Source organism: Pseudorasbora parva, chromosome 2, assembly GCF_024679245.1.
Source record: "Pseudorasbora parva isolate DD20220531a chromosome 2, ASM2467924v1, whole genome shotgun sequence".
Classification (NCBI taxonomy): domain Eukaryota; kingdom Metazoa; phylum Chordata; class Actinopteri; order Cypriniformes; family Gobionidae; genus Pseudorasbora; species Pseudorasbora parva.
This window is the reverse complement of record NC_090173.1, coordinates 25,830,493-25,948,041: the sequence shown is the minus strand read 5'-3', so window position 1 is coordinate 25,948,041 and position 117,549 is coordinate 25,830,493. Positions and strand designations below refer to the sequence as shown.

Here is a 117,549-nt window from a genome sequence, read left to right as displayed (position 1 = left end):
GTGTGGCCCATCATGTTTGCTAACCAACATTCTTCAAAACATCCTTGTGTTCAGCAGAATAAATTGGTGCAGGCTAAAAAAAAAAAAATTAATTAATTAAAAAATTAAAAAATCCTTAAGGTTAAAAATACAGAACTTATTTGTTGTTGTGAACTATCCCTTTATGCACCTTGTATCGTACATACTTTGCTCTATACAATACTGACCTGACTAAGCCAAAATTCAGCAAGCACATGCACAACTTTTTAAATGAAGGTTTCTGTTTATTTTGAGCAACATGGTAAAACATCCTTTTATTGTAATGGAAAAAAGCAACAATACAGCATACAAATGAACAATACAGAACTGTGTTGTATGAAACGGGCCTCTGTGACATCATCGCAGCCAGACACATTGCCAAGCAAACGCTAAAGTATTCTGGGCAGGGATGGCACTAGTAATGTGGGAAATGCCCACACATGCAAACAGATGGGTCATGTTTGACCTTCCAACCGCCATGTAAAGAATAAAGCAGATGGCTAATAATGGGAACAAAGGCCAAATTCAACAAAGTATTAAACAATCATGTCGCAGCAACTCTTTTCAAGTACAGAATCAGGCATATCAGAAGATTCTTTTAAGGGTCTCTGGTTACATTCAAATGTATGTATGGACATTGTAATAGTATGATGTGTCAAAGACGTCTGATTGTACACATTATTCTGTCCATTGTCATACATGTGTGCTTCGGCGATTATCAATTGCAACAACTGTGCGTTCATTTTGGTTTTGCATCGGAGCAATTACTTATATATTTGGCTTTGTGTCTTACAAAAAAGAAATGTAGAGAAATGAAGTCACCTTATTGCACAAAGGTAAATTTGCGATCAGAACACATTCAATGAGTTTCAAAGGATGATCTGAACACACTGATACTAAAGAGCTTGCTTTGGCGACCAACAGTGGTTTCCAGTTGAACACTGTATAGACTGTACTGAGTTTCATGAGGCAAACTCGTATTTAATACATTAGCAAATTGAGAAAACAATCATACAGAGAAACAACAGTAAAGGCAAACCATTTAAAGGGAAACAACCATTCGGCTGTTGGTGTGACAGTTTACAGTGATTTATAATAGATGAAAAGGAAAGTGAGGAATGAATCAGAAAGTGCAAAAGCAGTAAAGGAATGCAGAGTGACAGACTTCAGCAGAAAAAAACTAACCAAAATATAAAGTAAATGAGAGAGGATTTAGTACAGGTTCAAAGCAGATGGAAGGTGGAAAGTGACAATGACAGAAAGCATGACATGTGGCTAATAGAAAACCACACTGGACTTTCCACCTGGTGGGTTGATCACTTTGTTGTGAGAGCGAGGTCGTGGTCCGAGGCGTGGCTCATGGTCTTTTTCTGTTGGTTGCTGTGTGGCTGGCTCAGGATTCTGATTGGCTGCTGATGCAGGTGCAGGTGCAGTGGCAGGGGCAGGGGCAGGGGTAGGTGTAGGGGCAGGTGCAGGGGCTGCCACCTCTTTTTCAGGTGTAGGTTGAGGAGCAGCTGGCATCACCTTCACTTCTTCAACTACAGTCAACTGCTTAGGCACTGGGGCTGCAAGAGATTAAAATCAATGGGAGACTGGACTGCATGTCCAAAGCACAGACTCAGGAGGAAAAACTGGGGCGTGTAGAACATATGACTAATATTTTGTGAATAACAGGTTTTTTTTTATACCTGGTGGATCTGGAGTAGCAGGTGCACCCACACTTAAGTTGTCCTACAGAGAACAGAAGGGCGTTAGAGTTGAAATGGGTGGAAATACAGATTTTCATAGTTCAGTTATGGTTTGTGTCGAGTTACACATACACTACTTTTCAAAAGTTTATATATACACACAAAAAATATTTAAAAAATAAAATAAAATTAAGCAGTAACATGGCTCCATGCTAATGATTTTTTTTCACTAAGCCTAGAAATCTAGATGCGCCCTAGCAGCAGCAAAATGCCGCGAGTGTCCTCTAGCAACTCTCAATACACTTCTGAGCTCTGGTCGCCAAACTCTGGTCACGCCAATCACATCATGTATAGAGTCGGTGTGCAGGGCTTAACATAGTGACGGCAGAGTTGCGCTTGCATGCTTCCAGTAAACACAGAAACTGGCGAATGGCGGTCTTTCAAATCAGCTTTGACCGTGACTCTGGAAGACTTGAGTTAAGCTTTTCTCTGAGAAAAGAACAGCACTGAAGTCATTCTTAAAAAGGCATGATGCGTTTGGAGGTTTGCGGATACGGCAAAAGTTTAATCTATCAACGAGCTCTGCTTCACGTTGCTCTGGTTGGTGGTAGCGCTATCCTATCGCATGCAGAGGGAGTTTGAAAGACAACCGCTTATCCCGCCCCTCGGATTGAGCCCTGTCAATGGTGAGTTTCCAGACCAAACATCTTGATGGGTCTGGCTTGTCAGGCTAATTTTCAATTGCTCTGCCAAAATTTTCCCTGATTTCCCACACCAAAAAAAAAAGAAAAGTGATAAAATAAAACATTTGGCCAAGTTATTTTTTCATTGTTTATGACCTATGTAACTTTAATAAAAAAGGTTATAAAACAAAACTACTATTCTCTCTTATACATTTTAAATGCCATTAAAGACAAGTAAACAGTCAGAAACACAAGAACAAAGTAATTATTGTGACCATCACAAATAAATACAATAGAACAAGCATACAAATTACAAATACAGTGCTCTTAAGTTTTTTTCAGGTAGGTGTAATGGTAGTTTTCAGGTAGAGAAATTTAATAATCAGATTTAAAGTAACTGCATTTTAAAGAAATATATACTTTATTCCAGTGATGTCAAAGCTGTATTCTCAGCATCATTCCTCCAGTCTTCAGTGTCACATTATCCTTCAAAAATCAGTCTAATAAATTATTTGCTGCTCAAGGAACCTTTTTTTTTATTATCAATGTTGAAACTAATTGTGCTACTTAATATTTTTGTGGAAATCAAGATACACTTTAGTAACAAATGTAAAATAAATAAGCATACAAGGTGTTGGTTAGGAGTTGTCTACCTTTGGTTTGTTGGGATGACTTTTCACAGAAGGTGGGGCTGACTCTGCACCCCCAAAGATGTTACTGGATGCTCCACCATGGTGAGTTGGCCTGCTCCGAGTCGAAGGAGCTTCTGGCTCCCCAAATATCCCACTGCTCTTTCCACCTGAGACAATAAGAGACTTGTTAATGTGCACTAATGCTAGTTGTGGCAATTACTGGAACACCATACTTGTTATAAAATACATTCAAACATACAACTGAGAACTTTCACCTTAAAAACTAGCTGAAATAAAATAAGTTGGTTTTATTTTATTTTAATTCAGGTAATGTTTATTTTACTTCAGGTAATACATTTTTTAAGGGTTTTAACTATAATATTCCTGCTTTGCCTGGCTTTTTGGTCAATTCTAAAAAAAGTGACAGTTTCTTCCGGTCTAATTACAAAAGTCTATTCATGTCATTTGAATAGCCACGCTTACCAACTGCTCCCTCGGGGCAAAGTATGCGTGATATATTCTTACTATTTTAAAAGATGATGACTGCTAAAAAAACCCAGAATGTAAAGTCTCAAAACTAGATGACATTTAATAGACCTTTAAACTTCAGATCAATACTTACCCCATGACAGAGCTGCTAGTGTTTTAGCAATACAATGTTTAACCTTATCTAGATGTGCAATTTCATCAGTTAAGACTGTGTATGATCTCACAGAGTTAACTGACTGGCAATTAATCAGATTGAGATAAAAGCTTTGATGCTGCTACTGGTGACAAGATAAATGCAAAAGTGCCCGTTTGCAAAGTGGCTGAGAGACTCAAACAGATAAAACTGGTTAACAGTGTGGTGATGAATTTGACTCAGATAGTGTAAGAGGCCCAAGACAGAAAATACACCGTTTACGTAAAGCTCACCTGGGGGATTGGAGCGTTTGGGACTCCCCTGAGACTCTTCTGCAGGCGCAAAAATAGAGGAAGACATTTTGTTTGGCCGTCTGGAGGCAGAAGTGTCTTCTTCATAACCACCAAAGAGATTGCTGGAACCCCCACCTGGAGGTCTTAGTACCCTACACACAGACATACAAATATGTAAAATGAGTCACACGAGTATTATATATTATCTCTCCATGGTGAGAATTGCAGATTAATAAAATGACCTAAAACTACATTGCAGAACAACGCCACCATATATGTGAGGCGGAACAGCGCATATGCAGTTGTGAGTTTAGGCGGTCCGGCTTTTACGGGCCAACAAGTTTTACCTAACGTCAAACGTTAAATTTTAATAATAATTCGTCGATTTATTTTGGAACATTAAAGCCCTGTACAACAAACAAAACGAAAGCCTGTGGCGTCATTTCGTTTTCGAACATCACCACTTTCAGGAAATGTGCCTAACGTTAACGTTACTTCAAAGTCTGCATTGAGCATACATACATATTTATTAAAACAAAAAACAGTGTTTAAATAAAAATCGCTATCAATTTCATTTGCAAATACATTTCTGATACAAAGTAAAATGCGTCTATGTGTGGCTGATAAAACTTATCGGAGTGTAGGGACATTTGCCGCTAACGGCTAACAAACAATATTGACTAAATTAAACCCAATATAGTTTGTAATTATCTCGTATTTTACCACCACACATACACACTCCGCAGCTGTTTACTTAAATTGTTATTCAGAAATGTGACCTCGAAAGGTGCATTAAATACAAGTAGTGTCACTTAGCTAATACGAGTTAGCATGTAGCGCTTGGCCATGCTAAAGTTCCTCTTCCACCCCTAAAGAATCATGATTTCTGATTTCGATAAACAGATGTAAGTGTCAACACCTGACCCACAACAAACACTGGTTTACTCCAGATAAACTGTAAGCATACAGCCCATACCTTGAACTTGGTTTGCCACTATTATCAATTCCCTGAAACATATTCGTTGAAGTCATGGTTGCTTGTCTCGGTCTGCGACGTGACCCACTAACTTCAACAACAGCCCTCCTGCAGAAAGTGCTCTGCCACAACTGCTGAACTACAAGATTATGCCAACAAAAAAAACTCGTGAAGTCTCTCCGACCACGCCCAGAAAGGCTTGGACAGCTCAGGGCAGACCTGCAAATGGCAATGGCTCTGTTAGAAATCAATCAGACTTGAAGTAGAATTCTATTGGCGGTTATATATGCCCAATAGAGTAAGGTCAAATGTTGATTGGTTAGAATGATAAAGGTACGGTTTATTTCCCCTGTCTATAAAATACTTTAATTCATACAGAATATACAGGTCCTTCTCAAAAAATTGCATATTGTGATAAAGTTCATTATTTTCCATAATGTAATGATAAAAATTCAACTTTCATATATTTTAGATTCATTGCACACCAACTGAAATATTTCAGGTCTTTTATTGTTTTAACATTGATGCTTTTGGCATACAGCTCATGAAAACCCAAAATTCCTGTCTCAAAAAATTAGCATATTTTTTAGCATATAGTTTTTAATACAAAAAAAGTCAACCTTCAAATAATTATGTTCAGTTATGCACTCAATACTTGGTCGGGAATCCTTTTGCAGAAATGACTGCTTCAATGCGGCGTGGCATGGAGGCGATCAGCCTGTGGCACTGCTGAGGTGTTATGGAGGCCCAGGATGCTTCGATAGCGGCATTAAGCTCATCCAGAGTGTTGGGTCTTGCGTCTCTCAACTTTCTCTTCACGATATCCCACAGATTCTCTATGGGGTTCAGGTCAGGAGAGTTGGCAGGCCAATAGAGCACAGTAATACCATGGTCAGTAAACCATTTACCAGTGGTTTTGGCACTGTGAGCAGGTGCCAGGTCGTGCTGAAAAACCAAATCTTCAACTCCATAAAGTTTTCAGCAGATGGAAGCACGAAGTGCTCCAAAATCTCCTGATAGCTAGCTGCATTGACCCTGCCCTTGATAAAACACAGTGGACCAACACCAGCAGCTGACATGGCACCCCAGACATCACTAACTCTGGGTACTTGACACTGGACTTCAGGCATTTTGGCATTTCCTTCTCCCCAGTTTTCCTCCAGACTCTGGCACCATGATTTCCGAATGACAAGCAAAATTAGTTTTCATCTGAAAAAAGTACTTTGGACCACTGAGCAACAGTCCAGTGCTGCTTCTCTGTAGCCCAAAGTGTCTTGACTTGGGGAATGCGGCACCTGTAGCCCATTTCCTGCACACGCCTGTGCACGGTGGCTCTGGATGTTTCTACTCCAGACTCAGTCCACTGCTTCCGCAGGTCCCCCAAGGTCTGGAATCGGTCCTTCTCCACAATCTTCATCAGGGTCCTGTCACCTCTTCTCGTTGTGCAGCGTTTTTTGCCACACTTTTTCCTTCCCACAGACTTCCCACTGAGGTGCCTTGATACAGCACACTAACATTAGTGTGATTACACGTTTTGTGTTTTTTATATTTTGTTTATTTTTGAAGAAAATGTATTTTTGTTTATTTTTGTGTTTTATTAAGTTGAGTTGAGTTAGGCTATATTGTTATGAGAATTTAAAACTAAATATATACAATAGCATAACAATAAAATAACGAATATTAAAATATATGTAAACTATATAACGTTGTTTTAACGTTGTAAATTACATTTTACCAACAATACTAATTGACCCCCTCGTGTTTTCTCTGTCTCTATCGGTCTTTGTTCATTTTGGGTGGGACCGTTATTTTAAAACATTTGCGAGATGAATGAAATGACGGTAGTTGAGCGTAAGTTATGATTGGCTGCTTTGAAAAAACGCCCCCTCTGTTTTTCATGATTGATTGGATAACTCGTGCGTCAATCATTTTACGAACCCGGCGATGCGCATCACATTGACCAATCAGAGGATTTGTTTTTGAGTCGTGGTAGGCGTGCCTGACAGCAGAGGAAAACAGGAAGGGATGCACTTCTCAGTGGTTCTCCTGTTACCCCTCTGTTTGGTCTTTCTGGATACCGTGGAGTTTCTCAGGGCCAACAAAACATCTCCTAAACAGGTATAGAACTTGTAAAGTCCATTTTTGACAATACATAATTATTGATTACATGTCTGAGCTGATTGTTCGACTTCACCGCAGACGAAACGGTAACTGTTTAGCTAGCAAGTTAGCGAAGCAACTTTGACAATGAATGTACTGCTGGCACTGCTAGTTAGGTATCAGTTGTTGCAATTCGTTTATGGTGTAATCACACTAACAGCCTCTCCGAGTTGCATTATTTTGAGCCCCTCAAAATATATATTTGAAAGCCATTCACCTGGATTTATAGTCAAATAGTATTCACATTTGTGCAAGTGATACTTAATAAAGTTGACAATGTATTTCAGATTGTTTATTTGTAGGCTACCTGTCACTGTTTGTGTTCAGTCACAAGGGGTTCTTTCTAGGCAAACTAAATTTGATATGTGGTTGTATTAGCTATAATATAGTTTTTAACTGAATGCTCAGCAGATAGGGTAACGTTATATCAAAGCAGTTTCTTTAATTTAACTGCTCCCTTCAAACTGGACTGGACACTAGGGCATTGACAGCTGCAGCTGTTGGTAGCAGTGGTTGAGCAGCTGTGGTCGGCATTGCCTAGACGTATCTTATTTCATAAAGATATTATGACAATTTAATTAATGGGATAAATCAAGCTAAAAGTTGTTTTGCAACCACGACATAGAGTTCTCAGTCTTGGCTGCAATAATGTTTCATATATAATAGGAAGCAACGGACCTCTAACATCTAAAAATGCACGTTTGTAGAAAACGTCTTTTGACATTTGTCCTTTCTGACAGTCTGTTAATGTTTTAGGCTCTCATAAAATAAAGGCACATCCTAATCAAGGAAAACATTGTCAAAGACAAGTGAAAACTTGTTATTTTTAAAAACCATTAAAGATGAAAGATTCAAGTAGTCGCTGTTATATCTGCGATTGCGAATGTTTAATTTATTTCTGTGTATGCAAAGCACCATACCACACCCCCTCTCGTGAACGTGATCTATATGTGCTCTATCAAGTCTGTCCTGCTTGTTGTTGAGGTGATGAAATCAACGAGCGCTGTAGATATTTTATCTTGGGATAAATTAGGACTGTGTGTGTAAATGAGCTAAATTAAAATGTTAATAATAAATCAGCTTCTGCTCTGTTTGTTATGATGACGTATATAATGTAAGCAAAGTCCAGTGAGAGAATAGTGGCTGTGTGCGCGTGCATTGGTTAGAATTGACCGAAATGCCTCAAAAGCAGATCTGTTGGAGCAGCCACATTCAAAGTTACGTCGTCGTGTGGTGTTTTATCATAAACATATGCTAAATGACAGGTGTTTGTTGTTGTGATAAAACTAGTGAGTTTATGAGTCAGAGTTGCTGTGGCTACGAGAGCTCCCAGTTGCGCTGCGCGGAGTTGAACCCCAGTAGGAGCAGCAGCCAGGAGAGGACGACTTTGCCTGACCTCGTTTGCGCTTTGAATATGTACAAATTCGTCAAGTTTTGTTCTCGAAAATCTTCGAACTCATGGTGAAGAGAAAGAAGACGCCGTCTGCTTCCGAAGACCTCGAGAATGGGTAAGAGTGCTGGAGAAACAAGCACTTTAGATAGAGGTCGAATGCGCGAAAGATTTGCGTTGTCGTCTGTCGTTTCTGCAGGGCGCTAAAGTGTAGGCGCTCGCGCTTGAATTTCAAGACAAATAAAGGGCAGCTTGCAACTCGAGTCATGCGAAACTACACAAAAGGGAGGCTTGGATGAAAGCAGAATCTGTGTTTTTGGTCACATTCGTGAATAAGGGAATGGATATTTTTCGATGCGATTTGTCGGGACGGTGAGAGGGGATTTGAAACAAACAGCGGCGGCCATGTTGAGTTGAGCAGAATGTCGTCTTTCCAAGTTGATCGTTGTTTTGAGTCGCGGAAAATGTTTACGAATATGCTTCCTTTGTGTTTGCGCAGGATGACAGTGGGCCAAGGGGGCGGTTCGGGAGTCGAGGGGCCGATCAAACCGGACCGAAAGCCCGAAGGAGGCGAGGATGGAGAGAGCGCAGATCAGGCGAGCGAGGAGACGAGTACAAAGAGAGTCGGAGAGGAAACACTTAATCCATCAAGCGCGGCCAGCCCCGGTTTGGCTCCGACTCTTTCCACCCAAACATCAAGCCCACCCGGAGTCCAGGTGAACCCGACAGCCCTTTCCCCGGTTCTGGCCGCCCCGAACAACCAGGACCAGCATCATTTTCTTCGCTCCAGCGTGCGACCTCCGAGCAAGCGGATACGGAAAGATGCCGCGTCCCCGGCGCTGAACGGTCACGGCGGTGCGAAAGCGAAAGGTGAGTGGCCATCTCGACGTGTGTCCGATGCTCACCTGTCAGTGCATTCGTTCTCTGTACTTTTATCTAACTTTTGATCGTGTTTTCAGGCGATTGTACAGTGCTTTGTGAGTTTGTGTGCTGCTTATGATTTGACGTAACGCAGGGAAGCTTTCACGCTTTCTGGAGTGAAAGTGACTGAACAAACTGCTCACACTGGAGCCTCTTTAAGCTCAGCACTGGGATGTTGTGGTAGCTTGTAACCATGTTAAATGACTTTATAAGCATCAGCGCTCTATTTTAAATGAGCAGGGTCCATTGTTATTTGTTTTTCTGTCATTCAGCTGTCAATAAGCAGGTGACAAATCACTGTCAGGAGTTTAATTCTGATGCAACAACGCAACTGGTTTGTCATAGATTTGTTTGTGAAATTTGTCAATTTACACACTACAAACAGTACCCATGCCCATGTTGTATAACAGTAATTCTCCTTACCTTATCACACTTAGCTTAAGAGCCCAGCAGGATGAGAAGCTCTGCAACTGTGCATCTGATCAGGAGATGGTCACCCTGTCTGTACATTGAATCAGGATCCCAAGTCAACTGGTTGAATGATCTGTGCAATCTAAATTTACACAGGGCTTATAAAGAAATCAATGTTTATTTTAAATGGAGACAATAGCCTTGCATGCTGTAACGTATTCTGGGGTGCTCTCACTGCATGCTCTTGTGCGTGTATGTCTAAGTGGGGAGAGTTATTGCCCATCTCCAGTTCCCCACGTGTTGTTTTTGGATCAGTGCACTGAGCAGCAGCTCTGGACGCCCTCCGAGGGAGTCAGAAGTCCATACATACTTTCTGACATGAACATACACTCTTGCTTACATGAACCAACATTAATAAAATGGATTTATATAAGATAATTTTTAGATAATTTGTTTTGCTTTTAAAGAGTGGAAATGTTTCCTTGGTTTTGTAAATCTGATATGTTAAGCCAAAAATAAATTGAACAGCCCAAAATATTATAAATAAATTGTAATCGGTTGCACAGCCATCAAAATGAAGCTTTCTCATTTTAGCACTCTTTATTGATATATTTTGTGTATAAGTGACAGTTTGTTTAGTGTTGGGTTATATACACACTAGTATTCTGTGAACTTGGAGTTGTTGCAATGTTTTTCTCTGTATGTGTTAGAACTGACATACTAACCTTCTTTCTTTTACATTCTCTTTCTCAGGTGCAGAAGCAGGTCCCTCCGTGTGTTTGCCAGCTGCTGCGAGTTCAGCTGGCTCCGGGGCAGGTGGAGCATCCAGATCGGCCCCAAAGGGCCAGGGCCCAGCAGAGAAGGAGGAAGGGGGGAGTCAGAAACGAGTGCGCAGACAGTGGGAGTCTTGGAGCACTGAGGACAAGAACAGTTTCTTTGAAGGACTTTATGAGGTGACTATTTGTCAGCTTTAATGATAATACAAATCTTGGCAGCCCTCTGGACGTTTAGTAAACTGTAGGTTTTTTTAATGGTGTTCAGAAAAAAGGGGAAAAAACTCAGTTAGTTCATCATGAGAGATGGGACAAAAGTTTACAGTATTTTCAGAATTCCTGATTCAGTTCAATTATTGTTCAAAGTTTCCATCCTTCCTTGACTTGCAGACAGATATTTAATTGTCCTAATAATTTATTTATTTATTTGCTTGTAATCTCTAAAGGTACCTTACATTGATTTATTTCTTGCTACATTTCTTGCATACAGACCTACAGCTATGAATAACTATTTGCCATTATCTCCCGTTCTCTCATAGCATGGGAAGGATTTTGAAGCTATTCAGAACAATATTGCTCTTAAATATAAGAAGAAGGGTAAACCGGCAAGTATGGTGAAGAACAAGGAGCAGGTGCGCCATTTCTACTACAGGACCTGGCACAAGATCTCCAAACACATTGATTTCACTAATGGTGAGATTGACAGACACACAGTTTATGCTTTTTTATCACATTTACAGACCATAGTGGAGTCCCTTTGTTTGATAGCAGCTTCTCAGTAGATGGTTAGTTGTCCACTTTAGTTCCTAAATACAATATACACTACTATTCAAAAGCTTGGGATCCTCAAGTTTCTTTTAAAGAAATTATTAATGCTTGCTTTAAGCGAGGATGCATTAAATTGATCAAAAGTAGCGATAAAGACAGTTATAATGTTACAAAATAAATCTTCCATATATAATTTTAGAAACTGAAATACATTTTAAAATACACATTGAAATTGATAACCATAATTAAATAAATACAGCCTTTTGTGAACAGAAGACACGTCTTTCATAAACATTAACAGCTTTTACAAAAAACCCAAACATGTGTAGTATTACATACATGTTGAACTTTTTGTGTGAGATTTAAATCTGGGGGCATATTAAGAAAACATCTTCACTTTAGAATCCTATCTTATCTGTTTGGTAACCATGGCAATTTCAGTTAGGACCGCATTTAGGACAAAGGCTATTACAGAATGACATTTCTTAAATGCATAATCTTATCTTAACTATGGATAGCAAATGGGTATTACAGAAGGATCCTAACTTGACAAAAAGTCCAAAAAGCTGTCTTAACTCTAGGGCAACCCCACTGGTGTAAAAACGTTTTAAAATCCATCTGTAAAAATCACAGTACAAAAATCCTTTACGAGAGAGTGTTATATTTAATAGCCGCAACGTTTTGATGGTGGAGATACTTTTGGAGGACCCAGAGGATGTGCTGCCCTTTGATGATAAAATGCTTTTAAATAATTACATATTCCCATTAAACATGATTTTGCAGTTAGTTGGTGAATTGAGACCAACATTACAGAGCCCAATGAGCCTTCACAGAGCATTACCAGCTTCACTGGTATAAGGTTGTTTTGATGCTGGACATTCGATATTTGCAAATTTAAGAACCGTTTCTAAAGTTACATACATATTTGGTGTAATTACACATTAGGGGTGTCAAAATTGCTCAAAAATTACGTTTGAATATTCCCTAAAAAAACACGAATATTCAAACTATTCGAACATCTGGTTAGGCATTATGTCAATAGCAGGACAAATAATACAAAGAGACATAACTACTTGTATAGGTAGTCTATTTAAGTTTAAATATGTTTGACAACGTATTACTTACACAAAAACAAGTAAATCAACTAATGGCCAAGGCCGCAGACTTCACTCTTTCTCTCTCCCTTTCTCGTCCTCACCCTCTCTGCACATAACGGTTTATATGAACAAATTTTGAGTGCTGATCAAGAGTCTTGTGCAAGCAATTTAAGGTCGCAACTCTTGTCCCAAATATATAGCAGGCTTCATTCAGTGATTGAAACAAATATTATTAATATTAATTGAAGTTTTACAGCATATTGAACGCTCCGAGCGAGCTGTGCTGTGTTAAACATGGAGCTTTTCCTTTACATGAAACAGTAAATAATCAAACCAGTGGACGCAGTGTATTTATACTTTATTCATGCAATATCTGTTCAGTCAGAGCAGAAACCTACACTTTAGTAATGTGTTTGTTTAACGTTAAATAAAATGAGGCATGGTATGCTAACTGTATCTTGCATAGCTTGCATATAACCTTATCTTGCGGCTCAACAATTTTATTTCCTACCAAACAAAATACTTCCAGACATGGCTTTAGATTTTGGAGGGTTAAAATTGAGTTGTGCTCTGCTGCCATCTTCCATGGAAGACACATCAACTTTCAGTAGTGACTCCTGTGACCTGTCCCTGACCTGTCCCCGCCCATCGCAAAGGAGACAGCCACGCCGCTACTACCGCAGGCGTTTTTTTTCCCACGGTTTAATATATATTAAACCGCACGCAGTTTAATATATATTCGAATTTAGAATATTCGTTGACAGCCCTTTTACACATTTTTAACTTTAATAGGATTGTGTTGAATATCTAAATATAAATCATTGCATCAAGCAACAAATGTTCCTTTTTTTCAAAACTCAACAGTAACTTAACCTTTTTTCAGATTATCTGTTGATTACCATGCAGACTTCTTTTTCATCTTCAGTCCAACTGACCCTTCATTTTCTTTGCATGAATTCCAGGATGGTGAACCTGCAAATGTTTATTCAAGTTAGCTGTATTTTTGGCCATTTTAATAACACATGGCTCACATTATGTTTGGTTTCCCTTCGGGGTAACACGTAATTCCATCAGTCAACTTGCCACAACAAAGATGTACCTGGCATCCAATTTAAATGAATTCTGTCATCTTCATCTTTAATTTAATCTTCTTGGCTGCCACACCACCTGGTTTTTGTCAGTCAAGGCATTATCAGATAATGAGTGTGTGTCCACAGTATCTACATTCGCTTACATGTTAATGACTATATATTGTGTCATTATTGTGATTATTGTGAAACAAGTGTGCAATGTGCAAGTTTAGCAAATAGTGCATTATAAACAGGACTAAACTCTAGTTTTGTTTTCCACTATATCCAATACAATTGTTTTTTTTGTTTTTTTAAATAAACATACTTGTATTCAGAAAGGATTCATTAAACGGATCACAAGTGACAGTTAAAACATTTATGGTGTTACAAAAGAGTTCTGTAAAATTTAAATAAATGCTAAATAAATTAAAAATAAATAAATAAATATATATATATATATATATATATATATATATATATATATATATATATATATATATATATATATATATATATATATATATATATATATTATATGCTTTTGTTAACTGTATTTTTGATCAGACTTGCTCAATATCTTGTTTTTCTTTCTCTTATCCTATTGCTTCTTTTTGTCCATCTTTTTCAGTGTATTCGCGTGTCCTGAAAAAGTCTTCCCAGGAGCTCTACGGCCTCATCTGTTATGCTGAACTCCGGAAGAAGGTCGGAGGCTGTAAGTTTATCAGTCAATTGGGGGACATTTCAAGTGGTTGCACAAGGGGACATATTGAATGTAACATTCATTGGTATCTTCTTGTTTCTTCTAGTGATGGATGACAAAAATGTGGCCAAACTAAATGAGCTCATCCAACAGGGGTAAGTGTATGAGGGGGAAACAAAATTCAGTAATACACAGTAATGATGATTTAGGTCATGTCTAATTGGAACATCTGCTGTACATTTTTATAGGTTGTGATCATACTGGGGTACATCTATAGTTTTGTGTGTGTATTGTTTCAGGGCCACCACAGTGCGTTCCAAAGGCAGAAACCTGAGGATAAAAGCTCCCATGTGCCGTGCGCTGAAGAAACTCTGCGATCCAGATGGTGTGTGTGAGAGAGAAACAGAAACACTCTTAAAAGGTTGATTTAGTTAGCGAGTTAAACAAATTGAATAGGGGGTAACAAAAGAAAGCTGAAAAAATGGAGCGCTATGGGTATTTTGGTGGACTGGGGCGATGGATGAATGTGCCGTGGCTGTTCTCCAGGGTGTAGGAGGAGTGTGTTTTTTTTTTTTTTTCATGGTTTCCATGGTTTCAGGCTGTGGGACTGATTGGAAATGGGTGGTAATGCAGATTTAGGCCACCATCAGAATCATGCATAAGGTATTGTAGGCTTCATTCTTTTTCTTCCATTCATTCTTTGTTTCAGGTGTGAGTGATGAGGAGGATCAGAAGCCTGTGCGTTTACCCTTGAAGGTGGCCGTCGAACTTCAACCCCGGAGCAACCACTCCTGGGCTCGGGTTCAGAGTCTAGCCCATAATCCTCGTCTCAGGTGAGCTTTACTAATGCAGACTCATGATCGCTCTCACATACTTCACTGATCCACCTGTTTAAATCTTACCTTTCATTACTTATTGCAAAAGGTTTATTATTTTGAAATCTTAAAGACAACATGAAATGTTTTTACTTCTGTAATCTAATTTTTTTTAAATTTATAATACATTTTGCACATTCATATTTCCTTTTTTTAGCTTCCATGTTATCATAATTTTTGTGTATGTGTGTTTTAGTTTTTATTTTAGTGGTATTTATTCTAAAGTTCTAGTAGTATTAGCATTTTCAAGTGAAATCTTATAACATGTTATATCAATGTTATTTCATGTTAAATTAATTGGAGTCATGAAAATGTATTTTAAATTTCATATTGACTTAATTGTCAGCAACAAAAAAAAATGTTGCTGATCTTATTTTTAGCTATTCATCCATGCATGTTTTAATAAAAATATAATTTTTCCTGCTAGTGAAACTGCTGGACTTCTCCAATCTTTTTGTTCACTGCAAGCTTGCATTTAAGTTGCTTCCATTCAGCAAAACCATTCAGCCATCAATCGTAATACATATAACCAAGGACCACTTTTTCCCCCCAATGATACATTACACTGTGACGTCTGCCACTATACGAAAGAAAATATCTTTCGATACTTTATTTCATTGAGTCATTAAAGTTACAGCAAATTTTGTAATGTTTGCCAATGCCTCTGTTGTATTTGTAGGATGGTCGTCGAGTTGCACCGGAAAGTCTCCACTCTGATTGAATTCTTGAAGCAAAAGTGGGCTGTCCAGGATCAAAGAATTGTATCCTTGCATTCAGATCTCGGCCAGATCTCGGTTTAATTTCCTTCCTTTTTCCTTCCTCCTCTGTTTTATGAGATACATTTGCAATTAGATTTGTTTAGGAAATTGAGGTTTACAAGCTACAGACAGTACCCATGTTGTATAACAGTAATTCTCCCTAACTTAACACACGTAGCTTAAGAGCCTAGCGGAACGAGAAGCTCTAGACAGCCTGGCCCAGTCTACAGAGTCAGAGGACCTGTTCCTATTTCCGGCAGAGAACAGCACAGTTACTACTTTGCCAGGTGTGGCTCGTGTTGTGCACTCCAAGGCTTCCTGCACTGTACACTGGCAGGAGAGTGGCCGTGGCCGGACCGGTATTAGGGACTTGCCTGCAGCTCACATTCTGGGGATTCAGCCTGCTAGAGGAAAATCAGGAAAATCTGGTCTGGTGGTAGGAGATCTGAAAAGATGTGATGGACATCCTGTTGAAGCCTCAGATAGTGGCTCTTTAGCTCCAGGATTGGAGACCAGTGTAAACCCCACCCTGAACACTACCTCTCCGGTCAGTCCAACCATCAATTCATCTCAACTCATTGTACAGGAGGGAAATACAGCAGGGACTGTGGAGCAAGAGGCAGTGATTCAGACACAGACTGATACTAGTGGGCGGGACAAAGAGACTGTTACTCAGGGAGACCCGACACTTATAGAGTGCCGCATTGAGGAGCCTGGAACGGCAGGTGGAGTTGCATCAGAAAAAGCACCGCCACAGTCGGAACCTCAAGGGCGTGACGAGGAAGTGGGCGGGACTGAACAATCTCCTCAACAAATCCAACACGAAGGTTGGAGCTCACAGGGCTCTGAGAATGTGACACTGGCAGAACTCTACCTCATGCTGGGCAAGCCTGGGAAACTACAGCTGGAGTATGAATGGCAACCTAAGCCACACCCTTCAGCACTACCCAGCACTCAAAGTGTGCTTCGGTGTCTCCTGAGACTTGTGTCATCGGAGGTCAATCCCAAACCAGTGAGTCTCTTTTTTCTATCTTAAACTTTAGACTTGATTGACCTTATTACCTCTACATTTACAGCCACTTCACACCTCAAACTTGAGTTTCATGTCAGCATAATTACGTCGTCGCTGCAGCTGTGCAAGAGTATTCGCACTGGAAGCGTTTGTACAGCGTCACTAACAGAAGAGAATCCACAGCTAGTGAGCCTTACTTTACAAAGACAACTAGCCTATACATTTGTTTTATAAGTTGGTCACTTATAAACTTGTTTGTACAACATTCACATGTAAATGGTAACACAACCAAGAAAACCGCTCTGATCTGGTTACACCTCTCTCTCTCTCTCTCTCTCTCTCTCTCTCTCTCTCTCTCTCTCTCTCTCTCTCTCTCTCTCTCTCTCTCTCTCTCTCTCTCTCCCTCTCTCTCTCTCTAATATATATTTAAAATATATATATATTTTTTGGCTAGTTACTTAAACTTTTTATAATACACCATACTTTCACCCAAACTAAATAAAAAAATATAATGGGTAAATCATCTATAAATATGTTTGATTCTTCATTTTCTTTTCTAAAATACTTCAGTTCTTGTTAAAACACACTACACATGCTTATTCTGTGCATTTAGTGCACTTTTTGTTGGTCACGCGTGACTCAGGTGTGAATCCACTCACTTTTGCACAACGTAAAAAAACCAATATATATATTTGCTGCTCATGCTGCGGTGTGAAACAGCTGTTACATAAGCACACTATAAAAGCCAGAAAAAAGCTTTTGTTAGAAATTGTACATGAATACTGTGCATATAAATATAATGTAATTCCAGTTAGAACCAATTCTAACCAATTCAATTTCCTCAGTTGTTTTTACGTGATTCTGTTTATGTATGTATTTGTAAATTAATTTTTAAACTTTTATTTATTTAAAAACTGCAATTAGTTTTAGGTTAATTTACAAAAATAGTTTTAATTTAATTTAATTTATTTTTTCTAGACTCCAGAGGTGTGTTCAGTGGGCACTTCACCATTGAAATCAGGTCAAGAGGAATCATCTGTGACTCCTCCAGGCAGAACTCCAGCTGGAGCGTCCCGCAGTCCTAGCTGGGGAAGACAGCAACATGCGGCACGCTCAAAGATTCCTCATAATGCAGTCATCACAGGTACACATAGACAACATTTTCTTTAAATTAAAGTGTCATTACTTACCTGGAATTGTAGAAATAATTACATATTTTCCAAAGTATGCTTCCATTTGCCTTTGTTTGGCAGATTGTTTTGCTCCAAGCTTATAGCACTCGTTGAGGAGTTTTAAAGAAACCAGTCTACTTTTTTTTGGTTTACTTAGTTGCATATTTAACTGGAATAGAAAAAGTAATTTAATATTAAAACGCTTCACTTTTAAAGTGAGTATTAAAAAACATCCTCCCAAAACTGAGCAAAGTTGTTCACACATTTATAGAACAGTAACAGGTAACAGCTGAAAAGGCCTGAAGTTTCATACCATATCTTTGAATAATTTTTTTGATTTATCATATTGAGTGAATATTGTGACAAATGGTGGGGTATTGCAGTACTACTGCTCTGTATTCATTTGACTAGGTGGAATTTAAATAGATGTGTTCTCTGCAGGTGGGAGGAACCTGCCGCGTTCTCTGCTGGCCTCTGGAGGTGATAGCGAAGGGTTTGCTGTCCCGACAACCCTGCCTCCTAACAGCTCTCGCCAGTTGCGGATGTTCTCTCCTAATAAAGAGGCGGAGCTAGCCTTTCGCCAGCAGCTAGACTCCATCAGTGTGAGTAGTAGGGGTGTCCCCAACTAAGGATTTACACATTTGAATCAGAATTGTTGAATCTTTCTATAGTAGACTGATAGTCGAATCATCTAGAGCCCCTTTCACACTGCACGTCGGACCCGCAATATTCCCGGAACATTGCCGGGTCGCCTTCTGTGTGAAAGCAACCACGTCCCGGAATTGATTACTGAATTGAGCCCGGGTCGGGGACCTAGTAACATTGCGGTATTCGACCCGGGACGAGCGCTGTGTGAACAAAAGCCGAAACTAATGCCGCAACGTGTACGTAGTTATCGTGCGACTCCTAGAGCTTGTTTTTTCAATAATACAACCCTGCAGTGCCAGAAGACCTAGTCGGTGTTTTAAACGCAGAGAGTGTTCGTATACAAAAGAAACTAAAATTAAACTAGCAGAAATTTGCGCAAACTGGACACAAGTCGAGACCACAGAGCTCCTTACTATCCGCGCTGAAGCTGAGATCGCTCGCCATTATACGTCACATCAGGATGTCACGTGTCAACTCGTTCCAGGACCGTTACGGGTTGTGTGTGAAAGCGCACATATTACGGTATTTCGCTGGCAGTGAGAATGGGCCAAATCTAGCGGCCCGGGAACAAATGCCGGGTCGCATTATCCGTGTATTTGCCGGAATCGCAGTGTGAAAGGGGCTTATGTGTGTGTGAATGGGTTGGGAGCATAGACCGTAAAACGTTTTCTCAGAACATTTTAAAGCCGTGATCGAAATACAGAACATCACACAAATATATAAAAGAACATTTTGATAAATTAACCTTTAAAAAAAAATCTGCCTAGAGAGGACAAGAACACTTTGAGTGAGTACATGCACATTCTTAAGCCAATTATGCCTAAAGGGGGTCGCGCACCGGACGCAAAGCTCAGCGTCGCGTCTCAGGTATCTCACACCAGACGCACACATTATATACGCGCAAGCTCAATTTTGAATCGACTTCTGATAGAAGAGCTGCACATGATGGGTGTATCTTTAGTATGTACATTGATGATTTGAGGGAAATATATTATAAATTTAATTTAAAACCTTGAAATGGAGCTCTGTGGCGCAGCAGGATTTTAACCAACTTTCCGAATCGACGCAGACAGGCGCCGAATGCATTTCGGCGCAAACACAAAGCTCAGCGCCCTTAAAGGGGTCGCACACCGGATGCGAAGCTCAGCGCTATGCCACGTCTTTAAAATATTGAGCAACCTCATTATTTTATAACACCCACAAAGATTCAACTGTGAGATCGGTGGTCGAATCCGGCTCCGCATATCGATGCATCGAATCTATGACTATTGGGGGTCACCCCTAGTGAGTAGCGTTTCTAGAAAACTATAGGACAAACTTTTTTATATATAAATGTAACTAGTGCTGTCAATCAATTGAAAAAAATAACTAGATTAATCACACAATGATTAATCGTATTTTTTTACAAAGTTTTTAATATATTTTATTATGTAGTAATTTCTTGGTTAATCTCCAAATTAATGTAGAAACAACATACAGTATATTTTAAATATTTGTTTAATGGCATTATTTTAGTATCACTGATACTAATTCAGCTACTCATGTCTCAATTTTTTTATTTTTTTATTTCAACCATGAATTATAGGCATTCAACATTTATTTAACATTTATTAGGCTTCAATTAATATTAGGAAATATTACAATTTAAAGTCACATTTTTCAATTTAAATATATTTTTGATAGAAATTTATTGTCAAAGCTGAATTTTCAGCATCATTACTCTGATCTTCAGTGTCACATGATCCTTCAGAAATCACTCTAATATGATGATTTCAGCAGCATTTTTGTCTGTTTCCATCAACAGCCTTTTTCATCTAATTATAATTTTTGTCTTCAGTCAGATATATTTTCAAAGCAGCGGAAAATAGGGAGGGGCCGTCCTCTAAGGAAACCTCTTGTGGTTCAGGTGAGTGTGGATGGAAGGAAAAACAAATAGGAATTTCCTTTCTTTATATTCTTCACATTGAAACGGTTCTTCTACTGTTTGTGTTACTTAGACATAATAATAGATTTTGTATAAATATTTTTTCACAGAGAACGCTGCTGCCACGAACCACCGGAGACACTTCGCCTCATGTGTGCTCCTTCTCCATTCTCTCCAATTCATCTGCTACAGGTAATAAACCCACTCAAATGCGTAACACTCTTGCACACCTTTAAATGCACCTTTATTCTCACATAAATATTTGGACTCTTATGCCGCACTTTAAATGTCATTACATAACAAAATGTCACACCAAGTGACATTTAAAAATAAAAAAATGATACAAAAACTCTCTTCAAGCAAAACTTTTAATGATAAAAGTGACTTGAAGTTAAGCAGTCAAATGTATGTATTTTTGAATGCTGCTGAAGTGTCCAAATACTTTCAGGATCACGTTATCTGTCTATCTGATCTTAATCCCAATATTTCTCTTTAAATCTTTTGTGTATCTTTTTGTCAGGCACTGGTTCTTTTCGTCCAATACAAACTCGTCTCGCCCCATCCAACCGGCAACTTTCCTCAAAACCTTTGTCCAGTACAGCTAGTCCTGCCCCTGCTACTCAGCTGTCCAGTAAGAATCAAATAAGAAACTAAATGATAAAAGATGCATTTATGCACTGAACATTTGAATCCCAAAGCTACACACTCTTGAATTTCTCTTGAATTTGTTTCAGGTGCAATTGACCTGGCTGCAAAATCTGCAGGTATTATCCCTGGCAGCCCCTGTCGGGAAGTAGAGGCCCCTAGTATAGATAAGGCCATTGCGGAGTCTGAAGAGGCCATGGACTCAGTACCTATCGCACCTGAGTTAGAGCCTGATCTACTTGATCAGGAGCCTTCTGAGGTAAGAAATAATCCTCTCCCTAGATGCTCTTTCACTTTTGGATGCACAGTTGGTAATATCTTGGTCTGTTTGTTCTCTTTGTCTGCAGGAATCCCTGCAGAATGGTGTCTCTCCACCATCTCCAGGGGGTGGGGACTCCCTCTTGGCTCCTCCTAGTGTGGCCTCCTTATTGGATATCTCTCTACCGGGCCCCCCAGAGGAGTCTCTTCCATCTGGAGAGCCACAAACTCAAATCAGTGACTCTATTATTGAGCTCGCAATCAACTCGCACTATGGTACGACCTGTGGGATTGAACCTTGGTATCTGAGGAAGGTCTATCTCGCTAATCGCTCACTATTGGTCTTCCTGTCTCTTTTCCAGGTGACGGATCATTGCTCTCACCTCCTAAGCTGAATGGGAGTGATAGATCTAAGCTCCTTCCCACTTCATGTGACAGCTGGATGCCGTCCCCCACACACGACCCTCATTGGTACCCCAGTGACTCTACTGATTCAAGTCTTGGCTGCCTGCTCTGTAAGTATCAAACACGGCTCATCTCAATATCATGTTATCAATGGCTGTTTATTTTTTTAGATAATTTAGACAGTAACACAGTAGGAAACATAGTTAGTTTTCTCCCTCTATTTAATTCTAATAAAAAAAAAAATATTTTTTATTAAAAAAATTTAAAAAATTATAAAATTATTTTCTGCATGCACACATGAAATTGTCAACATTGAGAATAAGAACTGTTTCTTGAGCAGTAATTTATTTTAAATTGTAATAATATATTTTCAAAAGTCTAAAACCTAAACCTAAAAATTAAAATTCTGTCATTACTCACCCTCATGTCGTTCCAAAACCGTAAGACTTTTGTTCATCTTTGAAACACAAATGAAGATCTTTTTGATTAAATCTGAGACTTTTCTGTCCCTCCGCCGACATCTATTCAACTACCGATTTGATACTTCAGAAAGTTCACGAAGAGATTGTAAAACAAATCGATTTGAATTGAGTAGTTTAGCTTTTATTTACATATAAATGTTGATCAGTGAACATAAACAGAAGCTGAACTGACGCTTGACACACAAGAAACTTGTTTCTTGCAGATGCTCAAATGTGCTACATAATATATGAGAATGAACCTCATTGGTTCTTGCTAAAGCTTAAATGAGCTGTGTAACACACAAGAATGAACCCTTGGTTCATGTGGAAGCTCAAACAGGCTGTGTAACATGAGAATGAACCTCTTTGGTTTTTGCACATCAAGCTAAATTAAATTGAGCTTCCGTTTATTAGTGTGGGTTGATGAATGTTCATATTTGAATAAAAAACTAAATAAAATTAGTTCATCATATAAAGCGCACGTGTTCAGAAAATTATTCAGAAAATTTGGACTAATCCGCTCAATTAATGTGGATTAGTTTTACAATCTCTTTATGCATTTTTTTTAATCGTCAAAATGGTAGTTGCGTAACTTTCAGTGGAGGGACAGAAAGCTCTCAGATTTCATCAAAAAGAACCTTATTTATGTTCCAAAGATGAACAAAAGTCTTACAGGTTTGAAACGACATACATGTGTATAGACATATGAGCACAGAATTCTATTTCTGTCCAGTGTCAAGAACGGATTAAAAAATGTATTAATCATTTATTATTGACATTGAATTAATCTGTGCCAACCCTAGTTTAATTGTATTATTTTCTAAGGTATCTATTTAGTATTGATACTAAAATTACCAAAGGCTGATATCATATTGAAGCCAAAATGTTCCAGGTCACCTATTGGTGTTCTTACTGCAAACCTTCATCAGTCTTAGCTCTATTGACAAGCGCATCCTTGACTTCCTGATTTGCAGCAAGTCTGGCATCTCCTGATAAGACTAGAAGGACAGCCCTGCCCCCTTCGAGTAGCACAGCCTTACTTGGACCCAGTTTACTGGACAGCAACTCCCATGATTGTTTTCAGTCCCGCGGCCTGCCGGATGTAGCCGAGGTGAGTGGAAACGCAGAAAGTCCCTAACTGCTGTCTGGTAGCTTAATGTTATTTGATTTTGCACATTATCACCAGGTGTTCCTGTTAAGGGTTTTTTTTCCCTCACATACTGGCTTACATTAGACATAAACAGGATATGAGGGTGTTTGAAATTATTTTGTATGCAAATTAAGGTTGCTCGATTTAGTGTTAATTTCGTCAGACGAGACGAGAAGAAATATGCTCATCAACAACCTTTTTTCCATGACTAAGACGAGACTGCACCAATGTCCAAAAACGCTGACTAACACTAAATTAACATGCATCATTGTTGACGAAAAAAGACGAGGCTAAAATGTTTTGCATAAAATAAAATCTAAGATAAATCTCTCCTCATTTTTCGTCTATAATCGTCTCTACTTTTCATCACGAGAATGCTGTGTATTCTAGCCACAGTGGCGGGTGGGTTGTAAAACATTTTTATTGATTACCAATAGGGGTGCTCCGATTGATCGGCAACCGGTCTCAATCGGTCGATAATCGCTTTGGGATGATTGATCAGCGTTGTATAAAAAGGTCTCATAAACCAATCTCATGCTGATGACACGCGCCTGTCATGAGAGTGAGGGAAGGACATGGCATGCAGCGGCAACGTCTCATTCTTTTTCCGGCGTGGGTAAAATAATTATAATGCTGAAGGTGAGGTACAATTCATACTTGTGTATTAAATAACTTACGAAGTCATTTGAAAACTTTCTGTGAAGACGTTAGTTCACAAACAGCGCGAATGAACCTTCACATCACTGCATTGGCCCCACTTTATATTAGGTGGCCTTAAGTACTATGTACTTACATCAAAAAATAAGTACAATGTACTTACTTTGTTTAAATTGTATTGCAAAACACCTTTGCTGATATTGAGGTGGGATACGGGTAGAGTTAGGGACAGGTGTGGTGGTGTGGGTCAGTTTAAGGGTAGGGTTAGGTGTAAGGGAAGTGCCAACTGTGTAATTACAAATGTAACTACAGAAATGAATTACAGATGTAATTACATGCAGGTATTTTTTAAAATGTAAGTACAATGTAAAAACATGTATGTACACAATAAGCGCATTGTATCAAATGATTAATTAAAATGTTAGTACATAATAGTTAAGGCCACCTAATATAAAGTGGGTCCACTGCATTTGCACTGAAATCGAGATGCTTAGTTGACACAGGATTTGCCACTTGCACAATCAAGGCAGTGTCGCATCTTCACTAAAGTTTATCATTTGCCCTTATTTTTAATTCTAGCAGCCAAACTGCTCAGCCCTCGTGCGCTCTCCAAGAAGAGACCGTAACACACACACACACACACACACAAGCCATCTCACAAAAAGCTTGCGAGTACAAATTGCGCTGATATGGTCAAATACACACAAATGTATGTACTGAATTACCGTATAGAAGAGAATGCACGTAAACCCCGTCGTGACTCGTGAGTGAATGTTAACATTTGTGTAACTGCATGTAACCGCATGCAGTAATTTGTGTAACTGCGTGTATTCGCTCTTAAAGTGACAGCAATGAACTGCTGCTGTTTTGAGTTTCTCTTTGTTTTGTGTTGTTTGATTAACCTTAATGACACTCACTGCTCTTGAATGACTTACTTTTGCAGCCTTAAGTGTAAGGATTAATCTAATTTAATTTATTCAGAGAAGACCAATATTAATTTGATTCCTTATTAAATTTCTTTTGTATTTCTTACCTCAATAATGTTAGACCTACCTGAAAAATTGAGGGAAGATTTCCCCTAAGAGGGAATTCCCCCATTTCCAGAAACACAGTTCTGGTCCTGAATGAATGTCTGTAAAATTCCCTATAAATAATTTTACATTATAAAAAGAAGGCTTCAAATAGATCGGTATCGGTGATGGGATCGGCAGATACTGCTTCCTGTGATCGACGCTCGGAAAAATAAGTTTTAGTCGCATAACATCGGTTAATGGAAACGGCATCATTTTGGAATTGTTTATCAACCTTTAGAAAATATAAAGTTTTGTGCAAATCTGTTGGCTGATGAAAACGCGGCTACTGTCAAACATACCTGTCGTCAGAAAATGCAAACAATTTGTTCGTTAGAGGAACAACTAAACTTAAATTAGAGGTAATAAAAGACCACGAGCCATCCAGGTCTCATATCAAGTGCACTGCCATACAGCTAGTTTTGGGCAGTAGCGCGATACAAGTTGCGACGCTTTAGATTTTCCAGTAGCTAACTACTTTATCCAGGGAATTTCATTTTGTATTCATTTAATCTTAATTTGAATCCATATTTCATCAACCAATTGCCTGTATTTAATAAATAAAAAGCAAATAGACTATTGTAGGCAATAATCGTGACGAGAGCGAACACCTTCATTGCACATGAAGTGGAGCGTGTTTCATAAATAATCTGAAACATAGTGTATAGGCTACTTCTCACAGACATGAGAAATATTTGTATAGAAAGCTTGAAATGTCCTCTTTTAAACAATAACAATACTATTTGAATCGAAAAGAAAGCAAAGAGCAGTGTTTACGTGAGCAGTTCATGATCAGCGGTTATGTCCACAATGCTGCGCTCCATCACTGCATGTGCTGTGAGTTTAACCTGCATTAGACTAATCCTGACTCCTGACCATTTCGTTTAAGTTGTATGCATTTTGTTCTGGCAATGACGTTACATTTGTAGCCATTTTGCACTTTGACAGGCAGTTTGAGATAAAGGCTATATTTGTGTGTAATGATTCTGATTCTGCCATTGAAATTACTGGGAAAAACGTTTCCCAATCTATCCGAATTCACCCCATACTGTGCTAATGCACTTTCTTTATCAATTTGAATTCCAGAAAAAGTGGCTGGTAAAAAATATAAGTGATTGGTAAAATTGGGCATCCATCAGCCACTGTGGCAACAAAAAAAGTTAATTTCCCACCCTGATTGTAATATGTTCGTAAGTTGGACTGTCGTGCTCGTGTTCTATCGAGTTGTTCATGAGAACGGTTTGTGTTTTTGTGATGGAAGGGGTGACTTTTTCATTGTATATTCGACCTGGATTAGTAACACACAGATTCTGCCATAGTCGTTGCCTGGGTTACGTATGTGTGGGGCGGAGTTATCAATAGTGGGCCGAGACCCTTTTTGGGGGTAGGGGCGTGTTTGTTTTGGTGATTTTAAAATATCAACAACGGTTACCAGAAAGCACTTACCCCACCTTTAAGTACATTTGTTATGATGCGGTCACCTTTAAGAGCTAATGCACAGATCCAATATACTATTACTCACACGTTTTATTTCTCAACTGTCCACATTTATTTGAGACATATCCCACTGTTTACATGAACACTCTTCAAAAAAGGCATTTTTTACATTTTTGTGTGTACGCATTTAGCCACATATCCAAACCCCATTTGCTTCTCAGTCTCAGAGCACACACAAATAAAGCTGCCTGGGAAACACTGTCTCTTTTGTGGCTTAATGTGCTTTGAATAACATGGTTTAATATCAAACACTTCCCGTCGATTGAAAATCATTTACTAATAATTGCACAGCCATAATACAAATCAAATGTAGCATCCATCCTCAGCTTTGAAAGTGTTTTAAATTAATTGTTATCTGTATTTATTTATTAAATTGCTGCCTCTGCAATTGGACAATCACACTAAGCCATATCACGATTACAGTTTTATTTAGATTATTTCCAAAAAGCATTTTGCTTACGTGTGCTGATAGGCTGTTTTCTTGCTACAGATGGATACTCAGCTAGCCTGTATGATGAGCGAGAGCAGCGTCGACTACATCGCCCGCTTCAATGACCTCGCACAGGAGCTCTCAGTCACAGAACCGACCCTCCCACCTCCTCCAGGCGACTGATGGAATGGGCGGAGCCTGTCACTGCCACGCCCCTTTCATATTGGATAGACGAATGTTAACCAGGGAGTGGTTCAGCTATAGGAAGTGCAATAGACTGGCAGTGTTCACAACAGCCTTTTGGGCTCGTGTGTGTGTGTGTGTGTGTGTGTGTGTGTGTGTGTGTGTGTGTGTGTGTGTGTCAGAGAGAGAGAGAGAGAGAGAGAGAGTGTGTGTATTGATTATTCTGTGGCTACTGTCTTATGAGCCACACCCAGGACACTTAAAAAAAAAAAAAAAAACTAAACTCCAGTTTACAGTGCAACCTCATGTACAGAGAAATTAAGACCTGCCATATCTGAACAAATATAGTCTTCTCATCTGTATATCTGTCTCTAATGTCTTTGTTTCACGTTTGTGTGCGTACATGTGCATGCATTTGTAATTGGAGCCATGGACTGTGTGTTTGTCTTTATTTCTTTCTATTGTACTCAACACATTTGTGCGAAACCCTCTAAAGCCATAGGAGTGCGTCTGCACACATCCTCCGTCTATGAGACCTCAGATTGTGGTTTATTTTCATAATTTGAATGTTTTTAGTTGGTGAATGCCACACTACTAAAAGGGCTTCTTCCTATGAGATTATTACAAGGACTGAATATCTAACGCACGCACACTAAACAAACCTACTGATAACACAAATGCAGCGTAATGCATCTAAAGTAAGATTGAACGTATTTCCTTCCATTTATTATGCTATTTTCCCCCCACAACACTAGGATTTATATTTCCTGTTGAAAGAATACAAATCCAATAAGTGATAGATTCTGAAACTGAGTTTTGTGTGCGTGAGTGTGTGTGAGAGAATATATGAGTGTTTGCACAGATGTAAATAGACAATAACACAACAGTATTTACTGTTTTTGTAACATATTGTAAATTATTGTCATTTGGATTATTTATTGATAACTCACTGAGACAGTGTTTTTGGTGTTGTTGTTGTTTAACATGCAGGCATTTAAGAGCTACTCCTTTGTTTTAAAGAGTTCTGTGTTGTTAAAAGGGGGTTTTAAACCCGTTGTGTATAAATAGAGCTACAACAAACCCATGTGCGTCTGTCAGTGTTATTTGAGATACTATTATAGTTTTTATTTTTTATATTAATTTTGGTTTTAACATTTTTATAAGTTTTGTTTATACAGTTAGTATTAACATCGTTTTTAATTATTTCATCAAGTTGAATGAAAATATATATAAATGTTTACATTTTAAGTAAACTATAATAACCCTGGGACCTGTACCATGACCAGTTTCACTGGCTAGCCAGGTAAGTTTCAGTTGAGATTGCGCCAATCCTGAGTTTTATCCATAACCGTGGCTTGGCTTTTAGCTGTGTTCATCAAGCAGGTTATGTTCGGGATAAGAGATCGCAAACTGAATTTCAACCAATCGGCTGTGAGCAAAGTGACTGTGAAGTCACTCTTTTTTCTTTTACTGTCTATGGTCACTCCCCAGTTTCTCTTTCTCCAAATTAAAGGTCACTTTGTATTATGCATATTTTTGTCTTAAGATAACAATTGTATATGATTTATATTATATAACGATATATTACATTTTAAAATATATCCAAATAGTTATTATATATATATATATATATATATATATATATATATATATATATATATATATATATATATATATATATATATATATATATATATATATATATAACAACTATTTGGATATATTTTTTATATTATTATTATTATATATGTTTCAATTTTAAACTTTTAATTTTTAAACAATTTTGAAACTGGATTCGGTAGAGGGCGTTATGGCCCCGCCCCTTTCTAGCAAATACCAAATCACGTGATGTTGAGTTCCGGGTTCTCCATTCAATCATATGGGATTTCTCTTTCGGTATGTAATGTCATTATCCCTGCTGGTTTATTTCATATATTTACAAAACATTGCATGGATTTACAACAGCCTTTTGAGATGATTATGAAATATACTGAGACGTTAGAAACAAATAAGTATGGTTTGTATGTTTTCAGTGCATAATGCAAATGCAATAAACGTTTAACTTACGTGATTTACTACAAGTCAGGATAGTTGTTGTGGATTAGTTAACTGTTCTACTACCACCCACATCATTGGAAATATGGCTCTGTATTTTTGAAGAGACTACCGCTTCTTTTTGTTGTTGTTGTTGTTGTTGTTGTTGTTGTTTTACATTAAATCAGTCATTAAAACACTACCGCTGAAAACCCTGACAGAAACCCGATTCCAAAAATGTTGGGACACTGTACAAATTGTGAATAAAAACAGAATGCAATGAAGTTTCACATTTATATATTTTATTCATAATACAACATAGATGACATATAAAATGTTTAAACTGAGAAAATTTATAATTTTAAGGGGAAAATAAGTTGATATTAAATTTCATGGCATCAACACATCTCAAAAAACTTGGGACAACGCCATATTTACCACAGTGTGGCATCCCCTCTACTTTTTATAACAGTGTGCAAACGTCTGAGGAGACAAGTTGTTTAAGTATAGGAATAGGAATGTTGTCCCATTCTTAATTGTCTAATACAGGCTTCTAGTTGCTCAACTGTCTTAGGTCTTGTCTCATCTTCCTCTTTATGATGCGCCAAATGTTTTTTATGGGTGAAAGTTCTGGACTGCCATACCACAGAAATGCAGGCTTCTGAACTGAGTGCTAATAACAGCTTGGGTTGTCCTTGTCCTCTTTAGTCTGGATGACATGGCATCCCATTTTTCCAAAAAGAACTTCAAATTTTGATTTGTCTGCCACAGTCCATTTTAAATGAGCATGGGCCCAGAGAAACGCCTGCGCTTCTGGATCATGCTTAGATGTGGCTTCTTTTTTGACCTATAAGGTTTAAGCCGGCAACATGTTGTTATTTCTATTACAGCAGCATTCCTGTATGTGATGCAGTGCCGTCTAAGGGCTCGAAGATCACTGGCATCCAGTATGGTTTTCCGGCCTTGACCCTTATGCACAGAGATTATTCCAGATTCTCTGAATCTTTGGATGATATTATGCACTGTAGACGATGATAACTTCAAACTTTTTGCAATTTTTCTTTGAGAAACTCCTTTCTGATATTGCTCCACTATTTTTTGCCACAGCATTGGGGGATTTGGTGATCCTCTGCCCATCTTGACTTCTGAGAAACACTGCCTCTCTGAGAGGCTCTTTTTATACCCAATCATGTTGACAATTGACCTAATAAGTTGCAAATTGATCCTCCAGCTGTTCCTTATATGTACATTAAACTTTTCCGACCTTTTATTGCTACCCGTCCCACCTTTTTTGGAATGTGTAGCTCTCATGAAATCCAAAATGAGCCAATATTTGTTTTGACTCGGCCTATGGTGGGGCTAAATATCCCCCACAGCGGACTGCAAACTGCCATTCAGATCAATGTTCATATATTTAGAACATTAAAATTGCTGTTTAATACTTTTAAGGTTTTGCCTTCACTAATTAATTTACTGCAATAAGAAATTATTGTTTAATTGCAACAATTCCATGTAGTCTTTTAATGTGAGATCAAAATATGCGAGTTATAAAATAGCCTATTAAATAATAATACAATAGGCTATTTTAATAACTTCTACAATAAATGAATGCTGTTTTTCTCTCAAATATTGTTTAGTTTACAGTTCTGTCTCCCATGTAAATAGCATGTAAAGGTATATCCACATTTACCTGAAGGATGGTGGCTTTCGCAGCAGTATGCTGCCATGTTACTTCTAGATAAAGATGCTGTGTTGAGTTGAGTTACATTTTTATAAATGTAAATTAACATATGCATATGTGTACAGACACATGGAGCGTGTTTTAGGTTTAGGTGTTGGGCCACTGGCTGCTGGGACTGTCGGGCTGCTGATTTTGCTGAAAGTGATCCAGAGATTAAGACACAAGCAGAATCTACAAGATAAAGTGGTGGTGATCACTGGAGCCAGCTCAGGCCTGGGCAAAGGTTACATACCTTTACATAAACTCTCTTATAATGCGTATCATAATGTCTTATCAATGCCATTTGACTATACATTACGTCATTGTTTAATATCTTAATCTGTCTATTCACCCACTTAGAGTGTGCACGGGTCTTCCACGCAGCAGGGGCCAGACTGATCCTTTGCGGAAGAGACCAGAAGAGACTGCAGGAGGTCGTTGAGGAGCTGAGAAATAAAAACAATGGAAAAATACAGGTGAAAACCTTCAATCAAATCTCTTACTCTTTTTATTAACAGTTCAGTCAAAGTTGTTATCTTTTAAGACTATTTAAAAATGTGATGATGCTTATACAGTGAATTCAGGGAATATAAGGTGTAATTTATATACACAACTAAATGTAAGTGTGACTAGGTTTATTTATTATTCTTTTTCAGACTTGTGCTCCCTGCACTGTCACCTTTGACCTCTCCAGCACATCTTTGGTGTCCAGCGCCGCCAAGGAGATTTTGAAGTGCCACGGTCACGTTGATGTCCTCATCAACAATGCAGGCATTAGTTACCGTGGCAACATCCTGGACACCCACGTCTCAGTTCAGCGAGATGTCATGGAGACCAACTACTTTGGTCCTGTTGCCCTTACACAAGGTGAGTGAATAGGAGTCAATGAAAGAGATCAGTGAAATGATTACATAGTTTAAAGTTTGGGGTTGGAAAGAATTCAAAAAAAGTATCTTATGCTCACCAAGACTGCATTTATTTGATCAAAATTAATATCTTAAAGGGTAATTTATTCCTGTGATAGCAAAGCTGCATTTACAGCAGTCATTTGAAATATACTGATTTGATGCTCAAGATACATTTTTAATTATTATCAATGTTGAAAACAATGTTTTCAAGATTTTTTTTTAAATTGAAAGTCCAAAAGAACATAATTTATTTGATCACTGCACATGTTAGTGGGTGGGATATATTTGGCAGCAAGTGGACATTTTGTTCTCAAAGTTGATGTGTTAAAAGCAGACACAATTGGCAAGCATAAGGATTTGAGCAAGTTTGACAAGGGCCAAATTGTGATGGATAGATGACTGGGTCAGAGCATCTCCAAAACTGGAGCTCTTGTGGGCTGTTCCCGGTCTGCAGTGGTCAGTATCTATCAAAAGTGGTCAGAGGAAGGAACAGTGGTGAACCGGCGACAGGGTCATGGGTGGCCAAGGCTCCTTGATGCACGGGCTGAGCGAAGACTCATCTGTGTGATCAAACAGAAGACTACTGTAGCTCAGATTGCTCAAGAAGTTAATGCTGGTGTCACAGTGAGAAAGAATGTACAGTGTATCGCATTTTTTTGCATATGGATCTGCATAGTTGCAGACTAGTTGGGGTGCCCATGCTGACCCATCCTCCGACAAAAGCGGCAACAGTGGGCACGTGAGCATCAGAACTGGACCACGGAGCAATGGGGGAAAAAAAGTGGCCTTGTCTGATGAATCACGTTTTCTTTTATATTATGTCAATGACCAGGTGTGTGCGCATCACTTACCTGGGGAACACATGGCACCAGGATGCACTATGCGAAAAAGGCAAGCCGGCAGAGACAATGTTCTGCTGGGAAACCTTGGGTCCTGCCATCCATGTGGATGTTACTTTAACACGTACCACCTATCAAGTATTGCTGCAGACCATGTCAACCTTTCATGGAAACAGTATTCCTTGGTGGCTGTGGTCTCTTTCTACAGGATAATTCACTCTGCCACAAAGCAAAAATGGTTCAGGAATGAGGAACACAACAAGAAGTTTGAGGTGTTGACTTGGCCTTCAAATTTCCCATGTCAGTCCAATTGAGCATCTGTTGAACAAACAAGTCAGATCCATGGAGGCCCACTTCACAACTTATAAGAGGTAACACTTAAGCTCTGCGCCCCACATTTGGGTCCAAATTACATATGTCATAATTAATCGAAATATGCTGCAGAGCTGAAGTTGTGTTAAAGGATCTAGTGCTAACATCTTGGTGCCAGATACCACAGCACACCTTCAGGTCTAGTGGAGTACATGCCTCGATGGGTCAGGGCTGTTTTCCAGAATATTTAGTCATAATATTGTGCCTGATTCGTGTACATTAATGTAAAAATTATATATAATTTAAAATAATATACAGTATTAAGATAAATTATATATAATTCAGTATACATTATACATGACATTGTCTTTATCACATTATCAAATGTAATTAATTAAATAATATATCATATAAATATCATTGTTGTTGTTTTTTTCGTCCTGTCCAGCTATTCTGCCTTCAATGGTCGATAGAGGCAGTGGACATATTGTTGTCATCAGCAGTGTGCAGGGAAAGATCTCAATACCATACAGATCTGCATGTGAGTATACATACACCAAAAATTCTGAAGTAGGAAATGACCATGTCTGTCTCGACTCAGATTCCACTCTAAGATAGGTGTTAGAACAAGCTCATCCCCCAAAATGGCTTAATTATCACAGAGATGAACAAAGTCAACGGTTTCATTGTTTCTGATTACACCTCATGAGGAGTAGGTGAGGGACCCTCAGAACATCTCAACTTCATTACATTTTCATACACAGATGAGGGGATTTAAATATTTTTCTTTATGAATGGGTTTTATGAGTTCGCACTTACAATGGAGAGTAGATTTAAATGCGTATTTGGCATGCTGTCCGTGGGGAGGGCTTTGAGCTCAGAATTTGGCCCAAACCCAGAGTACCACTACCAGAAGGTAATGGAAAACATTTCCATATTCTAGTGGTTGGGTGCAGAACAATTCAAGCTTTTTTTTAATGAATTAAAAAAAAAATGTGTTAATACAATTAACACAGAAAACTCACAGAAACCCTTAGTGCTACAATTGATCTGGTTTGCTTAAATATTTTCTCTTAGATGCTGCATCGAAGCATGCAACGCAAGCCTACTTCGACTGTTTGAGGGCAGAGGTGGACAGGTTAGGCCTGCAGGTGTCTGTCATCAGCCCAGGTTACATCAGAACAAACCTGTCCATCAATGCAGTCACAGGGGACGGTTCTCAATATGGAGGTGAGAAAATGCTGTTCTTGTCAACCAAACTCTTAAGTGTGGGGTACAAATGTTTTGGAATATTTATGTATCAAAATGAATATCAATTTTATTATTTTGGGTCGGAAGTAATGGACAAAACCACAGCAAAGGGTTGGGATCCAGTGGACGTGGCACGTGCTGTTCTGAAAGCTGTCTGTCACAAACAGAAAGACATCATATTGGCTGGGCCGCTGCCTACTGCAGCCATCTATCTGCGTACTCTATGGCCTGCTCTCTATTTCAGACTGATGGCTTCACGGGCTGTAAAAGAGCAGAGAGCGAAAGAAGAGTAAGATAGTGAAACAGTATTAAAACAATCTTTGCATCTGTCCACTGAAGATTTTATATCTTATTTGTATGTCTAAAGGTGAATGGTATGTATCAAGGAATGTATTTAATAAATGTTTAAAAATTAATTCTAGCATCCCTAATCTGTAAAAAACCCAACAGCAATTCCTTGGATAAGCAGACCAGACATGTATCATATAAGGATTACATTAATTATATTTATATTGTCCTGGATTAAATTGTTTAATATTGACTATTTATCAACCTTAATTTATTATATGAACTCAATTTTCATGTAATTTCTCTTCATCCACTCCATTTATGTATTTGTTAATAAACAAAATATGTTTTCACCTGCCTTCTGTGCAAAATAGGTCTCCATAGCAAAACAAACAACGATTTGGTCTGCATGAAAATCTGGTTATGACATATGCTAATTACTCATTTTGGCTTGGTAGCGATGCACCACACATATGAAGCTCTCAGTAAGGTCCTGGGAGATGGATGTGGATGATCAAAGAGTTGTTTTGGAGGAAATCCGAATGATAAATTAATTGACATAATTGCAATGTCAAGGAAACGGTCAGTCTGTCTGTCTAAACACAAGAAAATGTATTGCCACATTGTCATTTGTTTCCACCGATTAACATACAGCTCCAAACTCAATAATTTAAAAAAGATATGTCTACGTGCATGAAATGTTTTATATTATATCTATATTCTTTTATAAACAATTTTTCCATAAGTTTACCTTTCAGATGCCTTAAGATGAGTTACACATTCTCAGTTTCAGGCCTAGTTTCCTTTAAAATCCTGTACACCTTTTGAACATCACATGAACACCATTAACAACTTTCAGTGCAGAGGCATTGTACAGTTAATATTTAGGAAATCACCGTTCCAGTCCACTTAAAATCCTGCACTAACAAAATGAGACTGTTTTAGATTATTGTTCACTCTTTCTGAATTAGAAAGCTTGTTTTTAAGTTGACATATGGTCTCACCCTCTGACCTGAGAACATTACCGTATTGTATACATTTGTGATATAGTATTATTATAGCAATATACACAGATGAGCTAAAACATTATGAACACCTACCTAATATGCTGTTGGTCCTTTGCATGCTGCCAAACCAGCACTGAGTCATGGACACCACAAGTCCCTTGAAGGTGTCCTGTGGTATCTGGCACCAAGCTGTTAGCAGAATATCCTTCAAATCCTGTAGGTTGGAAGGTGATGCTGCTGGGGATCAAATTTGACCTTAGCTGGAGTAAAATCTGTGGATTATCCTGCTGAAAGATGCTAATTCCACCAGGTAACACCGTTGTCATTTTTTTTTTTTTTGTCAATTTGCAACAATGTTTAGGTAGTGAAAGTGGCATGACTTTACTATGAGTATGTGACATAACATGACTATGGTAGCCCACAGCCTACTTGGATTTTGTCTTCATCACCCATTCAACTTAGGAGTAGTTAGTGAACACACACTCGGGAGAAGTGGACAGCTTTTTTGGTGCCTTGCTCATGGGCATTTCAGTCATTTCCTGCCAGTACTGAGAATCAAACCCACAACTGTCAGGTTACCAGTCTGACTAGCTAATTAAACGAGAATAGCTGGATGTGGGACCAGGTGGGATTCAATGGACCCAGGGTATTCCCGGAAGCAGCGCATTGCTCAGATCATCACACTCCCTTAACTAACTTGACCTCATAATAGTGCATCCCTGCTGCCATCCCTTCCACAGGTAAACCACACATACATAGCTGTCGAGGTGATGTAAAAGAAAACAGGACTCATCAGACCAAACTACTTCCACAACTCCAAGCTCCAAGGGATCATTACAATTTTGTGAATTGTGTCACAGTAGACCTGTTGGCTCAGACCAGACTGGAAAGCTTTTGTTGCATCAATGAGCTTTGAGTGTCCAACACACAAGCCTTGCCAGTTTCAGAGATACTCTGACCCAGTCGCCTTGCAGTTTGGCCATTTTTATTCCTGCTCCTTTCTCCTGCATCCAACACGTTGATTACAAGAACTGATTGATTATGAGAACTGATTGTTTGCTTAACATCTAACCTACCCAAACCTTAACATGTGGCCTTGTTAGATGATCAAAGATATTTGCATCACCTGTGACCAATCTGTTTTTGGCTCATCTGTGTATATTGTTCAGCAATTCTTGTAAACCTGGCCCGTATTTATCAAGCTTCTCAGAGTGCTATTTTAGTCTTAAGTGCTGAGAAATCATGAAATTTACTCCTACTTTCAAACTAAAGTATAAAAGCAAGTTATCAAATTTCTTAAAGCTAAGGTCTCTCATGTGGTTAGGAGTTGCCAGTAGGGGCTTGCGATGGCACTGAGGAAACAGAGACGTGTGCAAATCTTTCAAGAGAGGGAGAAATTGTTTGAAATGTTTGACGACAAACAACAGTTGATCAAACGGTATCGTTTGGACAGAGCAGGCATCATCTTTTTCAGCACTGGTTAATGTTGGGCTTTATAATAATAATAATTTTTTTTTTTTTAAACAAAAAAAAAACAGTTCGAGTAATACTTTCATATCTTTAATTTAAAGTATGTATATTATAACGTATTCTCTTGAAAACTTTATTGTCAAATGTGTGTTGAATGTAAACTCCTCTTAGTAATTTCACAATTCAATGTGAATTTATCTGAGATAAATTTAAATAAGGACATCTATTCAGTGATTGGTTCATGCCTATGACATCATCCAAAATCCTGTTTGTGGCACAGCAAAGTGTTATGAATCAAATCTAAGACTAACAATTAAGATTTAGTCCTACACTTTAATTAAAGTATGAGTGCTTGATAACTAACTTTTAAGTTGAGCCAAGAATTGTTTTAATCTTAAGTCAATTCTTAGCAGTGTTCTTGTGAGTAATTCTAAGATGTTTGATAAATACGGGCCCTGTACAATATTTCAAACAGCCATATTTAAGAATCAGACACTAAGCATCCATCTGAAAATTAAAAAGCACAAGAAGAGTTAGGCTTTGCTAAAAAAAGGTGAAGTGTTGACCAACTGGAGACAAGATAACTAACTATTAGGGCACCTGTTGGAAAATCTTATACTAAGCAGAAACGACACTTGAACATACCCTTTTCGACCCTACCCTTTCCTCTTTGAATTTGCCGTTTCAGATATTATACTAAATATGGAAATACAACATTAGATGCCTCATTTAAGCTCCAACAGGCCAGATGCAATTGCAAAATAGCATACACATTATTTAATGGTGCTATTAAAATAAAATACTATTTGAAAACTATCAAATTCTCTGCAAATAGGCTGTGAATAACCACTTGTTATATTAATGTCCTTCAATTACACTGGACTGTCTGCAAATTCAAGGAATTATTAAACCCCAAAAATGTAAAAGCACAAACAAAGCTAAAATTTGGGGATGAACTATCCTTCAGATGAGTCCACATTTACTTTTCTTGTATATTGATTTCCCATAAATTCTTAAAAAGATCTGGATTTAACCTGATCCATTACAAACTGAGGCTTGTAAAATAAATCATGCAAGCTCTGCATGAAGGCTACAATTCATGAAATAAGAAAGAACCCAAGCCCCTAAGGGTCAAAATAAAGGTTGTCAGAGATACCAGTGAGGTTAAATCTCCTACTGTTTAATGAAAAGGTGACGCACCAAAGGCAAGGTACAGTAAAACTACACAGAGGGAGAAAAGATAGGATTCAAAGGTCATTTTTAAAACACATCCGTCTGTCCACCACACGTTCAGTCCGACCAGTCGCTGCCCAGGTTCGGAACCTCCGTGTGGGTGGCAGGTGACCATTGGGGGAGGGCTGCAGATCGAGGAAAGGTCTGGAAAGGCGCAGGGAAGGAGTGGGAAGGGGGGCTCAAGTGCACTGGTGATATCACTTTTAAAGTACAGAGAAAAGGAGAAGATGCATTCAGAACTATAAGCTCCTCCCCAACCCTCCCTTCATACATCTATCCATCCGTCCGTCCGCCATTCTGTCCAATCTTTAACCGGTTGAAATCAAAACAATGAAAAATCGTGACAGAGAAAGAGCCGCGTCTCCTTTTGTTTCAGATCACTGTCGGTCCATCTGTATGTTATTGTTTGGTATGTACGTGTGTGTATCTGCCAGTGTCGTGTGTTTAGTAGTGCTTCTCACCTCCCTGCCACGTGTTTGTGTGTACTTGTATGTCAATAACTGCGTGTGTGTGGATGTGCCATAGCGCTCATACAGCGTACAGTTCGTAGATCCTCTTGGCACAGTACGCCAGGGCCGCCAACGCTATCGTGTTGTGCAGTCTCTTTCTGTGCACGTCGTCTCGTCGAACCAGAACCACCGGCGTAGAGGAGGTGAGCGTGTGCAGGGGCAGCCGCGAGAGCTTCTGACTGTCGTACTCTACCTGGTACTTGCAGCAGGGGTCGAACTGCCAAGAAATGCCATAGAGCGCAGCGCAGGCCAGGCTCAGAGCGCCAGCCGGCAGCGCCACGTAACGGGAGTAGTCGATGGGTAGGGCGAGTGGCGTCAGGAGGCAAGCGGCCCCGGCCAGAACAGCGGTTTTGTGCAGGCAGTTTCCCACGGCCACCCAGCGGGCTGTCTCGTCTCCGATGCGTGTGGGTTCGATCACAATATAGCGGTACTGCGCCTCCAGAGCCTGTTCCAGCTCATATTCAAACTGCTCCTGTGCATTCTCGCCATTGTAGATCTCGTGGACGATGTAACACTCCGTCGCCGCCATCACTCCCCTGAAGAGAAAGATGAAAAAGTGATTTTACAAATCCAAATGTATTAATTCAGGTTTAAAAGTCTTAGAAGTTCTGTAAATGTACCAATGTGATTTAAACCAATGCAATAATGCTGCTGTAATGACAATTGCCATTTTTGCCTTGATGACAAATATAACATGTCAGGAGTTTTTTTTTTAACAAATATTTAATCCCCTGAACTGATCTATTTTTTAGACTTAAATAAACAGATTTTTTGTTTACAGATACTTTAAGATCTGTCAGCATTGCTCCACATGGGAAGGCAATTCCTTTGCCACATTTACCACAGCCAGACCATCTGCGGGTTGGGTTCACAAAGTGAAACAAGAAACTTTTTTAGTTAATAGTTCTAAGCTGGAAGGCTGACAGTAATTTTGCTAAATATTAAATATAACTTTGCTGATAAAATATGGTTTTCAAACTAGTTATTTTTCAGAAAAAATGCTAATAACTAACTTGATAAAGTCAGGCCAGAGCTGTCCGTCTTTTGCAACGGTTAACAGCAAATCAATTTAACTCAAACTGTCAGTTTAACAGGCTGTGCTTTAAACGGCCATATTTTGGGAGCAAAACTAATTTCTTCCTGTTTTCAAGACATTTAAACGAAACTTAGTATAACAACTATAACGTTACGTGCTTGCTAACTGTACATATCTCCTTGAAACCCGCTGTCACGGGTGTGAAGCGCTTTTTTAACTTCTTCCTTTCTTGTCAAAATGGGTAACACATTTTACAAAAAACATGATATATCAATGTAAATATTTCAGATGTAACTGCCATTAAATTACATTTTTGCTGCTCTCTGCACTGCTAATCAGTTGAGGGACCCCAGAGTCAGTAAGCTAATCAAAACAACACATGAGCTCTATTCAGACTGTTTCTTTGGTATTCGTGAGTCCACAAAACGCCAAGAGACCTGGTGTTTTAACGATAGGAAACTAACTTAAAATGTGCATGAAGGCGAAACATTTCGCGTCACGTATTATGAAATAATGACATGTTTTAGACTAACTGACCTCTCCCTGTTGACTGGGACACCGCGCCTCCTTCCCAGCGACGCCATCTTGAAAAAGCAACGGACTAGACTTGACGCAAACCTGTCGCGGTGCACCATGGGTAATGAAGTTCACTACTTCCGCGCTTTTAATCTTTAAAGTTTTCGATCATATGGAATAGACTACAAATCCCGTGAATCTGAATTTGGTTGAGGACTCTACCACCTGAACATAATCTGTAACGATATTAATATTTGCTTAATTTTGTTATAGATAGTTGTTTGTAATATATGGAACACATTCTTTCATACAACAAACAAGAAATTGGTTTTGATTATGGTTTGATCCGCGAGGCTATATAATTTATGATTTTGAATAGCGGAGGTGACCAATCGAAAGCAAGGACAACACTATGGGGTTTTTCAGTAAGACAAACCATTCCCACAGCGTATGCAAGCGTTGCACAAAGAATGTGGTCTGACAAAATGATTTAACTGTTTTGTACTGTGTCCAAAAAATTCTGTCATGTAATTAAGGTGGATGCGATGGTATTTCTAGAGAAGGAACTCACCCATAATGTGGTCGGTTCTCGTTTATGTAGTGAGTCCCGTCCTCGTACGGCGCTGGTGCATAGGAGGGGGGACCAAATTATAACTACAAGGTGCTCGGTAACACGTGCAGGGTTTGTGCTCTCTGTCTCCCCCGTTAGTGATGGGTTGCATAACATAAAAGCATTGAAACTGTTCGTTTGATAAGTGCATTAATAAATTTGAAATATTTGTAAGAATGGGAACTAAAAACAAAGCTTATGCGTCCCAAACAACTAAAGGTCCTGCTGGAGTGTGACAATGTTTTAAATTTTAAAATAAATTTAGATTTCACAGAAGAAAAAAAATGCATTTAAAGAAAAAAAATATATCAACAAATAGCATTTATACCAATTCACTGTAGCTGTGCAGTTCTAGTACAAACCTGAATGGTTTAAGACAATAATTCACAATTTAGCTACTATAAGAAATATTTACTTACCCTCATGTCTGTTGTTCAAACCTGTATGTAATTATTTAGTTTGTGAAAAAAATGATGAGCTGATAATTTCTTTCCATCTAATTAAATTCAGTTGGGTCCAATGTTGTGTGGACTCCAAATTTGAAAATGTGAAATAAATGAAATGTATTTTTTGTGCCACACAGAAAACAACACGAGTAAGTAAATACAACATTAATGAATGCAAAATGTTTCAATTATTTTAAAAAACTTTATTTAAAAAAAAAAAACTTTATTCAAAAATACACAATTAAAACACATTATACTAATGAACAAACACTCATAAAGTTGTATCTAAAATGTTTTATTCAAAACCATGAATAGTAATATTAAGATTACATAAGTGTGTAAAAACAGATGGGTTTTAGGCATCTTTAGTCTGCATTACATCATAAATCGACGTAATAGAGCCCAGTTTTACTTGAAAAATGACCTTAATTATCATCTCCAGGAATATCATGGTCATCAATGGTGTCACAGATGTTTGTCATCACAGAATATGCCATGCAAAAAAACGATCTTGCTCAAGGCAGTTCATCAACTGACTTTTAATAAGACCCCTGGGATATATGGGAGTAACTTACATACACTCAAACTCAGTTATTCATACACACATCCAACCACTTGTAACAGAATCCTCTATGCAGAGGTGCTTTATTGTGTTTATAAAGTGTGCATCCTGAGAGGTTCAGCCCTGCGAATATATGGGCAGGCGATTGTCTCCAGAGTCTGAGCTCTTCACTGGCCATAGTATACACTGATACAACACATGCAAAAGCACAAAATCAGCCTAGAACATGCACAGAATAAAATAGCTGTTTCTGACAGGACAGTTAGATAGGGATGTCCCTAAAACTCCTGTGCACGTTCTGTGCATGTGGGAACAAGTGTCTGTGTGTATCTCTCTCTTGTGAGCACCACTAAATCTGAAGGCTTAAGGCCAGAGAGGCATACAAAGTTTAACGTCACTCTTAAGATCATATCAAACAGTTGATATTTTGAGTTCATGACAGGTGTCATAATCCTCTCACTTCTCTAGATTGGCTTGAAAGTCTGCTTGAGTTACTGGGAAACTAACCCACCTCAAAGCCCACACTCTCATCATTCCCAAGCAAACATGTACATGGATTTGTAGTTTCAGATCTCTCCTCTCCTTCAATCACATTCACTCTCACTTGCTCGCAAACATAAAAACAAATCTTTCTTTTGTGGAGTTTCCAGACCAGTCAGACAGATTAGGGACGATCAACAGATACCCATCCCATCCCACCCAATCCCAAATCATCCTATTAGATTCAAGAGATCCTCAATGCTCTCAATGGAGGATGCGTTCCAAGTAATGGGGGTGAGGGTTTTCTTTGACGTACTTCTGGATGTACCAGCAGGTTAAATGTGCTTTCAGGTCCTCCTCTACCACAAAGTCCATTGCAGCCTAGCAAAAACAACCGCAAACCAAATGTTAATGCACACCTGTGAACAACATAATATCATTGTGCTTAAATTGTTCAGATTGATCTGGAGTAATCTTCTACAACCTTGGCCAGGTGTTTGGCAATCTCTCGTCCTCGGTAAGCCTCGGGAACCTCAGTATGCTGCAGATCCACCGTTTTCTTACCCACATATTCATACAGCAGCACAGCCCTGTCATGGGAACCTTTAATATGCAAGAGAATATAAGCAAATATATTATCACACAGTAAAAAAAATGTCATTCATGAACTGCTCAGTCAAACAGGATGCAAGTCGCTTTCCGGGGAAATAGTCACATAGCCCTGGCCTAGGTTTATGTCTCTTTGAAAGCGTCATCTCTGTGAATACAAGCCTTTTATTTTCACGTGAAACAACGCAAGGCTGTTCCTGTAAACCTCTGCGGTTTCTGATCTTCTACACAACGGCAGAAACGTGACGACACGGGTTTGTTTTGTAAAGATAGAAATCAGTGGCGATGATGGAACAGGAAGTAGCCCAAAAACAAAGTGTGGATGGGACGGCTAGCGGGTGGGCTAGAAACTTAGTTATAGATTCAACCAAAGAAGAAAACAAAGCTTGCATTTGAGCAAACGCACCTAAACTGGTTAGTGACAGGCGGGATTTATTGCGGCTCCGCACGTCAAAACAAAACAACTAAAACTGCAGCAGGATGACTCCTACTCATTCAGCGCTTGTTAAAAGGCTACTACAAACCAGAAAGATGAAAAACAAGCTGGTGGTGAACTAAATAATAATCATCTGTCCAGCAAAACTACTAGTTCATGTCATTTTCAACCAACTACTGAGATCAAAGCACGTAACGACGTTTACGTAAACAACAAGGCAATGCGTACTATATAAATATGATTCTGTTAAATAACATGTTTATTGTGTTGAGAAGCAAATATAATAAACAAAAGGCACATTTTGCAAGCGAGATCGCGGTGTTTTTCCTCCTCCCCCATCTCGTTATCTGACGCATTACTGACCGTTCAGTCGGATGCTGAATTGTCGTCTTTTCTTGTCGTGCTCCACTCTGAGAGGAGTGTTGATATCGAGGACGTTTATCTGTGCAGCCTGGGCCATAACGACTGTGAGTCTGCTGTCAGGGGGGAGCTGTGTGTCACTGTGCCGCGGCTGATTCGACTGCGATCATGAGAGGCGCATTCATGTCTCGCCGAGGTAAGGACGAACATCTGATCCTGCAAAAACACGCCATCCACGGAAATCAGCTGTGAAATCACGTGCTCTTAGCTGACCAATGAGAAAGGACGTATTGTTTTGATACGCGCGGTCTCGCTATATGCGGCCACCAGGTGGAGATAAATGTTTGTTTTTCGATTTTGATTGATATTTTGCACTGACATGATGGAAATTTGTTTAATAAACTATCATAATTTATTTTAAAGGTAATTTTTGCCCGTTTTTGTTTGTTATTGTATGAATAAAAGTGCTACAACCTGGTAAAATGCATCTTTCCTTTAAGGTTTAATGTATATTTTACACTGTCCCTGTTTAAATAAACAAATACAAAAAATAAATAAATAGTGAAAGTGACATGTGAAGGCCAAGTATGGTAACCAATCCATACTCGGAAATTGTCCCATAAATTCACACATTATGAGTAGGTAGCGAGTAGTGAATAGACACACATTGCAAGCTGTGGACACACACCCGGAACACTGGGCAGCCATAAATTAATAGGCCTATAATTTAGGATGTATTTAGTTAGTCCCTTTTTTAAATGTAAAAAAAAAAGGAATAAAATGTCCCTTGATCTTTTGACATGTAAGTCCAAAAACAGCTTTTATTGAATCCAAGCTCAGAAAACAACTCAGAATTCTGTCACTTTGTGACGCCATAGTGTGTCGAAAGACCGTAGAATCTGTCATCGCATATTTGGCCCCGCCCACAGGCACGTTCGTGAACTGAGAAGAGATATCACGACTATAACATCTCATTTCAAAGGACCTCAGTGCTATGTAAGTGGTAATTTATTTTCATACGTGAATGCGTCAGCAGAGCAATATTTGTTTGTTTGGTTCATTTCACTGTGGATTATTTGGTAAATCAGATGCAGTTTTGGTGCAGGCTTTGCAATTGGACCCGACAGTAATGCCAAAACATGTAAGTATCCATGTTAATTCCGACACTTAATCTGAATAATGTATAATAGTCTCGATATAGTGGTTACAACAACATATACCGTCATGTTAATTTTGTTAATAAACATTTAATGTGTAGGCTAATATAAGCAAATTTGTTATTGTAGGCCTACTATTTTATTGTTGTTGTGTTTTTCATTAAGAATAATCTATGGATTAACATTAAGCATTTGGTTTGCTCCGAGAAAAAAAAAAGATTTAACGTTAAAGATAAAAAATAAGCGAGATCCTCAGCATCATTGACACTTTTTCTGGTAAAATGCGGTGTAGCCTAATCGGTAACAGCATGTCACAAGTTTATTAAACAGTGGTAAAATCAGCACATCCTTAGTGTATAGCATAAACTCTTAAGTTAAATGAATTAAGTAGAATGCAAAATTAGTTTCTGCTGAGACAAATAGAAATTTGCTCTCTTTTTGCCATTTCTTTGCGATGGGTGGAGTTTGTTTATTCTTATGTTGGCTATATGGTAGGCCTACAGGTTGATTTTTTGCAGTCAACTAATTAATGTTTCCAATGATTTTTTAATGAATAGACAAATTAATCTGTTTTAACAGTATCTATTTTTACCCACCAAATTTTTTCTTGTTTCTTAGGCTCCACACCAGAGGATGCTAAAGCACCCTCAGCTCCCCTACTTCCCTCAGAGTGGGTACTGTGTCTAACATTGTCTTACATCCTGTTTGAACTGTTATTTATGATGAAAACATTTGTGAAAGTGCAGAAGTCAAGTTGCTGCATTCATGTGATCAAAAGTCATGTCTGTCATCGCCGGCTAATGCTCATCGCTGCAACATTTCATGCCACGGGTTTTCTAAATATAATGCTATAATCAATACTTTTCACAATTAGTTACTCTCAACAGCTGTAATTGTAAAAATGTAGTTAAAGATTTCTTGAGAGTTTCACATGTAATACTTATTTCAAATGCAAGATGTCAGCCAATCCCAGCATATGATCGCAGCGTTTACAGTGAAGTCTCACATCAGAGGCATTCAAATCAGAGGGTTAAAACATTATTGCTTTATTGTCAGATTCTGATTATTAAAAACATGTTTTTACACAAAGTCAACATGACTTGAGTTGATTCTGGAATTTGAGTTAATTGTGTTCATAGATATCTTGAAAACCATGTAAGACATGACAGGTGTTGGGGTGAGGGTCAAAACATGCTGAGACAGATGTGAGAAAAATGGCTTTATATCTATGCTGGTAAAGTTCATTTATCTCAGATCCACAGTTTCACATCCAAAGATCATAGACTTTGCATAAGAAACAGGAACAAACACAACCAAACACAGGTTAAAGAAACTATAGCACATCCTTTAGGCAGAGGATGGGTTCAAGTTTGCTAATAATAAAATACATACAACATACATTGTTTTTAGTGGCACACACTAACAATTTTAAGTTATTTCTCATTAATAAGATGATCATTTTAGCATTATTCACATAAATCACTTATAGCACCTTTCAGATTTGCATATTTAAAACGACAAAAAGAAAAAATATAAGATATTTGGATTTATGTGTGAATGACACCACAAGAGACTACTGGCCAGTGTTCATGTTAATGCAATCAGAAGAAAAAAAGTTTAAGAGGCTTAATCATTCACACGTATTCATGCTCATATCTGTACATTTGAATACACTGTAAGTGTGCATGACGCTTTTACATAGCTTGACATTTTAAACGTACAGTTGATAATAGTGTTGTTTGAACCGCACACAGTCATCAACAGTTTGGCAGTTTCAGTCAACAGAACTAAGGTGATACATATTTGTCAAGAGTGTGGAATGTAACAAGAATTCTGCAAACATATTTAAGTGTATTTTATATTTAGGGCCTATCCAATATCTTCCTCAGGGTATTGATGACATCCTCTCCACTGTTCCAGGGCACCACACTTGCCTTGAACTCTCCAGGTTTGGCTTCCGCCATCTCTTGAATCAGTTTATGCATTGGGAAGTCTCGGCGTGGGAATGCTATATCGCCAGGTGACAGAGTGAGTGATGGGCAAAAGTCATTGGCCCCATCACCCACATACAAAACCTTTTGGTAGGGCCGTCCGCCTCTCTCACGCATGCGCTGGGCCACATACTGCTTTACCACCACTGCTTTGCACATGTTTGCTGGGCACCGCAGGCACTCATGGGAGTGGAAGGGCCGAAGCTGCAGCTGCCCATTATCATCAAAGTGAGCCGGGTTGGTGAAAATGCGCAGAAAAAGTGGGCGGAAGCCTAGGTGCTGCAGCCACGTCTCGATGAAGACGATATTGGCGTCAGACACACAAACAACTTCAAAGTCCCTTGATGGCTGGGAGAGCAGGAAATGCATCAAAGCTGGGATGCCTGGGCAAGGAGGAAGCTTCTCCACGGTTTCTCGAATAGCTGTTGGGGTGATCCCTTGTTCGGCGAGGTAGGCCAGCACACGTTGCATGTACTCATTGTAGTGGCCAGAATGGTAGGTGTCCTTCAGCCAGCCGGGCAGGACTCCACCTGGCGCTACAGTAACCATAGAGTCGTCACTGCACTCATCCACCAGGGTCTCGTCAAAGTCAAAGAATATAAGGAAACGCCTATCATTAGGAGGCAGAGCCTGAGCTCTACTTCTCTGATGGTGGTGCTCCTCCACTCCTCCTCCAGGGGGATGGGGAGGAGAAACGCAGCAGTTGAAGACAGAGTCCCGCATCATGGAAAGGAGGGAATAACAGCACAGATGTCTTTTTCTTCTCTGTCTTCTGCTCTCTTTGCTTTTCCTCTGCAGAAGGAAATAGCAATGCATTTATGCCAGAGCTTTAAGCAGACAAATGAAATGAAAAAGAACAATCAAGAAAGGAAACCCCCATAAAGTCAGCAGTAAAGTAGCCTAGAACTTTAACCCTAATATTATGAAAATGCAAAAGGAGCTGCACTCTAAAAAGACATTTATTAGATAAAAATAGTACAAACGTTTCGACTGCACTCTTAAAAATAAAGGTTCTTAAATGGTTCTTTGCAGGGTGTATGGTACCATGAAGAACCTTTAATATCCAAAGAACCATTCCATTGCACAAAATGTTCTTTGTACAAAAAGGAATGATTAGGAAAAAAAGGGTTCTTTAAAGAACCGTCCACACAACGGTTCTTTGGGGAACAAAAAAAAACAAACATTTTTGGTTCTTCCTGGCACCTTTATTTTTAAGGGTGTATTTGCCTTTGTCAGTGACAATTTTTTTAATCTCCTGCTTGAGAGTATTTTTTAGAGTGTAGGCCAAATTTGGTCTATTTTCATACATCGGCCTTAGAACCTAATTATCTGTGAGAGCGCGATGAGTGCTTCGATTTGTCCCTCATTTTTTTAATGTGTGTGTGTGTGTGTGTGTATATATATATATATATATATATATATATATATATATATATATATATATATATATATATATATTAGCAATTGGTGTTCCAAAGGTTTTAAGGCATATATCTTATAAAAATCAATTCATGTGAGTGTCCTGCTTCTTCCTTTTTTTTTTCTTCCAAATTTAGGTCACTATATGAGTCTGTACTGTCAGAGACAGATGTCGTCTATTTATTTTAAATATAGACAAATATTGAGAGTACATTATGGTTTCAGTCTGGTTTTCTAATAACGCGTTTTTTTTAATTGTTGGAAAATCTTTGGTTAACAGCTTACAGTATAGCCTATAGGTCATAAAATAAATTAAAAAAAACAATCAATTATTAAACTCTTTTGTTTTTCTCGAATTAAACATTTTAATTCCTATGTAAAATCTTGGTTTTTAACTTTTTAGGTAATCTCAAATAGTAATTGTCAAGAACATTCTATCAATGATTGTAGGCTAATGTTGAAATACCTGTTAGTTTTTAAATAACCTACAAACATCATGTGACATGTTTTTTTCTTCTAATTTTCCCACTGAGGATTCAGTGTGAGTGAGTCGATTCACCGGAGTTTTTAATCTTTCAGTATGATTATGTAACTCACCTGTTTTCACCTTCAACGCGCCGCTGCAGAGTGTCAACCTATAACAGACAAATACAGGACAATGTCACTTCACATTTACTAAACTACTCACGTAGAAATGTTTTCAGTAAGCGAGAACTGTTTCTAGTGAACCATCACAAGAAAGGCTGCTGTTCAACGACATAGCCTACGCTGTAACACAAGACGACAGTGTGATGTCATATTCTAATGGATTATAATCAAAAGCAGTTACGCAGCACATTTCTGTGACCTTGCTTTCACTTTACATGTAGAACAGTACCAACTGTTGTTTGGTTCGTTACTTGGCTCAAGCCAAGGTATTGCTTTGAAGTTCAGCAAATCATTAAGTTGCTAATTATTTTCAAATATGCTTAAAAAGGTATGATGTGCCTATGTGTAATAGCAAACAGGATATACATATACAAAACAGGACAAGGCGTGAAGGAATTGCCAAGTAAATCAGCAAATTACCTTGAACTGTTTAGATGTTCATCACCACCGATCGCCGCTTTCTGCGTCTGCCCGGCTCCTTAAAGTGCTGGAGATGTATGGTCCGACCGTGCTTTATTCAACCACAGTGACGCGCGTCGAATGGGCCACGCCTCTCATGCGTCGCTGTATCCGAACAACACTGACATCCTTAGCAATGCGCTCTGTACCATCATTTGTCATATTTATGCAGTGAAGGCAATTTCTGCATAGGCCTGTCTACCTTTTAGACCTATCAGAAAAGCCTCAACGCACTGTTTACAAGGTTACATAGATCAAACGAAAACAACTTTTTGTTGCTTTTTAGCAGGGCAGGTAAAATATGATGATCATTATTAAACTTAATTTGAGAATTTGTAATGGGTACAATAATTACAATGTGTAAATAAGGGTACAATGTGGGTAAAATTGTATCGCAGAATACCAGGTTTAGTCATGTAATAACATCCCACACTTCAGTTATTTCTGTAGAAACGCTAATGACACCTTAAAGAGAAAAAAAGAAGAAAAAAAGGCTATTTTTAGGAGGAGTGGAAAAGGAACTAGTGTGTCATTATCAGCATTCTTAAACAGGAAAGACTTGATACCCATTTATGTCAGTCTATAACAGTCTACAACCAAATGAACTCTTCTCCAAGTCCAGTGTGGGGCAGATTGTACAAAGAGAGAAAGAACACTATTGATTTATTCTGAGGGCACAAGGGCATGTCAATACAATCAAACCCATAACTCCGCGCAGATAATGATATCAAATGCATGACATTGTGAAGAACAACATTGAATGCAAATGTCCTTTGTTTCATTTTCATCACCAGATTAATGAGGTCACTTAAGTCAGGACTGTCTAAACGCGTGCTAATTTGATATCTGTTACTTCTGCTTTCAACATACAGTGCCTTACGAAAATATTCAGCCCCCTTGAACTTTGGGATCTTTTGCCACATTTCAGGCTTTAAACATAAAGATATGAAACTGTATTTTTTTGTGAAGAATCAACAACAAGTGGGGCACAATCATGAAGTGGAACAAAATTAATTGGATATTTCAAAATTTTTAACAAATCAAAAACTGAAAAATTGGGCGTGCAAAATTATTCGGCCCCCTTAAGTTAATAATTTGTAGCGCCACCTTTTGCTACGATAACAGCTGTAAGTCGCTTGGGGTATGTCTCTATCAGTTTTGCACAGCGAGAGACTAAAAGTTTTGCCCATTCCTCCTTGCAGAACAGTTTGCGCTCAGTGAGGTTGGATGGAGAGCGTTTGTGAACAGCAGTTTTCAGTTCTTTCCACAGATTCTCGATTGGATTCAGGTCTGGACTTTGACTTGGCCATTCTAACACCTGGATATGTTTATTTTTGAACCTTTCCATTGTAGATTTTGCTTTATGTTTTGGATCATTGTCTTGTTGGAAGACAAATCTCCGTCCCAGTCTCAGGTCTTTTGCAGACTCCATCAGGTTTTCATCCAGAATGGTCCTGTATTTGGCTCCATCCATCTTCCCATCAACTTTAACCATCTTCCCTGTCCCTGCTGAAGAAAAGCAGGCCCAAACCATGATGCTGCCACCACCATGTTTGACAGTGGGGATGGTGTGTTCAGGGTGATGAGCTGTGTTGCTTTTACGCCAAACATAACGTTTTGCATTGTTGCCAAAAAGTTCAATTTTGGTTTCATCTGACCAGAGCACCTTCTTCCACATGTTTGGTGTGTCTCCCAGGTGGCTTGTGGCAAGCTTTAAACAACACTTTGGATGTGATTGCTGTCCAAACACAATGGATATCTTTAAGAAATGGCTTTCCTACAAAAAGGCCAGATTTGTGCAGTATACGACTGAATGTTCTCCTATGGACATAGTCTCCCACCTCAGCTGTAGATCTCTGCAGTTCATCCGGAGTGATCATGGGCCTCTTGGCTGCATCTCTGATCAGTCTTCTTCTTGTATGAGCTGAAAGTTTAGAGGGACGGCCAGGTCTTGGTAGATTTGCAGTGGTCTGATACTCCTTCCATTTCAATATTATCTTGCTAAGTGCTCCTTGGGATGTTTAAAGCTTGGGAAATCTTTTTGTATCCAAATCCGGCTTTAAACTTCTCCACAACAGTATCTCGGACCTGCCTGGTGTGTTCCTTGTTCTTCATGATGCTCTCTGCGCTTTAAACGGACCTCTGAGACTATCACTGTGCAGGTGCATTTATACGGAGACTTGATTACACACAGGTGGAGTCTATTTATCATCATTAGTCATTTAGGTCAACATTGGATCATTCAGAGATGCTCACTGAACTTCTGGAGAGAGTTTGCTGCACTGAAGGTAAAGGGGCTGAATAATTTGCTTCAATCCACTTCATGATTGTGTCCCACTTGTTGCTGATTCTTCACAAAAATTACAGTTTCATATCATTGTTTCAAGCCTGAAATGTGGTAAAAGGTTGCAAAGTTCAAGGGGGCCGAATATTTTCGCAAGGCACTGTACATGCATGGCTGGTTCTTTTGGTGGTTCTACATCTTTGTGGACTTTTTTACTGTACAAACTGTATATTATATACCCTTACACTAACCCTACCCATCACACAAAACTTTCTGGGAACCTTACGAGTGTGTGTAGATTCAGGTTGAAGTTCCCACCATGATAGAAAAACATAAACCACACTATATTTTATGTGTATTATGTCATTTATTCCTGTGTAATGTCATTTATTCCTGTGATCAAAGCTGAATTTTGAGCATCATTACTCTAGTCTTCAGTGTCACATGAATCTTCAGAAATCATTCTAATATGATGATTTGCTGCTCAAGACATTTATTATGATTATCAATGTTGAAACAGTTGTGTAATGTTTTTGTAGGATTCATTCTTGAATAAAAAGTTCATAAGAACAGTATCTGAAATAAAAGGCTTTTCTAGCATTGTACTATTTTTTGGGTCAGTAATAATTTTATCTTATTCATTTCTTTGGGAAAGAACTTAAAGAAATGAATACATTTATTTAGCAAGGATGCATTAAATTGATCAAGTGACAGTAGGCATTTATAATGTTGCAAAAACTTTATATTTCAGATAAATGCTGTTCTTTTGACATTTCTATTCATCAAAGAATCCTAAACATTGTTTTTTACACAACTGTTTCAACATTGATAATCATAATAAATGTTTCTTGATCAGCAAATCATCATATTAGAATGATTTCTGAAGAATCATGTGACACTGACTGAAGACTGGAGTAATGATGCTGAAAATTCAGCTTTGCATCACAGGAATAAATGACATTTTAAAATATATTCAAACAGAAAACTTATATTTTGTATAATTTATGTTTTTTTTTTAAAGAATTTATATTTTAATAATATTTCACAATATAACAGCTTTTTGTATTTCTAATAACATAAATGCAGCCTTGGTGAACAGAAGAGACTTTTAGTTTGTGTGTGTGTGTGCGTGTGTGCATGTATGTATATTATATATATATATATATATATATATATATATATATATATATATATATATATATATATATATATATATATATATATATATATATATATACATATTATATATATACATATTATATATATACATATTATATATTCTATTGTTGCAAATATGCAAAGATAACCCATTTTTTTAAAGAAAATGTTTAATATTTTAACATTTAAAAGTGCTTGTTTTTAAAAAATATGATTTTAAAATATCAATGTGACACTAAACCCAAAGCAACCAGCATAACTATCTAATCACAGATTGCACTAGGCTAAACAAGGTCAAAGGTATAGAGATTGAGGTCATGAAACAGGTCATTAAAATGCCCCACTTACCATATTTACTGCTTTCTTTCTCGCTCAAAAACAAACTTCACAATGTACACACAAACAAATTTAGACAAGTGAGTTGTACTTGTGGCTAATTCATTTTTTACTTCTTTAAAGTTAGCAGAAAGTGTTAAATGCACAATATAAAAAGGCCCAACATTAATGCAGGTCAAACATGGTGTCTCAAAAACAGGAAAACAATATAAAACAGAACTCCATGAAGGTCAGACATTTCTGTACCAGACACAAGGCTAAAAATAAAACACTGAAGTCGAGAGGGTAGAGAGGTTGAAACAGACTAGCTGAGAAGAGATTTGATTAAAAACACCTCACAAGAACAAACATTACGGTCTGCTTATGTTTCTTATCTAGCAAGGTTTTATTAGAAAGTGCATTCCATCAACTGATGGAGAATGGAGAGAATCCGACAAGTAGCCCAAAAAAACGGACATGATTGACAGCCATCTGAACCAATGAGAGTACGTCTCAGGTAAAGAGGGGACGGCGCATGAAGGCAAAACAACTTCTTACAGGATAAATTAGTTCTTTGATGTATAACAAGGGATCCCAGCCAAATCACCATGCGATTCTCCCCATTTTCCAACAGCCAGCCATCTTTCACATGTCAGACACGTGATAAACAATTCTTTGTCAGTTGCGCAAACCTCTTACTTGTCAGTAAAGTGCAGAGGACAGATGGTCTAATGAGAGAGCACAAAAAAAAATTCACAATCAGTCAAGTCTGATTGACTCAAGACATCCCATTACTTTATCTGTGCTGCTCCTAACGTCACAATTTTCACTCACTCACTCGCTCACATGCATGCACACACACGCACGCATCATCTGCATGATAAAGAACTGTGTACCAGGAAAAGACAGAGCAACTAAAAAGCAGCTTTTGATACCAGCACCACAGGCATATGATCAGTCACAAGAGAGAGAGAGAGAGAGAGAGAGAGAGAGAGAGAGAGAGAGAGACACACACACACACACACACACACACACACTCTTCTCCTACATTCAATTGAATACATGATTAGAAACAAACCCTTTCCACATCTTCCAACCAATTACATCTGATTTAAACATACACATCCTTTTTTTTAAAAACTTTCACAGAGCATGTTTATCTACATTATACAAATAAAAATATTGGTTAAGTGAGTTAGATTGTTTGGAACATACAGTAAAACTAATAATAATCTTTTTTTCGCTTTTAGTTGCAGCCTACTTATGACACATCACAGCATTGGTCTTCCTTAACAGTCTCAACCTCCAACTGAACACGCAGGAGAGCTACAGGCATTACCCAGTAAGCATATTTTTTTATTGTATTGCCAAAAAGAAAAAAAAAGAAAGAAAACTCCCAATATTTTAATAAAATCACTGACAATCACAATCAGGCAACAGAAAAGTTTCAGTCATATAGACTACACTGAGTTTACTGCTTAAGTGCTGTATACTATGTTTGTGTACTAGAATACGATTATTTTCCGTTGTCGGGAAGACCTGCATTTCTAAAGAAGTTACACTGCATTTGTGAAATGTAGAACTTTAACCTGTGGACGTTTGAACCCGTAGAACCTTTGCAAAAGCAGCTGAGTCAAAAAAGAGTCTGAGAAAGAAAAGTGTTGTGCCCCAGATGGCATTTCGATCATGGCGGCAGAGTTTGAAGTGATGTGAAGTGAATTTGAGTAATTCTTTATGACGTTTGAGCTTGTGTTCTTGAGATCAGTTCACAGACATCCTGTTTGGTCACGAGTGCTAGTGGCAATTAGGTTTGTAGTATCTATTTTGTATCACACACACACACACACACACACACACACACACATACATACACGTTGCATGAGTTCCAGCTTTCCAATTCCTGTGAAAATTATACTATATGTATGCTGTCAGTCTGTCCGCCCGGTTCTCCAGCGAGCACCTTTCACATTAGTGAGTTTGTGTACAAGAGAGTGCGTTTCAGTGGTGTTGCGGGGTGGCACCCTGTCGCAGGTACGCGTCCTCGTGGGCGCAGTGGTTTATTGGCTCGCTCTTAAATAGGGCGGGGGGAGGAGGCAGGACTGACGGCTGTACTGAGATTGGCTGAGGGGTGTGGCTCGTCATGGGGGCGTGTCCTGTGTGATGGACAGGAGTGTGAGTGTGCACGGGGTGATGTTGTGCGGGCTCGATCTGCATGTGCAAATGAGAGAAGCCGTGTGCGGTGACCGCTCGCTGTGGCAGAGGCCCCCCCGTACCGGGACTTATCATTATGGGGCCGACGGGCGTCGTCTGAGCGGGCTGGGTTGAGATAGGTGTGTGGCTTGAAGAAGGGGTGTGGCCGGTAAGGTGAATGGGAAGCACCATGCTGGTTGGCTGAAGAGTAACCGGGCTGGTCACCCGAAAGCACTTCTCTCGGTGCGCCTTAAGCATGTTGGAAAAGCGGAAACGCTGGCCGCAGATTTCGCAAGGGTACGGCTTTTCCCCAGTGTGCGTGCGCCGGTGCCGCTTCATATTAGGCCGACTGGTGAAACTCTTCCCACAGATCTCGCAGATGAATGGCTTCTCACCTGAAGAGAAACGTGCGGGAAATGGGAGAGAAATTAGATCTTGTTTCATTCACTGGCAATGAAGTCACACAGGCAACAAGAGCATTGTGCGTTAAACATGTGGTGTGTGGCATAATTATACAGAACATCTGGGAGTGTTTAACCACAAGAGTATAAATGTGTCCTCTACAAGGTTAGACTTAAAGGACCAACCAGAGGATATACAAAAACACCAGAAAGACTCTAAAATTACACAGGTCGAGCAACTAGTAAGGCAATCCAAGAACAAAAATCTTCAATAAACCTTAAAAGAAACGGTTGAATCTAGATTTTTCAATTAGGTTTTTAAACAACACTACATAAATCTTCTTGAATCTTCTCTGATCTTTTTGAATGTAATTTGTTCTAGTCTTGTTTCATGAACTTATACTAGCGTATGAGTATTATAAAATATACCATTATATGTTTTAAAAACATATGGCTTTTTGTGGCATACAACTTACTTTTTTGTGGCAGGCAAACTTAGTTTAACATTTAGAAAGTGTAATTTGTTTTGTTTAAAACCTAACTGTATTTTTTTTCCTGTGAAATCTTTTGCTTGAAAGTGTGCTGGAAATTTCATTTGGTTTGTTATTCAGTGACATAATACAATGGCATACATTTTTAAGTGTGCCCAATTTGTTTTTATTACTGTAGATTAGATTAATCATTATTCATCATTATAGCATAATTAACAACAAAATATATTTGAAAGATAACAAAATAAACCGTTTGTCAGTTCACTCTCCAAAGGTTTGTATGACTGTTTGTGCACCTCACCTGTGTGTGTCTTCATGTGCTCATCGAAATACTGTTTCATGTTAAAGTCTTTGCCACACCACTGGCACATAAACTGCTTGTGTCCTATGTGAATGCTCATATGAGACCGCAGCTGGTATTTGTACTGGAACCTCTCGTCGCAGTTCTGCACACACACACAAACAGAAATAGACAGCATGTGGGTGGATGCTGGTTCAGCCTCACTTCAAATTAGGGCCAGACTGAAGCAATCCCAACTTTGTAATATGATCATAATAACCTGTCATTACGGTTTATAAGCCTGTCATTAACATACTATTTATAGGAATCAGGCCAATCCCACTCATTCAGACTCTCTCATACAGTACCTTTAAGTGAAACCAATGAACCCCACCCTGACCACCCTCACGAGATGTACACACCCCATAATGCGTTTTCATGGATAAAATGACCCCCTTTTTTTGGTGATTTTTGCCTTCATTGTGACAGGACAGTGTAGATTGGACAGAAAGCAAGAAGGTAGAGAGGAATCGGGAAAGGTCCACGAGCCGGGACTCATAATCAGGTCGCCCAAAGCGCAACGGGGCTATGTGTTACAAAATGTTATTAATGAGAGAGTGCTAAAAATCCATCTTCTAAACTGTCTTTACCCAAATACACTTTGTCAAATCTATAATAATTATTTATATTTTAGAGCTGTCTGGACGTCTTAATATATCCTTAATATATCCTGCCTATCCTTTTAATATAATCATCTGTTTAAATATCTAAAATACCATTTTTCCCCCTAATTTTATTGTGAATGTAAAGGGCTAGTTTTCTAACCTCCTTGGACCTTTGGTAAAAAATGTTTTTAAAAAGACAGAAAGGAAACAATGCCAAAAGTATAAAAAGTATAATAAAAAACAAACTACCAGTCAAAAGTTTGAGAACGTTAAGATTTTTGAATGTTTTTAAAGTCTCTTCTGCTTACCAAGGCTGCATTTATGTTATTAAAAATACAAAAAATGCTCTAATATTGGGAAATATTATTAAAATGTAAAATATTTGTTTTCCATTTTAATATATTTTAAAATGTAATTTATTCCTGTGATGCAAAGCTGAATTTTCAGCATGATTACTCCAGACTGCTCAAAGGGGAAGAAACATTTATGATTATTATCAGTGTTAAAAACAGTTGTTTAAAACTTTTTTTAGGATTCTTTGATGAAAAGAAAGTTCAAAAGAGGGGGCAACAATGTTACAAACGCTTTATATTTCAGATAAATGCTGTTCTTTTGAACTTTTTATTCATTAAATAATTCTGGGGGAAAAATGGTACAATTTGAACTGTTTTCAACATTTATAATAAGACATGTTTCATGATCATCAAATAATTATATTATGATGATTTCTGAATGATCATGTGACACTGAAGACTGGAGTAATGAAGCTAAAAATTCAGCTTTGAATCACAGAAATAAATTACATTTTAAAATATATTCAAATAGAAAAAAAAAGTAAATTGTAAAAATATTTCACAGTAATACTGTTTTAGCTGTATTTTTGGATCACATAAATGCAGGATTGATGAGTAGAAGAGACCGGTAGTTTACATTTCCTAAAATTCTCCAAATCCAACTGTATTTTCTGTTGTGTATTTACACACAAACACACAGAGCTCTTGTCTAAATGGCACTTTCAGAAAAACTCCAGTCTAAATGGAAACACTGGTTACATAAATGGGCCAAGAGACGTCAGTAAACAAATGGAACAAACAAAATGCTATGAACAGTAATAAGCACATTTTTATTCACGCTCTTATTCAAATATACAGAAATAAAGTGTTGTTTGTGCATGTCAATATTATACTGTGAACATGCTGTTTTACAGAGTTTCCAAAAAACAAATTGAAGCTGGAAATATAGACAAACTGGAAACTCAAACATTTGTGTATATTATTATTTTAATACTGTTTGTTTAATACATTATTGCACTTCAGGAATGTATTTAAGAGTTTTCAAATGACACGTTAGTAAAGGGTTTTGTTTTTAAATGCCATATTAATGAAAGGTGTAGGGGTGTATAAAACGGCAAGAAACAGTCAAACAGAAATAAATAAGGGTCAAGATGGGGATATCAGGGCCAACAGAGAGGGGGTTGTGCTCCTATGACTTTCTGGAGCAGAAGAAGGGATTATGTAGAGAAGTGGTTTATAACAAACAATGACTTTTCTGGTTTTCAAAGATGATCATGTCACCCAATCAGTCAATGATTTGTAGCATGATGATATGGCTAGTTGCATTTCCCACAATTTTCAGTTATGGAGCGTGTCATGTGTGTTCATACCTCACAACGGAAGGGCTTCTCTCCTGAATGCTGCAGTGAATGTACTTTCAGAGACATGCTGCGTTTAAAAGACTTTCCACAGGTTTCACAGGTAAACGGCATGTCCTTTGTGTGAGCTAGAGACAGACAGAAGACCTGTTGTATTAGGCACAAGTATGTTTCTCTCTAGAAATGTAAAAAGATATCTTGATGATGTTCGAGATTTAAGTGTTCAGTAGGGCAGTGCTTAGGTGTGTTTGTGTGCATGTTTACTATACTTACCGACCATGTGCTTACGGACATGAGCCATGGTGTAGAATTTCTTCTCACAAATCTCACAGGCAAATTTCTTCTCTGCAAATCCATGGACAATCTTAATATGCTCATGGAGGGACCACAGCTTCTTAAAAGACTTATTACATGACACACACTGGGAGACAAAAAAATACACTGTTATACAGTAGAAGAATAACATTTAGTAGTATATCTTGTCTGAGACGTGTTTTTTAAGTCTCAATGACCCTCTAAACATGAATGAAGTCTCCCTCTGCTGGTCAGGACTGATATTAACATAATCTAACCTAATGCACTTCATATTTCAAACCTGCTGGCTTACAGATCTGAGATTTATACATCAGTTATCCATTTATTTGGTAATTTATCTGTATTGAGCATTTAAATGTTAATTTCCTCTATTTTTACATTTACATTACCTTTTCCATCATCAAAACATCAATATACTTTCCATTATAAAAAGTAGGGTACAACAGGGCTAAATGCACACATTAACAAAAATGTGCTTCCCTTTCGAGAGAGGTTCCTCGTATTACGTAAGGGAAAAACTCCTTTTCTCGAGAATGTGAAGCAAAACTTTTAATAAAGGTATCTATGTAAAGCGCAGTGAGCTGCACGGCCATAGCCCAGCGCGAGGAGCGCTCTGATTGGCCGGGCTGCGGCAACTGCAGGAACCTATGGTGAGGCGGCTGAGAGGAACGAACCAATGGGGGGCGTTCCAGAAGCCCGCCGAAAAAGGTGCTTATATTTGCATACAGGAGGCTATATAAGACCCTAATTCGCTATAGGTGTCAGATTTTATCTCCTTCAGCGATACCTTCGCTGGTCTCCGGAAGAAGCACCGCCGTTGAAAAGGCACCAGCGGAACCTGCAGCTGAGGACGACGGACTCCCTCTCCGCCTTCTCTGCCGTTCCAGCTACGCCATCCGGCGTTATATATCCTTTAAACTGTGTCTATGTTGAGTGTTATATGTGTTTGTGTGTGTGTTGCCGCTGCAACGCCACTTCTAGAGCTTACAGGCTTGTTCTACTCGAGGACTCTCTCGTTCCGCCGCGTCGTTAAGCGCCGCGGAAAGACGGAGCTCTTCTCACTCTCCCTCTGCTCTCGTCCCGTCGCGCTGAATAGCGCCGCGGAAAGAGAGAATGTTAGAGGACATGAGCACACTCAAGCCGAAGCTCTCTTCACTCTGCCGCCGCCGCGGCTCTTCTTCCGCCGCTGCCACAGAGTTGTTCCCACTCTTCTCTCATTCCGTCGCGCTACAGCCGCGGACAGAGAATACTAGAGTGAATAGGCGAACTCGAGCCGAAGCTCTCGTCACTATACCGTCGCGCTGAGGAGGCGCCGCGGACAGACGGAGTTTTTCCTCAGTCTTCCTCTTCTCTAGTTCAGTCGCGATATCGCCGCGGACAGAGAATACTAGAGTGAATAAACAAACTCGAGCCGAAGCTCTCGCCGTGCTAGAAGCGCCGCGGACAGAGTTTTACCTCACGCTTCCAATTCTCTCGTCCTGTCGCTCTATCGCCGCGGACAGAGAATGCTAGAGTGAATAAACAAACTCGAGCCGAAGCTCTCGCCGTGCTAGAAGCGCCGCGGACAGAGTTTTTCCTCACGCTTCCAATTCTCTCGTCCTGTCGCGATATCGCCGCGGACAGAGAATACTAGAGTGAATAAACAAACTCGAGCCGAAGCTCTCGCCGTGCTAGAAGCGCCGCGGACAGAGTTTTACCTCACGCTTCCAATTCTCTCGTCCTGTCGCTCTATCGCCGCGGACAGAGAATACTAGAGTGAATAAACAAACTCGAGCCGAAGCTCTCGCCGTGCTAGAAGCGCCGCGGACAGAGTTTTACCTCACGCTTCCAATTCTCTCGTCCTGTCGCTCTATCGCCGCGGACAGAGAATGCTAGAGTGAATAAACAAACTCGAGCCGAAGCTCTCGCCGTGCTAGAAGCGCCGCGGACAGAGTTTTACCTCACGCTTCCAATTCTCTCGTCCTGTCGCTCTATCGCCGCGGACAGAGAATACTAGAGTGAATAAACAAACTCGAGCCGAAGCTCTCGCCGTGCTAGAAGCGCCGCGGACAGAGTTTTACCTCACGCTTCCAATTCTCTCGTCCTGTCGCTCTATCGCCGCGGACAGGGAATACTAGAGTGAATTAACTAACTCGAGCCGAAGCTCTCGCCGTGCTAGAAGCGCCGCGGACAGAGTTTTTCCTCACGCTTCCAATTCTCGTTCAGTCGCGCTGTCGCCGCGGACAGAGAATACTAGAGTGAATAAACTAACTCGAGCCGAAGCTCTCGCCGTGCTCATTCTACTGCCGTCGTGCTGAAGCGCTGCGGACAGAGAATACTAGAGTAAGTTAGACGAGCGAGCTCGGGCTGTTGGGTATGTCAAGAACAATGTCGCTGCAGCGCGCGCTTACTGCCAAGGAAGTTGTAATGGCTGCCTTGTCATGATAGCGCGCGCCCCTCCCACAGCGCGTTGCTGTCTAGAGCGCGGCTTACGTCATAGCACGCGCTCACTGTCAGAGCATAAGGGTGTCGGAAAATGGCTGCCAAGCTAAGCCCTTTTTTCACTCTATCACTTCCAGTCCCCTTTATTCAGGCGGCTGGAAAGGTTTTTACACTGTAGACAAAGTGTCCACTACACAGTGTGCACCCCTACATAAGCACTGTTAATTCAGCCTCACAAAATCACAAATAAATCCCGCCGCGGCCGGATTACACCATATAAAGTCAACTAGCCTTATTGCAGTCAACTAGCCTGTGGTCAAACACGCTTGTCTGCATGCGTGCTTTCAGTCTAGACTAGAGCATAACGGCATTGTGGAATGGCTCACATACCACCCGCACTTCCTTACATTCTCCCAGTTCCCTTAAGTTAAGTGACTGGAGATGAAATATTGCAGTCAACTAGCCTGTGTTAAACACGCTCGTCTGCACACTAATGCTGTGTGCGTTTACCCCTGTGGATTTGCTCACTGGTTTGCACCGTGGGTATTCTACGTAGGTTGTGCGCCACTGCACATTGTTTACACTACACACAAAAGAGCTTTCTATGTAGGAAATGTGCCCACTTTACAGTCTGCACTCCTGCACCCAAGCACTTTTCACAAAGTTCACTCTCGCACACACAATATAAATGTGAGGCGTGCGCCCACTGCAAAGCCTGCACCGCCAAAACTAACACTATCCCCACAGTGTTACAAGCAGTGTTACAGCACAAGCAACCCGGCTAACAGGCCCCTATTACTAAGCGGCCAGCCCCCGAATCTTATTTAACCCCTGGCTTTACGAGCCCAGGCCTGGCAGGCCATTCCTGGTATATAATATTGGGTGTTGAACATATAAAATGAGGTTCTCGCTACAGTTTTGCTCGCAGACCCCGCGATTCAAGCCGTGGTCGAGCCCTCTGTAAGAAGCAGTGTCAGTCACGTGCTTCTCGCTGAGGCATTGAGACTGTTAAAGGAGAGAGCGGCGAAAACAGTACACCCGACGCTAGCGAGTCAGGTTTTACTGTCGCTAATTCCTCATGCCGAAAATGGGTGGCGGTCTCAGGCCCATTTTCCAGGCATCTGAACAAAGCACTTATGACACGCTCGTTTCAAGGTGCTGACGGTGAAACAAATCCTCGCGCACATTCGCCCCGGGGATTGGGTTTTCTCAATAGATCTGAAAAACGCATACTTCACGTTACGATAACCCCCCACCCCCACTACAGGCCATTCTTGAGATTCGCCTTCGAGGGGCAGGCTTATCAGTACAGTCATTGTCATAGACTCAAGACTTACGGCATAAGAACCACCACGTCTTGATAATGTACATAAAATCGCTAGGGCAGCCGAGATCAGACTCTGTTCACTGCATGGCTAAGCATCTCCTTTTATGGGCAGAGCACAATCTGAGCTCCCTAAGGGCGGCTTACGTGCCAGGTATTCTGAATCAGGGTCCGGACATGTTATCCAGAGGACCCATGTCCCCAGGGGGATGGTCCCTTTACCCGCAAACAATTCAGCTCGCACAGCACACGCTGCCCAATATTTTTTCTGCAAACGCAGGGATGCCCTGGCCCATGTTGGCCCAGACTCCCTCTATATGTTCCCTCCGATCGCGATCCAGCTGCAGCCTGTGCTTTTTAATAGCCCCACTTTGGAAGAACCGCACATGGTTCTCCATACTGTTTCAGCTGTCAGACACAGCCCCATGCCTATTCTGCCAATGAAAGGGAAGGTCTGGCATCCCAATCCCGAGCTGTGGGCCCTCCACGTATGGCCCATCAACGGTATCCGGGAACCTCTCTGACAAGTTATGAACACTATTTCGGAAGCTAGAGCCCCTGCTATCTGGCAGCTCTGCTTTGAAGTGGTCAGTGGTTTTCTAACCAATGTGCTACGCGAAACATCGACGCACACTCATGCGAACCGGCGGAACCGCTCGCTTTCTCCAAGAGCTAATGGATGCGGGTCGTCCCCCCCTCCATACTCGGGGTGTGTGTCTCCGCCATAGCAGCTAGCCACGCTCCGATCGCGGCACATTCACTAGGGAAAAGTGATCTTATTGTGTGTTTTCTTAAAGGGGCCAGGGATTCAGCCCGCCTTGCCCCTACCTCGGTCCCTATTTGGGACCTCGCCATGGTTTTGGAGGCCGTGAAGGGTTCCCCCTCCTAACCACTTCAGAACACGAGCTTGAAGCACATATCACTCAAAACCGTTTTTCTGCTGGCTGTGGCCTCGGTTAACCGAGTGGGTGGCTTACCTGCACTCTCCGTGAGCCCTTCCTGTCTTGAGTTTGGGTCCAGCAACTTCAAGGTTGTGCTCAAACCGAGGCATGGTTTTATGCTGAAAGTGCTATCAACCCCTTCAGTATGCAGGTCTTTGCACTGCTTAACCCGCGTCTCAGAGAGAATAAGACGCAAACCTATTCTGCCCAGTCAGAGCATTGAGATTGTATCTAGAGCGCTCCGCCCCCTTCAGGCAGTCGGATCAGCTCTTCATTGCTTCGGTGGCCGCACTAAAGTTTGTGCTGTCATGAAACAGTCTCTCACACTGGATAGTGGATGCAGTCCCACTAGCATATAGGTCCAGGACCTAACCTGTCCTACAGGCATTTAAGCCCACTCCTCTAGAGGCATGGCCTCATCTTGGGCTTGGTCGTGTGACATTTCTTTGGAAGATATCTGTGCGGCGGCAGGCTGGGCCTCTCCGTCCACTTTTATCAGATTCTACAAGTTGGAGGTTCCAGCTCTACAAGCAGGGCTTCTCTCCATCTAGGCTCTATCTTGACCCTGGCAAACAGATTGCCTTACATTTTGGCCTGTACACATTAGTCCTTAAGCACTATTCATTCATCATAAGATCCGACTATGTCCGATCAGCTGTTCAAACGAACCGACTCTTCCGGTTCTTCATTCCCCTTATAAGCCGCCTCTGTCGGTGTCTCGGGGGTTTATAACATGTGCTTTGGGTATACTGGGTCAGTCAGCACACACGGCGCTTTACATTGTGTTCCCATACGTAATACGAGGAACCTCTCTCGAAAGGGAACGTACTCGGTTACTTTCGTAACCTCGGTTCCCTGAGAGAGAGGAACGAGTATTACGTTCCGTGCCGTGTTTATGCTTCTCAGGTATCGCTTCAGTCGATCTTAAAACCTGACACCTATGGCGAATTAGGGTCTTATATAGCCTCCTGTATGCAAATATAAGCACCTTTTTCGGCGGGCTTCTGGAACGCCCCCCATTGGTTCGTTCCTCTCAGCCGCCTCACCATAGGTTCCTGCAGTTGCCGCAGCCCGGCCAATCAGAGCGCTCCTCGCGCTGGGCTATGGCCGTGCAGCTCACTGCGCTTTACATAGATACCTTTATTAAAAGTTTTGCTTCACATTCTCGAGAAAAGGAGTTTTTCCCGTACGTAATACTCGTTCCTCTCTCTCAGGGAACCGAGGTTACGAAAGTAACCGAGTACGTTTTCACTACTCTCACAGTGGATTGTAGAAAAATATGTTTTTATTAAACATTGACGGAGCAACAGACTTTGTGTGAAATAAACCATAAATGTATAGACCACCATACTCTCTCTGACAGGCATCTCTTGTCGATAAAGGAAATAAACTTGTAAAATGTCAGCTGTCTTTATAAAGCGCGACGTAGAGAGACCGTTAGTGATCAAGTAGGTAATGAAAACACTGCGGCAGTGTTTGCGGATTTCATACACCTATCAGTTAATGGAGTATATTATGGCAGCGTAACTTATGACAAACAACTGTCATGATTGGCGGAGTGACTATAGTTACTCCGCTCTTGACGCCCATCGTTTGATCGAGTGGAGCGGGCATGAGAAACGTGTGGCGCGGCCGCGCGATGACTGGCGCTCACCTCATCATCACAGCTGCCGACCGTTAAATGCTAAATATGATCCTCTCCTTTTCTTTGTCCGACACCGAGATGAGTGACGGATCTGCATCCCGAACTCGATAGCAGGCGTAACTCAAGAGGCTGCCACGACCCTCACACTCTGACGGCTCAATTCGCTTACTTTTTCATTTGTATTAGTGATAAACATCTCTCTGATATGTGTGTGGATTTTTTTTTGTTATTCACAAATGTCATTGTATTTATTTGTGAATATAATTGATTTTTTTGAATCTCCTGCATATATTTGTGGATCTCATTCTATTTATTTGTGAATGTATAATTTTTTTTGTAAATCTCTTTACATTTATTTGTGGATAACAATTTATTTGTTTGGAAAAACGCAACAAATCTACTCCCATAAAAAAATCCGCCTGAACTGCATTTGTGAGAAAATCTGCGCGAACTGCATTTGTATATCGCTTTCTGTTTGTTTGCAAGTCGTGTATTCCTTTGCAAAGCAGATCGATTTATTTGCAAAATGCTGGATTTGTTTGTTTAATTATGGCACAAAAATCACTCCATACACGTGAAGGCCAAGTATGGTAACTACCACTGGATTTCATCCTCTGCATCTAACCCATCAAAGTTAGGAGCAGTGAGTTGTGAACACACACACCCAGAGAAGTGGACAGCCAATTTGCTGTGGTGCCCAGAGAGCGTTTGGGAGATGGGTGTCATACACAAGGGCACATCAGTCATTTACTGTCGGCAATGAAAATCAAAACCTGCAACCTTCGGGTTACCAGGGTTATATTATTTTAAAATATGATTGTTTCATTATAAATATAGTGATTATCTCTAAGGTGGACACCCAACTTGATAAATTATATTTACCATCTGATTCTAACCATATCATATTAACAACTGGAAATGTCAGACAGCTGTTTATTATCATGTTAATTACCGTGCTATTAGGCCCAACAGCAGGGGCGCCTTTTACCCCAAATACCATATGCAGAATAAACTGTCCGGGACAGTTTGTGTCGCTGTCCGGGATAGGATCAAAGGTGCTGAGGTGAATTTTTGTGCATCTAATGTTTTAAAAGAGAATAAAGTCAAATGTGCCTTTCACCCTGGTGGGCCTTATTTATATATTTCCATGTGATTAAATATGGCTTCTTCAGGAACAAGTTTATAAACAATAATATGATTATTAACAATACTCGTGAACAGTGTAGTGCCATATCTTTTGATTGAGACCATTTACGAAGCATGTTGGGAAGATCCTCTTACCTGGATGTTCTTCTCGCAGTCCGTCTGCTGATGAAGAGCCAGTTCACTTTCCAGCACAAACTTTTTTCCACACTTGTCGCAGATCTGCATGCGTCTGTGCGTCACATTCATGTGCTTCTCCAGGTACCAGCGGGTGTTGAACACGCGAGGACATTTTTCACAAGCTAGTGTCTCTTTCTCCTCACCCTCTCCCTTGGCTCCTCCCATGGCTCCGGAGGCAGAGGCAGTAGAACCTTTGGCCTCTTTGGCAGGTCTACGCTTTCGGGGCGGGGCCTCTGCATTCTTCCTCCGCCCCCTTGTTGTCACACCGGCGGTCTTTGTGGTTATGTTTCCTGTCGACGAAGGGGCTACGCGGCGACTCTTATGACGTGGCGAAACGGCCGCTCGACCCCTGTGTGCCCGCTGCGCTCTTGTTCGCCGATTGTTGTTCTCCTCTTCCTCCTCCTCCTCCTCTTCATCCTGATATTCCTCATCGCTGTAGTCTTCTTCAATGCTGTCATCTTCTTCATCCTCCTCCTCCTCCTCCTCTTCTTCTTCTTCCTCACTATTGCTCTTATCGTCTCCTGCAGTGTTTGCATTTGCCGCGTCATCTCCTTTGGATACGTGCAGAGTCTGATTATTGAGGTTCACCTCTACAATGATCTGCCCTCGTTTGAATTCATCCTCTGCCCCAGCTCCCTCTTCAACTTCAGAATCTTCCGACGTCCCTCCGTTTCCACTTTCCTTCACAGCTGCTCCAGACTCTTCCCGGTAAAATGGTTGAGTCGGGGCAGAATGGGCATTCAGGTCTGTGGACATCTGTGACTCGGGCCTCGTAGCCATCATGTTGTCAATGACCACAGAGTATGGCTTGGTCGCAGCTTCTTGCTTGTACAGTTTCGCTGATAGCTCGGCATCAGGAGCAGAGGTGTTGTGAAAATACGTTTGGGACGGTTGAGTCATTTGACCCTCCTCTTGAGACATCGTCTCTGGGCCGGACACCTCCTCCTTTAGGGTCTGGCAGGACTTCATCGGCAGCTGATTGCTTGCGTGGATCAGAGTGCTTGTCTCTTTACGTTTGAGATTAACTGCTGTTTCCTGTCAAGATCGAGACAGGAGATAATGTACCCCTCCTCTCGAGTGAATGAGAGGAGGGCAAGAGAGTGTAAAGGAGGAGAGACGAGGAGAGACACCTTAGCCTAGCCCAAACCGGGCCTCCATTACGTTCACTAGGGCATCAAAGAAAAAGAAAGATATGGGGAAAAATGAGACTGGAAGACTAAGCAAATGAATAAAGACTTAACAGTTCAACACATGCTATAGGACTGCAGGATTAATTATGATAAAACATAATTACAATATGAATATTGCAACGGCTAAAATTAAATGTAATGAATATACATGTGTTTTATAGTGAAGCACAGCACTTTGTTCTTTTATATGCGAGCAGCTCCTGGTCTGCTGTTTTCAGGGTTTCAAAGCCGCTTGGTACGCATCTCTGCATGTGCTCGGAGTCACTTGGGAACACTTAGTGCATTTGGGAACCATAGCATGCGCCATCCATCTTCTCACACTTATAATGAGAAATATTAAAGCTTGATGGCTAAACACAAATAGGAAAGAAATTTATGATTTTAGTATACTAATTTTACAGTTGTTTACAATTCATATTGTAATATTACAATAGGAATATTTCTTATTTTGTTTAATATTTTTATTTAATGATAATATTTTTTATAGTCATATTAACAATGTTTGGCGAAATAGTGCAGCCCTACAAAAGACAAGAGCTTCTTTTTTAATCACTATTTTATGGCCAAAAAAAAAAAAAAAAACATACATACACACACAAGTTCTCCCACTTGGAAATCATGGAGGGGTCTGACATTGTCGTCGTAGGTGCATGTCCACTGTGAGACATAATCTTAAAAAAATCCAGAAATCACAATATATGATTTTTTAACTATTTGTGTGTATGATACAGCTGCAAATAAGTTTTTGAACACCTGTCTATCAGCTAGAATTCTGACCCTCAAAGACCTGTTAGTCTGCCTTTAAAATGTCCACCTCCAATCTTTCTTATCCTAAATTAGATGCACATGTTTGAGGTCTTTAGCTGCATTAAGACACCTGTCCACCCCATACAATCAGTAAGAATCCAACTACTAACATGACCAAGACCAAAGAGCTGTCCAAAGACACTAGAGACAAAATTGTACACCTCCACAAAGCTGGAAAGGGCTACGGGGAAATTGCCAAGCAGCTTGGTGAAAAAAGGTCAACTGTTGGAGCAATCATTAGAAAAGGGAAGAAGCTAAACATGACTGTCAGTCTCCCTCGGACTGGGGGTCCATGCAAGATCTCACCTTGTGGGGTCTCAATGATCCTAAGAAAGGTGAGAAATCAGCCCAGAACTACACAGGAGGAGCTGGTCAATGACCTGACAAGAGCTGGGACCACCGTTTCCAAGGTTACTGTTGGTAATACACTAAAACGTCATGGTTTGAAATCATGCATGGCACGGAAGTTTCCCCTGCTTAAACCAGCACATGTCCAGGCCCTTCTATGACCATTTGGATGATCCAGAGGAGTCACAGGAGAAAGTCATGTGGTCAGATGAGACCAAAATAAAACTTTTTAGTCATAATTCCACTAAACGTGTTTGGAGGAAGAAGAATGATGAGTACCATCCCAAGAACACCATCCCTACTGTGAAGCATGGGGGTGGTAGCATCATGCTTTGGGGGTGTTTTTCTTTACATGGGACAGGGCGACTGCACTGTATTAAGGAGAGGATGACCGAGGCCATGTATTGCGAGATTTCGGGCAACAACTTCAATTAGAGCATTGAAGATGGGTCGAGGATGGGTCTTCCAACATGACTGACCCGAAGCACACAGCCAGGATATCCAAGGAGTGGCTCTGTAAGAAGCATATCAAGGATCTGGCGTGGCCTAGCCAGTCTCCAGACCTAAACCCAATAGAGGATCTTTGGAGGGAGCTCAAACTCTGTGTTTCTCAGCGACAGGCCAGAAACCTGACTGATCTAGAGAAGATCTGTGTGGAGGAGTGGGCCAAAATCCCTCCTGCAGTGTGTGCAAACCTGGTGAAAAACTACAGGATACGTTTGACCTCTGTAATTGCAAACAAAGGCTGCTGTACCAAATATTAACATTGATTTTCTCAGGTGTTAACTAACTGATGTCACATATGGACTACTTTGATGATGTGTTTATTACCTTTCTGGACATGGACAGTATAGTGTGTATACACTTGGATACGCTCTCGGACTAAATATGTCTATGACTAATATAAAATTTGAAATAAAAACTGCCAGTAGGTGGCAGCATGTCACTGTTCATGAGTCAGTCAGTCAAATTCAACAGATTCATTCAAACGACTGATTCATTTAAGAAAGAAGCATTTGACGGCTGTAATAATTGTCATTGAGATCGCCCCGTCTCAATGCTTAAAAGCATTGAATGTTGCTTAAAATATGCAAAACAGTGCTGTGATCTTTCTTTGGAACTACTTCTATCTTCTTGTTTATTGATTTGTTGTATAACATGAAGATCATTTGTAATTATTCTGATATTTGGAGGAAAAAAACAGCTCTATTTGTGTGATATTGATTAATATATAGCTAAATATAAAAATCATATCATACAGGCATTTTTGCCCCTTATCTTAAGTATTCTAAATGCATTTTAATTGAAATCACGCAGTGAAAGCATGCACTCTATTTTGCACCAAGTCAATATATCATGCTAGAATAGCCTACATCGCAGAGCGTGTGCGTGCTCACTATAAGGTTTGTTTCTGTTTGGCTTTTGTAAAGTGAGGGACTTGCTCGATAATGTATCTTCAAATGCCTACAATGCAGCACTATTCCAATCGACAAGTGACAGTTCCATCCGCAGCGTCGTTCATGCTGGCCAGGGGCCATACTGTCCTTATTGTCGAACCCTGAATTACCTCATGCAGGCCTTTCAAAGATAGCCAGAGGGCCAGATGTGGCCTGCGGGCCATACGATGCCTAGGTCTGGTATAAAGGATAGAATAAATGGGGCCATGTATCGTGAGATTTTAAGTAAAAACCTCCTTCTATCAACAAGGGCATTAAAGATGAAATGTGGCTGGGTCTTTCAGCATGACAATGATCACAAACACACTGCCCGGTCAACGAAGGAGTGGCTTCATAAGAAGCATTATAAGGTCCTGGAGTGGCCTAGGCATTCTCCAGATCTCAACCCCATAGAAAATCTGTGTTGCCCAGCGACAGCCCCAAAACATCACTGCTCTAGAGGAGATCTGCATGGAGGAATAGGGCCAAACTACCAGCAACAGTGTAAAAACCTTACAGAAAACATTTGACCTCTGTAATTGCCAACAAAGGGTATTTAACAAAGTAATAAGATGAACTTTTGGTATTGACCAAATACTTATTTTACACCATAATTTGCAAATAAAATCTTTAAAAATCAGACAATGCGATTTTCTGTATTTTTTCTCTCATAGCTGAAGTGTACCTGTATGATGAAAATTACAAGTGGGAGAACTTGCACAATTGGAGGTTGACTAAATATTTTCTTGCCCCACAGTATACAGTATAAATATTATAAAATAAATACAAACAAAAGCATAGACTAATTATGTTAGCCTACATTGGATTAACACATAATAGTCAATCATAAAAATACACTTACATTTATTGTCCAACACCAAATATTTTAGTAATATGTATATTTGAATCAGAATTATTGCACTCCTATTCTAATGCACTCTGTCTGGTGCGCATGCGTGGGGGCACTTGTTCAGTGAAGCTTAGCGGAGATTCACACGTTGACAGCAAAAATGGAAATATCTGCATGACTTTCTAACATCTACCGATGAAGAATATACCTGTGAAATGCAAGTTATGCACCGAGAAAAGCACTACATCTCAAATCTGTCAACACATGTATCTGTCAGAGCATCTGATGGGGTATTATATCCCACCAGTAACTTTGAAGCTCTTAATATAAAACTCATGTTTAAAACAAATTGAATGATGCAATTTTCCCGCAGCCGCTCAATCTGTATCCAACGCTAATTTTTTGATGTGCTTGTATTAAACAACTGTATATAGATATAAACAGTGTTGTCTTGTTTCATATCATTAATTAAAAATATATCAATATATTGTACAAACTCGATCTAATGCCCAGCCCTACCTCAAAGTACTCACATGAAGTCTGTCTATTTCATCCTGATCCAAATGAAAGTTGTTTTGGCTTTAGATCCAAACTTCAGTCTCTCAACAGCATCTCGGTTTCACTTGGAAAGACAAAAGCAGCACCTCATCTGCAATCTCTGCTGATTCAGACACAAAAGCCGCCTCCTCTCAGTCAGTGATGTGACGGTGTCCGTGTGCAGCTGAACTCAAAGCTTAGATCTCACAGTCATTGCTAGTTGCTCCGAATCAGCACCCTGCAGCCAGATACTACCTGAAAGAGAGCAAGAAATTATGTGAAAGGTTGTGAAAGACAATTGAAAGCAATTATATCAGGTGTCAACTGAGCAGTCACATTTTATTCAGTACATCAAAGCGGGTAAATGAACCACAACTACCATTGAAACAAGAGCAGTGTGTCATCAAACTAAATTTCAAGAACCGGTATGATACAGCTTTATAAGTGGTAACATAACATAAAACTTCCATTTGACCGTTACCTGGTAAAACCTTCTGGTCTCCACATCAGGTGCCATACATCCTTTATATGTATATGTATATGTGTCTGTGTGTGTGAGAGAGAGAGAGTAAGATCAAGAGAATAAGAGAGGGAAAAAGAAAGAGAAACGAAACTGCAGCCTGGTTAAGGTGTAGACATCTAGAATCTCACTACTAATCAGATACACACACCAGACCACAAACGTTTCGTTTCTCAGCGCAGTGTGTGAGCAACTCAAAATTAAACCGCAAGAAGCTGAGTACAGAAAACACAGTCAAACAGTAGGTAAAAAAGAACATATTTTTATATTCTAAAAAATCTGGGACAATCTCACTCTATCACTGCCACTAAACATGTCACAACAAGCCACTTGCAGATTAAGTATCAGCAGTGCTTACCCATACCGAAGTCAGCAAGTCATGCCGAGTGTTGCTATGTGGTCACTAGGTGTATTTACCAAGTAGGCCTATTGTGATTATTTGATCTGATCATGAATGTTTAACTACAATCATAGTACACTTTAAATTAGTCACATATTGCAATACGACAAAGCACAAATTTGCATTGTTATGCCTCTCTTTCTGGTACAGTATTGCATAACAAGGACAACCATTTGAACCTTAAAGGAACTGTATGTAAGACTAGACATTAGGAAATCATGTTCATTTCAAATAAAACTGATGTTGATGTTGTCATGTTGTTTTGGCCGGAAGCTCCACCCTCCACCTATCGACCAATCACAAAGTCAGTAGTGTTTCTGCATCCGGGTTGCCAGATCTGCTCTAGTTACCACAGCTGCAGCTACAAATGTTCCTGCTGGATCCTGCAGCCTATCTGGCAACCTCGAGTCAGGGGGAGGGGGAGATTTGAAAGTGATTACAGGACCATTTCTTAAATACACCTTTAAAAGACTCATGAAAGTGGATATTATTGTATAATATTCTAATATTTTTGAAAGAATAATGAAGTCGACCTAAGATAAATAGTTAATAATTTTTTTATACATTTAACAATTTTATGGACACCTTGTTGAAAAAAAATATTAATTTCAATATTAATATTAATTATCAATTATATATTAATTATTACTGACCCCCAACTTTTAAACAGTAGCATACAATACTTTTAAAAGGATTGGGGTCTATTTAATAATGAATCCTGAAATAATGATTTACACGGTTAAAATGGTTTACACAAAATATTAAGCATTATGTTTTTTTAAAAACATTTTTAATAACAAAAATAAATGTTTTTTAGCATCAAAATCAATCATATTAGAATGAGTTCTGATTATTTTTAACTGTAACAGTATTTCACAATATTACCGCTTTTGATCCAATAAATGCAATCGTGATGAGCATGAGAGACTTTTGAAGTCTCTTGAAAAACATTTTCCTGACCCAACAATTTCGAACGGTAGAATAGAATTGTGGTCAAAAGTTAACATACACCTTGCAGAATCTTCAACCGAAAAAGAAGGCAGTTACACACTCAAGAACCAAAATGAGACCACAAGTTTCACTGTGAGTGATTTGAAATGGGTGTGGGGAGGGTGTGCGCGCTCAAGGAACGATCATCCCCAATCAATGGCTCTTTTATATGAAAATATGCGACAATAGACCCAGGGATTCAAAATCAAACTTACCCTATTAATTACCCAAATTAACCACAAGATCCTACCTAACATGCTGAGTCATCACAGTCAAAAACAACAACACCTAAACAGAGTAAACAGCAGCCACAAACAGGAAAAATATCTCTGTTTATGCGCTGCTGCTCTCAACGGCCTCAACCTTGACTTCCTGGCTCTCTGTGAACATCTCTGTTCCGTTTCACTGTATGTGTGCCAGTTGTCTGTGTGAACTGAACAATTGTTTCTGTGAAATATTCACAAGTCTTTAGAACAATAATGTATTGTAAAGCACTGACTGTGGACAACATGCATTACATGATAAAATCTAAAGCCTTGTGACTACCAAGATAATCACCGTCTAGTCAGAGTGCTGCATGCCGCATCTGAGAAGAGACCAACAGCGTGATTCGCATTAACCCACCTCTATGCTAGGAAAGTATCCTTTTTCAAAGGATTTCACTTCTGAGTCAATGAACGGTTTTCTTTCTTTAAATGTTTGTCAGACACACGGCAACACTGGCACCTTTGACTGTCTGAAAGCTGCACATTTTGCTTTGAGAAAGTTACAAAAGTATTCATGGATCACAAGCCTTGTTGACTCATCAAGGTGTGTGCGAACATCAAGATTTCACACTATCCTGTGGCAGCAGGAAAGCATGACTGACACTGCGTATTCATATGTATGTGTGTGTGTGTGTGTGTCCCTAGAGTGAGCTATACTGTGAATGTATGCACTGTTTGATTTGAAAGGTCATGACTATCATGTGTCTCAGGGTGAGAAAGCGGCATGTGAGTGATGAAAAGCGAAAAAAGCAACCGTTAGGCCAGTTAAAACAAAAATGTAAAGTCAGAAGAGAAAGGGTATAACATTGTAACGTATACAGTTCACCTTTGAGTCACCTTTAGGACAAGTAAGGCTAACACATTAAAGGGATTCTGTGACTTCCGAACTTGACAGATAGAAACAACAGGGTGAATAAATGACAGAATTTAAATGATTTAACTTGTCATGAAGCTGAGTCTTCATGTCAAGTCACACCGAAATTAAGTTCACCCCATTTTCTAAATGCATGTTATTGGATCTTACGTGAACGATTCATCAATGCATGTTTTCTTTGTTAAAACTAATTTTGACCTTGTAATTTTAAATCATATCAACTCAAAACAACAAGACTTCTCTAATCATTTAGTCTGTTTACCCCCCTTTTCTTCCCACCCCTTTGCTTACAATCAACAGCAAGTTTGAATTCAGATCTGTATCCATCCTATCAGCAACCAATGGATTTTACCACGACCCCACCTAAATTTTTTTCCGTTCTGATAATCCATTTCACTCAGATGTACGTCACAATACGGAAGAAAAGATCTGTCGCTACACTTCCGCTACACTTATACTAATCAGTTCACAAGAGTCATTTGTTCATAAATCGGGTGTACTGCATGCTAGTTTTTACATGCAGCCAGTGAAGACATCACAACAGAAAAATGTGTTCTGTTTATTGTAATATTTCAGCAAAAATAGTTAAAAACAATGGAGGGTGACTTGATTTGCCTAAATCATGCACCTCTCTTGCAGCGCCAGTTTACATTACTGAACTGGCCACACATAGGCTACACACATAAATCTACCCACACAAACAAAACCATATACACAAACAAACGCCTACACACATACAATTATACACACACACACACACACACACACACAGATTCAGCCATATACACACACCTCCACCTTTCTTCCTGTGCGCTTTGAAACTTTCTGAGAATTGGAAAGCGCAGTATGTGACCACAGGACGGGTGCATAAGGGGTCACACATCTCAGAGTGTGTGCGTCGGAGTCATACGAAAGTAGCCGGCACAAAAAACGCATATTACTGCACATATTTCTGAGACAGGCCTGGCACACTATTCACTTTGTGTAAATACTTTTGTGCTTCAAATCAAGGTAAAATCGTCACTTTAAATATCAAATGATGTTTAGCGATCATAGTTAATAGGCTTGTAATATTAATTCTTTGCTGAAGAGCTGCAAAAAGATAGTTAAAACGACTTTGTCACTCATGAATTTAGTGCAACCATCAGAAGGACTACAGAAATGCACATCTCAGTTCTCACAGTGTTCTGGATTCTGCAACACAACCTCTACTGAGGAAAAAGCACCACCTATTTACACAAGTACACAAGAACTCATGGGGCATGTGTTCATATTAACAAACCTGTACAGCAACTTACAGGCCTAGAGTTTGCATGATGTGGTGCAATAAAGAGAAAAGCAGGGAGAAATGTGATGTGAAAGTGTGAAGAAAATCTCAATGACTACATTTTTCTCACTTCAAAACTGCAAATGAAGTTTCGCAATGCCTCGGGCCGCTCCTCTCATCATCGTGAGCAAGTAGGTGGATGAAAACGGTGACTAATCCTGGGTTTCCTCGCACATAAAAAGCAAGCTGCTTTGATGTGGGTGACAATCACAGAATCAAAATCTCTACGACCAACAAAATTACTCACCTTTTGGCGTAAATATCCCAATCAATTGTTACTCATTCAAGGACTGAGCATCAAATATGACCACATAAGCCCTTTATCTCACCTCATTCAATCAACCATGAACAAATTAAACTTATTTAATCACCAAAATCACTTTTAACTTTTCTTTAATTGATAATGCAGCCAGTAGAACCTGTCATGTTCAGATTTTAAGCTGGGTTTACTGCACAAGAAATTACTGGTTTACGCAGGTTAAGTAAGCTTTACATTTATAATGACCGAACGTGAAACTTACAACAGCTAAAAACTAAAAATACATCTCAGTATTTTTAGTAAACAGTAAACATCTCAGCTGCTGACCTTGTGCTAAACTTTAATAGCAACAGACCACTGATAATTTGAATAATTATTCAATCAAGACATGTCAACCATGACAGCACTACGAATCTACAATCAAGGTTCTTTGAGTGCTGTTATGCAACTGTATTAACCACAAGCAAGCTGAGTCACTCAATTGCAGATGCACTTTAACTAACCAACCAACCCAAGACCTTTAATTCTTCAGCAGATGATATGAATGGCCCAGTGACAGCATAAAAAGGTTGTCAGAATTGGTTGCAAACAAGTGAAAAGTGTCATGAACTGAGAAAACAACTAATTCTGTAACCAATGATTTCTGGTATTATGATTCATGTACAGTCAGACTTTCTTTGTCTCTGTGTAAGTAAATCAAAACCAGTGACTTAATAATCAGCTTCACATTCTTTCTCTTAGTAGGATGAAAAGAATCTTTTATTTAAACTGTGATTAAATTATATATAGAAAGAGGTCAAAGAGCATTCCCTTTTACAATTGAACGGTCAAAATGCGCAAGTTTATTGGTGACTAAGTTTGCGCCAAAATTCCCATAATAATAAACAAATCTCTTATTTACATTGTGTTTGCACTAGGGCTGAAACAACGAATCGATAATAATCTATAAAATCGATAAAGTAAATATTATTTATTATTACTTTATTATCGATTAGTTGTGTCTGCCCTCTGTGCACGGAAAACTTCCAGTCGCAACGACAAGATTGCTGCATTCACATGCTCAACATGTCTTTAATCGGCATAGACTGTAAAAAAAAGAAGGACAACCCAAGCCTGACGTTGTCATATTTAATTCTAATCACAACATGAGTCTGATACTGCTCCATTGTGCTGTAATTATGCGGCGTGTTTTACACCGAACCAGGAAAGACCTCAATTGGATAGACCTACAACCATTTAGACTTTAAAATTATGCGATGCATAATGTTAGTTGTCAAATGTCAACAGAACTCAACCGCACTGTGTTGCCAAGTCTGCTGGTTCCCCAAGGGTTGTTTTCCATGTCTGCGGGTTGAAGTGAAACGACCTCAATTATGTGATATATAGACACAGGAATGTGAATTTTAGCAGGCAGCCCTGCCAAAATAACACTAATTTTACCCCCCCAAATGCCATTTTTTCCAGAGAACCAGCCAATCCACTGACAACTAACGGGCATTGGGATGAAAGTAAAGAAGGCGCTTGAGACGCACAAGTCCGCAAAATTTCTGATGATTTCTTGCCATTAAGTTTCGTGCATAATGACAAACAGGATTGTAACATTCTGGAAAAAAACATTAAGCAGAGTGGACTGTCATAACATCAAAGAAAAACATCAGCTACAGGCTTTAACATGGCTGTGATTACGATTACCAACAACAACAACAACAAAAATCACCTACGTAGGCGATTGTAGCCCATGAAAAGGGGTTGAAAATAAAACGTAAAAATTCACTAGCCTACATTGAATGTGAAGGTCATGTGGATAAACATACACGGCAACTACATTATCCAAATCAGACTAGACACATCTGTCACAGTCTGGTCTACAACAGGCCCGCATTTATGATTTAGGCTATTCAAAAATCTCCCAAATAATTTAACGTAATGACTCAATTGTTTGAAATGAAACTTTAAATGAACTTACTTGTGAAAAGGCCATGTGTGTGTTTTTTTTTGAACGTAACCGACATTTAAGGGCTGCAGGCGTATAATGATGAAATGTGCAAATAAGGCTAGCACTATTACAAATTATTATGAATTTCATTTTATATAAATTGTATCTTAATTTTAATCAATTGTTTTATCGACTAATTGCATTATTTATTAAGCTAAAGAAAATGTAGCATACAATGACATGGAGGTGCTGGCACCATGTGAACAACGGCTTAAATTAACAACTACTAGAAAAAAAAGCTTTAGCTGGGGCAGCCCCATAGCCATTAATTTCAGACAGACCTATATTTGATCTAGCATGTCACAATGGGCATTTTTGGGTTGAACGCGCTGTGTTAAGCGGAATGAGCTTCAGAAATGAACACAATATTCAGAAAGGCACTCTCTATTCTAGGGGAAATAGCATAATACTGCTCATTCTTTCTACACACACAGCACATGTAAGTAAAAACATAATTCAACATATAAATAATACCTGTTAATAACTTTATTATTTGTTTCATAATTAATTCAAAAAAATAATAGTTTACATATTTGGTTTAAATCGATTCCCTATTTTCGTTTTCGAAACTCGTTTTTATAGCATCAAATAACTAACTAAAACAAAAATTATTTAAAGAACGAACACTTGAACTAACATCAGTGTGATTAAAAATAAGCCTAAAAAAAAGAAACCACCTTTGGAAAATGTTTTATTGAATTCTAATTTGATTGTTTAGTTTGTCTATGTCCCAATAAAATACACGGAGAGGAGCGGGGCCTATATGACCTATACTCCTTCCAGTCACCTGGGGGTGATCGATGTGTGCCAGCTACAGTTTTCAGGACTCATGTTGCAGGCTCGGTGATCGGCTTCAATGCTCATCACTGCAACCTAAAATGCCAAGATCTAAATATAATGCTATAAAACAACTATTTTTTTAATGAGTTAACCTTTAGAGCTGTAATAGTAAAAAAGTGCTAAAGTTTTCAAGAGTTCAACATGTAATGCTCATTTCATATGCAAAGATGTTAACCAATCATGGGAGTGGGCGTTTACACTGAAGTCTCACAGCAGACAGTCCCCTTCAAACAGAGTGTTCAGAGCAGAGGACTAAAATCAGGGTTGGAAAAATGCCTTTTATTTCTAAATTATGACCATTTTTGATGTAATATACATACTAACATTAAAAGTGAACCACAGGAAACATTATTAAACAATGCAGTTCATTAATCCTCCAAAATGAAATGAAAATGAACCCAATCTATATTCTAAATCCAAAAACCAAAAGTTGTGTTCAACTCAAATACACTGTACAGAAAAAAAAATTGTGTGTGCAAAAGTGTGCATTTCTGCAACAGAGTCAAATGGAATTTTAAAAGTAATGATAACTTCACCCATCTGCTACTGTTGGATTAGTTGGACAGTCCTTTAAACAGAACAATGGGTCTCATTCATTAATAATTGCGTGGATTATTTAACAAAACTTTTCACACAAAAACTACATAAATTAATAAGTTCTAATGTTAATTTTGAGTGTTCTAAACTGTGTGACCAAGGTTAGTCATTTGCATAAAACAACCAACCCATCTCCATAAGGGCTTTCTGCACAACCTTTCATCACTCATCTAGTCTAAGCAAACATACTGACATTGCAATACAGAGAAACATCACTGCTCAAGTTATAATACTGCTTTTTATTCTTAATTGTATATATATTAAATTAATTATACATGTACAAATTTTATCTTAACACAATTATAAGACCACCCAGAGTATGTGGGTTTTGCATGTTTTAATTGTTCACCTTTTTTCGTAGTTTTAAAATACATTTGAGTACAGAAGTTATTGATGAATCATATGATCAAGAAAACATTCACGCACAAATTTGCATGTACACATGCTGACCCACGTTATCTATGCAAGCTGGAATAAAAATAAGGTATTTTAATGTCAATAATAACATGTCATCTTTAACATCACAGAAGGATCACCAAAGACAGATGCTTTTAAGTCCAATATATTGTCAGTCTAAAAAAAATGTATCAACTGTGAGTCTATATCAAGACTTTTTGGTCTCAATTTGAAGAAAAAGCTTGAAAATGAGCTTAAAATATCTCAAGTCTTGTACATTTAAATATAACAATTTTAGAAGAAGACCTTAAATAAATATTATAACGTTACTACCACTCAAATATGACATCTAAGATACATGAATGGGCATCTACCACCACCAGCCTGAATATTCCATTTACATTTTATGAAGACAGATTCGTGAAGAGGTTTAGGAGAAAAAGATCAGTTGAAGACAATGTGAACAAATCTAACACTAACTGAAATGTTGCTGAAAGCCATAACGCCTTAATTTGTGGGTCTCATATGACATTGTGAATTACACAAGCTCGGGAGAAAATCTCTTATTCAATGAAGTTGGTGAGACTTCATTACCAGCTTGGAAACTGGACATAGGGAAGCGGGGAAATAATCTCACAAAATTATGGCTTTTTTTGGTTTGCCAGGCACACAAACGAATCAAGGTGCACAAACTACGTTTAACAAAAAAGAGACTTAAGATAAAAAAAGGAGTAAAACAAATAGAAAAAAGTCCTTCGCCCCGTTCTCCTAAAAATCAGCGCTAGCAGCTCGAGCTAACGCCGTCGTTTGAGAAGGGCCTAGCGCGCGCATCCACAACACACCTCCAAACTCCAACACGTCCACCCCCAAAATGAAGGAAAATACTGGCATACGGCGCAGTTAGGTCAGAATATACTGTCAGAACAGTTAGAAAAGGAACAAAGGGTGTGCAGTAACTCACTGGCAAAGAGTAACTTTTTGGGGAAAGCGACGCAAAGAAAGGGTTAAACAGAAGGAAACATTGGTTGGTCGGGACGGCAGGCGTGCAGGCCGTTCGGCTAGCAGAGCTAACAGCCCGAGTGCACACGCACATACAGCTGCGTGCAATGGCCTCTCCGTCTACTGCAGGACCTGCTTTTGCAAAAAATGTTTAAATGCGATTGCAAAAGCCCAATCGAGATCATTTGATTCGACCCGCTTTGTAAAGCGCATGCAGCGGCAATTAGGCTATTTAACCCCATGGCTCTTAGCAAGCTAACATCTTCGTCGTGTACGACTTTCACTTTTTACACCCCCAAACCGCCCAGATTTATACTGCTTCAGAGATTTTTCTTATTCATGTCGACATGCCCTCGCGGTTTGCGAGCAGTCAGCTGCAGAAGACTCTCAATGCATTTATATGCAAAACAGCATTTGGCAAGAAAACAGCAACATTACTGACGATTCCTTCCGAAACAAAACCCTGCAAACCGAGTCGTAAAAATAAGTCGTGCCGTGCATTGCGTGTGGCGGTGACAGCATCATACCTTGACAGATGTTTGAGGGATTGTTTCTATGCATGCGACAAACAACTGTCATCGCAATAAATAAATGTAAAAGCAGAAATTAACTTGTAGCGAAGAGTACTCACCCGAGACACGAGCGCCCTCTCCCTCATACCGCGCACCTCAAGTTGTGTTGGGAACGGATAAAACACAAATCTACAAAACAAAAACAAAAACCGATTTGCTTCAAATAACCACTTCCTCGGCGGACACCGTGAGTTTCTACGAACAGCTCGCGGTCGCATGCACGCGCAGAAGAACTATTTTAAATCGCTCTGGTTTGCTTCTAGACGGTCCGAGTCCACCGCTTTTCTGGTTTACAAGCCATCGCTACGTGGCTGGCCTAGGTCTCGCGCATCAACCATCCTCCGAGTTCATCCGAGGCCCCCGAGCCGCCGCTGTCTGCACTGGAGAAAGCGCGCGTGGCGTCGGTTTTTTTCTTCCCGTCCTCAAACAGCAAAACCAGACAGCGTTCAGTGCGCGCGCCCGCCCGCCTGCCTTCCTCCCTGCGGTGAAGCGCATCGATAACAGTGACTTCTTCGCTTGACGGAACATTTGCTAAACTAAATGACAAAAATGCAGCTGTCAGTTTAACACTGAGAAAGCACTAACAAATTTGAGAACTTTATTAAGCGGCTATAGTCTTAACCACCAAATTGTCAGGCATATTGTGAACTGAGACCTGTTAGTGGAGATTAAAAATTAGGCACTTTACTTTATTGCAGGCCTACTATTTAAACGTGAAATGTTTTTATAATTTTTATTACTACTTCCTTTCGTCCAAGTTTGGATTCAGTGGATTCGATTCCCAGAGAATGCTCATATTATGTAAACCTTGAGTAGGCCTACTAGGTGAGTTGCTTTGGATAAAACACCTGTCAAACCCATAAATGTGAAATCTTCTAATCCTTAAATCTGATTGGCATGGAAAGAGCTGATTTTTAGATCTGAGTTGAAAGCGTTCCAGACCAGAGTATTTGAGCAGAGTGGCTTTTTGAAAATGTGTCATATTCACTTTCTGACAAAGATGGCACAATTTTAGCACTGTTGCAACACATTAAAGAGCATTAAGCTGATGTGCAAGTGATTAGTTGTCTGTTGCACACTTCTGTCTCCTCATATGCTAATTACTAGTGTTTTGGGGGCAGTTGTAGTGTTCTTCATGTTCCGTGGGTGTGTTTGGCATTCCAGGACTGCTTGACTGTATAGCATCTGCTGCACTAACACCTGCCCAGTGATGACATATGATGACCTCAGCTAAACAGTTGATCTACTGCTTTCTGGTCTATCTGGGCAGCTGCTGTTTTCATTTACATCACTACACTGATACCTCAGTTTCACAGGCAAGGTTTGAGCTGTTTTAACTGAAAGCAACTGCACTAACATCTCAAGATGCATGACAGTAATGTTTTTCTTCTTCTTTAAGTCACACTCATAAAAGCTACTTAAATCAATGTCATAATTGAACTAATCCTGGCTTAATCTAAGCCCTGTCTGTGAAACTGGGCCATGGAGATCAGCACTTTAGGGAACAGGCTCATTTCAATTACTAAGAGTCAGGGCAGGGGTTCCACTGCACTGTCCTGCAGATTTTAGCTCCAACCCTAATCAGACACACCTGAACTTGGGGTGCTTTTCAATACTCAAATTGATGCTTTCTCATTTCCTCGCTACTCCTTCCTCCAGCCTGAGACCCGAGAAACCGATCAAAGCTAGCCACCTTGAAGGCTGTCTCAATTCTCTTATTACACCGTGAGGAGGCAAGGAATGGGGAGTGAGGATCCTCCCAGAGGAGTTACGAGTGAGGATGCACATGTGTATCCTATGCGGAAGTATTTTTTGCAGAGAAGACAGACGTATATAAATTCTCCTCTTTCTTCTCGTCACAATAATTTGAATTGATGCTTTACCTATTCTGTTTAAATCGACCATATATCACATATTTCAACAGGGCCTCTTACTTTATTATTATTTATTAATTTCTTAAATAACCAAACTTCAATAACACAAGGGAAGATCCCTTGAGCGCAGCTGATGATGCTTTGAAGCTTGAGACAAGTGATCAAGAATATTCCATTATAAGTTTTCCACCATCCTCATTTTCTTTTCTTTGCAGCCTTCCCTCACATCCTATGGGGATGGAGCTGAGACACGAGGAAAACAAGTGAGGAAAAGAAACGAGGATGCACAAATTAGAAATGAGAAGCACCCAAGCTAATGGGATCAGAATGTTGAGTTTGATTAGGGTTTGAGCTAAACTCTGCAGGACTGTGGACCGTGAGGGCCAGAGTTGAGAAACCCTGAGTCAGAGTGATTCTCACAGCTTGTCATCTCATTACTGAATGCAAGCACAGGATGGAATTTGAGTATAATATAGTATAATAAAAATTGAATTGGTATTGGAATCTGACTGGTATATAAAAAACAAGTGTATAGAAAGATAAATTGATCAACAAAAGTGCATTGTGAACCTTTATGCTTACAGCTTATTCAAACTCCAAATAATTTGTCTTGTCTTAGATGAACATTATTGTTGTAAGTGCTCACAAAAGGGTTTTGAGTAGAAGTGTAAAACAGGAAAGAAACATCAACATCCTGTGTGTGAAGACTGTTGTGTCTCTGAAGTCTAAAATAGTAAATACTATGATTTCCACTTTTTAACATGCTTCGCTTTTCTTAATATACAGTATTTATACAGTTCATATTACACACTTACACATTTCTGTATGTATTCCTGCAGTGAAGGTGTCTGTTTTAAAGCTCTCTTAAAATTAATTTAACATGGGGGTTTGCATTATCTTTTTGAATTCAAGCACACATCTTTGTTTGTTGCAGAGATAGTTTCCATACAAGAGGGGAAAAAATAAGTGGAACCAAATAAAATAAATGGTCAGTCGGTAACTGATTGTGTCATCTGTAACAAAATGAACAGAACAAAATTTGAAATATATGTAAAATGAGAAAGGAAAAATAATGGTGTTTTTGTTTCCAATAAAGAAAATCTGTGTGTCACAATAATAAAAAAAAAAAAAAAAAAAAATGGGGCGTACAGGTTACTTGAATTAAACTCAATGTGGCCATTTAGTCATTTCTTTATATATTTAATTGTGTCAAAGTGCATCGGGAGGCAAATTATTTCATATTTGAGATAACTTATGCCCCCTAGTGGACACTAAAAGGCAACAAGTCCATTACATCTAGAAAGAACCAGGCTCTCTAAAGACTTAAAATTGTAACTTTTATTATATGAAAAGATCTGGGGCTTTATGTATAAATCAACAAAGTTCTTAAAGGGATAGTTCAAAAATTTACTCTCCCTCATGTTATTCCAAACATGTAAGACTTTCTTTGCTCTTCGAAACACACATGAAAATATTTTTTAATGAAATCTGAGGGATTATAAAATAATTAAATCCTAAATTAAATCTGTTCATCATATAAAGCATTCGTGACTAAACCACTAAATTTATATAGATTAGATTCACAATCTCTTTATGAACTTTTTGAAGTGTCAAAGTGGTAGTTGCTTAGCTGTCAACAGAACGACAGAAGTCGATTTCATAAAAAATACCTTAATTTGTGTTCCATAGATGACTAAAGGATTTACAAGTTTGGAATGACATGAGGGTGAGTAACTTAGTGAGTGAACTATCCCTTTAAGAAAAGGCTTAAACTTTGACTTAAAGGGAAAGGACATTTGACTGGATGGAAAACAATCAACCTACAAAGGACTGAATTCTAAGACAAGCTGAAAATCAAAGTAAAAAAATTATGCTACAAGCCTGTCCATTTTGCTGAAATTTCATTGCAGCAACTCAAAATGGTACTCAGTAGTTTGAATGGACCCCACATGCTTGAATGCATGCCTGACAACGTCGGGGCACGCTCCTAATGAGACAACGGATGGTGTCCTGGGCAGGGCCGGTGCGTGCCTATAGGCGAACTAGGCAGCTTCAACTAGGCCTAGGGCGGCCGCTCAGCCAGGGCGGCAAGAGAGAGAGAGAGTGTAAGCGAGAGAGAGAATTTAAAAAAAAAATGTATTTGTTAGTTTTACATTAAGTAGGTTACAACTATCGCACTTATATCAACAACAATTTTTTCCCACTCCATTAGTATAAATTTAAAAATAAAAATTCCCGCCCGGCCGCGCCCCCACCTCTCTTAGAGCGGCATCGATTAGTATATGCGTGCAAAATACGCTCGACTGTGCCATCCGTTCCGTGGAAGATCGCTTTCCGCTGCTTCGAGACCATGGGCGCGTATTTGGATTTTTATGACATCGCATCTCTCAAAGAAGAGAATAGCCTACAATAGTTCTTCAGGATTGCTTAAGACTGAAAAAGGCCCTGACTCATGGAGACTCACGGGATGTTGATAGGCATAAATAGTTTGAAGAGCTGACTGCTTTGGGTAGACGCCTGGTTGCTGGATCTAAACCACTGGATGCGCTTAAATTCATCTGTGAAAAAGGGATGGAATACATTTTTCTGAGCCCGATCTCACGAAAATGCGTATAAATAGTTTGCAATCTCGTGGAATGTATACGCCAAAATGAGTTTTGGCATGCATATGGTACGTGGTTTTTCGCGTGCTATGATACGCACTTTATGGCGTATTATACATATGAACCGTATTATTAGGGTTATGGCGTTTTATACATACGCATAAAGTGCGTATCATATGCACGCAAAAAAGATTTTACACTCTTACTATTTATACGCATGACCATGAGATTGTGTTGATTTTTCCAAATGTTTTTATAGCATTGAGAGTGCTTCTCACTCTCCCCGTCACTGTGAGCTCAGTTTCTCAAAGCTTAAACTGATTAAAAATCATCTCCGACGTACAATGACACAATGGACTAGCAACAATTGCAATTGAGCACGAACTTGCTGAAAAAGTTAAACTCGAGGATGCAATCAAAGCCGTTTGCCGCTGCGAAAGCCCGACGAGCACCCTTCTGAAATGTAGGTGTCTATGAAGCTCGAAGGGGGAAAACCCCGTGGAGGCTTGTGGAACCTCCCGCACGGCAAATAAGAGGGGTTCTAACCACCGATCCCAATTTTCGGCGTCTTCCTGTACGAACTTACGGATCATGGATTTAAGAGTGCGATTAAATCGTTCGACCAAGCCGTCCGTTTGTGGGTGATAGACGCTTGTTCGAATGGATTTAATGCCCCCCCACTCGCGTGCGGATCGCTCTAATGGCCCGATGAGGTCCATCGCAATTCTCTCGAAGGGGAACTGCATTAATGGAAGAGGGCGCAACGGCGCTTTTGGGGCGGCCAGTGGATTCACCAACTGACATTCCGGACAAGACGCGCACCACCTGCGCACATTGTCATGAATGCCTGGCCAAAAAAATCGGGTCATGAGGCGATTCAGCGTGGCCGCCTGTCCCAGGTGGCCCGCCATTGGATTAGAGTGAGCTGCCTGAAAAAGCATTTCCCGATGGCTCTTTGGTACTAACAACTGGGTTGTATCTACCTTTGTCTGAGTGTCTTGGGTCACTCGATACAACCGATCCTTTATTATGGCAAAATACGGATACGCTGTCTGTGCTGCTCCGGGGTCCGGCCGACCCGCTGAAGGATGGCCCTCTTGAGGTCGTCGTATTTCAGGAGGTTCGCCACCGGTAGCTGTTGTGCGGCCGCCTGGGCTTCTCCTGATAGCAGTGGGATGAGGCGCACCGGCCACTGTGCCCGGGGCCACCCGCAGGCCTCCGTGGCCTTCTGGAACAAGTCAATGAAGGCCTCCGGGTCGTCTTCTGGCCCCATCTTGTGGAGGGGCACGTGTACCGGTGCGCTGGCCAGCCCGGCGGCCTCGGCGCGAACCTCCCGATCCATCCAGCTCCGGAACCTCTCGCGGTCCTCTTGCTGGCCTTGGACTATCGCTGCGAAGCGGCGCTCCTGATCCGCCCGAAGGTCCAGCATCGCCTGATGTTGGTCTTGGTGGAGGGCCGCGAGGGAGTTGATAATGTCCGCAAATGGCGTGGCGGAGGGCGTCTGCATGGCGGCGGCGCGGTCCTACTTCCTTCCCGGGTTTCGGCACCAGTGTAACAATGTTCGTTTGTGAGGAAGGAAGAGGACACGGGGGTCGGCAGGACTGTTGACGTAATCTATTTATTTATAAACTCTTAACACAGTAACACACTCGGTGGTGTGCTGTATCATCAACTCAAGGATCACTTCCGGGTCGGCACTTCCGGCTTCCGGGATTTCTCAGTCTCTGTGGGTTCACGTCAACAGTCCCTCTCTCTCTCCCTGGTCTCTGGTTCCGCTGGCGTTTTATCCCCTCTCCGCGCTCATTACTGGAACAAGATACAGGTGTTATTAATATGCGTCCAACCCACTCACTTACCGCTCGTCCCGCGGCTCTCTCTCCCGCTGCAGACCTCGCTGAACCACGCCCCCCTTGCCACAGTAGGCTATTATGTGAATGTGTGTTTGTGTGTATCAGTCAAGCAAAAAATCGAAACCTCCAATGAGCTAAAAAGTTGTTTGCATATGTTTAAAAAATATGTTTGCATATGTTTTATTCTGTACACTGTCTATTATAAAACAGAAATGATATGCAGCTGTAGCACTGTGTACTTTTTTCACGTTGCAGAATGAAAGATAAAATCTGAAAGCATGCCTGCACGTTTTTATTTTAGTGCAATTTTATAGATAAAGAACATATTAATTTGTATGTACATGCATCTTAAGGATACCTAATTGTGAGTGTGAGGTGGGGGCGGCACGATCGTGCTCTGCCTAGAGCGGCATTTGAGCTAGCGCCGGCCCTGGTCCTGGGGTATTTCCTCCCAGATCTGAACCAGGGCACCAATGAGCTCCTGGACAGTAGGAGGTGCAACCTGGCGATGGCGGATGGACCAAAACACAATGTCCCAGAGGTGTTCTTTTGGATTTAGGTCAGGTGAGTGTGGTGGCCCTTCAATGGTATCAATTCCTTCCTCCTCCAGAACCTGCCTGCATACTCTCACCACACGAGACCAGGCATTGTCGTGCCCCAGGAGGAACCCAGGACCCACTGCACCAGCATAGGGTCTAACAATGGGTCCAAGGATTTCATCCCAATACCTAATGGTTGTCAGGGTGCCATTGTCTAGTCTGTAAAGGTCTGTGCGTCCCTCCATGGATATGCCTGCCTGGACCATCACTGACCCAGCACCAAATTGGTCATGCTGAATGATGTTAAAGGCAGCATAACTCAACTGCTTCTCCAGACCCTTTCTCGACTGTCAAATGTGCTCAGGCTGAATGTAGAAAAGGCCCCAAAGTTATGTTAGTGTTGCTATTATTTAGTGCAGTTGATTATAATGTGCTTTGTTTCACTTTCACTTTCACTCCCGTTTATTCAGTGCGTGTAATAGGATAGCAGAGCGCGCGCTGGTTTTGTATACTATATCTGACGTCACGCAGTAGTATGCAGTATGATAGAGACCGTCAGTCAGTTGTCACGCAGTTAGTGTTCAATACGATAGAGATCGTTCAGTTAGATTTTAACTGTGAGTGAAACTTTCCTCAGAGTGTGCGTGAATGAGAAAAGTAAGTAAATCTGTTGCATTACTCGTGATATTGTATTTCTTTGTCAGCTGTTATTTCTAATATTCGACATGGATAAAAGTTAAGAGCTTGGTCATCGCACGACCGTTGCGTTAATTATATTCCCGTTCGTGCATTCCTTTCTAGCTTTGGGCCGCATCGTGTTTAGACATGTTTAAACTTTATTCAGTATGTGTTGTTATGAAGGTTAAGTACTCTGTGGCTGAGTAGCAAATGAGGTGATCATAAATATAATTATCTGGACCGCTATTGATGCTTTAAAGTATATTATAGACAACAGTACGTTCTATCTACGTCATTAGTCACTTAATGCATGGTAGAAATCTGAGAGGTGTTTGAATGCTTTCTCTCTGCCTACATTTTGCGGTTTAAGAGTTATAGTCATCTTCTGACTACTGTTTATTTATGTTGTAATGTGTATTAGTGCTGAAGGAGGAATGAGTGTATATATATGTATGTTTCCTTTATTCATTTGTATTTTATTTTCTTTTTATAGAAACCACACTCGAAATTACACTCACATTTACACTCAAGAAAGATGAAGGAATAAACAGTGTAAAAGAATTATCTCCCCTCTCTTCATTTCATTCTCTGGAAAATTTGGCCTTAAGTGGTGTTCTGGCCGACACACCTGAGTGAACCTGGTGATAAACCCAGAATTAGCACCTAGACTGAGCTTCTACACCTTATCTTCGGTACATTGATGGTCCTTCGAGCCGGATTTCACTGGGTTTACGTCAGAGATGGAATTACATCCAGAGTATGATGTTTGTGGTGCACGTCCCAAACGGCACATTCGCCCACCTGTGCGCTATGCAGATTATGAGGTTGATTATAGGGGCTACAGAGAGGAATTAGAGAATACTCACCAGGAGGGAAATGCCAGGATGACACCCCTCACCTCCCATCATGACTCTTCCCTTCGCCTGCAGAGGCGGGATGCTATTCTTCAGGAGATGGACCTGGGCTATAGGGCGGAGAACCAACAGCACAGCCAGAGGAATCAGCTAGCCCCCCAGCGGTTTTCAGAGAGAGAGTTTAGGGAACAGCTACGAGACTACTCTACTCCCCTGCCTTCAGCGTTGCACCCCATACATCCGAAGGAGGAGTGCCAAGTTGAGTTAGATGACATTCGTCATGAAAGACACCTTCTGCAGCAGACCCAACGGAATATGGCATCAGACTTAGTCGAGCTTAGAGCATTGCGAGCCGACATGAAACAGTTAGTAGAAGCTGTTCGCAACATGCAGAGTCCAACCTCTATTCATACCAGAAAGCCAGAGTTAACGGTGATTACTCCACGGCCACCTGTGGAACGCGAACTTAAAGCTGAGGAAGAGGATGAATGGCCTGCACCACCCCCATGGCCAGACCCAGAAATGGATGAGCCTCTCCCTAGTGACCCACCTATAGCACATTCGCTTATTAGTAGAATAGATGCAGTTCCAAGGATTAAGGAAGAAGCACTGCCAGCCCCAGCTCCTGGCATGTTTGTGGGCCAGCCACAGGTTAACCAATCAGCACGTGGGTCCCTTCCCACTGTCAGGCCATGGAATGACACTGCCCATCACCCACCTCCCTGGTTTAAGCCCGTTCAGTTTCTGCCGCAGCCACACAGATTACCTACAGCTGAGCCCAAATACCCTACTGCTCATGGGGGTGAACGAAGTGAGCTTGACTGCAACCTAACACCTCAACAGCGACATCCCAGCACGGCATGGACACCGGCCCTACCTTTCAGCTCACTTCAGGGTCATAACAACAGCATCGCAGAGCCAAGTTACCGTGGGCCACGCCCAACAATCCGCAACTTCTCAAGTCGGGACCCAAGTGAGTTTGCGCGGCTCAAGATTTCATTGGAGAATCTCCTACCACATGATGCATCTGAGCTATTTAAATATCAAGTGTTGGTCGATCACCTGCAACTAGATGAAGCCAAGTTAATAGCAGATGCTTACCTCCACTCCCCAACACCTTTCTCAGATACAATGGTTGCCCTCAATGACAAGTTTGGCCGGCCACATCAGATAGCGCTGAGGCGTATTGCTGCGGTGATGGACTCACCAGACATAAAGCGGGGAGACTTTGTGGCATTTGAGAAGTTTGCACTCCAGATACAATCACTGGTGGGGATGCTGAAGACACTAGGCCATGAGGGTGAAGTGGAACTACAATGCGGCTCACATGTTGCTCGTCTGCTGAGCAAACTGCCGCCTGAGCAGAGAGCAGAGTTTCGCCGCTGTATGTACCATCAGGGCACACAAACCCACACCTTAACCAATCTTTCAGATTGGTTGAAATACGAGTCTTGGTGTCAGGACTCTGACGGACAATTAGCTGTGAGAAGAGCTTGGGAGAAGCCGGTGTCCAGATATGAGGGTAGGAAGGGTAAGCAACCTACTACTGTCCTCCATGGGGTGAAGGACCCTGCTAAGAAATCTGAGGCTCCAGTTCCAAGCAGCTCCTTCAAAGGGAACAAGAGCAAGCCATATTGTCCATTCTGCAATAATGAGGAACACTACCTTAGCCAGTGTTCAGAAGTATCCAGGCTAACAAAGGATCAGCTGACCGAATGGATAAAAAGTAACAAGAGGTGTTGGCGATGTGCACGGCCACACCAGGCGGCCCAGTGCAACTTGAAAAAGACATGCAGCCTCTGCCAAAGGAAACATCTCCAGGTTCTGCATGAGGTGAATATGAGGTCATCCAAGGAAGCAGCGTCAACACCGGCAGTGGAAAGCCAAGGCACAAGGGGCACAACAGAGGTTCTGTATCTAGACAGACCCACTGAAGGCAGTCGGGTCCTTCTGAAAGTTGTCAAAGTCCGCATTCACCATGGTGACCAATCAATCAACACCTATGCTATACTTGATGACGGTTCAGAGAGAACTATGCTGTTGTCAGATGCTGCAGAGAAGCTAGGTGTGCAGGGGATTCAAGAGGACCTACCACTACGCACAATTAGAGAGGAAGGGCAGACCCTCCGTGGTGCTTCGGTGTCGTTCTTTATTTCTTCGCCATTAAAGCCAAAGACCAAGTTTAAGATTACAGGTGCATTTACTAGTGATCGCATCGGACTGGCTGCCCATACTTACCCCATGGCGCAACTCCGGAACACCTACAAGCACCTCACTGGCCTTCCCATAAAGACGCTCATGAAAGTCAAACCCCTGCTTCTCATTGGGAGTGACCATCCTCATCTCGTCACTCCCATTGAACCAGTCAGATTGGGACCTCCAGGTGGGCCTGCTGCTATCCACACAAGGCTGGGCTGGACTCTGCAGGGCCCAGCGAGTGTAGTCCGTCACCATGCCCAATCACAGCAGTGTCTATTTACAACAGTAACACCCCAGGCGAGCGAGCTTATGAAACATGTTGAGAAATTATGGCAGGTCGACATTGTTCCATTCAGAAGTGAGAAACTGGTTACTCGTTCAAGGCAGGACCAAGAGGCCATCAGCCTCCTGGAGACCAAAACCATCAGGGTAGAGGTTGATGGCATTCTTCGTTACGCAACCCCACTGCTCCGCCGGAAAGACATGCCGCTCTTTCAGGCTACCAAAGAAGCTGTCATGCCCTGTTTACGAAGTGTAGAGAGGCGACTCGCCAGAGATCCTGCCCGAGCAGAAGCCTACAGAGTGGAGATGGAGAAATTAATAAAGGCGGGCTCTGTCATCAAGTGTGGACCAAAAGTTTCAGACAAGGAAGGTTGTGAGGAATGGTATATCCCGCACCATATGGTGAGCCATAATGGCAAGAATAGGCTGGTATTCAACTGCTCCTATCAGTATCGAGGGCAGAACCTCAACGACCATCTACTGCCTGGGCCGACCTTAGGAGCATCACTACTGGGAGTCCTGCTAAGATTCCGAGAGCATGCCGTTGCAGTTAGCGGAGACATTAGAGGCATGTTCCACCAAGTTCGCCTCCTCCCAGAGGATCGTGCTCTGCTCAGATTTCTTTGGCGTGACATCAATGAAGAAGGACCTCCGGCAGTGTACGAGTGGCAGGTGCTACCGTTTGGAACAACATGTAGCCCCTGCTGTGCCACATTCGCCTTACAGCGCCATGTCTCTGATAACAGCCAGCCAGATGAAGATGTGAGGATATCAGTTCAGAAATGTTTTTATGTGGACAACTGCCTCCAGAGTGTTCCCACAATTGCTGAGGCGAGGCATCTAGTCGACAAACTACGAGCCCTTCTTGCATCTGCAGGCTTCGACCTACGTCAGTGGGCCAGCAATGAACCAGGTGTAATAAATCACCTACCAGAAGAGAGCTGCTCTGCCAGTGTTGAGCTGTGGCTGGCTCGGAACAAGGTCGATACCCCAGAATCTACTCTAGGGCTGAGCTGGCTCTTCCACACTGATGTTCTTGGTTACAAGCATCGTCATGTGGAGTACGGTGTCCCCACGATGCGTAATATCTACAAGGTGCTGGCGAGTCAGTACGATCCATTGGGCTTCATCCTACCCTACACCACCAGGGCTAAGATAATCGTCCGACACCTTTGGGACAAACACAGGGGATGGGATGATCCACTATTACCGCAGGAGCTTCTACAGCAATGGAAAGACTGGGAAGAAGAACTACAAGTCTTACCTCAAGTCACCCTGCCCCGACCGTACTTGTCCAAGTCTGTGGACATCTCCTGTCTCCAGAGAGAGGTGCATGTGTTTTGCGACGCCTCAGAAGAAGCGTATGGTTCAGTGGCGTACCTCCGGACCACTGACCAACACGGTGAAGTGTATCTGTCATTCCTGATGGCCCGTTCCAGAATCGCTCCTAAGAGATTTCACTCTATGCCTCGGTTAGAACTCTGTGCAGCCCTTACTGGTGCACAGCTCTCACAGGTGCTGAAGAGGGAGCTTACCATCCACATTGATCGGACAACCCTTTGGTCAGATTCCACAACGGTGTTGACATGGCTTAGGTCTGAATCCTGCCGGTTTAAGGTCTTTGTAGGCACCCGCGTGGCCGAGATACAGGAGCTGACTGACGGGCATGCCTGGAGATATGTTGATACCACAAGAAACCCAGCGGATGACGTGACACGGGGTAAGAAGCTGCGAGAGCTTATTCAGCCAAATAGATGGAGCTTGGGACCAGCCTTCCTCCTGACCAGCCCAGACTCATGGCCAGAAGACCCCACTGTTGATCAAGCAGAAGATACCTCAGAGCTGCGCAAGTCTATTTTCTGTGGAATCACTGCTGTTGCATCAAGCCAGTCAACTTCAAACCTGGGTCAATACGGTTCGTGGAAGGAGTTGTTGGAAGGAACAGTGCAGGAGCTGCATGGGGCGGCCAACTCTAATGATAAGCCCACAGCTGAAGACTACCGGCAGGCTGAACAGCTAATACTTCAGAGGGCTCAGCGGGATAGTTTCCAGCAAGAATACAGCCTCCTGAAAGCAGGCAAACCTGTTCCCCGCTGCAGTCGACTTCGCACGCTGTCTCCAGAGCTTGATGAAAAGGGAGAGCTTATTCGTGTTGGTGGACGACTCCGGCGAGCAGAAGGCCTAGAACTGACCACTCTTCATCCAGTCATCTTGGACCCAGGTCATCGAGTAACTACACTCTTGATTCAAGACTTTGATAACCGCCTTCGTCACCCAGGACCAGAGCGGGTGTTCGCTGAGCTTCGACGCTCCTTCTGGATCCTGCGAGGGCGTGAGGCTATCCGGCGCTACCAGTTCAGCTGCGCTGACTGTCGACGATGGAGGGCAAAACCTGTCGTGCCAAAGATGGCAGACCTGCCATCAGCCCGCCTGCGCCTTTTCAAGCCTGCCTTCTACTCTACGGGGATGGACTGCTTTGGGCCATTTGAAATCAAAGTGGGCCGCCGCCGGGAGAAGAGATGGGGGATCATTTTCAAGTGCCTCACAACAAGGGCGGTGCACTTGGACCTCCTTACCTCTATTGATACGGATGCTTTTCTGATGTCCCTTCGTCGGTTCATTGCCCGTAGAGGAACACCTGCAGAGCTGTTCTCCGATCAAGGGACAAATTTCAAGGGAGGTGAGCGAGAACTCCGTGAAGCTTTCGTTGAAATGTCTAAAGAACTACAACATCTCCTTGCGCCACAGAAGATCTCCTTCCGCTTCAACCCCCCAGCAGCTCCCCATTTCGGAGGGGTGTGGGAGAGGGAGATACGCTCAGTTAAGAGTGCACTCTATGCCACAGTTGGTGCTCAGCCTGTTCCAGAAGAAGTGCTTCGGACAGTACTTACTGAGGTGGAAGGGATCCTTAACAGTAAACCCTTGGGTTATGTATCTTCAGATGCGAGTGATCCAGATCCAGTGACTCCCAGTGTTCTTCTAATGGGGCGGCCTGATGGTTCGCTACCTCAGGTAGTCTACCCCGAAAGTGAGCTCATCTGTCGCCGCCGTTGGAGACACTCCCAAATCTTGGCTGATCATTTCTGGGCCCGTTTCATCCGGCTCTATGTGCCGAGTCTACAAGCTCGCCAGAAGTGGCAGGCTACACCAGCTGATATTGCAGGGGACTGTATAGTAATGATTGCTGATCCGCATCTTCCGAGGTCGTTCTGGCCCATTGGAAAAGTAGTCAAGACTCATCCCAGCCCTGACGGGCACATCAGGTCCGCTGATGTAAAGGTGAAAGAGAGAATCTACACCCGGCCAGTTGCCAGGCTGGTTGTCCTCCCAGCACTTCCTTCTGGGGAAGCTGGAGATGGTTCCGCTCCTGCCACTACACCCCAGCCATAGAACTTTGTTGCCTTTAGTGATGAGCAAATGTATTACATACATTTGGGGGCGGCTGTAGAAAAGGCCCCAAAGTTATGTTAGTGTTGCTATTATTTAGTGCAGTTGATTATAATGTGCTTTGTTTCACTTTCACTTTCACTCCCGTTTATTCAGTGCGTGTAATAGGATAGCAGAGCGCGCGCTGGTTTTGTATACTATATCTGACGTCACGCAGTAGTATGCAGTATGATAGAGACCGTCAGTCAGTTGTCACGCAGTTAGTGTTCAATACGATAGAGATCGTTCAGTTAGATTTTAACTGTGAGTGAAACTTTCCTCAGAGTGTGCGTGAATGAGAAAAGTAAGTAAATCTGTTGCATTACTCGTGATATTGTATTTCTTTGTCAGCTGTTATTTCTAATATTCGACATGGATAAAAGTTAAGAGCTTGGTCATCGCACGACCGTTGCGTTAATTATATTCCCGTTCGTGCATTCCTTTCTAGCTTTGGGCCGCATCGTGTTTAGACATGTTTAAACTTTATTCAGTATGTGTTGTTATGAAGGTTAAGTACTCTGTGGCTGAGTAGCAAATGAGGTGATCATAAATATAATTATCTGGACCGCTATTGATGCTTTAAAGTATATTATAGACAACAGTACGTTCTATCTACGTCATTAGTCACTTAATGCATGGTAGAAATCTGAGAGGTGTTTGAATGCTTTCTCTCTGCCTACATTTTGCGGTTTAAGAGTTATAGTCATCTTCTGACTACTGTTTATTTATGTTGTAATGTGTATTAGTGCTGAAGGAGGAATGAGTGTATATATATGTATGTTTCCTTTATTCATTTGTATTTTATTTTCTTTTTATAGAAACCACACTCGAAATTACACTCACATTTACACTCAAGAAAGATGAAGGAATAAACAGTGTAAAAGAATTATCTCCCCTCTCTTCATTTCATTCTCTGGAAAATTTGGCCTTAAGTGGTGTTCTGGCCGACACACCTGAGTGAACCTGGTGATAAACCCAGAATTAGCACCTAGACTGAGCTTCTACACCTTATCTTCGGTACACTGAACCTTCTCTCATTTGTGAAAACCTGCCAATTTTGGTGTTCTATGGCAAAGGCCAATCAAGCTCCACAGTCCTGGGCAGTGAGCACAGAACCCACTAGAGGATCTCGGGCCAAATTTTAGACTGCTCAACTGAGGGGCCTCCAAGTAAGAAGCAAACCCCAGATGCAACACTCTCACACCAGGTAGCTGAGCTTTCTAATGCTGTCCAGGGCATTCGGGTTTTATTGGCAAGATCATTTACTTCTGCTACTCAGTGCACAAATGAGAAAGTGAGAGCGCCGGTACCCAATTCCTTATTGACCAGGTTTGGACCAGCAGTTGAATGTGCTGGAGAGGATTTGGATACATTGTCTCTAGCAGCCTCAGATTCTTTGGTCCCTCACAAGCAGGATCATTATACACCCTTGGAGGAGGATTCTGCTGGGCATGCTCAGTCTCAGCACTCTCATAGTGATGGGAGCTCAAGTGTTCAAGGTGCTGGTTCTTCAGTGGCATTTTCATTGCAAGACACAGTAAAGATGGCCCTTGCTAAGTTGAATTTGGACCCACCTTCTCCGATACTGGGGAATTCGAACCTCTTGTGTCTTTCGGTTGCTCGACCAGAGGATTTTCTGATACCTCGCTGTCCAGACTTTACTGAGGTTGTTTTCTCAGCATTTCGGTCTGCCACTACTTCCAGACTGGATCGCGTAGCATGCACTTTAGCAGCAATGGCTGAACCCCAAGAAAAAGGGCTCGGTAACATGCCTCCTGTAGAGCTGTGTATTTCCTCATTGGTGGTATCTCCGGATGAGGCCCTTAAGCAGCAGTTGTGCTGGCCCAAACCGCAATGCAGACATACTGATGATTTATTGGTTCTTGTATTTATGCTGTATCAGGATTGACTCGTGTGGGGGATTCAATGACTCATCTTTTACTGGCACTTCATTCGACCTTGTTTACAGAAACACCAGATAATACTGCATTGGAACTCCTTGACTCTTCTCTGCAGGCATTGGGGTCAATTGCCTTTTCTAGTGGGAAGGCTCTTAGGCTTGTTACACAGACTAGACGGCAAATGTGGCTAGCTCAGTCCAAGTTTCCAGAGGTATGCCGCAACAATCTTCGTCAACTACATCTAGTACCTGTTCAGGTCTTCGGCCCAGCTGCTCAAGAGGCTCTTAAATGCAGGGCCCAGGCTGCGGAATCCCGATCCCAACATATTGGGCGCAGTGTGAGTTACTCTGCACTGGCTGCACAGCGGGTGCCTGTTCGTCATTCCATTCCACGGCAACATAGACATGGGGAATCTTACAAGCCACCGCAACAGGATTATCGGCCTGGGTTGCCAAGAAGGGAACCACCCACGATCTCAGTTCAGGCTACCTGCTTTCCCTACATCTACTCACCTTTCCGCGCACTGTGGCAAACCTTTTTCTGGACAGGATGAAGCTGTGCATATGGCCCCTGGGGTTGAGAAGGTGCTCTCTCAATGTTCAGCAGGAGTAAAGAATATGGTTATGAGTGCTAGAGCACCTTCGACACGTCGCACTTACGCCAGTAAGTGGAAGATGTTTGTCTCTTGGTGCATGGCTCGTGCTTTCAACCCAGTTGATTGTCCTATTAATGTGGTGTTGGACATCCTGCAGTACTTGTTGGATGCTGGATGTGGTCCAGCTATGCTTAAAGTGTATGTGGCTGCCCTGTCAGCCTTCCGGGATCCTACAGAACAAGGGTCAATTGGTGCAAATAGGCTAGGGGAGCTCTGCGTCTTAAGCCACCAGTATGGGCGGTGTGTACCCAGTGGGAATTACATGTGGTGTTGGACAGTTTGTGTTCAACACCCTATGAACCTATGGAACAGGCTATTAGAAGATATTAGAAGCCTCTCTATGAAGAAAGCATTTTTTTTTAGCCATAACATCAGCCATAAGGGTCAGTGAGTTGCATGCTCTTTCTCAGATGGGGGCCAGAGAGTAATCAGGTTACACTTTGGCCGAACGCAGCATTTCAGCCCAAGGTATTGTCTTCTCAGTTCACAAACTAACCTATTCGGCTGGCGAAGTTTATACAGGAGGAAAAGCCAGCCCTATGTCCAGTCCGTATGTTGAGGCGGAGACCACCTCATGGTGTACCACAGACCAGCTTTTTGTCTGTTTTGGGCCCGGAAGCAAAGGCTTGCTCACTGGATGGTGTACACTATTAGGGAGGCCGTAGCAGGGGATCGTTCAGCAGGCCGTGAATTGCCTGCATCTGTTAAGTGTCATTCGACTCGGGAAGTGGCCACTTCTTGAGCAGCACTTCGTGGTGTGCCTCTCAGAAATATGTGCAGCGGACACATGGGCATCACCTTGCACGTTCACAAGGTTTTATCGACTTAATGTGTCTCCAACTACCTTTAGTTCGGCTGTATTGCCAGGGATGTTTGAGCTTATATCCTCATGACTTGGTTACATTCTTCTTCCACCATGTTTTGACCGTCTCTGGCAGTCTGGAATAAGTGAAATATAACGCTGATTACTGACGTAACTGTGGTTCTATGAATGGTGGAAGAGCGCCATTCTCGGATTGAGAATGACAAGAGACCGACCGTGACGTAGTAGGAAGCTGATATAGCTTCTGACATGTCATCGGTGAAGTCACGTGTGACTGAATAAACACGAGATTCTCTGACGCGTGAGATGCTACCTTTTTCACCATGTTTTGACCGTCTCTGGTGGTCTTCCACCATTCATAGAACTACGGTTACGTTAGTAACCAGCGTTTCATTAACACCAAAGCAGCTGAAACTGATTACCAACCCCCTCTGCTACTTAACTGACCAGATCAATATCCCAGTGGCCCGTTCTTCGTACGTCGCTAACTCAGTTTGCTGGATTTGACTGTTGACGATTTGCCTTGATCTCGGATTGTTTGGTTCTTTGAAGCTCATCCTGGACTTGCTGTCATAGCAACAGGTCCGTTAGCTTAAACCTGCTAGGGAGCAGCTTATTTCATGTAAACAGGATTAGATTGCATCTTGAGGTGATACTTAAAATCTGTCCCAGCCACTGCTACTTTATTACAAGACTTCATTACTGAACCAGGGTCAATAATAATTTAAAATAATAATAAATATAAGTTTATTTGAAAATAATATTTTAATGTTGTGTAAAATTTGCATATCATTTTATAGACACAGTCACATGATTGAGAGATTTATTTGTGAATTGTGATGGAATAATTACTTTATAGTTGTATTGGAGGTTTACACAAATTGTGCAGTTATTCTCCGTCGTACATTAATGTGATGACGGATTATGGGAGTGGCTTGATGCAGCTCAAGAGATGCAGATAATTTGATCTTGACTGTTAAGAAACTAATTAATACTGTCACATAAAAAATCTGCTTCAAATTTAATTGAAAATGAAATAAAAATGTACAAATATTATACAATTGGGAATAGAAATAATTGGGAATCATGTTCATCAAAACATTTAATTTATCTAACTTTTATGTTAGTTTGGTCGCTTGTCTGTTTACTTATAAAGGTCCAGAAATGAGTGTTTTTTCTTCTTCTTTTTCTTTGACAAGTTTTTTGCCCTGTGGCTTTTTTAATTAATTGATGTCATTAGGTTGTCTTGACGTCAGCCCATCGCTGCATTTCTAATCGTGGTTTCGGGTATCGATGCATCTGCCCTCTTCAGGGAACACAGGCACGAGCAGTGATCTCAGATAATTTTATCCATATATTTTAATCCAATCCGCAAATTCGTTTGAAGAACCAAAATAGCCAGAGATCAGTTATCAAGATTAAAAGATCTGAGATCTGTCAAATCATCTCGTATGTATTAAGCGAGGTACGAAGAACCGGCCCAAGGAGTTTAACTGAATTGATGCCATTCTCTGATTTAAAAGTGTTCCTTTAATTTTTTTGAGGAGTGTATTTACAATGGATTTTATAAAATTCTAGATAAAATATTCAAACAATTTAGGCCAAAACAGTGAATAAGAAATTGGTCAATATATATTAAATTATGAATGACACATTGAAATAATGGATCGGTCATTACAGTGCTTAATTTTCAAGAACATTAACAATTACATAAAAGAAAAAAATATTGTATTTCATTTGAAATGAGGAGCAAACAACTGTACTTTGGTTTAATATAAATGAATCATTGTTTATTGATAATTTTTTCAATTCACCCCTTACATGTAGCATTTGTTCTGCCACATACATACAATAACAAAACATATTGAAACCAAAAAAAACAAGAGTCAATCCTTCAGTAGCAGAGAGTGAGATTGATGTCAATTATCCAGCAGCATGACACACTTTGACATTGCAGTCTGTGTGTCTCACTACTCGTGAATGTACAATTTAATTTAGCTTTGCATGGTATTTAGATCAAATTCTGCTTATGGAGAATTTCACTGAAAGGCTTATGGTATTGTTTGAAATCCATATCCCATTTAGCAGAGAAAACATTTCAAATGCACATTTATTTATGCACTGACAGCACATTTTCATACACACAAACTCTTTCCAATTGCTGTTACCACCTTGTGGCAGTCCATATTTTCAGGAAGAGAGCAAGAAAATACTTGGACTAAAAGAGAGAATAAAACAAATAGTTTTTGCCTCTATTAAGTTTGCCTATAGGCTGATTAGATAGTTGCATGGGTAATACAGACATCACTTTTTCCAAAAGTAGCCAAACTCGGGGGTTGGGTGTGTGTGTGTGTGGGTGTGTGCGTCTCTAGTTTCCCTGTCACTGTGGTAACTGAAGGAGCGTTCCCTGTCCAGACGGGAGGTAGGTAACATTGCGAGAGCGGCTGAGCTGGAAGGCGATGTCCTCAGCTGCCTCCAGCTTTCTCAGCTCCACCAGGCCATCACCAGCTACTGCCAGAGAATCAGCGATCAACAGCGCAGCCTGGGAGTCTCCTTCTGCTGAAATAATGGCTGCCTGCTTTTGCTGTTCTGCCTGAGAGACAATTACAGAGACAAAAGGTTATATCACCTGTTGCTTATGGGGAAAAAGAAAAAACATTTTTCAAAATGGACTTTTTAATGACTAATTTCACCTTTAAAATATCAATTAAATAAATAAAATAATTAAATACAAACATTTTAAAACAAGCCACATTTCAAAGGTTTAGGGTCGGAAAGATTAAAAAAGAAAAAAAGAAACAAGGATGTTTATTCAACAAGGATGCATTAAAGGTCCCGTTTTTCGTGTGTTTTTGAAGCCTTGATTGTGTTTACAGTGTGCAATATAACATGAGTTCATGTTTCGCGTGTAAAAAAACAAAATTATATTTCACAAAATTTACTTCTGTACAGTGCTGCTTTCGCTGTCCTAAAAACGGCCTGATGGAAGTCCCTCCTTCAGAAATACCAAACGAGTTCTGATTGGGCCAGCGCTTCCCGTGTTGTGATTGGACAGCAGCTTAGCGCACTTTGCCCGGAAATTTCCCGCCTTTTAGCCATAACGGGGAGATGCAAGCGCTGAATGAGCGCTCTTCTCCACATGGGAGAGCAACAAGACCACTCCCCCTATTTTGCGTGTTCTTGTGGGCGGAGGGTTAGTCAACAAACGCTTCTAGTGACATCATTACGTCCCTGCACTTCCTGCTGTAGTCTAAACCGGCCGTTCGCAGTAGGCTTTGAAAGGGAACTTCTGTTAAATAAAATATCTCGCTTGGCATTGAACTTTGAGCTTTATAATGATACAGGTATTATTTATGCTCTAACAGCAACATTACACACTAACTAAAGTTTGAAAGATGGGATCGCGAAGAACGTTAGAACCTTTAAACTGATCAAAAGTGACAAAGATTTGTTTAATGTTATTGAAAACATGCACAACTGTTTTCAACTGTTTTCTGAAGGATCATAATATGTATTGACTGACTGTTTTTACTGTATTTTTGATCAAATAGAGCAATCTTTGTCAGGGTAAGAGACGTTTCAAAAGTATTAAATCTTACCGAACCCAAACTATTAAACAGTTGTGTATATTTAAAATGAGAAAAAAATACAATTAAATAATTTTGCCATTATCTTAGTGCAAGGAATATTGCAGATACATTGCCACATTGTTCTGAGGGAAACGGATACATTTTACACGAAGCAAAATGCATATTTTATTTGGCAGGAGATTGTGTGTTGATTGTGCACATCACTTAAAGCCGTGAGATTAATTTATATAAGTAACTAATAGGTTTAGTATTGAACTGGTGAGTAACGGTTATTGATCAAAGACCATTTTACTCTCATTTGGTGGATGTTAATTTCAGACCATGCATTGAACTATACCATTTTGAGGCTCTTACCTTTTCTACAACAAACCTGGCTCTCTCAGCCTCCTGCTGTGCAACCTGCTTCATCTCAACAGCCTCAGTGAACTCCTTGCCAAATGTCAGATGTGTCTGAGGGAAGAGACAAAAGGGTGAGACACTGGAGTGGAAACTGAAACATTAACAGAGGAAAAGAAGAGGTCTTTACCAGAGAGACGTCATCTAGAATGAGACCGAAGGTGGATGCTCTTTCTGTCAGATCTTCACTGACCTGTCTGGACACAAGCTCTCTCTGAGTGATGAGCTCACCGGCATCAAAACGGGCCTGCGGAAAATTGATAAACATTCAAATCTTATTTATTTTATGCCATTTATTCTATGCCAGGTTTTAGTTTAATTTTATGTTCATCCAGCCCTATACACATGGGTAAGAAAAATATTCTTATGCTCACAAGTAGACTTGTGCCGATTGTGCCTGTAATGCGATATATCATGATAATGAATATGCACAATATTGTTATCGTGGGCATTTCAAAATATCGTAAATAATAATTTATTAACAATTATTTAAAAAAATTTAATGTACTAAAGAATACTTTGCTCATCGACCGTATAAATGCTCAACACCGCTGTATACTGCGTCAAAGGGACACGCGCTCAGATGTAAATGAGAAGCACATGAACGAGTGAAGGAGACGCGCTGCTGAAGTGCCGGTCAATGACAGCAGAGTGCGCTGATTTTTGTTTTAATCTGAACTACAACACGCCCTAATGATTATCATTTTTTGGATTATTCGTTATTGTTCAGTAAATCTTTGAGACATACGACTTCATTAGTTAACATGTTAATTCATTATTACCAAACTGACAATGAAAAATACTTATAAAGAATTGATTATTCTAAGTAGGGATGTCAACGATTAATCAATGATCGATTAATTGTCGATAAGACATTTGATCGATAAGACATATCGATCATCGATTAAGCAGGGTCATGCGCATGCGTGCGGCTCAAACGCGCAATGGGAGGAAAAATGATTCTACTAGGGACCATTTTACAGCTGGAGTTACACACCTTCATCATGACTGCAAGTTTGCATGTGCATTCGCCGCCTTTAGTTTTGTGCAAATGTAAGTTGTTCTAATGTGTTTATTTTGTGCAGGTCTATCTATAGCTGATTTATTTCATAAGGATGTATTTGGTTAATAATTAACATTAGAGGCGAGCGGTAGTCAAAGCGTTGCGGTGATCAGCTTCAGCGTGCAGCTCCAACAGCAATGCACAACTAATAATGACTATGATTGGGACTGTCATATTACACAACATTAATGAGAACACTATTGTAATAAAAAATTGTGATTGTTAAGTATTTGGGTTTATTTGCCGTGTTTCATTGCGTTGATCCAAGAAGAGCGCATGCACAACATGAGTCACGCACTCTGACTCGCGCATGTAACTTAGTTCAATTTCACTTCTGCATTCGCATCAGATTGTGCTGAAGTAATTTGTAATATTACATTTATTTTGTAACGTTATATATGTGATCAATCATAAAGGATGCGTTTCTTTTAGCGAAATAAAACGCACTAGCAAATGGCTTCAGTCAGTGATGGCTACCGGTTTTCATTCAGTGCTTCAGCTTTAGCGCATACAGAGCAATGCATAATAACTATGATTGGGATTGTCATATTAGCCTACATAACATAAATGAGAACACTATTTTAATAAATGGTTGTAAAGTCATTGGGTTTAGGTGCCGTGTTCAGAGCGTTGTTCCAGGAAGAGCGCGTCTCCCATTCTGAATATGAATATCAGGAATTCAATTCAAGTTCACTTGTGCATTCGCATCATTAGTGAAGATATATAATTTGTAATATTTTGTTAACTTTATATAAATCTGATTAATCTCATATAGGAAGCTTTTTGTTGAGTTAAATAATGGGCTAACAAAGAGCTTCAGTGTAACCAGTGTTGATGATTCAGCGCATCAGCTTCAGCTCTCGCAGTTCAAACAGCAACGCGCAACTAATAATAACTATGATTGGGACTGTCACAATACATAACATTAATGAAAACAATATTTTAATAAATAGTTTTGAATTAATTGGGTTTAGGTGACGTTTCAGCACGTTGTTCTTGGAAGTGCGTCCACACATTCTGAATTTACAGATCTGAAGCGGCTTTCGTGTTGTATTACAGGTTATATTTGGTTATTAAATAAGTAATTTAATTAAATTATAAATAACATCGACTAATTTTACAATCCCATAGCCCTTTGTTTAGATAAAAAAAATCCTTCTCATTCATTTGGTGAAGAACATGGCGTTTTGAGCAGCAGTGAACATGCTGTCGGCTATAAGCCACTGTTGTAGCATATTTCAGTATTATGGTTAACGATTAATTCGATTAATTGATCGTTAATTTAAACGACGATCAATCATGGGAATTTGTGAAAATTGAAATCCCTAATTCTAAGTAATGTTAATTTCTTAGTTACTGTTTAATAACATTAAAAATTAAAATAACTTTTTTAATGGACCTAAGATAAAACTAACAATGATCAGTATTTCTTAACTAACATTACCAAAAACATTATTACTTTCTGTAACAAATGTAGCTATTGCTCAATCCTAGTTAATGCATTAAATAATGAGACCTTGTTGTAATTTGTAAGCCTCCTGTTGTTCTTTATAGCCTAATTCTTTTGCACTTTAATCTGTTTGAAAATTTTACTTTTAAAGCTCTGGAAAAAATAAAGAGACCACTTAACATTGATTTCTCTTAATTTTTTCCAGAGCTGTATATATTTCTGGTGCATTATTGTATTTAAACATTCAGTTATTTTTGTCATTACAAAAATAGTTCTTAGAGCTGTTATGCTATGACAACACTTTTTTGCAACTTATTTCAATATCGTGATAAAAGCTTCAGCAATTAATCGCAACATGAAAAATTGATATCGGCCCATGCCTAGTCAAAAGGGATGTATTTATTTGCTCAATAGCACAGTAAAAGCAGTTATATTGTGGAATATTAATATAATTTAACAATAAAAATTTATAATACATTTAATTAGTTTTCTTTTAATTAAATTTACTTTTACATTTAATTTGTTCCTGTGATCAAAGCTGAATTTTCAGCATCTTTATGGTCACATGATCCTTCTGAAACCACTCCATTATGCTGACTTGGTGTACAAGAAACATTTGTGCTGCTTAAAGGACAACTCCGGTGAGAAATTAACCTAGGGGTAATTAAAGGTGGGATAAGTTTTATTTCAAAACCGTTTTAGAAAAAGGACACGGGCCGAGTGGAATAACAAACTTGTAGCCAATCAGCAGGTAAGGGCCGTGTCTACTATTGATGGTGAGAAGAGCGCTCGCTCTCGCTCTGTGCACGTCATTATTCAAAACACGAGTAACACATGACGGACATTAGCCGAGAACTAGCCTAATATATGCTGCTTGACTATGCTCGTGTGTCAGGTTCACTTGTTTGTCCATTTGCGATTGTATTGTGTCTCACTTCAGCGATGATAAAGACCCGTTCATTTCCACACCGTATGGAGCATCTAAATCTCCTCACTGTGTGCTTCAAGCATCAGCTCACACAATGTCTCCGACAAGTAAGATACTATACTCCTAATATATGTTTGTTTACTCTTTTCATGATCTATATAACCCTTATCCAGTCATAATTATAATATGTCGTTAGCTGGACTGCTTGTGTTCTATAGAGTTGTTCATGAGAACAGTTTGATCGCTATCTCTAATCTTGTCATAATTGTAATATGTCATTAGCTGGACTGTGTGCTTGTGTACTATAGAGTTGTTCATGAGAACGGTTTGTGATTTTGTGATTGCTGTAACTCTAATCTTGTCATAATTGTAATATGTTCGTTAGTTGGACTGTCGTGCTCGTGTACTATCGAGTTGTTCACAAGAACAGTTTGTGTTTTTGTGATAGAAGGGATGACTTTTTCATTGAATATTCGACCTGGATTAGATACACAGAGATTCTGCCATAGTCGGTGATGCCTCTGGGTTACGTATGTGTGGGGCGGCGCTATGAAAATAGGGGCGAGACCCTTTTGGGGGTAGGGGCGTATTTGTTTTGGTGATTTGAAATACCAACAACGGTTACCAGATAGCACTTACCCCACCTTTAACAGATGGTGACCGAGTAGATCGTTCTCTGGGATGCATTTTCATGAAAATCGGATGTTAAGAGTTTTATCTCTAAAAACAGTTTAGCTTATAAAGCTTGTCTATGGGGCACAGAGTAAGTAAAATTAAATTTCTAGTTAATACCACTAACAACGCTCAAAATATAGCCTCACACTAAGATGGTAGCATAATGAGGTTCCCTACATGCAAACCAAAGCATTGAGAAATTTGTAAGTGTAGAGTTTAATAAGAAGATACTTATAAAGAGAGTACATTACGCGTTTACAGACCAGTCGAGTCACGAACGCTGTGCTAAGTGAGCTGATCGATAAGAACTAAGTTCGTGAAATCTAATTACATGGAAATGCATGAATTATATCTGTTAATCAAAATATATGGTTGACTAATTAAAAAGGTGTCCCATATGAGATTCCAAGTTCACAGTTCATCACTTAGCACAGCATTCGTGGCTCGACTGGTCGAGACCCTTTCCAAGATGGTGCCTGTCTGTAAACGCATAATGGACTGCCTTAATAAGTATCTTCTTTGTGATTAAGCACGACTCCTTTCAGGCAGATAAAACTGACTGTCTGAGAATCAGCCAATCAGAAGTGTCACTGCGCTCTGTGGCTCACGGACGCAGACAGTTTTAGTTTCAGTTTCTAGACACCTGGAAGAGATCGCTGACGTTGAATGACTGTGCAGTGTTATTTCATAAATAATATAAGAAAGTGTCACTGTACTTATTTACAAGTTTCTACGTTTCTAGTATTGCGTGCGTGCAACTACCAGTAAGTATACTGAAGTTTGTTGTTATTTTTACCTCACTTTTACCTCAAAAATGTCGCGGCATGTCACACAGTAAAATGGCGGGGCTTCGTACCGCTATTGTGTTTAATTGTTGAGAATGATGTTTATTACTGGAAGTGTTGCTCTGCAAACCTTGTGCCTTAATTATTCATAATCCATAATTATTATATGTTCAACTGAATTTGGCATATTGTATATTGTTGTAATTAATGTGCAATAAAGTAAGTAATCTTTGAATAGAGATATCATGTACAGCTGCATTTCTAAGTTTGCATTTACTTAGTAATAATCATTTATTATAACACTGTATTCAAGTCATACATAACAAAACTAGAATTTAATTTTGATTCTGTTTGTTTATTACATACCTGTTAGGCAGGTAATAATTCTTTGTTATTTATATTGAGTTTACATTTGTACTGATTTATGTCTGTATCTTTATTTCAGAACCACACACATATAGTTTGAACCTTTATTTCAATGAACACCTAAACGGAACATCTCGTCTGCATTCTAATCGATGCCCCCTGGTGGTCACAACCTTCCAAAGACAAGTCAAATTATACAGTCCTTAACAATCACCAAAACATTCTTATTAAACTGTTTGTACACTTACAAAGTTCTCAATGCTTTGGTTTGCATGTAGGAACCGTGTGCTACCGTGTTAGTGTGAGGCTATATTTTGAGCATTGTTAGTGGTATTAACAAGCAATTTAATTTTACTTATTCTATGCCCCATAAACTAGCATTATAAGCTCAAATGTTTTTAGAAATAAAACTCGTCACATCCGATTTTCATGAAAACGCATCCCAGAGAACGATCTACTTGGTAACCATGTGTTAATTACCCCTAGGTTAATTTTTCACCGGAGGCCCTTTAACATTTTTATTAAAAACACGTGATGTTTTAATTTCTTTAGTTCAAAAGAACAGAATTTATTTATAATAGGATTTTTTGGTAGCATTACAAATGTCTTCACTGTCACTTTTGATTAATTGAATGCATCCTGGCTGAAACTTTTGAACAGTAGTGTACATTTCTTCATAATGCTATACATGATGCTCACCACTACAGCCTTCAGAACCTCAGTGGTGATGGAGGGCAGCACTCTCTCATCATAGTCCTCTCCGATACTCATGAAAATTCGTGGTAGCTGTCCAGCAACTGGTCGGAACAGGATTCTCAGCGTGATGTTCACATTCTGCAAATCTGAAAGGGAAAAAGACAGACCATTTAGCCAGTTTCCAAAGTTTTATTAGTAAAGACAAAAGAATGAACAGCAGAAGGGGCAAGAAACCTCAATATATTTAACGCCATATTAGCAGCAATGGCTATATTCATGGTAATCAACATTTAAAAAAAAATATTGATTACAACCAGACACAGCCTATATACCAATAATCACAACAGTAATAATAACAATTACACAGATTTTTTTTAAAAAATTTAATATTTGATAGAAATTCTAAAAGTATTCCAGGAGAAACCTTTTAAAAAACGTCCATTAGTATATTTTCTGAACAAAAACGTTGTTGTAGTAATGTAATCTAGATAAATCACATTTTTTATTACTTTTAGATTACTTTTGACCCAACTCATTTATCACATGGTTTTGAATAGGATAGTCTCGTACCATATTGGTATTAAAACACAGAGAAAGAAAATATTAAATTGTCATCAACAACATGAAGTGCATTAAATATTACATTACGTCAGGGCTTCCCAGACAAAAGAATCGTTTTTCCTCAACTTTTCATTCTCTGTCGGCCTCCGTATACGATGTAACTATACACATCACAACATGTAAATAGGAACGTTTGGTGTTATTTTGTCACTTATTAAACATTCGGGCTAGATGGAGCGGTTTACCTTTAGTCTTTGTGCTAGAGCTAAGCTTTGTACCCTTACCCCCCGAGAACGACAAGCAGAAATTAAGAGTAAATGACATAAATTAAGAGTCATAGATTTGCATGAAATAATCATGTGCCTTAATGGTCTGGTGGTGGATTTTTTTGTTAAGGTTGTCAGGGAGGTTATAGGTTCTAATCCACCATTGTATAGTTTTGTTTTCTCTAAATAAAACCAAAAGGTGTTCATCTGTGATTGTATTTCAAAAACATAGACAATGTTTGTGTGCATTTTTTTTGTGATTTTACAGGAATAAATAGGGAGTCTATGCAACAGTGTTAAGCCATAGATTGAAATATTCATATGTGTGAAGCAGTGTGCACAAGCGCCAAGAGAACTGATAACAGCGGATTTAGCATGATTTAAAAAATAAAAATCACAAATTCCAGCGATATATCACTATTTTATGGTGCGTTCAAGTCATGTCGAAAAGATCCAATTTACGAGTTGAACACACATGAACACCACCACAAAGTCTTAAATACCAGTGGGAAGTTTGGGATTTTCTGTGAGCCACAATCTTTACAAGTTGGGGGCGTGTCCGTGAGAAACATGGCATGACATTTAGCAGTGACACTGACAGGCTGTCATTTATAACAAAGTAAGCTAGTAAAATAACAATTATATATAACGGTACAGTTTACAGGGGCTTCATAGATTAATTAAAAAACGTAAAAGATTGAAAGTCACCTGATGCGCATTTTTTGTTTCGTCGCTTTTCCATAAGCAGAGTTAACAAACCTTGCTGTATTTTCATGAAATGTATTAAAAGAAGGTACACCGCCATCTGGCTCTGACAAAAGAGACTTAAATGCACATGATGTCGTAAACACGACTTCTCACCTCGTAAATACGAACATCCCAGGAGGACTTGAACGCACCATTATTTAACACAAATGAATGAATTGCTAATAAAATGGAGAAGCTGCTTATGTATTAGGTAAATCCGTGCCAGAAGATGTTAAAAAAGTGGTGGAAACAATATCGACCCTGGCCAAATTACGCCTACAGCAGTCAGACAGAAACGGTAATAGAATGGTGTGACATACCTTTGCTACCAGTGATGACTGGCACATTACGTGGACGGGACCTGCAGTCAAAGATGATTGGCTTCTGCACCCAGGGTATTAGGAAGTGTGTGCCCTCCCCAACAACATCATCCTGGACACCTTGAAACCTGTTGAAGATTACGGCCCTGTGTCCTGCATCCACTGCAATGAATACATATTCAAATTTAAAATAAAGGGGTGGTTGCATGCGATTTCACTTTTTTAACTTTAGTTTAGTGTGTAATGTTGCTGCTTGAGCATAAACAGTATCTTCAACGCTGAAAGTTCAATGCAAACAAAGATATTTTCTTTTAAAGTTATGGCAGTTTATTGCCTACAAAAACAGCTGGTTTGGACTACAACGAGCTTCTTTCAAGGTTGGTGACATCATAAAACCCTTGCTAGTCACCGCAGATGTGACTTCTGTCTGTAATGGTAAGGGGCGCAACATTTCTGGACAACCTGTGCTTGACACTAAAAATACACGAAACTACATTTGGCCATCTAACCAATCTAAGACCATTGCGTTTTTCGGAGGGATGGGCTTCATAGTTGCATGAAGCAAATGAGCTGTTCAAAGGACAGTGGAGACAGCGGTGTGAAATAAAGGTCAAATATAAGAAAAATACAGTGTTTAAAAAAAAAAGAAGTATTAAGACATGTTATACTGCGCCCCATAAAAACAACAACGTCTTGAAAAAAAAAAACTGCCCCCATAAATCCCATAGCTTGATAACCATTTTATAAATGCAAAAGCACTGTTTTATTACATTACAAATAATTTAAGTAGTTGAGCACCACTGAACTTACCATTAAAAAGAGCAGAGTTAACTACACCTCCTCCAATGGCCAAGGCCAATCCCAGCTTTCCAATGGACTCAAAGAGTTTCGCCATGGCAAAAATGTGACAGTCCTGATGAGAGAAGCATATTGATTTTAACCACCACTTCATTGACGATTACTTATGAATGTAAAAGCCCTTGAATAATCAAAACATTCCCTCCGGTTAGCCTTGAGTTTTCAGCAGTGACATGACATGAATGAACGTGCTAACCTGTTCTCACTTTGAGTGGGTCAGACATGGTCAGCGAAAAGCTTTTGTAAAACAACCTTATAATAATAAAACACTCCAAGTAAACTGATATTCGATAATACTACAACTTATATGAAATGTATAAAACAGGTATTAAATACTTCCGTTGTAGTGAAGTTTAAATTAAATAGCCTGCTACACGCTAATGTTGCAACTGACATGCAATCATGTCCTGCTGCCAACCTTCCCACACAGATAAAGCCAACATGTCCGTTACTATTTCAATAGTCACATTATAAAGATTGCACTGCGTTTTGTAAATAAAATTAAGGCTTCAAATCCACATAACAATATCGCTAGTGTCTTACAACGTGTCCACTCACCCACTACGCTGTTAGATCACAGTGACCTCCACCAGAGCCTGCGCAAGAAACGCATGAAAATTTGCCGTTTGAGCATGCGCAACATTTCCAACATACACTTCTCTGATTGGTGAGAGGGATACGGAAGAGAACGCCCTCATGAGTAACGACAACTTGTATTGGTGTACGTTTTCTCGGTGCATGAATAGAAGAATTACTGTAGATTAATCTAATCAGATTAATGAAATGGAACAGCATGTGGGACCTTTCCGTCTATGGACCTTTCGCACAGTTTATTTTTTTAATTTATTAACACCATAACCAGAACAACACAAAAAGACATATTCATTCAATTCAAAACTACAGATTAATTAAATTTAAATAAAAATTGCCAGAGGACAAGCTATTTTACACAACATCATACCTGCTGACAATGTTATAAGATCGAATTGCATTTTTACTCGTGCAATTAGCCTACACAAAATTGAACAGTAAAGCTTGAAATCATTTTAAAGCAAGAAAAAATTGGTTTGGAGTCTAACCATTTCATTTTATGAATGTTAAATTTTCCAATTAATATTAAATATTGTATGAATATTTATGCTTTAATAATATATGAATAATATTATGCTTTATCTTTCCCAATCCCATAATTATTTTAGTGTATTATGTCAAATCCACTCAAATCAATGGTAATTTTTTTACACTCAATGCGTTATTTTAAAAGAGACTTCTTGTAACGGATTCACAGAGGCAGGATTCAATTGCAAGTAACTCAGTTTATTTAGACAGATAGTGTCACAGAAGTCTAAACTCAGAACACTGAAGAAGTCCGGGTAAGACGGAGCAGTGAGAGAGGCTCCGTTGGCGACACGGGCAGGCTGTGAGCAGTTGTGACTCGGGAGATCGGTAGAGGTAATCCGGGAAGGGATCCAGCGTTTCACGGAGGGGGAAACGACAACCAACACGGAGACACAAGGGGAAACATCCAACAACGCTCTGACAAAGACAAGAGAGAAACAGAGAGACTAAATAGGGTGAAGGTGATGAGTTGCAGCTGGTGCAGGTGATCAGCCACAGGTGCGTGATGAGCCAATCCCAGGCTCCGCCCTCACCTACATTCAACACGCACCCAAGAGTGAGACAGGGAATCCATGAACCGTGACAGTACCCCTCCCCCTAGGAGCGTCCCCTGACGCTCCCAGCCGACCTTACCTGTTGATTGTAATCATCAATAAGGGAGTGATCCAGAATGTCCCTAGCAGGAACCCAACTTCTCTCCTCCGGACCGTAACCTTCCCAGTCCACCAAGTACTGGAAACCGCGTCCCCTCCGTCTAGAATCCAGAATGCGATTAACGGAATACGTTGGTTCCCCATCTACGAGTCGCGGCGGTGGGGGAACCGGGACTGGCGGATTAAGGTGGGAGTGAAAAACAGGCTTGATTTTGGATACATGGAAGGCGGGATGAATCCTCCTGAACGCCGGAGGGAGTTTGAGGCGGACTGTCACCGGACTAATGATCTTGGTGACAGTGAACGGGCCGATAAATTTGGGAGCAAGTTTATTAGATACGGAGCGGAGAGGAATGTTCTTGGTAGAAAGCCACACTTTTTGACCCACGACGTAAACGGGAGGCTTAGACCGGTGGCGATCGGCTTTAGCCTTGGTGCGCGCTCCCACCTGGAGCAGAGTCTCACGGGCTCTGGTCCATGTGCGATGACACCTCTGGATAAAGGCGTGAACAGAGGGGACCGCGACCTCGGAATCCAGACTAGGAAAAATAGGTGGCTGGTAACCTACACTACACTCAAATGGCGAAAGGCCCGTAGATGACACTGGTAACGAGTTATGAGCGTACTCAACCATAGAGAGTTGCTGGCTCCAGGATGAAGGATTCTTGGATACCAAACATCGCAACACTCTTTCCAGATCCTGATTGGCTCTCTCGGTCTGACCGTTGCTTTGGGGGTGATAACCCGAAGACAGACTAACCGTGGCTCCTAGTAATTTACAAAACTCCTGCCAAAATTTGGACACAAATTGGGAACCTCTGTCGGAGACCACGTCCATCGGGAGGCCATGTAACCGAAAGACGTGGTCTACTACAGATACCGCTGTCTCCTTGGCTGAGGGTAATTTGAGCAAGGGAATGAAATGTGCTGCCTTCGAGAATCGGTCCACGACGGTCAAAACGACCGTCTTGCCCTGGGAGGGCGGGAGGGCGGTAACAAAATCTAGAACGATGTGGGACCAGGGTCTCGAAGGAACAGACAATGGCTGAAGTAACCCATGGGGAGGTTGGTTAGATGTCTTACCAACCGCACAGACCGAGCAAGCCAAAACAAAACTGCGAATGTCGCGAGCCATAAGTGGCCACCAAAATCGTTGCTTTATTAAACTGCAAGTGCGGTTTACCCCTGGATGACAAGCAATGTTGGAGCAGTGACCCCATTTGAGGACCTCGGATCTTAACCCCTCCGGAACGAACAAACAACTCGGTGGGCCGCCGGGCGGGGGCGTTACCCCTTCTAAGGCCACTTTGACCTTCGATTCGATCTCCCATGTGAGTGTAGAGATAACTATCTTCTCTGGCAAAATACACTCGGGAGTAACCGGGCGTTCGGAAGCATCAAAAATACGAGATAAAGAGTCGGGTTTGATGTTTTTAGACCCGGGGCGGTACGAGAGAACAAAGTCAAAACGTCCGAAAAAAAGTGCCCACCGAGCCTGCCTGGAGTTGAGTCTTTTAGCAGATCTAATATATTCAAGGTTCTTATGATCCGTCCATACAATAAAAGGTACCCCCGACCCTTCAAGCCAATGACGCCACTCCTCCAACGCTAACTTGACGGCCAACAACTCTCTGTTACCAATGTCATAATTGCGTTCGGCAGGAGAAAGACGATGGGAGAAAAACGCGCACGGGTGCATCTTGTCATCTGAGGGAGAGCGCTGTGAAAGAACCGCTCCTACCCCCACCTCTGACGCGTCGACCTCTACCACGAACTGACGTGTGGAATCAGGGGCGACTAAGATGGGAGCCGAAACAAAGCGGCTTTTCAGTTTGGCAAATACAGCCTCGGCTGTATCGGACCACCTGAACGTCGTTCGGGGAGAGGTCAAGGCAGTCAGAGGTGCGGCTAGTTGGCTGAAATTGCGAATAAAACGCCGATAGAAATTGGCGAACCCCAGAAACCTCTGTAGGGCCTTACGGGAATCTGGACTTGGCCAATCCATCACAGCCTTAACCTTGTCGGGATCCATGCGCATTCCCTCCGATGACACGATGTACCCTAAAAAAGGAACAGACTGTGCATGAAAAGCGCATTTCTCCGCCTTGACAAAAAGCCCATTCTCTAGCAACCTCTGAAGCACTCGTCTGACGTGTCGAACATGTTCCTGGAGAGACGAAGAAAAAATCAAAATGTCATCCAGGTAGACATATATGAATTGGTCGACCATGTCTCTCAACACATCATTGACGAGTGCCTGGAAAACCGCTGGGGAGTTGGAAAGGCCGAAAGGCATGACCAAATATTCAAAATGCCCCCTGGGGGTGTTAAATGCGGTTTTCCATTCATCCCCCTTCCTGATGCGAACCAAATGATAAGCGTTACATAAGTCCAACTTCGTGAAGACGGATGCTCCCTGTAACCTCTCGAAAGCTGAAGACATCAACGGCAAAGGATAGGTATTCTTTACCGTGATGTTATTCAGCCCTCTGTAATCAATGCAAGGTCGCAGAGAACCATCCTTCTTCCCCACGAAGAAGAACCCCGCCCCCGCTGGAGAAGAGGAAGGGCGGATGAATTTGGAGGCTAGAGAATCAGAAATATATTTCTCCATGGCCTCCCTCTCTGGAATAGAAAGAGAGTATAGTTTGCCCTTAGGCGGAGACTTACCTGGGAGTAAATCTATAGCACAGTCATAGGGACGATGCGGAGGAAGAGAAGCAGCTCGGGACTTACTGAACACTTCCTTCAGGTCGAGGTACTCCGGAGGCACGTTAGACAGATTCACCGTCTCACTCTGAAAAACAGAACGAGACACAGACGAACAAGCAGACACCAAACAAGACTCATAACACTTATCACTCCACGCAGACACAGAGTTTTGTCCCCAGTCAACCCTTGGGTTATGTAACTCCAGCCAAGGGTGACCGAAGACAATGGGAGCCAAAGGGGAGTCCAGGATAAAAAATGAAATGAGTTCAGTGTGGTTGCCAGACGTGATCAGTGTAAGTGGTTCAGTGGTGAATGAAATGTCAGGGAGAACTTGTCCGTTGAGTGCGTTGACAGAGATGGTGTTCTTAAGTGCAATGGTGGGTATTTTGAGTTTGTGTGCAAGGGCAGAGTCAAGAAAGTTACCC

At 40.4% G+C, this 117,549-nt stretch overlaps 8 protein-coding genes across 13 annotated transcripts; 2 read left to right on the top strand and 6 right to left on the bottom strand.

Moving 5' to 3' along the window:
- Nucleotides 1-242: 242 nt before the first annotated feature.
- On the bottom strand, nucleotides 243-5,155 carry jpt2 (Jupiter microtubule associated homolog 2). 2 transcript variants are annotated; one of them, XM_067413473.1, is made up of 5 exons: nucleotides 4,913-5,155; nucleotides 3,937-4,088; nucleotides 3,043-3,188; nucleotides 1,707-1,749; nucleotides 243-1,577 (listed from the first exon to the last, which is right to left on the bottom strand). In XM_067413473.1, the coding sequence occupies exons 1-5, from the start codon at nucleotides 4,966-4,968 to the stop codon at nucleotides 1,294-1,296; spliced, it is 681 nt and encodes a 226-aa protein (XP_067269574.1). In that variant the 5' UTR covers nucleotides 4,969-5,155; the 3' UTR covers nucleotides 243-1,293. The 2 variants fall into 2 exon arrangements, with proteins under 2 accessions (XP_067269574.1, XP_067269565.1); XM_067413464.1 differs by having other exon boundaries at nucleotides 243-1,583; nucleotides 4,913-5,153.
- Nucleotides 5,156-6,878: 1,723 nt separating this feature from the next.
- Nucleotides 6,879-28,427, top strand: cramp1 (cramped chromatin regulator homolog 1). Of its 3 annotated transcripts, none has more exons than XM_067413444.1 (20): nucleotides 6,879-7,030; nucleotides 8,962-9,332; nucleotides 10,548-10,747; nucleotides 11,107-11,260; nucleotides 14,131-14,214; nucleotides 14,309-14,357; nucleotides 14,502-14,587; nucleotides 14,912-15,035; nucleotides 15,757-15,838; nucleotides 16,014-16,847; nucleotides 17,826-17,991; nucleotides 18,461-18,621; nucleotides 20,505-20,573; nucleotides 20,702-20,783; nucleotides 21,112-21,222; nucleotides 21,326-21,495; nucleotides 21,584-21,770; nucleotides 21,857-22,009; nucleotides 23,335-23,471; nucleotides 27,225-28,427. In XM_067413444.1, exons 2-20 carry the CDS (start codon nucleotides 8,963-8,965, stop codon nucleotides 27,345-27,347), a joined length of 3,342 nt encoding a protein of 1,113 aa, XP_067269545.1. In that variant the 5' UTR covers nucleotides 6,879-7,030; nucleotide 8,962; the 3' UTR covers nucleotides 27,348-28,427. The 3 variants fall into 3 exon arrangements, with proteins under 3 accessions (XP_067269545.1, XP_067269534.1, XP_067269554.1); XM_067413433.1 differs by lacking the exon at nucleotides 6,879-7,030 and adding an exon at nucleotides 8,212-8,580; XM_067413453.1 differs by lacking the exon at nucleotides 6,879-7,030 and adding an exon at nucleotides 8,627-8,874.
- Nucleotides 28,428-29,185: 758 nt separating this feature from the next.
- dhrs7b (dehydrogenase/reductase (SDR family) member 7B) lies at nucleotides 29,186-35,052 on the top strand. The gene is made up of 7 exons (XM_067428887.1): nucleotides 29,186-29,243; nucleotides 31,188-31,345; nucleotides 31,462-31,577; nucleotides 31,758-31,968; nucleotides 33,609-33,701; nucleotides 34,238-34,390; nucleotides 34,499-35,052. The coding sequence occupies exons 1-7, from the start codon at nucleotides 29,227-29,229 to the stop codon at nucleotides 34,702-34,704; spliced, it is 954 nt and encodes a 317-aa protein (XP_067284988.1). The 5' UTR covers nucleotides 29,186-29,226; the 3' UTR covers nucleotides 34,705-35,052.
- A 3,283-nt stretch (nucleotides 35,053-38,335) lies between these two features.
- tmem11 (transmembrane protein 11) lies at nucleotides 38,336-41,231 on the bottom strand. 2 transcript variants are annotated; one of them, XM_067428886.1, is made up of 2 exons: nucleotides 41,042-41,231; nucleotides 38,336-39,454 (listed from the first exon to the last, which is right to left on the bottom strand). In XM_067428886.1, the coding sequence occupies exon 2, from the start codon at nucleotides 39,445-39,447 to the stop codon at nucleotides 38,938-38,940; it is 510 nt and encodes a 169-aa protein (XP_067284987.1). In that variant the 5' UTR covers nucleotides 39,448-39,454; nucleotides 41,042-41,231; the 3' UTR covers nucleotides 38,336-38,937. The 2 variants fall into 2 exon arrangements, with proteins under 2 accessions (XP_067284987.1, XP_067284986.1); XM_067428885.1 differs by lacking the exon at nucleotides 41,042-41,231 and adding an exon at nucleotides 40,492-40,585.
- Nucleotides 41,232-41,800: 569 nt separating this feature from the next.
- natd1 (protein NATD1) lies at nucleotides 41,801-44,232 on the bottom strand. The gene is made up of 3 exons (XM_067428884.1): nucleotides 43,977-44,232; nucleotides 43,053-43,171; nucleotides 41,801-42,949 (listed from the first exon to the last, which is right to left on the bottom strand). The coding sequence occupies exons 1-3, from the start codon at nucleotides 44,071-44,073 to the stop codon at nucleotides 42,833-42,835; spliced, it is 333 nt and encodes a 110-aa protein (XP_067284985.1). The 5' UTR covers nucleotides 44,074-44,232; the 3' UTR covers nucleotides 41,801-42,832.
- Nucleotides 44,233-46,155: 1,923 nt separating this feature from the next.
- On the bottom strand, nucleotides 46,156-49,739 carry phospho1 (phosphoethanolamine/phosphocholine phosphatase 1). The gene is made up of 3 exons (XM_067428883.1): nucleotides 49,609-49,739; nucleotides 49,138-49,175; nucleotides 46,156-47,913 (listed from the first exon to the last, which is right to left on the bottom strand). The coding sequence occupies exon 3, from the start codon at nucleotides 47,845-47,847 to the stop codon at nucleotides 46,993-46,995; it is 855 nt and encodes a 284-aa protein (XP_067284984.1). The 5' UTR covers nucleotides 47,848-47,913; nucleotides 49,138-49,175; nucleotides 49,609-49,739; the 3' UTR covers nucleotides 46,156-46,992.
- A 4,638-nt stretch (nucleotides 49,740-54,377) lies between these two features.
- Nucleotides 54,378-82,901, bottom strand: znf652 (zinc finger protein 652). Of its 2 annotated transcripts, none has more exons than XM_067413419.1 (7): nucleotides 82,315-82,901; nucleotides 72,202-72,474; nucleotides 67,010-68,217; nucleotides 59,356-59,503; nucleotides 59,095-59,210; nucleotides 56,788-56,932; nucleotides 54,378-55,989 (listed from the first exon to the last, which is right to left on the bottom strand). In XM_067413419.1, the coding sequence occupies exons 3-7, from the start codon at nucleotides 68,018-68,020 to the stop codon at nucleotides 55,403-55,405; spliced, it is 2,007 nt and encodes a 668-aa protein (XP_067269520.1). In that variant the 5' UTR covers nucleotides 68,021-68,217; nucleotides 72,202-72,474; nucleotides 82,315-82,901; the 3' UTR covers nucleotides 54,378-55,402. The 2 variants fall into 2 exon arrangements, with proteins under 2 accessions (XP_067269520.1, XP_067269509.1); XM_067413408.1 differs by having other exon boundaries at nucleotides 72,216-72,474.
- Nucleotides 82,902-101,702: 18,801 nt separating this feature from the next.
- phb (prohibitin) lies at nucleotides 101,703-113,307 on the bottom strand. Its single transcript, XM_067413394.1, has 7 exons — nucleotides 113,199-113,307; nucleotides 112,593-112,695; nucleotides 111,783-111,944; nucleotides 109,892-110,034; nucleotides 104,056-104,172; nucleotides 103,884-103,979; nucleotides 101,703-102,532 (listed from the first exon to the last, which is right to left on the bottom strand). Exons 2-7 carry the CDS (start codon nucleotides 112,675-112,677, stop codon nucleotides 102,320-102,322), a joined length of 816 nt encoding a protein of 271 aa, XP_067269495.1. The 5' UTR covers nucleotides 112,678-112,695; nucleotides 113,199-113,307; the 3' UTR covers nucleotides 101,703-102,319.
- Between the last annotated feature and the right edge of the window lie 4,242 nt (nucleotides 113,308-117,549).

Coding starts and splice junctions, on each gene's coding strand:
- phospho1 (XM_067428883.1), bottom strand. CDS start 47,847: ATGATGCGGGACTCTGTCTTCAACTGCTGCGTTTCTCCTCCCCATCCC.
- tmem11 (XM_067428885.1), bottom strand. CDS start 40,538: ATGGCGTCGCTGGGAAGGAGGCGCGGTGTCCCAGTCAACAGGGAGAG. Junction 39,455..40,491: donor GTCCCAGTCAACAGGGAGAG/GTCAGTTAGTCT, acceptor CTTTCTCTTCAG/GGGAGTGATGGCGGCGACGG.
- dhrs7b (XM_067428887.1), top strand. Junction 31,578..31,757: donor AAAACAATGGAAAAATACAG/GTGAAAACCTTC, acceptor ATTCTTTTTCAG/ACTTGTGCTCCCTGCACTGT. Junction 31,969..33,608: donor TCCTGTTGCCCTTACACAAG/GTGAGTGAATAG, acceptor CGTCCTGTCCAG/CTATTCTGCCTTCAATGGTC.
- jpt2 (XM_067413464.1), bottom strand. CDS start 4,968: ATGACTTCAACGAATATGTTTCAGGGAATTGATAATAGTGGCAAACCA. Junction 3,189..3,936: donor CAAACGCTCCAATCCCCCAG/GTGAGCTTTACG, acceptor TTATTGTCTCAG/GTGGAAAGAGCAGTGGGATA. Junction 1,750..3,042: donor GTCATCCCAACAAACCAAAG/GTAGACAACTCC, acceptor TGTTCTCTGTAG/GACAACTTAAGTGTGGGTGC.
- natd1 (XM_067428884.1), bottom strand. CDS start 44,073: ATGGCCCAGGCTGCACAGATAAACGTCCTCGATATCAACACTCCTCTC. Junction 43,172..43,976: donor ATTCAGCATCCGACTGAACG/GTCAGTAATGCG, acceptor TGCATATTAAAG/GTTCCCATGACAGGGCTGTG. Junction 42,950..43,052: donor TTGCCAAACACCTGGCCAAG/GTTGTAGAAGAT, acceptor TGTTTTTGCTAG/GCTGCAATGGACTTTGTGGT.
- phb (XM_067413394.1), bottom strand. CDS start 112,677: ATGGCGAAACTCTTTGAGTCCATTGGAAAGCTGGGATTGGCCTTGGCC. Junction 111,945..112,592: donor TAACTCTGCTCTTTTTAATG/GTAAGTTCAGTG, acceptor TATTCATTGCAG/TGGATGCAGGACACAGGGCC. Junction 110,035..111,782: donor AGTCATCACTGGTAGCAAAG/GTATGTCACACC, acceptor TTTCCCTTTCAG/ATTTGCAGAATGTGAACATC.
- cramp1 (XM_067413433.1), top strand. CDS start 8,531: ATGGTGAAGAGAAAGAAGACGCCGTCTGCTTCCGAAGACCTCGAGAAT. Junction 9,333..10,547: donor CGGCGGTGCGAAAGCGAAAG/GTGAGTGGCCAT, acceptor TCTCTTTCTCAG/GTGCAGAAGCAGGTCCCTCC. Junction 22,010..23,334: donor AAGTCTTGGCTGCCTGCTCT/GTAAGTATCAAA, acceptor CCTGATTTGCAG/CAAGTCTGGCATCTCCTGAT.
- znf652 (XM_067413419.1), bottom strand. CDS start 68,020: ATGAAGTCCTGCCAGACCCTAAAGGAGGAGGTGTCCGGCCCAGAGACG. Junction 56,933..59,094: donor AGAAGCCCTTCCGTTGTGAG/GTATGAACACAC, acceptor GTGTGTGTGCAG/AACTGCGACGAGAGGTTCCA. Junction 55,990..56,787: donor GCACATGAAGACACACACAG/GTGAGGTGCACA, acceptor GTTTCTCTTCAG/GTGAGAAGCCATTCATCTGC.